The sequence below is a fragment of the Salmo salar genome, chromosome ssa15, assembly GCF_905237065.1.
Source record: "Salmo salar chromosome ssa15, Ssal_v3.1, whole genome shotgun sequence".
In the NCBI taxonomy this organism is placed as follows: domain Eukaryota; kingdom Metazoa; phylum Chordata; class Actinopteri; order Salmoniformes; family Salmonidae; genus Salmo; species Salmo salar.
Genome location: NC_059456.1, coordinates 42377182 through 42507187, shown reverse-complemented (window position 1 = coordinate 42507187; position 130006 = coordinate 42377182). Strand labels below are relative to the sequence as shown.

The 130006-nt window shown below is 42.4% G+C and overlaps 2 protein-coding genes across 4 annotated transcripts; one reads left to right on the top strand and one right to left on the bottom strand.

The window, feature by feature from the left end:
• Positions 1–9491: 9491 nt before the first annotated feature.
• On the bottom strand, positions 9492–47544 carry tnfrsf21 (tumor necrosis factor receptor superfamily, member 21). Its single transcript, XM_014144600.2, has 6 exons — positions 47199–47544; positions 37582–38239; positions 33107–33685; positions 22198–22463; positions 11585–11798; positions 9492–11164 (listed from the first exon to the last, which is right to left on the bottom strand). Exons 1-6 carry the CDS (start codon positions 47259–47261, stop codon positions 10935–10937), a joined length of 2010 nt encoding a protein of 669 aa, XP_014000075.1. The 5' UTR covers positions 47262–47544; the 3' UTR covers positions 9492–10934.
• A 5961-nt stretch (positions 47545–53505) lies between these two features.
• cd2ap (CD2-associated protein) lies at positions 53506–129668 on the top strand. 3 transcript variants are annotated; one of them, XM_014144592.2, is made up of 19 exons: positions 53506–53806; positions 73127–73287; positions 85723–85903; positions 89563–89663; positions 90095–90215; positions 92582–92760; positions 95248–95335; positions 96397–96491; positions 99512–99610; positions 99765–99821; positions 103632–103668; positions 108852–108914; positions 117297–117441; positions 118454–118563; positions 122520–122635; positions 123101–123184; positions 124678–124913; positions 125303–125366; positions 128281–129668. In XM_014144592.2, the coding sequence occupies exons 1-19, from the start codon at positions 53803–53805 to the stop codon at positions 128320–128322; spliced, it is 1983 nt and encodes a 660-aa protein (XP_014000067.1). In that variant the 5' UTR covers positions 53506–53802; the 3' UTR covers positions 128323–129668. The 3 variants fall into 3 exon arrangements, with proteins under 3 accessions (XP_014000067.1, XP_014000064.1, XP_014000066.1); XM_014144589.2 differs by having other exon boundaries at positions 85723–85912; XM_014144591.2 differs by having other exon boundaries at positions 53511–53806; positions 73130–73287; positions 85723–85912.
• Positions 129669–130006: the final 338 nt, after the last annotated feature.

Sequence of the window (130006 nt, the reverse complement as noted above, 5' to 3'; positions counted from 1 at the left end):
TACCCATTAGCCTTTACATATGCTTAAATCAGTGATTCTGACTGTAAACGGATAGTTTGTTATTTCAGGGGAGATTGGCGATGTATACAGAGAGGGAACAAATATTTGATCCCCTGCTGATTCTTTTTTTTGACATGCGTTTATCTGGATTTTTTTGTTGTTATTCTGTATCTCACTGTTCAAATAAACCTACCATTAAAATTATAGACTGATCGTTTCTTTGTCAGTGGGCAAACGTACAAAATCAGCAGGGGATCAAATACTTTTTTCCCTCACTGTAGACCCTTAAGCACAATTAGTATGTTAATATAACAAATATATCATGTTAATAGTTTTGTTCAGTGTCTCTTTCACACGGGTATACCTGGTTTAAGTGAGTTTTGGTAAATAGGGTAGACCTGTTTTATCAAAGTATTGAACATAGCAACAGGTGTAAATCTGGTTTGTATGGGTATATAAGGGCGGCAGTGCAGGTGTAAATCTGTTTTTCTATGAACGTTGAGGCTTGGGCACTGGGGTAGAACTGTTTTATATGAATATCAAGCTTTATGCCCATGAATTGACCTGGTTTACAAGTATATGAGTAATGTAATGTAGAGATGTACTAGGCTCCTACAGGTAATGAGTCTGAATGGAAGTCTACTGCCCTTTAACATCCTTTTTGGTAACAAGTTTGTGGTAGACAAAAAGTGAATGAGGCTAATGTAATGTACTTTGAGTTTATATAGGAAATGGTTAGGGTATAACAGGTCAGTGGTCACAGTACTAAGATATGCAAATAACAGGGTTGGGGTGTGCAGCAGATAGCTGCATATACTGTAGGTAAATGTTGGTGACTTGGGGGAATACAGGCCTTGGCAAAGTGGGTAACAGGGCTATACTTTTTCAAAAAGCAATATGGTACTCCATATTGCTTTTTAATAACCCTTACATGTAGGAGCCATGTAAGGGTTACTAATAGTATAAGACTTTCATAGTGGTATGTCGGCAAAAAATTGGGAACAAATGGTTTAAGTAGGTTGCTTGTGACATCACAACCAGGGCAGACTGCTTTTCGTGAAACCCAATCATCAGGATGGGTAGAGAAGTCACATGGTATTTCAATAAGAATCTAAAGAATGCATTATGTTTCTCTCAGAGGTGTAGCGATTGCTGTGCTGTGCTCTACTAACGTTGGTATTGTTGAAATGCAACATACAGTATTTCTGATTTAGATTGTTATTGAAACTGAACATTTTATATGTTTTACTTAGTTGTCTTTTACCTACGGTTGCAAGCGGAGGGTATATTACTGGAATGTTGGTTTTTAAAAAATATGGGTACAGTACTTCAGAGTATCACAGGTGTCTGTAATTATCTCTGGCCCTCAGTGTGGCATTATCACATGTAACATATATACAATCATCAAGTAAGAAGATTTAAAAATAAAAAAATAGACCAAAAAAGCTGTAAAACATTATCCTAAATAAAACCATACATTTAGTTAATACCATTGAAGCATGGAATCCATGATAAAAAAATTTTTACACACTTTTATTTATTTTACTATGTCAGTATGTATTTTTTGTAAATGATTTGGCACCAAACCCATGGCAGTTGTGAAAAAAGTTAAATGTTGCATACAATCAAATCACATTTTATTTGTCATGTGCTTTGTAAACCACAGGTGTAGATTAACACTGAATGCTTACTTATGGGTCATTTTCCAGCAATACAGAGTTAAAGATAAAGATAAAATAAATACATGTAGAAATAGTGACAAAAGGAATAAATACACAGTGAATAACGAATAGCAATAACAAGTAAAAAATAACATGGCTAGATACAGGGAGTACCAGTACTGAGTCAATGTGCAGGGGTGCAAGGTAATTGAGGTAGCTATGTACATATACAGTTCCTTTAGGAAGTATTCACACCCCTTGACTTTTCACCCATTTTGTTTTGTAACAACTGTCACACCCTGATCTGTTTCACCTGTCTTTGTGCTTGTCTCCACCCCCAACCTGGTGTCTCCCATCTCCCTTCATTATCCCCTATGTATTTATACTTGCGTTTTCTGTTTATCTGATGCCAGTTCGTCTTGTCCCGTTAAGTCATTCCAGTGTGTTCCCATATTTCCTGTGCTCTAGTTTTTGTTTTTCTAGTCTTCCCAGTTCTGACCTTTCTGCCTATCTTGACCCTGATCCTGCCTGCCTTCCTGTACCTGCCTGACTCTGATTTGGATTACGACTCTTTGCCTGCCTTGACCTACCGATTGCCTGCCGTCCTGTACCTGCCTGACTTGACCTACCTTTTTCTTGACACTTGTACTATAATAAACTCTGAGACTCGTACTATCAAATCCAAATAAAACAAAATAAAATGTTATTAGTGACGTGCGCCAAATACAACAGGTACCTTACAGGTACCAACAATACCTTACATTGAAATGCTTACTTACCCTTAACCAACAATGCAGTTAAAAAATATATATATTTTTTAAACATACGAATAAGAATAGGAAATAAAAGTAACAAGTAATTTAAGAGCAGCAGTAAAATAACAATAGAGAGACTATATACAGGGGGTACCGGTAAAGAGTCAATGTGCGGGGGCACCAGTTAGTCGAGGTAACTGAGGTAATATGTACATGTAGGTAGAGTTATTAAAGTGACTATACATAGATGACAACAACAGAGAGTAGCAGCGGTGTAAAAGGAGGGGGGGGGGGGGCAATGCAAATAGTCTGGGTAGCCATTTGATTAGATGTTCAGGAGTCGTATGGCTTGGGGGTAGAAGCTGTTTAGAAGCCTCTTGGACCTAGACTTGGCGCTCCGGTACCGCTTTCCCTGCGATAGCAGAGAGAACAGTCTATGACTAGGGTGGCTGGAGTCTTTGACAATTTTTAGGGCCTTCCTCTGACACCGCCTGGTACAGCAATCCTGGATGGCAGGAAGCTTTGCCCCAGTGATGTACTGGGCCGTACGCACTACCCTCTGTAATGCCTTGTGGTCGGATGCCGAGCAGCTGCCATACCAGGCATTGATGCAACCAGTCAGGATCCTCTCGGTGGTGCAGCTGTAGAACCTTTTGAGGATCTGAGGACCCATGCCAAATCTTTTCAGTCTCCTGAGGGGGAATAGGTTTTGTCGTGCCCTCTTCACGACTGTCTTGGTGTGCTTGGACCATGTTAGTTTGTTGGTGATGTGGACACCAAGGAACTTGAAGCTCTCAACCTGCTCCACTACAGCCCCGTCGATGTGAATGGGGGCATGCTCGGTCATCTTTTTCCTGTAGTCCACAATCATCTTCTTTGTCTTGATCACGTTGAGGGAGAGGTTGTTGTCCTGGCATCACACGGCCAGGTCTCTGACCTCCTCCCTATAGGCTGTCTCGTCGTTGTCGGTGACCACTGTTGTGTCATCGGCAAACTTAATGATGGTGTTGGAGTCGTGCCTGGCCGTGCAGTCATGAGAGAACAGGGAGTACAGGAGGGGACTGAGCATGCACCCCTGAGGGGCCCCTGTGTTGAGGATCAGCGTGGCGGATGTGTTGTTACCTATCCTTACCACCTGGGGGTGGCCCGTCAGGAAGTCCAGGATCCAGTTGCAGAGGGAGGTGTTTAGTCCCACGGTCCTTAGCTTATTGATGAACTTGATGAACTTTGAGGGCACTATGGTGTTGAACGCTGAGCTGTAGTCAATGAATAGCATTCTCACATAGGTGTTCCTTTTGTCCAGGTGGGAAAGGGCAGTGTGGAGTGCAATAGAGATTGCATCATCTGTGGATCTGTTTGGGCGGTTTGCAAATTGGAGTGGGTCTAGGGTTTCTGGGATATTGGTGTTGATGTGAGCCATGACCAGCCTTTCAAAGCACTTCATGGCTACAGATGTGAGTTCTATGGGTCGGTAGTCATTTAGGCAGGTTACCTTAGTGTTCTTGGGCACAGGGACTATGGTGGTATGCTTAAAACATGTTGGTATTACATATTAGGACAGGGAGAGGCTGAAAATGTCAGTGAAGACACTTGCCAGTTGGTCAGCACATTCTCGCATTACACGTCCTGGTAGTCCGTCTGGCCCTGCGGCCTTGTGAATGTTGACCTGTTTAAAGGTCTTACTCACATTGGCTGCGGAGAGCGTGATCACACAGTCTTCCGGAACAGCTTGTGCTCTCATGCATGTTTCAGTGTTATTTGCCTCGAAGCGAGCATAGAAGTACTTTAGCTTGTCTGGTAGGCTCGTGTCACTGGGCAGCTCTTGGCTGTGCTTCCCTATCCGCCTCCTGTGTCTGCATCTGGATCTTAGCCTGAGCATTGATAGTACAAACTGGCCATGACTGACCCAGCAGACTCAGACCAGCTCTGCAACGCTGTCTCCTCCCAAGGAGCCACTATTGGAAGACACGAGGAGTTACTTCATAACCTTATGGAAGGACTCCAGAACTTGGCAGAATGCGCCATAACCATGCTTTTAATGTATTGCTGGAGCAATTCAACGGATATTCTACTAGGCAGCAAGCCTCTACGGTAACTCCCCAGACTCTCAGTAACACCCCTACCAGCGGTGCTTCTCCCCAGTCTATCCTGGCTTCCTGAGAACCCCTCTACGCCAGAAATCCAAGAAGCTGCCGAGTGTTTCTCTGCCAGTGCTACCTCATCTTCAAGCTGCAGTCCTCTTTGTTTCCCTCTGATCGCTCGAAGGGCTCTCGCCTGGGTGAAAGCGGTGAGGGAGCAACAATCCACCGTTTGCCTCAGTCTGGAGGAGTTCATGGAGGAGGTAAGGAAGGTGTTAGATTCTCCGTTGTCCGGGAGAGAGGCTGCCTGGAAGCTACTCAAACTGCGTCAAAACTCCCGTAGTGAGAGGCCTTCCGAAGGGCGCAGTGGGTTGTGTTTTGGGGGCGCACGGCTCTCGACCTTTGCCTCTCCCGAATCCGTATGAGAGTTGCCGCAATGAGACAAGACTGTAATTACCAATTGGATACCACAAAATTGGGGAGAAAAGGGATAAAAGTTTAAAAAACTGCCGTAGTGTGGCAGACGATGCTGTAGACTTTCACACGTTTTCCGCTGATAGTGCCTGGAACCCGGAATCTCTTTTCGACATGTTCCTTCACTGATTATCGGAGGAGGTTAAAGACAAGCTCACAGTCCGGGAGCATCCCATGAACCTCGACTCCCTCATTCCCCGGTCCTGGAATGGACACATTCCTCGAGATTGACCTGCCAACCAGGCTCCCGTCAGACCCTGGCTTTCCTCTGTTAATGCTTTTGGTGGCCTTCCATGGTTCCTGATGTCTCCACATTCATCGCCACCTGCATTGTGTGTCCACAAAATAAGACTGCACGGCAAGCTCCGGCTGCCCTTCTTCAACCACTCCCTGTTCCTCTCTGCCCCTGTTCCCATATATCCCTGGACTTTGTTACTGGTCTTCCTCCGTCAGATGGCAACACCACGATCCTGACGGTGGTGGATAGGTTTTCTAAAGCTGCCCATTTTATTCCCCTTCCCAAGTTACCCTCAGCCAAGGAGACGGCACAGCTCATGGAGCAACACGTCTTCCGGCTCCATGGACTTCCGGTCGACATGGTCTCTGATAAGAGAATTATCTAATTAAGGTAAATGAATCAATAAACCATTATGAATTATAAGTCATGTAGCATGCTTAATGAATAATCAATGTAATGATCGATTAGTCCGATTAGTCCCAGAAAGTCTAGTAGAGGCTGGAGAGGGAGAGAAATGTGTGTGTGTATTTAGTGTGCCCAAGAGAGCAGGGGACATATGGTAGAGGGAGTAAAAACTTCAAGGGGTTCCTAACCTTGAGGGAAAGGAACAGGCAGAGCAGGATAGTGATAAACAGTGTGGGAAGTCAAAGGGGGGATGCAGTTCACCAACAGTTTGTGTGTAAATGCATGAGCGTAAGTAAAGAGAGAAACTATATAATGACTGTTTTATTATCTTGACCTCAGAACGTTCTCATGAATAAAGCCGAATGAACCTTTTGCAGACAGCTGAGTCCTTGCCTAATTATTTAACCCATTGTCTTAGAAACCTTGGGAATTAGTCAAGGCTTATTGATTGTTGATTATTATCATTAAGATATAAGATTCCTTTATCAGTCTCCGATCGGGGTCCTCAGTTCTCGTCCCGGTTCTGGAAGGCGTTCTCCACTCTCATTGGATCGTTGGCCAGCCTGTCCTCTGGTTTTCACCCCCAATCTAACGGCCAGTTGGAGTGAGCCAATCAGGACCTGGAGACTCTTCGTTGCCTCGTCTCCGCCAACCCCACCACCTGGAGTCAGCAACTCGTGTGGGTGGAATATGCCCGTTTCATTGGCCCTTTCCCCATCTCTTTTCATGTGTCTAGGATTAAACCTTGATAACAACTTGAACTTAAAATTGATTAAATTGATATTTTGTGTCAGAGGCTGAGGTTTAATATGAGAGATCCCTCCCCTTTCCCCCTATGAGAGCCTTTCTTCACACACAGTGCCCTGAGTGTATGATACTTCACACCTCTGCACATACAGTCCCCAGACTGTTCAATCATTTTCAGTGGAAGAGCAGCCAGGAGACCCTCTCAAGATCAGTAGCCTAGCATCTACAGTATCTGAGTCAGGACTTTTTACAGTGGCTCTCCCAGCAACGCAATGTTGAACATAGTTCAATTTTGACTTGCTGGTTCATTAGGGGGTTGTTTCCTGCACCATGTCAAATGTCAGATAGCAGCTAGGCTATCGATGTAGGAGGGAAGGTCTCCCAGCTACAGAGTATTTGATGTTCGGAATTAAGATGTTTATCCCTGACATCAGGAGACTGTCACCCTGTAACCAACATTGGTCGTTATTAGTAAGTACTAGTTTTGCTCACTTTATGACCACATTTAAAAGTAAACCACAGAAACTTCAACTGGTTTTGTTACTGGTGTACGGTAGGCTCTGCTGTATGTATGAATGCACAACCGTTGACTGCTGAATAAGTAGAAGAATTTGAGTATTGAGTTAAAGTGCACAAGTTAATTGTGCCAAATTATTTGTGATGGCATTTGCTGAGACAACAGTGATGTGACTTGATGAACGACATTCCTTTGGCAGACATTGGCATCGCTTCAACATAAAAAAATGTACTGAAATACCAGATCAGCCAGGCTGTCAATGAGTCACCAGAAATCAGTGTTATCTAATCGTCTGCCATGTAACATCAGCATCAGGCTGTCTGGCAAGAACAATCCTGCTTAAATGTGCCGACTATTATTGAATAAATACAAAGACATTATTAGATATAGCAATATTGTGTGTAAGAATAAGTAAGAATAAGTGTTCTTGTTATGTGAAGTGTGATGCCACAGATGCATAACATAATCTATGGCAGTGGTGGAAAAAGTACTCAATTGTCATACTTGAGTAAAAGTAAAGATACATTAATCGAAAATGACAGGTAAAAGTCACCCAGTAAAATACTACTTGCGTAAAAGTCTAAAAGTATTTGGTTTTAAATATACTTAAGTATCAAAAGTAAATGGGATTGCTAAAATGTACTTAAGTATCAAAAGTAAAAATAATTTCAAATTCCTTATAATAAGCAAACCAGACGGAACCATTATTTTTTTAATTTGACGCACAGCCAGGGGAACACTCCAACACTCAGACATAATTTACAAAGCAAGCATGTGTTTAGTGAGTCTGCCAGATCAGAGGCAGTAGGGATGACCAGGGATGTTGTCTTGATAAGTGTGTGAATTGGACCATTTTCCTGTCAACATGTAACAAGTACTTTTGGGTGTCAGCAAAAATATATGGAGTAAAAAGTACATTATTTTCTTTAGGAATGTAGTGAAGTAAAAGTAAAAATTTGCAACAATATAAACAGTAAAGTACAGATACCCCAAAAAACAACTTAAGTAAAAATACTTTAAAGTACTACTTAAGTAATTTACACCACTGATCTATGGAGATATTGTCCAAGACCGATATGTAGTGGTTATGACTGAACATTGAACTACCATAATTTCCGGACTATTGAGCGCACCTGAATATAAGCCGCACCCACTGAATTTAAAAAAAAATATTATTTTGAACATAAATAAGCTGCACATGTCTATAAGCCGCAGGTGCCTACCGGTACATTGAAACAAATTAACTTTACATTACATTTACATTTACGTAATTTAGCAGACACTCTTATCCAGAGCAACTTACAAATTGGTGCATTCACCTTATGATATCCAGTGGAACAACCACTTTACAATAGTACATCTATATCTTTTTTTGGGGGGGGGGGGGGGGAGGGTTAGAAGGATTACTTAATCCTATCCCAGGCTTTAACGAAACACGACTTGTAACAAAAATAATTAGGCTTTAAAGAAACACGGCTTGTAACAAAAATAAATAGGCTTTAACGAAACACGGCTTGTAACAAAAATAAATAGGCTTTAACGAAACACGGCTTGTAACAAAAATAAATAGGCTTTAACGAAACACGGCTTGTAACAAAAAATAAAAAATTAGCAGTAAACAGTAGCCTACCAAGAAAGTCATTGGTCACTATCTTCCTCCTCCTGTGCACTGAAACCACTGAAGTCATCTCCTTCGGTGTCGGAGTTGAATAGCCTCAGAATTGCTTCATCCGATATTGGATCGTTTTTATTGTCGCTCTCGTCACTTTCATCCATGAGATTAAATCGAGCGCTCGATTTAATCTAAACAGTAAACAAAAAAGTTGTTTGACCTTAACCCGTTCGGCAATTTCATTGGTCTAATGAAAGCTTCATGCCGCCCAAAAACTGAGCACGTCACAGAATGTGTTTTTTTGGAGACATTTTTTTTGAAAGCGTGAAAAATCCATATATTAGCCGCGTCATTGTTTAAGCCGCGAGGTTCAAAGCGTGGGAAAAAAGTTGCGGCTTATAGTCCGGAAATTACGGTAGTATGTTATTACTGAATCTTCTTTGCCTTTTGTGCTGTCATACTGTGCACATTTTGAAGCACGGAGACACCTACAGGATCAAATAGAGCAGGGATGTTTTGTCCTCTCTCCAATACGCTAGTGACTGGGTTGAGATGAAAGAAGCCTACCCCTCCCCAGCCCCAGCCCCAGGTCCATCTCCCTTACCTATTATCATACACACAGACAACACCAGACAGTCTTTTATGGAGACTAAATACATCTTAACAGCCTTTGCAGTAAAACGCCACCCCATTATATCTGTGTCACATTACAGGAAAGACTGTGCGGCTACAGTATCAACATTTAGCTCCTTTCCTCCTTGAATTTGGAAAAGTACCAGCCCCACAATAACACGAGGAGAATTTCAGAACAGAAGGAAAATCTTCTTATCAGGAAGAGAAATTGTAACCAAAACTACCTTCAGAAAACAGACATAATGAATATCAAATCACACACTAGGTTTTGTGCTTTATCATGAGCAACAGTATAAAACAAGTTACTGTAAAAAATTATTGCTGAAAGAAAAATGCAGTAAATATGTCATAGAAGTAAGACACACTCCACATTATGACAAATTCTGGAACTTTAATTGGTTTGATTTAAGAGGTTACATAATAGTAAACATACTGGTTACACGTGTTAAGTTTTAAAACAGCCACCAGAGTACATGTATTCAAACCTCAGCTTCAACGTTTCAGACTCGTACTATACGCTCACAGTCGCACTCTTACATTAAACCCAACAGAGAAGCGGATAGCTCAAACAGCACTTTTCAATTCAGTCCAGCAAAGTCCACAGCAGCTGTATCTTCTTTACCCTCCAAAGTCCAGAATACTTCAGCAGCCATTGTCCAGCAAGCCCCCCCCATATCATCCTAGTATTATGCACAACCAGAGAATTTCAAGTCTAGCACCAGAGTAGCTTGATATGACTGGCTTGGCAAAAAGACAGTCTGTGTTCCTTTCGTAGCATTTGTGAGTTGAATACTGACCCTTTTACAGCAACATGTTTTTTGGTGGTGCTTTTTTAAGATCTGGAAGGAACTTTAGTTGTACATTATCTTCTGTTTTAATCAAGTACCACAATCCAGGTGACAGTCAGATTCAAGTAGAATATGGAATAACTATGCATGTCTTACACAAAGCTGGGAATCATCAGAATGCCCGTATATTCATGACAAACATAGTTGCTAAGAAATCTAAAAGCTAAAAATGATAATACATTGTGAAATGTTAGTAAACAGCATTTCAAAGAGACATTGAAGCACATGTGGCAGAATGCATACCAATTAAATGGTTATGTTACTCAAAGAACAAGAATTAGTGCATCAATCATACTACATACTATTAGTGTTAGACATTGCGCACCATGAGTGTGCGTCATAGTATGTTTTACACTGTTAGACATTGTGCATGAGTGTGTGTTGTTGAAGTTTGCTTGCATGAATGAGTGAATACTGGTTTATAGCACTGGCTGATACACCCACAATAAGCTCCAAAATGTCGAGAGAACACTGTTTTAACGTTACATTGACACGAGGGCAATAGCAGTGGTTTAATGAGCATAGTGGTGATGGTGGTGGTATCGAGGCGTCTGTCTGTCCAGAACTCCAGGCTGGGGTACAGAGCCTGGCCCCTCTGTCCTGCCCTTCCTCCAGGCAGGCAGGCTTGCCAACTGGTGAGAGATGGGGACAGCCTGGTCCTCTTCCCTCAACATGGGGGGAGTGATGGAAGGAGACTTCCAGAGAGGGGAGGGAGGCTCCCTGATTATTGTAGGAGTGGGGGACTCAGTCAGGCTACTAGGAATGGAGGATAGCCAAGGGGAACCCATCGGAGGTCTCGAAGGCGAGTAGGTAACTGTAGCCAGAATCAAGTAGTCTCTCGCTACTTGGGGGGTTGGGGGGTGTGAGGCAAGAGAGGAAGCCATACCCGGGAAGGAAGGGTTTGCAGTAGAAGGAAGTGGGGTGTCCCCTGACCACAGTAGAGGTTTATAGCACCACAGCAGCGGCCTATAGGAGGTCAGGCAAGTGGCTGTAGACCGAGTCCAGCAGGGTCTGGCTGGCCTCCTGGCTCTTGACCCCGGCAATCTCAAAGAGGCGGTCCAGTTTGTCCTCGGCCATGGGGATCTCCTCGATAACGTGCAGCTCGTCAGGGTTCAGGATGTGCAGCATGTCGTCGAAGATGGGTTGCAGGTCGCACCGGTCCAGCCGGACCTGACGTAGCACCGTGTCTTTCTTCTCTGGAAGTCACAGAGGAAGAGAGGGGAAAGAAAACAACGTCAGAATGAGGAGGAGGACAGACTATAACATAGTGTTGATGTTAGCTACAGCTTGTTGTTGTCCATATAATAGGAAATCATGAATGACTAACTGGGAATAAAAGCCCAGTCATTCTTATGATGACTAAGATGCATCTGATTCAGAAGGGTTTGGTTAACTGTGGAAGACACATTTCGGTTGAATACATTCAGTTGCGCAATTGATTAGGTTTCCCCCTTTCCCTTTATTTCTCAAGGTTTTCATAGTTGATGACTTCCTATAATGAGTATAGAATCAGGTGCAATTGGTAACCAGAAGGGGGCAGTAAATGCAAGTACATCACCTCTAAGAGACATTGTCTAGCATAGTTACTGAAACAGGACTGCGTCATATGTGCTCACCTTTGGTAATGAACGAGCCGGTCCTGCTGAGGGCGGAGTCTTTGCTGGAGGTGGAGTCACAGCGGAGAAGGGGCTCTGATTCGTCGGGGAAGAAACCCTTGGTCCGGTGCACAGGAGACTGCTCCACCAGCACCCGAGGAGAATCCAAAGGCTTGTGGACAGGACTGTGGCTCGGGGTAACATTCACAGCGGTCATCAGCTGGTTCAGATCAAACTGCAGAGAGAGAGAAAGGAGGAAGAGAGATATATAGAGAGAGGGGGGTGGGAGAGCGACAGAGACAGAGACAGACAAGAGAGAAAGAGCGGGTCAGAGTCAGTGTCGGGAAACAATGGCTGAGAAAGCAGTGTCCTGAGTCATGCTGGTGTCCGGACAGAGCACAGGGACAGGACAGGGAGTTCCTGTGTGCCAAGCCCCAGCCCCATGCAGCCCGGGTCGGGTGACACAGCGGGGCCATCCTCCCAGCCCCAGACCACCCACACTCGCACCCGCGCCTCTCTCTTCCTTGCCTCAGGGAGCGTACACAACCGGCCAGCCATGAAAGGGATTCTGTGGACTTGCACAGACAGGAATGTACTGCCCACGGACCACATGTGCCCAGTCACACACTAACAGGCATAGTACACCACTGAGTCTGCCCTGGGGCCCAGGGAAGACACAAATAACAGTCTTATTTGGTATGGTAATGGTGTGAACTGTTCGTGCCCGAACCGGATGAGCTCTTGGTAGAATAATATTTGTCTTCGGTACTGTAGAAAAAAAGGCTCTGCTCTGTGACGTGAAGCACAAAGGACATGGTAGAGGGCATTTCATACAGGTGATGGAAATGCAATGGAAAACCTTCAGTGCTGAAAATCCAATAAAACACAGTTCAATATGGCTTCACAGGAACACAATGGAAAACTTCTGATGCTAACATAAAATCTGATATAAAACAGCTCGATGTGGCATCAGATAGACTTCACTTACTGTACATCTGTGTGTATGTATGACCCATATGCAGCCCCTGCTATCTCCCCTATTCAATAACAAGTTAGTCTGTGCACTAGGTCAGTTTGGCAGGGGATGACACACATCTACTGTGATAAGAGCACTGCTCCCTCCCGCCTCCCACAGAGAACATATGTGGCCAAATTATGTTACAAACAGATGTTACAAAACCTACCAACTAACCCTCAAGAGAAACCCTAGAGGCTACAAACAAAACACTCATCATGGAGAGTTAGGAGAAAACAGGGGAAATGGTGTCACTGTTCCAGAAGCTTCTGAGTTGTCAGTTAGTAGCCAGTGACTGAGTCATTAGATGAGAGAGTGTGATCTGGCCGAGTCACTGACATAGCATGTAACACAGAACCACTCAGCCCTGATAAAATCCCAGGTTAGGGACAGTGAGATTCATCACACCAACAAACAGGTGCATGCATGCACACACATACACACACTCAAACACACAAACACACTAGAGGGTCAGGCCCTGTGGAGGGAGGAACTACTGAGACAGAGACAGAGAACATCTACATTTTAATTAGATCAAAAACAACACTTTAGTGAATCTGCTTAATAATCATTCCCTGCAGAGTGGCTGTGAATAATTCAAGTGAGTAATTACTAATTGTGGAGAGATGTGTTGCATGTCTATTCATAAACCCTATTCAGCAGAAAAATACAGTAGGCTCTGAAAAAACTGCAATGTCATAAGACATTGTGGGTAAAGAGAGCCTTTACCATTGAAGTGAATCTTCATATGTTGCTGTTTCAAGACATAAGTGCTAATACTGAGACACCCAAGCATCACTTTGGTTATGTAGGACACTGTTGTTTATTTGTTGCAACCCCTATTACCAGCCTGTTCAACCTCTCTTTTGTATCGCCATCGATAAAAGACAGTACTGTGCAGCCGTCCCTCATCGACCTGGTAAAGGCTTTCGACTCCGTCAATCACTGCATTCTTATCGGCAGACTCAATAGCCTTGGTTTCTCAAATGACTGCCACGCCTGGTTCACCAACTACTTCTCAGACAGAGTTCAGTGTGTCAAATCGGAGGGCCTGTTGTCCGGCCCTCTGGCAGTCTCTATGGGGGTGCCACAGGGTTCAATTCTCAGGCCGACTCTTTTCAGTGTATACATCAATGATGTCGCTTTTGCTGCTGGTGATTCTCTGATCCACCTCTATGCAGACAACACCATTCTGTATACATCTGGCCCTTCTTTGGACACTGTGTTAACAAACCCCCAAACGAGCTTCAATGTCATAAAACACTCCTTCCGTGGCCTCCAACTGCTTTTAAAATGCTAGTAAAACTAAATGCATGCTCTTCAACCGATTGCTGCCCGCACCCGCCCGCCTACCCGACTAGCATCACTACTCTGGACGGTTCTGACTTACAATATGTGGACAACTACAAATACCTAGGTGTCTGGTTAGACTGCAAACTCTCCTTCCAGACTCACATTAACCTGTTGGGTCTAGGGGGCAGCATTTGCACGTCTGGATAAAAAAAATGTACCCGATTTAATCTGGTTACTAATCCTACCCAGTAACTAGAATATGCATATACTTATTATATATGGATAGAAAACACTCTAAAGTTTCCAAAACTCTTTGAATGGTGTCTGTGAGTATAACAGAACTCATTTGGCAGGCAAAACCCTGAGACATTTTCTGACAGGAAGTGGATACCTGATGTGTTGTATTGACTTTAAACCTATCCCATTGAAAAACACAGGGGTTTAGGAATATTTTGGCACTTCCTATTGCTTCCACTAGATGTCACCAGCCTTTACAAAGTGTTTTGAGTCTTCTGGAGGGAGATCTGACCGAACAAGAGCCATGGAACGTTGATGTCCCATTAGACACCTGGCGCGCTAGTTCATGTTGGGTACCCTCGTTCCAATACGTTATAAAAGAGTATGCATTCGTCCACCTTGAATATTATTCATGTTCTGGTTAAAAAAGGCCCTAATGATTTATGCTATACAACGTTTGACATGTTTGAACGAACGGAAATATATTTTTTCCCCTCGTTCATGACGAGAAGTCCGGCTGGCTTACATCATGTGCTAACGAGACGGAGATTTTTGGACATAAATGATGAGCTTTTTTGAACAAAACTACATTCGTTATGGACCTGTGATACCTGGAAGTGACATCTGATGAAGAGAATCAAAGGTAATGGATTATTTACATAGTATTTTCGATTTTAGATCTCCCCAACATGACGTCTAGTCTGTATCGCAACGCGTATTTTTCTGGGCGCAGTGCTCAGATTATTGCAAAGTGTGATTTCCCAGTAAGGTTATTTTTAAATCTGGCAAGTTGATTGCGTTCAAAAGATGTAAATCTATAATTCTTTAAATGACAATATAATATTTTACCAATGTTTTCTAATTTTAATTATTTAATTTGTGACGCTGACTTGACTGCCGGTTATTGGAGGGAAACGATTTCCTCAACATCAATGCCATAGTAAAACGCTGTTTTTGGATATAAATATGAACTTGATAGAACTAAAAATGCATGCATTGTCTAACATAATGTCCTAGGAGTGTCATCTGATGGAGATTGTAAAAGGTTAGTGCATCATTTTAGCTGGTTTTATGGTTTTGGTGACCCTGTCTTTGACTTGACAAAACATTACACACAACTCTTGTAAATGTACTGTCCTAACATACTCTAAATTTATGCTTTCGCCGTAAAACCTTTTTGAAATCGTAAAACGTGGTTAGATTAAGGAGATGTTTATCTTTCAAATGGTGTAACATAGTTGTATTTTTGAAAAATTTGAATTTTGACATTTATTTGGATTCAAATTTGCCGCTCTTGAAATGCACCTGCTGTTGATGGAGTGCACCACGGGTGGCACGCTAGCGTCCCACCTAGCCCCAAGAGGTTAAGCATCTCCAATCCAAAATTAAATCTAGAATCGGCTTCCTATTTCACAACAAAGCCTCCTTCACTCATGCTGCCAAACATACCCTCGTAAAACTGACTATCCTGCTGATCCTTGACTTCGGCGATGTCATTTACAAAATAGCCTCCAACACTCTACTCAACAAACTGTATGTAGTCTATCACATTGCCATCCATTTTGTCACCAAGCCCCATATACTACCCACCACTGCGACCTGTATGCTCTTGTTGGCTGGCCCTCGCTTCATATTCATCGCCAAACCCACTGGCTCCAGGTCATCTATAAGTCTTTGCTAGGTAAAGCTCCGCCTTATCTCAGTGGTCACCATAGCAACTGGTCACCATAGCAACACCCACCCGTAGCATGTGCTCCAGCAGGTATATTTCACTGGTCATCCCCAAAGTCAACACTTACTTTGGCCTTTCCTTCCAGTTCGCTGCTGCCAATGACTCGAACGAATTGCAAAAATCACTGAAGCTGGAGACTTATATCCCCCTCTCTAACTTCAAGCATTAGCTGTCAGAGCAGTTATCGATCACTGTACCTGCACACAGCCAATCTGTAAATAGCACACCCAACTACCTCATCCCCATATTGTTATTTATCTTCTTGCTCTTTGCACCCCAGTATCTCTACTTGCACATCATCATCTGCACATCTAACACTATAGTGTTAATGCTAAATTGTAATTATTTTGCCTCTATGGCCTATTTATTGCCTTACCTTCCTACTCTTCTACATTTGCACACACTATACTGTAACAGCTGTCTTCAGAAATGGACCAAGGCGCAGCGGGAATGTGAATACTCATACTTTTAATAAACTCAAGTAAGGCATCCACAGGAAAAACAATAAACCAGACAGCAACAGTTTTGCAGGCTATACAAACGCAGTGCAAAAACAACTACCCACAACCCCAAAGAAAAACACACACTCCTATATAGGACTCCCAATCAAAGGCAACTCAACACACCTGCCTTCAATTGAGAGTCCCAATCACCAACACAACCATTCACACACACAAAACCCCTGCCACATCCTGACCAAAATGAACACCATTACGCCCTCTGCTGGTCAGGACGTGACATGTACATAAAATGTTTTCTATTGTGTTATTGACTGTACGTTTGTTTATATGTGTAACTCTATGTTGATGTTTTTGTCATACTGCTTTGATTTATTTTGGCCAGGTCCCAGTTGTAAATGAGAACTTGGTCTCAAATGGCCTACCTGGTTAAATAAAAGTGAAAAAAAGAAGGCATCTCTTATCTCTGCCTCTCTGTCAGACAGGAGCCATGGGACACTGCAATCACTGATGTTACAGCTGACACTAACATCTTCCCCAACAGAAGTGATGAATGGGTTTCTTCCTACTTCTCCTCCTCACATAACATATTTACTGGCTGTCCTGAAACCAATTAGTCAGATAGATGCTATTGAGAGAAACCACACTGTCTTTCTGGTGTTCAAAGTAGTAGGGACCTTTGTCCCAACTGGGGATAAACCCAACAACCAACGAAGCACTAAACAACTTCCATTGCTATTCACACAGCCCTAACACTTCTGGACAATAGGAACTCCTATGTGAGAATGCTGTTCATTGGCTAAAGTTCAGCATTTAACGCTATTGTTCCTTCTAAGCTCGACACCAAGCTCAGGGCCCTGGGATCTGGACACCACCCTCTGCAACTGGATCCTGGACTTCCTGAAGACTAGACCACAGGCTGTGATGATTGGCAACAATACCTCCTTCACTCTGACTCTTAACAAAGGGGCCCCCCAGGGGTTTGTCCTCAGTCCTCTGCTGTACTCCCTGTTCACCTACGACTGCGTGGCTTTGCACGACACCAACTCCATCATCAGGTTTGCTGACGACACCACGGTTGTAGGCCTGATAACCACCAAGGAAAAGTCAGCCTATAAGGGAGGAGGAATGTGAACTGGCATTGTGGTGCCAGTACAACCACCTCTTCCTCAACGTCAGCAAAACAAAGGAGTTGACTGTTGACTTCAGGAAGCAGAGGGAGGAACATGTCCCGATACATATCAACGGGACTGCAGTAGATAGAGTCAGTAGTTTTTAGTTCCTCGCCGTCACCGAGGACTTGACATGGACCAGCACCACCACTCTTGTCAAGAGGGTGCAACAGCGCCTCTACTTCCTAATGCGGATAAAGAAAATTAGGCATGCTACCCTGGGTCCTCTCCAAATACTACTGCTGCACCATCGAAAGCATCCTAACTAGTTGCATCATGGCCTGGTACAGGAATTACTCCATCGATCTGCGACCGCAAGGCCCTCCAGCAGGTGGTGAAGATGGTCCAGTACATCACTGGGACTGTGCTCCCATCCATCCAGGACATCTACTCAAAACGGTGCCTGAGGAAGTTCTGCAGCATCATCAAGGGCCCCACACACCCCAGTCACAAGCTGTTCACTCCCTTACCATCGGGCAGACGTATTGGAGCATGAGGTCTGACACCAACAGGCTCAGAGACAGTTTCAATCTACAAGCCATCATATTGCTGAACACTTGAACTGGACTGACTCTCTGCACCTTAGCACACATACACTCACGCACACTCCCATACAGACATACAATCATCCCCACAGACACACACACATTGCATTGTCGAGAAGGAACCTGCAAGTAAGCATTTCGTTGGACGGTGTGTACCATATGTATCCTGTACATACGACTAATAAAACTTGAAACTCATTCTGTTAAAGCAGTTTATGGGAAGTTGACCTGAGGATTTCCGTGCCACAGAGAGCCAACTTTTGTTTCATCTGTGCGTCTATATGCCTCATTCAGATGACTGAGTGCTTTTATAGCAGGTTTAAACGTGTCTATCTGGGGCACAGAGGAGAGAGGGAGACAGCCCCAGAAACACCTCCCATAGAAAACACATATCCTACTGCAACATAACATGCTGAGCAGATTGACGCTCCAACTTCTGCAGATTGGTTCTCATTTCACTTCTAGCTGCGGTGGCGAGGAGGGTGTTTTGTCTGCCGGCCCTTTTAAAATCACAACAAGTACATGTACTGTAAGTCAGGTTCCTTGCTGTCTAAATCATCATAAGACGTGCCCTAGACTTTATCAGCGGCAATGAAACAGACAGTGGAAAGAAAAAACACATTATTTGGTATTTTGAACATATGGTTGGGCAAAACTGTTTTTTCAGTGACATTATCAGGAAAATATTCTCTGTGTCCTGGTGTGCACTACTACATTGTGCCAAGGCCCTTCAGCGTGAGTGGTTTATGGGTAGGCCTCATTTAACACTAACAGTGCAGTGACATCAGTCAGGCCTTAACCAGCTGAGACAGAGGGCTGGAGGAGAGACTCACACAGCAGCTATGGGTCACCTCTCCCTGGGACCATGACTTGGAGGAGTGGGTCATCTGCAAAATGAAACATGAGGACATCCTGCTCCACACTCATACCAACACACGCTGACACAGGTAAGAGCTGCATGTTGTGAAATAGCTGCAAAACCTGGACCCGTACAAATCAGCTGGGCTAGACAATCTGGACCCTCTCTTTCTAAAATTATCCGCTGCCATTGTTGCAACCCCTATTACCAGTCTGTTCAACCTCTCTTTCGTATCGTCCGAGATCCCTAAAGATTGGAAAGCTGCTGCGGTCATCCCCCTCTTCAAAGGGGGTGACACTCTAGACTCAAACTGTTATAGACCTATATCCATCCTGCCCTGCCTTTCTAAAGTCTTTGAAAGCCAAGTTAATAAACAGATCACTGACCATTTCGAATCCCACCGTACCTTCTCCGCTGCGCAATCCGGTTTCCGAGCTGGTCATGGGTGCACCTCAGCCAAACTCAAGGTACTAAACGATATCATAACCGGCATCGATAAAAGACAGTACTGTGCAGCAGTCTTCATCGACCTGGCCAAGGCTTTCGACTGTCAATCACCGTATTCCTATCGGCAGACTCAATAGCCTTGGTTTCTCAAATGACTGCCTCGCCTGGTTCACCAACTACTTCTCAGACAGAGTTCAGTGTGTCAAATCGGAGGGCCTGTTGTCCGGACCTCTGGCAGTCTCTATGGGGGTACCACAGGGTTCAATTGTCGGGCCGACTCTTTTCAATGTATATATCAATGATGTTGCTCTTGCTGCTGGTGATTCTCTGATCCCTCTCTATGCAGACAACACCATTCTGTATACATCTGGCCCTTCTTTGGACACTTAACTAACCTCCAAACGAGCTTCAATGCCATACAACGCTCCTTCCGTGGCCTCCAACTGCTCTTAAATGCTAGTAAAACCAAATGCATGCTTTTCAACCGTTCGCTGCCCGCACCCGCCCGCCCGACTAGCATCACTACTCTGGACGGTTCTGACCTAGAAGACATGGACAACTACAAATACCTAGGTGTCTGGCTAGACTGTTAACTCTCCTTCCAGACTCATATCAAACACCTCCAATCCAAAATCAAATCGGCTTTCTATTTCGCAACAAAGCCTCCTTCACTCACACCGCCAAACTTACCCTAGTAAAACTGACTAGCCTACCGATCCTCGACTTCTGCGATGTCATCTACAAAATAGCTTCCAATACTCTACTCAGCAAATTGGATGTAGTCTATCACAGTGCCATCCGTTTTGTTACCAAAGCGCCTTATACCACCCACCACTGCGACCTGTATGCTCTAGTCGCCAGACCCACTGGCTCCAGGTCATCTATAAGTCTATGCTAGGTAAAGCTCCGCCTTATCACAGCTCACTGGTCACGATAACAACACCCACACGTAGCACGCGCTCCAGCAGGTATATCTCACTGGTCATCCCCAAAGCCAACACCTTCTTTGGCCGCCTTTCCTTCCAGTTCTCTGCTGCCAGTGACTGGAAAGAATTGCAAAAATCGCTGAAGCTGGAGACTTACATTTCCCTCACTAACTTTAAACATCAGCTATCTGAGCAGCTAACCGATCGCTGCAGCTGTACATATTCCATTTGTAAATAGCCCACCCAATCTACCTACCTCATCGCCATATTGTTTTATTTACTTTGCTGCTCTTTTGCACACCAGTATCACTACTTACACACCATCATCTGCTCATCTATCACTCCAGTGTTAATCTGCTAAATTGTAATTACTTTGATACTATGGCCTATTTATTGCCTTGCCATTTGCACACACACTTTCTTTCTTCTATTGTGTTATTGACTGTACGGTTGTTTATTCCATGTTTAACTCTGTGTTGTTTCTGTCGCACTGCTTTGCTTCATCTTGGCCAGGTCGCAGTTGTAAATGAAAACATGTTCTCAACTAGTTTACCTGGTGAAATATTTGTATTTTTTTAATGCTGTATTACATGTACATGCTGACACACACACACACACACACACACACACACACACACACACACACACACACACACACACACACACACACCCTGGATCAGCCTCTGTCCTTTCCTCTTCAGGCTCCTTGCCTTACAGCTATGATGAAATCACTCTATTGGAACGAGAGAGTATCAACTGGGGAGGAAGGGAGATTAGCAATGTTTGGGGCTCACCACCTGTGGTTTGTGTAAAAATAACCCAGTCACGGAGCTTAGCTCCAAACTGTGTCTTAATGAATAAACAAGACTGGGGTGGCAGCAGGAAAATGCATCCTCTCCCTCCCTCCTTTCCTCCCTCTCTCCCTCCCTCCTTGGCTCCATTCCTCCCACACATAAGACAGCCAGCCCACTCTGGTGGAATCACCACACACAGACCTCCTTTATGACTCACACGGCTGGGGAAGTCTTATGTCAATGGAACCACACGGTTGTACTTTATAGCTCTCTAAGGAGGAATAGCATACGTGTAGACCTACAGTACACTCTGTCTGCAATATTTCTGTCTGGTACCAGTGAGGCACATGACGGATGTATGATCATTTCCTGGTGGTTTTTTACTCTCACGTCACTTACACCACATGACCCAGTGCTAATTTAATGGAATGAGGAGAAAACCTGTAGAAGTGGCCAAGAGTTTAATGAGGGAACATGGGAGACGAGGGAGGGAGGAGCCTCCAGCACACTATGCTCCCTACTCCGTTTCTGCTTCCCTATTCCCCCTCACAAAATTATGTATTACCTGCTATCTCATCCACCATGGATTGAGATAAACCACACCATATATTAGCAACATTATTAAGTGGTGATGACAAGCAGAATTACAAAAGGCAGCCTATAAGATATCTACAGGTCTCAATATATTTCCTAAGACGACTATGACAAGCCCTTAACTGTAAGAATCTAACCTTGAGCAGCCAAGGAAACTGGACATGGGGATAATATGAACTGTATCTGACAGAGGGGAGAAAGAGAAGAAAAGTGGACGGCGATGAACGATCCACTGTTCCCTCTGAACCCTCTGACCTCTATAGCACTAGGAGGCCAAGCCAGGACAGTCAAAAGGGCACTTAAGGCAGGAGGGTTGGCCACCCCGCTTGTGACTGCTTTAAAACTAACGTTGGCATTCCATATGTGATTTCTATGTTTGTGTGCATGTGAAGTGACTTGGTACACTGGAGATTTAATGAGATAATATGAGAGCCTGAAGACTCATAAGTGAGGAATGTCATTTAGTCCAAAGAGCCCACCTGTGATTCAAGATGGGTGAGTACACTGGGAGACATAACAAATTCTTTATGCCAGAGATTCAAGGTACTGTAGTAGAGCATACCTGAGGATTGTCTTCCATGACGCCCCGTATCTTCTCCACCACGTCGATGCGGCGGTGGCGGTGCAGGGCGTTGATGAGCTTGGCCAAGTTAGCGTCCCCGTCGCGGATGGTCCAGTGTTGCAGGGCAGCGTATGCCCGGTCGTGGTCCGACTGGTAGCCATTGGAGAAGGCTGCCACCTCGCGCTCTGTGGCATTGGCCAGGGACTGGTACATGTCGATCCACTGGCTGCCAATCTGAGCTGCCACCAACTTCAGGATGTCCACACCTGGGTAAAGAGAGAAGACGACAGGTTATTGTTATGCAATGTGTGGAATGGACTGGAGCCATGGATGGACAATGGAAGTCCCTCTTGACTATTAGGTCACTGACTAATTCACATGGATCCTTTGTTGATCATGAGACATCATATGATAATTTACCCATTTTGCCTTTGCAACCCATTTTATTTATTTACAGTAATTATGCCCATTAACTACTTAGAAGTCACATTAAAAGAGCATGCATTTAGATTACTTGATTTCTCCTTAAATGTAAGGTCAGAACAGTTCAACGCAACACCCAACTAAACGACTTATATTGCTAATAAGATACAACAACAAAATAATTGGGTCATCTTCAACCACACTAGGCCCTTGTTCCTTTCTTATAAAATGAAATAAAACATTTTTATCTAACATTTGAGTTGTAGAGAGTGAGTGTGTATGTGAGTGTGCACATGCGTGTGTGCTTGCACTTGTGTTCACATGCGAGTGTGTTACATAAGGGGTTATGAACTCTCAGTTACCATGAGCCTGAGGTCTCAGAAGGTAAACAGAACTGTTTTAGCTGGTTAGCGCTCATGAGGAATGCACCATCATGAGCTAGTGGAATCCAGGAATCCACTCTCTGAAAGTGATCTGTCACAGAGCGTTACCTCAGCAGATGCATCTGAAGTTCACCACTACCCTCCACCTCTTCACAACCCAGAACAAATCAAATGGTATTGGTCACATACACATGGTTAGCAGATGTTAATGCGAGTGTAGCGAAATGCTTGTGCTTCTAGTTCTGACAGTGCAGCAATATCTAACAATTCCACAACTACCTAATACACACAAATCTATGTAAGGAATGGAATAAGAATATATACATATCAATATACGGATGAGCAACGAGAGTGGCATAGGCAAGATGCAATAGATGGTATAAAATACAGTGTATACAGTACATATGAGATGAGTAATGCAAGATATGTAGATCTGGACACCCTGTCCAGACAGACTAAGTGTGACTCCGTCCTAAGACATAGGCAGCTCATAAAGCTGAATTGGTCTCAATCAGATGGAGGAAGTGTTATTTTCAGTATGTGAAGACAACCTCCTGCTGGGTTCAATGACCCTTGAGGAATCGCCTGCCTGTCCTCCTGTCCAGCCTTTTGTGCTTTAAATTGAAGAACCCTTTTTGGTTCCAGGTATAACCTTTTTGGGTTACATGTAGAACCCTTTCCACAGAGCATACTACATGGAACCCAAAAGGGTTCTACCTGGAACCAAAAAGGGTTCTCCTATGGGGACAGCTGAAGAACCCTTTTTTTTATACGAGTGTAGGCGTGTGTGAGAGTGGCTGGTGCTGACACAAAGGCCTCTCTCTGCTGTTCATGGCAGCTAGATGACATACAATGCATTTTTACTGATGATTGTGTTATGCAGGCTATGTGACAGGTTTGAGAAAATGCTGACTCGCTGGTTTGCATGTAAAAATAGTACTAAGCGGCCTCAACTTGTTTAGTGTGAAACGATGTGAGCTGAAAAAGAGAACATGGGGTTCTCCTCCTCACCACAGCCTTGCTGAAGCTGATGGATCTTATCTGAAAGATATCATACACCGCACCCTGCCCAGCTGTCCCACTTCTGAGGGACGCAGCCGAACATGTTGACTTGCATACACAATAATAGAAATATGTCTGGGGGAAAAATTGTCACTACAGGAAATTCACCAGGCGTGAATACTCTAATTTATATTCAGACTGCCAGGCAGACATATAACATCACTAGGTGTTATAACTTCACTCAGTCAAAACAGAACATGATCGCTTCAAAACAGGTGTAGAAAAAATCCATGTCTGTGCCATGCCCTGCAGGCATAACCATATTCAATTGAAAGACAAGTCTGCGCATCATAATTCAACTTGAATGAATTGAAATCAAAAACAAAAGTTTAATTAAAAGTGTCACACCCTGATCTGTTTCACCCGTCATTGTGATTGTCTCCACCCCCCTCCAGGTGTCACCCATCTTCACCATTATCCCCTGTGTATTTATACCTGTGTTCTCTGTTTGTTTGTTGCCAGTTTGTTTTGTTTGTTCAAACCTACCACCATTTTCTCCCTTGCTCCGGTCTTTGCTATAGTTCTTGTTTCCTAGTTTTGACCATTCCTGCCTGCCCTGACCCTGCCTGCCTTCCTGTACCTTTGCCCTACCTATCTGGATTACTGACCTCTGCCTGACCTGACCCTGAGCCTGCCTGCCATCCTGTACCTTTGCCCCACCTTTCTGGATTCTGACCTCTGCCTGCTCTTGACCTGTCCTTTTGCCTCCCCCTGTTTGAGTAATAAACGGTGTTACTTCGACACTGTCTGCGCCTGGGTCTTACCTTAAACCTGATACACAGGGGGATTTCCAATGTATTAACTGAATATAACATTTATTCAAATTCATTATTGAATTGAGGTGAAATTGAATTGGTCTAAACTTCGCTCCACCTACAAAAGGCAACATTATGCAGAAATAACTATAAAGTGTAAAGAAACATAATACATTTTTCAATTTTGATAAGGATCACAGTGATCTCTGATTAATGTCTACTATCAAAGCCCAAATATGCAAAGTGCATAATACGAGGTCGGTTTGGAGCAGTTGTAGCTGGGAGATTGACTGTAAGCCAGCGGTGGTTGGCTTATGATCTGGAAGAGGCCAAGGCTCCACTACAGTTGTCCTGCCCGGAGGGTCAGAGTCATGCCACGAAATAACTTTGTGTTGAACGATGAGACCGACAGACCTTATATACAGTTGAAGTCGGAGGTTTACATACACTTAGGTTGGAGTCATTAAAACTCATTTTTCAACCACTCCACAAAACTTCATGTTAAGAAACTATAGTTTTGGCAAGTCGTTTAGGACATCTACTTTGTGCATGACACAAGTCATTTTTCCAACAATTGCTTACAGACAGATTATTTCACTTATAATTCACTGTATCACAATTCCAGTGGGTCAGAAGTTTACATACACTTGGTTGACTGTGCCTTTAAACAGCTTTGAAAATTCCCAAAAATTGTGTCATGGCTTTAGAAGCTTCTGATAGGCTAATTGACATCATTTGAGTCAATTGGAGGTGTACCTGTGGATGTACTTCAAGGCCTACCTTCAAACTCAGTGCCTCTTTGCTTGACATCATGGGAAAATCAAAAGAAATCAGCCGAGACCTCAGAAAAAGAATTGTAGACCTCCACAAGTCTGGTTCATCCTTGGGAGCAATTTCCAAATGCCGAAGGTACCACGTTCATCTGTACAAACAATAGTATGCAAGCATAAACACCATGGGACCAAGCAGCCGTCATACCGCTCAGGAAGGTGACGCGTTCTGTCTCCTAGAGATTAACGTACTTTGGTGCGAAAAGTGCAAATCAATCCCAGAATAACAGCAAAAGACCTTGTGAAGATGCTGGAGGAAACAGGTACAAAAGTGTCTATATCCACAGTAAAACGAGTCCTATATCGACATAACCTGAAAGGCTGCTCAGCAAGGAAAAAGCCACTGCTCCAAAACCGCCATAAAAAAAGCCAGACTACGGTTTGCAACTGCACATGGGGACAAAGATCGTACTTTTTGGAGAAATGTCCTCTGGTCTGATGAAACAAAAATAGAACTGTTTGGCCATAATGATCATCATTATGTTTGGAGGAAAAAGGGGGAGGCTTGCAAGCCGTAGAACACCATCCCAACCGTGAAGCACGGGGGTGGCAGCATGATGTTGTGGGGGTGCTTTGCTGCAGGAGGGACTGGTGCACTTCACAAAATAGATGGCTTCATGAGGGAGGAAAATTATGTGGATATATTGAAGCAACATCTCAGGACATCAGTCAGGAAGTTAAAACTTGGTCGCAAATGGGTCTTCCAAATGGACAATGACCCCAAGCATACTTCCAAAGTGGTGGCAGAATGGCTTAAGGACAACAAAGTCAAGTACTGGAGTGGCCATCTGTAACGGCCGTCGTAGTAATGAAACCAAGGTGCAGCAGAGGATGTGTGTTCATCTTGAAATTTAATTGAAAAAGAGAACACTACAAAAATAAACAAAAGACGACAGCAAAACAGTCCTGTCAGGATTAACTCTACACAGAAAAGACTAGACAGAAACAATCACCCACAAAAACCCAAAGGAAAAACAGGCTACTTATGTGTGACTCCCAATCAGCAACAACAAACTACAGCTGTGCCTGATTGGAAGCCACACGGCCAAAATCAACGAAACAAACCAACCTAGAAAAAAGAACATAGAACGCCCACCCAATGTAACACCCTGGCCTAACCAAAATAAAGAACAAAAACCCCTCTCTATGGCCAGGGCGTTACACCATCACAAAGCCCTGACCTCAATCCCATTGAAAATATGTGGGCAGAACTGAAAAAGTGTGTGCGAGCAAGGAGGCCTACAAACCTGACTCAGTTACACCAGCTCTGTCAGGAGGAATGGGCCAAAATTCACCCAACTTATTGTGGGAAGCTTGTGGAAGGCTACCCGAAATGTTTGACCCAAGTTAAACAATTTAAAGGCAATGCTAACAAATACTAATTGAGTGAATGTAAACTTCTGACCCACTGGGAATGTGATGAAAGTAATAAAAGCTGAAATCATTGTCTCTTCTATTATTCTAACATGTCACATTCTTAAAATAAAGTGTGGATCCTAACTGACCTAAGACAGCGTATTTTTACTATGATTAAATGTCAGGAATTGTGAAAAACTGAGTTTAAATGTATTTGGCTAAGGTGTATGTAAACTTCCAACTTCAACTGTATCTAGAAGCCTCATGTGAGTCACTTTCAGTTCCTACCAAGCCTGCCTACTGTCATCTGCTTTTGGGGAAACATTTTTTTTTTTAAGTGACAGAGCTTGGTTAGGGAGAAATTCCCTCTCTGTTTTCGTGGGATATAATAGATGACCTACATAAATCTAATCCTGATGATTCAGTATGTTAGTGAATGTGTTCAGCAGTGCTATGTCAGCTTCCAGGCATATGAACGCAGCGATGGCAGATTGTTTATATTCAAACTACAGAATGCCTGACCTAAAATGGCTGCTAATAAGTAAATAGAAGGGCAGGGTTGATTTATTTTAAACGCTTAAAAGTAATAAAGACTCCAAATGTAATCTGTTAGTTAGATGTAAAACAGTTTGAGTTCTCACAGTGATGATGGTACATAGATATGAAGCAACAATATAACTTTGCCTGCAGGGCAGAGAAAGTTAGCTAGTGCATGTCAGATGCGTAAGGTAAAGGCGTAGGCATTCTTCCCAGCCGAAATGGGCGAGTTTGTGGATATATTATGATGACATTTTGCTACATATTTGTTTGTTTTGGACTTCGGTAAGTTTTTTTTTTCAGCTGTTCGGGCACACAAACTGTTTCTTGAGGCAAGCCGAAGTCGGAAGACGAAGTCTATGCCCCTTTGTCGGTGATTGGTCAACAGTGGGGATTCTTCAATAAAGTCTTTGTTGTCATTCAACGAGAGATGACTCATTTTCATGCACATTTATTCATTGGGAAATAATGCACCAAACATCTTAGTTAGATGTAAAATTGAATGACACATTTCTTGAGTTATCAAAATCTGACTATTTTAGAAAAACAGTACTATAGCTAATTTTTCAAGCAAAGGTTTTTTGAAGGGAGTATGCGACCACACTCGTTCAGTTCGGCGCCAGCCAAACTGAAGCACGCTGACGCCTTTATTCAACGGGTTACTCAGTGAGTCACACAATACCAGTGGTGTGTATTCATGGACGCCAAGGGAAGCCAAGCTTCCCCAAAATAACAATAATAACATAAAATAATTTATCTTTCGTCTCTATGGGTTTCATAATATTCCTTCAATTCACAAGAGGCTGAATGTATCTCACAGGAGAAAGCAACCGAGCGAGTGAAACACCACCCCTGTCTCTCTACGTGTAAGCCATCTATCTGGTCCAAATGAGTATGACATTGTTGCCGCCTGTGTCGTGGAAATACTTCTTAAAAATATATCTTAGACACCGGAGCTTGTGAATTCAATATAGACTATATTACAAAGTAACAAGCCGAGCCTGTCCATGGAGCAACTGCCGGTCGGAGAATCAGAGATCTCTTTATATACAGGTTCAGTCTGACATAACATACATAGTCACTCATCTTCATGTATATGAGCCACATCTTTTGGTATTCTGACACTATTGTTCCCTATTCTTACTTCTAGTCTGTCTACGTCCATCTTTCCTTGGTTTCTCCTCCCCTTCTTGGCACATACTCCAGGGAATAGATTATATTGGTGGCGTAACCACAGCAATGATACAAAAAATTATACAGACATACAAATATTGCAGGTGCATGTCTAGGACACCCACAGGACTATGCAATGGCCTCCGTCAATCTCACACTCACACTCACACTGACCCAGACACACACACACACACACACACACACACACACACACACACACACACACACACACACACACACACACACACACACACACACACACACACACACACACACACAATGGCCTCCCCCCAAGCCCACATTGATTGTGCTCACCACTCTGAGACGCACAACACATGCACCAGAAAATCCCCCATACCTGTAACATTGAATGCAAGTGAAGCCAGCGAGCATTTGGCCTCCCTTGACAAAAAAACGATTGTCCATTTTTTTTAATCAGCTTTGAGCTAAACTGAGTGAGCTCAACTGTGAATGGTCCTGAAAACAACAAAAAAATGGGAAGCCAGCTTGGATTTGGCGTCTCTCGTATCAAATCACTTTGAGATCATTAACAGAAATCGGCCCATTCCTAAATTAGCCATGGATGGAGATAGGGATTTGGACTTGTGGTTTTACTTAATTCTCCATACTGGCCAATGATTATAATGGCAATTTTGATCCAACAACATTGTTGTGCCCGTGGCCTGAGAGGATGGAAGTTCAATATTTACAGTAGCTAGATGTAGAAGGCTAATGTTAACTAGCTAACGTTGCCCATGAATGGAAGATAGGCTAGCGAGCAAGCATTTTAGCCAGGTAGCCTAGGACAACAAAAAATAAAAGCGTGTACTATATGACAGTGTGATGGACTGTTTCATCAACATGAAAGAGAGGAGGATGGTATTGGCGTTTCTCTACAAGTAGGGTGAGTCAGCATGTTTTTCTACTTGCACGAGCACACACACACACACACACACACACACACACACACACACACACACACACACACACACACACACACACACACACACACACACACACACACACACACACACACACACACACACACACACACACACACACACACACACAACCAGAGATCAGAACCATGGATAGCCAACTCATATTTAGCTGGTGTTGATTGGACTAAATAGTTTTTGGTATCTTTTAGTTGTCACTTTATTAGACTAAGCAGAGGTGATTTGATGATGTTGAAATGTTGAAATGGTGCTGGAAAAGTGGAGGCATCTCCTGTTTTCTTTGCGACTTGCGGTAAATCTCTGTGGTTCTAAATCAATAGTTGTTTAGCAGTCTGAAAATGTCGGAAACATTAACTTGCTTAACCATGTTGATGGTCATGTAACTGTTTGTTACAGGCAACATGCGTTGTGGACAGAGGTTGCTATCCAGTTTTGTGATTGAATTTATTCTGAATTTACACTGTCTTCTTATTGTCTTGGCCTGTCACGGTCGCAAGGCATATCAATTAACAGCAAACAACGCAATTATTACAACACATACAGTGTAGGTTGCAATATGGCATGCCTTCCCCACTGATTTTACCCAAGCATCGCTACTGCACAATACAAACATATTGTCACATAGTCTCCATCCATTTCAAGTAGAGGACCTGACGATTATCCAGTACCACGGACTATTATGGGAAGTGTTGGTGATGTAATATTTCCAGTAGAAAACTCCATTGAGACAGCAAACCAGCCACAGCAGGTCTGAGCTGAGTGGGCTGCATGACAACAAGGCCACAAACAGCCCACAATGGCAGCCATGCAGTTTTTCTCCTCCAGTCCAGTTTGCTCTGAGCCTCTCTGGGGATTGTCGCTGGTGACAAAGTAAGCTTGCCATTGTAATGGAAGAGACAAAGTGGTCACATAAGACCAGCTTGCTGCTTAGTCACTTTTATTGTTTCAATCTCTTGATTGCCTAGTGCTGTGGTGTCTTGCTCAGTTTTGATCATTTTGTAGAAAATGTTGCTGTCATTCAAATAACACTAAACACAAAATGAATGTAAGGTATCATATTCAAATCAATATGCATAAAAAAAAGTAATATGAAAGCCTGTCCAAATCCAGGAAGGAAATGACTTTGTCAGATCACAGAGTACACAATGATAGGGAAATCTGTAAAATGTCCCTATAGAATTGCCCTGATTTCCGAGGCACGTGAAAGCAACAGAGCCCACACAGCAGGCCCAACCGACCCAGTCCTAGCCACAGCCCAGGTCCTATCCCTGCTGCCTGTCCATGTGACCCACCCTGGAGCTGAGCAGCACGGCCACCTGGCTACTTCCCCGCCTGTTTGGCGTTCGTAAACAGCAGGCCCACAGGGGGGATTCTTTTCACCCTGCTTGCCCTTCACGCCACTTTCTGGACTCGTATGAAATAATGATATATATATATATATATATATATATATATATATATATATATATATATATTTTTCCCATTCCACTGTTTAGTGTGCCTTTTTAACTACTCCAGTAAATAGACATTAAAGCCTTCAGGGTTGCCAATTACACACCTTGGAAGAATTAAGAAACTGTTTTGTTTTGTGCTCGAGAGAGTAAATAGCTGTGTAATCACACACACACACACACACACACACACACACACACACACACACACACACACACACACACACACACACACACACACACAAACACACGCGGTCTGAATGTAAAACTCGGCATCTACTTGATAAACATTCTGTAATCCTTTTTAAAGAACATGCCCTAAATTCTCTTGTTTTTTTGAAGTTTTAAATACAATTAAATTCTCTTTTTTGGAACTGAATGTAGATAAACAACGCAGTAAAAGTGAAGATTATTTGTGTATCTGATCTGGACATGTATTTAAAAATATTACTACTCTACTATTTATAACAGTAAAGAAAAGTAAGGGAAACATTTTTAAATGCTGAAACTACTAACATAGCAGCCTGAATCCATGTGAATGCAAAAGCAGTTTATCATTGAGGACTTTCCTTGAGGAGTCAATTGTTAAAGAAAAAAGAACAGTCAGATTGCTAACTGAAATACTTTCAAAGGGTATTTTCATGAATAACAAAAAAGGGAAGTTTAATGTAGTAAGACTGAATGTGAAGATTAGACTATTGGTCATGTTTCAGTTGTATTTTTCTATCTTCGCAATGTCTACATCCCTACTATACATTCCTAGAACATTCTCACGGGGTGTGAGCAGACCGGTACAATGTGCTAAGATCTTCACTTCACACGGTGGGAGCACTGACCAGCGACACTTTCAGTGACACATAACTTTAAAAGCCGCGGCCCACCCAGCGTTCCCCAGCCCTCACTCCACCCGGGGGGGGGGCATGTGTCTGTGCAATGATAAAGTTGAGCTTCTCTCCAACCACAGAGAACTGGAATAATCTGGTTTGAACTGAACTGCACTGGGTTAGAGCTCTCCCTCTCTCTCGCTTACAAGCGGATAGATATCTGAGGCTGACATCAGGATGCGGCTGGCGGTATCTTCCTCCTGCCTGCCTGCTGCGGTACTGGGGTTTCACTACTGTAACTTAGCAGCCCCATGTGGCCTCCTCGGCTCCCATGGCTACAGACAACCAGACACATCAGAGAGACAGTTAGAGAGAGAGAGAGAGAGAGAGAGAGAGAGGAGAAAGAGACAGACACAGAGAGAGAGAGAGAGAGAGAGAGAGAGAGAGATACAGAGAGTGAGAGAGATATGCAGACAGAGAGATACAGAGAGATACAGACAGAGCGAGAGAGATATGCAGACAGAGAGACAGATACAGACACAGAGAGATACAGATACAGATAGATACAGACAGAGCGAGAGAGACAGAGATACACACAGAGAGAGAGAGAGAGAGAGAGAGAGAGAGAGAGAGGGAGAGAGAGAGAGAGAGAGAGAGGGAGATACAGACAGAGTGAGAATGAAAAGAGGAAGAGAAGGAGGAGGACTGAGGGGTGGGGGGGTGTAAATATAGAGGGAGTAAGGCAGGATGGGAGGGGGTAAAGAGAGAAGTAGAGAAAGAAAGCGAGACAACAGAGGAAGGGAGAGGTAGAAAAAGATAAAGATAAAGGGAGATGCGTGTGGGGAGGTGGCAGTTACAGTCTGTTGCAGGCCATGCCCTTGCTTGTGTAACAGCTATACTGTTCTGCTATGTGTCATGTTTTCTTGGGCAGAATGGATTGGATTTAGATTTCCCCACTGGTGCTATAACAGATTAACAGATGGTCGGTCTTCTTGGCTGAAAGTCTCGCCAATATATCTTTGTACCAAAAATGTATCTGTTAGAATGTTTTCTGTTATCTGTCTTTATAAAGTATGCGGCTATATATAAAAAAGACTTATTAACAAAATTGCATTTCTTTCTATAAACCTTGAGGTAAAATAAAGCGTCCACTCACCCTGTCCATTGGAGTAGTAGATCCACTTCTCCTTGGTCTGTGTCGGGGGGCAGGTCTTCTTCTGGATAGCTTTCTCAATGATGCTGCTGGGGTCCTGAACTGGTCCCTTCTTCAGCACTCTGGAGCTCCTCTTCACGCTGCACACCACAATCACCACCAGCACCAGCAGCAGCAGCAGCACGATCATCCAGGGCAAGTGCTCGTTGATGTCAAAGTGTGTATGAGTGCTGGGCCTGGGGGAGCCCCTCCGCGTGGGCCTGTACCCTGATCTTTGCACACCCTGACCTACCCCTACCTCCGATCCGTCCTCCACGCCGTCCATGGCCCGCTTGTTGGCTGCCGGGTGGGTGCGGCGGTGCTCACTGGGCACAGAGTGCTTGAGGTGTGGTGGAGTCTGTGTGGGGTCCTGGGCTCCGGCCGTAGCGGCCAGGTTCAGCACCTCTCCATCATCTTCGGGGCTGGCCTCGTAGGAGCCTGCTGGGGTGGAGTCCTGGCTGTTGCTGGAGCTGCGTAGAGTCCCCGTGGTACTCAGTAAGAGCTCTAAGACCTCAGAACCTGCTGTCGTCAGGCTGGAGGTATCTAACCCACAGAGACACACAACCACAAATAGAAAGGGAAAGAGAGAAAGGGAGAGGAGAAAGAGAGAGATAAAGGGGAGGGAGATTCGGAGAAAGATAATAAAATGTAGTCAAAATTGTAAAACTTTAATCCCACAGGCAATCTGCTGGACAGCCGAGGAAGGGAAGGGCCCCGCCCTGGCCAGATCCCAGCAGTGCTCTCCAATCTAATCTGACACAAGAAGAGCACTAGATTACTGTATAAATGCGGTGGCTGTAGAAGGAGCACTCTACTAAAGATTGAGTGAATTCCATTACAGCTCCAGTCTCAGCAGGGGATGAATGGGAAATTGATTTTGAGTTGAAAAGAGGTCAACAAAATATGTCTGAACACATTCATGTCACTGTTAGTCAATTGAGATTGAACTAGATTGACCCTGATAAATTACTATTGCAGGTACAAACGTTGAAGCAACACTGCCTCTATAGGCTAGTGTTAAAACAAAAACAACCAATAAATAGGGGAGTTGTGTTAACCGCCACTGGACCAGAATCAATATAATGTAAAAATTCCCTTACCCTGAGCTGGAATACCCCTGTCTACCACTACAGTATTAAACAGATAGCATTTCATTATGGTATCCTATAGGGGGATGCTTTTGGGATTGGCACCTGGATCATTGGTTATCCCTGTGCACAGGTAATTCAGAAGCAAGCTGTGTTACCAGCATCACCATCTCAACTACACTGATTTCAGTTCCTCACTGCATGGGGACAGACTATCCTGTCTTTGCGAATTTTGTGCAACAGCCTCCTTCCCCTCCCCTGATACAGACACAGTTGAGACTGAGGCATGGCGATCTCTGTAATACGTGTGGAAGTGGAACACCCCCTTCAGCTATTCTCACTGAACGAGGGTGCAACTTAGGTGGGAGGCTATTTATCTACACACAAGACAAACAGCAGTGGCATTAATGGTCTGTTACTGTAGGTTGACATTGTGAAATACTACTGACTAAACTGTGGACTAAAGCACCAGCAGAAGAAAACATGTAAGAGAGACTTATACAGTCCTGTGGCTGGAAATACTGTAGCTGCTTCCTTAAGTTCCAGACGCCATATGTTTATTTTAACAGTCTCAAATGTCCATCAACTTGTAAACCACCAGCAACATCAACCATCAGCTAAATAGTTAGTCTCTGAGAACTACACTACTGTTCAAAGGTTTGGGGTCACATAGAAATGTCCTTGTTTTCCATGAAAACATACATGACACGAGTTGCAAAATGAATAGGAAATATAGTCAAGACGTTGACAAGGTTATAAATAATGATTTTTATTTGAAATAATAATTGAGTCCTTCAAACTTTGCTTTCGTCAAAGAATCCTCCATTTGCAGCAATTACAGCCTTGCAGACCTTTGGCATTCTAGTTGTCAATTTGTTGAGGTAATCTGAAGAGATTTCACCCCATGCTTCCTGAAGCACCTCCCACAACTTGGATTTGCTTGATGGGCACTTCTTACGTACCATACGGTCAAGCTGCTCCCACAACAGCTCAATAGGGTTGAGATTCAGTGACTGTGCTGGCCACTCCATTATAGACAGAATACCAGCTGACAGCTTCTTCCCTAAATAGTTATTGCATAGTTTGGAGCTGTGCTTTGGGTCATTGTCCTGTTGTAGGAGGAAATTGGCTCCAATTAAGCAGGGTATGGCATGGCGTTGCAAAATGGAGTGATAGAATTCATTCTTCACGGTACCTTTTACCCTGTACAAATCTCCCACTTTACTACCACCAAAGCACGCCCAGACCATCACATTGCCTCCACCATGCTTGACAGATCCTCCAGCATATTTTCATTTTTTCTCCATCTCACGATGTTCTTGTTTGTCATCTGAACACCTCAAACTTAGATTTGTCTGTCCATAACACTTTTTTCCAATTTTCCTCTGTCCAGTGTATGTTCTTTTGCCCATCTTAATCTTTTCTTTTTATTGGCCAGTCTGAGATATGGCTTTTTCTTTGCAACTCTGCCTAGAAGGCCAGCATCCTGGAGTCGCCTCTTCACTGCTGACGTTGAGACTGGTGTTTTGGGGGACAGAGAAGGCCAGTTTTATTGCTTCTTTAATCATTACAACAGTTTTCAGCTGTGCTAACATAACCGCAAAAGGCTTTTCTAATGATCAAATAGCCTTTTAAAATGATAAACTTGGATTTGCTAGCACAACGTGCCATTGGAACACAGGAGTGATGATTTCTGATAATAGGGCTCTGTACGCCTATGTAGATATTCCATTAAAGATCAGCTGTTTCTAGTTACAATAGTCATTTACAACATTAATTAACAATGTCTACACTGTATTTCTGATCAACTTGATGTTATTTTAATGGACCAAAAATTAGCTTTTCTTTCAAAAACAAGGACATTTCTAAGTGACCCCAAACTTTTGAACGGTAGTGTATGTTGCCATAGTAACATTTTCAATGAGTAACTACTTTTGGGAATGAGTGTCTTCTCTGACCCCTAAAAAACTGTTTATCATTTTTCACATGTGACTCACCACCTGGATTCGGTCTTACAGTATGTAGCAAAATCGGAAATTGTGTTTTTTACATTGGATAAAAGTAGAGACGCAGAGCTACAAAGGGACAATGGGAAAGTAATTCTGCATTGAAAGTTGATCAACTTGTAAACTCACTTTTGAGAAAATGGCCTTTGAATGTTTTGGTATCTAGTGAAGAGCTCTTCTTTGTCTACACCCATTCAGCATCGTTCACACCTTCTTAAGCTTTAGCCCCACCCATCTTGCTTCGCTCTCGGAGCCCACACTTGACGCTCTGGCCGATGATTTGTTTACCTCTGGATAACATGAAAACAGTCTAACCAGCTCTGCTGGCAACAATTTCATTACGCTTTTTTGCAGACTTTTACTGACACCGGCCATATTCAGCAGGTGTTGTACACACGTCACGTAAAGTTAGCTAACGAGCCAGCCAGCTAACGTTAGCTAGTTAAACAACAATGAACAGTTCCAACAATGCCACAGTGCTGGGAGCTAACCAACAAGGTTCAATGTTAGCTAGCTAACAATAGGCTCTAACTAGAAAAGCAAACGGCTCTGGAATACAAATAATAATGTCAGCTAGGGAGCCAGCCAGCTAACATTAGCTAGCTAGCTAACACTAATGTTAGCTAGCTAGCTAAGACATATATATTATAGACAGCCTAATATTTGGCTAGTAGAAAAAAAGAGTAACGTTTCAATTCAATGCTTATATGTGTTTCCGATGAGAAACCTTTGTGATCATTTTCAATATGACCTGTCAGGCTACATAACACTTCGCTGTTGGGAAGAAAAAACAACAGCCACTACAAAGGAACCTATCTCTCTGTTGAATGTATAGCCTTAATGGCTTCCCCTCGTCTTCCTAAGCGTGTGATGTGTCTCAGTAAAAGGGCAGCCGTTTACCCAGTTTATTCCACTTTCCCCTCTATAAGCAATTACAGAACAAATGTACAGACATGACCTTTGTGGACAAGAGTGAGAACAAGCAAGTGAGGAGTTTGGGATTGAATGGAAACAACAACATGTTTTCCACCAAAGCAGTGTTGGCTGTGACAAGATCAAACATGTCACTTTATCACTGTACAGTACCTGATGGCCAGGTCAATGTTTGATATGACGGACTACATAGGGAGAATAACAGCCATGTGGGGACATTTTGTTGAGGAATACAAGCCTATTCTACAGTCTGGGCTTCCCCTTGAGTTTCTACATGAGGATTACAACCCACTTGAGGCGATGTCTAGTGTGATACTCAAATGAAACACATAGCAAAATAGCCTGGGTGGGGGAGCAACAGTTATAAATGAGTTTAGGGAGTCGGGTCCACTGTCCCAGGGCACTGCCTTACCTTTGCGTACTGGGCCAGCTGAGGAAGAGGAGGGCTCCTGGATGAAGGCAGACTGTACAGGTCCCAGGAGGGTGGGGGAGGTGGGAGAAGCAGGTCCACAGATGTTGTCTGTCTCTCTGGTGCCTGCTGCCAGTAGGGGCAGACCCTGGGCCAGGCAGTCTGTGTGTGTACTGCACCTCAATACACTGGAAACCACGTCCGAGAAGCTCCCTCGCGCGCACAACTTACAGCTCACATCCTCCACCTCGCTGCCCCTTTTCTTCACCCCTGAGCCCACAGGGCACAGGGAGTAGGGAGTGCAGGTGTCCCCCTTGGCAAAGGTGTCCGGGGGGCAGGTGCAGACCCGGTCCAAGGTGGCTGTGCAGGGGAACTTCTCAATGAAGGAGGCGCGGCAGGGCCTCCTGCAGCGGTGGCATTGCTGAACCCCGTTCTCTCCGCGCGTGAATGTGCCCTCGCCACAGCGGCTGCACTCCCTCACGTTGGTCTGGTTGCAGTGCCTGGACACGAAGGTTCCTGCGGGGCACTTGTCACAGACCAGTTGACTGCCCGTGCTTTGGTCTGTGTGGTAGTAGTGGCGGGCAGACAGGGCCACTATCTCAGTGCCAGGGCTGGGTGTCAGAGGCTGGCTAGAGGCCTCACCAACCACACTGTACAGTAGCTGAGAACAGAAAGAAATGACAACAGAGACAGTGTTGAGCTTAGACAATGAACTGCCGAAAAGATGGCAACACATAGAGTCGCAGGTAGAGACCCAGGCCTCAGCTCAGTTACCAAATAAACGGATGTGTGAAAACAACCACAGTAATGGCAAAGTCACCCCTAGAAACCCCCAAACTCTCTGCAGTTAAAGGACAGTGAGTCAGAAACATTTGCAGTGAGTCAACATTATAGGACACCTTCTCAACCCTAATGCTAAGCCACCTACTGGCTTTCTCACTTACTGTAATATGACAGAAGCTAGGTCATGGGTCATGCTCTAACGATGCCACCACTATGGAGTACTACGAGTCAATATTCACGTAATAATAAGAAATTCTCCTATGACTACAATTTCATTGTCGATTTTTTGTTATACAGAAATAACAAAAAAATACAGAAAATCTGCTGTTGTGTTCAATGTACATGTAACCAGGTCAAAAATCAAACCCTACGGTTCGTAATTCTCCCATGTAGGGAAATACAGACCGCAAGAAGAGCCCTGTGGCTTTAGGCTATTTGGCGTGGGAGAGTGGGAAATGTGGGGACCTGGTGTCGAAGTAGGCTACACGTAGCTATGTATGTGGAAAACATTTTGTCACAGGTAAGACATTTAACTTGATTTAGTATAGTCCATTTGTAACTCCACTCACCACTTGTAGCTGTTTAGTCCGTTTGTTTGGGTTGTTGGTCTTGACTAGCTTAATGTTCCGGTCGGTAGCTAGCTAGCTAGCACTCACGTGACTGCTAGCACCATCATAAAAAGCGGCATGAGTGAGGGAAGCCCTACAATATTACGTTTTCTATGCAGTGAGAATGCTCTGGAGCAGGTAGTGTTGAAAAGTAATCTTTAAACATCTTGTACTTTTCTTAAATGTAATTTTGTTATCCACTAAAATAAGCTGACAACAAGAAAATAGGGTTTGAAAAATGTAAAGTTTTTACTGTGGGTTAACCTATGTAACCACAGGTTGTTTTCCCCAGAGGCAGGCAGGGACGCGATGTTCTATCTAATACCGACTGGGACTATGGATAAGTATATTATGTCTACAATCAATATAATTCCATTAGTACTAATAAAATGTTACGTTTTTCTGTTGTCATCAGTCTTTTGGTGTTGTTGCTACAACCTATAATAGATCCAAAAAACGAATTGAAATAACTTTCTAAAGAGACTAAATATATATCAGTCTATTTTTAAACAAGTCGAGCTCGACATGGTTGTATTTAGTTATTTTAATATTTACAGTGCATTCAGAAAGTATTCAGACACCTTGACTTGACTTTGTTACCTTACAGCATTATTCGAACATGGATTAAATTATGTTTTTTCCTCAACAATCTACACACAATACCACAAAATGACAAAGTGAAAACATGTTAATTGAAACGTTTGCAAATGTATTAAAAATAAAAACAATAAATACCTTATTTACATAACTATTCAGACCCTTTGCTATGAGACACAAAATTGAGTTCAGGTGCATCCTGTTTTCATTGATCATCCTTGAGATGTTTCTTTAACTTGATTGGAGTCCACCTGTGGTAAATTCAATTGATTGGACATGATTTGGAAAGGCACACACCTGTCTGTAAAAGGTCCCACAGTTTACAGTGCATGTCAGAGCAAAAACCAAGCCATGGAGTCAAAGGAATTGTCCGTAGAGCTCCGAGACAGGATTGTGTCGAGGCACAGATCTGGGGAAGGGTACCAAAAGATTTCTGCATCATTGAAGGTGCCCAAGAACACAGTGGCCATCATTATTAAATAGAAAAAGTTGGGAAACACCAATACTCCTCCTAGAGCAGGCCGCCCGGCCAAACTGAGCAATCACGGGTGAAGGACCTTGGTCAGTGAGGTGACAAAGAACCCGACGGTCACTCTGACAGAGCTCCAGAGTTCCTCTATGGAGATGGGAGAACCTTACAGAAGGACAACCATCTCTGCAGCACTCCATCAATCAGGCCTTTATGCTAGAGTGGCCAGACGGAAGCCACTCCTCGGTAAAAGGTACATGACAGCCCACTTGGAGTTTGCCCAAAGGCACATAAAGACTCTCAGACCATGAGAAACAAGATTCTCTGGTCTGATGAAAACAAGATTGAACTCTTTGGCCTGAATGCCAAGCATCACGTCTGGAGGAAACCTGGCACCATCCCTATGGTGAAGTATGGTGGTGGCAGCATCATGCTGTGGGGATGTTTTTCATTGGCAGGGACTGAGAGACTAGTCAGGATCGAGGGAAAAATGAATGGAGCAAAGTACAGAGAGATCCTTGATGAAAACCTGCTGCAGAGCGCTCATGACCTCAGACTGGGGTGAAGTTTCACCTTCCAACGGGACAACCACCCTAAGCACACAGCCAAAACATCGCAGGAGTGGCTTTGGGACAAGTCTCTGAATGTCCTTGAGTGGCCGAGCCAGAGACTGGCCGAGCCAGAGACTGGAATGGCCGATTAATCAGGGCCGATTTCACGTTTTCATAACAATCGGTAATCGGTATTTTTGGCCACCGATTTCTTTTTTTCTTCATATATATATATTTTATTTTATTTTATTTTTTTATTTTTTTGTTACACCTTTATTTAACTAGGCAAGTCAGATTAAGAACACATTCTTATTTTCAATGACGACCTAGGAACGGGGGTTAACTACCTTGTTCAGGGGGGATTCAGGGATTCGTTTTTGCAACCTTCTGGTTACTAGTCCAACGCTCTAACCACCTGCCTTACATTACACTCCACGAGGAGCCTGCGTGGCAGGTTGACTACCTGTTACGCGAGGGCAGCAAGAAGCCAAGGTAAGTTGCTAGCTAGCATTAAACTTATCTTATAAAAAATGATCAATCTTAACATAATCAATAGTTAACTACACATGGTTGATGATATTACTAGTTTATCTAACGTGTCCTGCGTTGCATATAATCGATGCGGTGCCTGTTAATTTCTCATCAAATCACAGCCTACTTCGACAAACGGGTGATGATTTAACAAGCGCATTTGCGAAAAAAGCGCTGTCTTTGCACCAATGTACCTAGCCATAAACATCAATGCCTTTCTTTGAAATCAATACATAAGTATATATTTTTAAACCTGCATATTTAGTTACTATTGCCTGCTAACATGAAATTGTGTCACTGCCCTTGCGTTCATTGCCTGGCTCATTGCGAACTAATTTGCCCGACTTTTACGTAATTATGACATACCATTGAAGGTTGTGCAATGTAACAGGAATGTTTAGACTTAGGGATGCCACCCGTTAGATAAAATACGGAACGGTTCCATATTTCACTGAAAGAAAAAAACGTTTTGTTTTCGAGATGATAGTTTCTGGATTTGACCATATTAATGACCTAAGGCTCGTATTTCTGTGTGTTTATTATATTATAATTAAGTCTATGATTTGATAGAGCAGTCTGACTGAGCGGTGGTAGGCACCAGCAGGCTCGTAAGCATTCATTCAAACAGCACCTTCGTGCGTTTTGCCAGCAGCTTTTGCAATGCATTGCGCTGTTTATGACTTCAAGCCTGTCAACTCCCAAGATTAGGCTGGTGTAACCAATGTGAAATGGCTAGCTAGTTAGCGGGTGCGCACAAATAGCGTTTCAAACATCACTCGCGCTGAGACTTGGGAGTGGTTGTTCCCCTTGCTCTGCATGGGTAACGCTGCTTCGAGGGTGGCTGTTGTCGGTGTTCCTGGTTCGAGCCCAGGTAGGAGCGAGGAGAGGGACGGAAGCTATACTGTTACACTGGCAATACTAAAGTGCCTATAAGAACATCCAATAGTCAAAGGTATATGAAATACAAATCGTATAGAGAGAAATAGTCCTATAATTCCTATAATAACTACAACCTAAAACTTCTTACCTGGGAATATTGAAGACTCATGTTAAAAGGAACCACCAGCTTTCATATGTTCTGAGCAAGGCACTTAAACATTAGCTTTCTAACATGGCACATATTGCACTTTTACTTTCTTCTCCAACACTTTGTTTTTCCATTATTTAAACCAAATTGAACATGCTTCATTATTTATTTGAGGCTAAATTGATTTTACTGATGTATTATATTAAGTTAAAATAAGTGTTCATTCAGTATTGTTGTAATTGTCATTATTACAAATAAATTGGAAAAAAATCCTCCAATTATCGGTACTGGCGTTGAAAAATCATAATTGGTCGACCTCTAATTTGAACCCGATCTAACGTCTGTGGAGAGACCTAAATATAGCTGTGCAGCGACGCTCCCCATCCAACCTGACAGAGCTTGAGAGGATCTGCAGAGAAGAATGGGAGAAACTCCTCAAATACAGGTGTTCCAAGCTTGTAGCGCCATGCCCAAGAAGACTCAAGGTTGTAATCGCTGCCAAAGGTGCTTCAACAAAGTACTGAGTAAAGGGTCTGAATACTTATGTAAATGTAATATTTCTGTTTTTTGGTAAACATTTTGAAAAACCAGTTTATGCTTTGTCATTATGGAGTATTGTGTGTAGATTGATGAGGGGAAAAACGATATAATCAATTTTAGAATAAGGCTGTAACATAACAAACTGTGGAAAAAGTCAAGGAGTCTGAATACTTTCTGAATTCACCGTATGGTAAGGACATCCATCCAAGGGACATGAAAATATGTTAGATTTTCAATAGCAAGCACTTGAAAATCCATTCAAATTACAGGTACCACAACTTGGCTGATTATCTAAACAGCACATTGAGGAACTTCATCAACATGATATCTGGTGAAAAAACAGAGTAGCCAATGTTCTGTTGATGTGTGATGACCTTCTGTTTGACTTTCGCTGATGGGAATTCTTTCAGGACCAGTAAACGCTGCCATTCTGAAGTGATTATGGCTTGAATGTGTTCCATGGCAGTGAAATGCCATCCGCATCCACAATTGTCCTCGTCCAATCCTTTCACTGCATTTACAGTATATCCAGTCTAGCCCTCATGCATGTTTTATTTCCTCTCTTAAATATGGAGCTGGCTGGGATGTGGCTCTTTTTTTCTACATTCTTTGGCCAGTGTGCCAATTTGTCACAGAAATATGATGTTGGAGGCAATAACCGCTGATAGGCAGGGAGAGCAAGGCAAGCTGCATCATCACTTTCTGTACATGCAAGACCCTGTTAAAAGTTGGGAGGCAAATCCAGAGGGCTTTTAATGGTTTACACACTGCAGTAGACCTCACAGAGAAACGAGAATGCCCTAATTCAGGCGTTTTCAAAGTCTGGGCCTCCCTTCAGAAACAACAATTTGTTGCCCAGTTGCGCCTAACCATGGGCACATTCCTTTGCCCAGGCGTTGCTGACGCATGCCAGATCTTACAATGCCTGGATAGGTCATTTATGTATCAGCTAACCACATCAAGGTTGCGTTCCCTTGCTCAGACGTCGCATGAATTGACCAATGGTTGCGTGCCACACCATCGACTGTGCCGTTGGGCACCAGATTGGTATAATATTTGATGTGGTTAGCAGCTAGCTGATAAGTAAACGCAACCACCTCTACAGACCCTGGTCTTAATTGCATTTTTAAAACAATGCCATGCGTATTTGAAGTCAGGCACTGGAGGAGACAGTCATCAAATTCTGCTGATGCCTGGACAAATTCCCCTTTACAGACCAGAGGCCCTAAGGGGTCTGTCCACTTCCCAGGACTCATTACTAAACAGTAACAGTGGTCCCAGGACTACATTTTTTGTAGAATCTTCTGAGTTTCATTCGGTTATGTAAAATCATCATGTGAAAATCGACCCCTTGAGAAGGAAAGCACATTTTAAGATTAGGGGTAATTAAGGGCAACATCATTACTCAAACCATCTCATTTTTAGCAGACACACTCTGCCTGTTGATGATGATCATGAGGAACAAAATGTTCCAGCTCCAGCCACATCACATATTTACCCAATAAAAAGCAAGTGTGCAACTGGTAATATTCAACATGTGACACACTGCAGGTACATTGGTTTGGTGGCCTGAACAGCGGTGTGAATGAATGTGTGTGTACGTGTGTGTGTGTGTGCGAGAGAGAGAGCGTGCGAGGAGAGCGAGTGAATGTCCCTCCCTTCTAGCTCAGATAAGAGAGCAGGCTCGTGTCCCTGCATCTCCTGTTTGAAAAACACGCACTGCTGGCATCCTGTCAGGAGACTGCTGCTGTCGGAGAGAGACTGCCCATCAACACCACACCTCACCGCCTGTGAGTGGCCATGAATCACTGATAACTACCTCTATTACTCTGAATCTACCTCAAGCCTCTTCAGCATTTCATACCTGCCATGCAGGATACAAAGAGAAGGGGGATACATACTGTAGTATAATCTGGTTTGCAGATATCTATTCAGTAGTACCCTCTAAATCTAATACATTTGATACATGATGGATGTGTATAGGCTACACATCTGTTGATAGGACATTATTAATACTGAAGGGAAATGCTAAAACCATAGCATCACTAGTTCTACGACTCATATGTTTAGAGCTGAACCCCAGGAGGTTAGTGATAGTGATATCAGGATGCTACCTTCCTGGCTGGAGGACAGAGGGAAGAGAGGAGAGGAAAGGATGGGCCAGTCCGTTTATGCCGTGTCACTGCAGTGCTGCTGCTGGTTGCAGGGTTGGTTCCTGGAGACAGCCAGACTCAGCAAAATCTGCACTGCCTGCCTGAACACTCTGTAATTCAACCTCCAACAACAACACGCCTGCCCCAAGACGCACACAACCCCTTTGTACAGGGCCTCTTTGCACATCATGCACCCAACAGTAACACAAAGAAAATGCTTAGGCGTTTGGGCAATGGTTTTCAATCAGCATGGTTCAGTGACATGTTGAACCAGAACCATCTTTCGGTTTCAACAATTTCTCATCCTTACTGTGAGAGGATGGTGTGATCCATCTTCACATTTTCTGCATGAGACATCTGTGACGAGATGGCACACCCAGTTCCCTAAGTATACTGTCAGTTATGTGCCTAAGGTCTAGGGGTCGAGTGCACATGATGACAACCCCTGTGATTGTGAGTGTGTGTGTGTATGTGTGCGTGCATGTGCCTGTCCACGTGTTAGGTAACACCTCAAAATTATGCCGACTGCATAGGCAAGCATTTCTCTGAGCAGCACACAAAGGGAAAGTGAAAGCATTCATCAGAAATCTGATACCATTTGGCAGGTGTATTTCTTTATTTTTTTACATTTCCTGACATTATCTTAAAATAACCGCATATGCAGTACATGCATGTGCCGCAACATGCTGCATTCCATTGTTGTTGTCAGAGCCTCTGGTATCATCCACAACATCTAGCTCACAGCCTAACTGTGCTGTTGTACATGGAAGATATGGATGTTTGCCACAACAGTGCAAAATTAACTTTGTGTGTATCTTGAACATCATTGAGATTTCCATGAGCAATTACAGTACCAGATAACACACAACCAAACCAGCACCTGTTGCAACATCATCATGAAACTAAACGGAGAGGAAACGTGAGTCTGTTAGGATGCAGGCATGCCTCATTTATCACTGACAAAAGACAGTAGAGCCTCCTCCTTCATGGGCCAGTGAAGAATATTCTTGCTAATGTCACAATGTACTGCCAACAACGCATCACAAACAACCAGTGGACTTCGCCTGAGAGAAGATGCACAGAGGGGCCCAAACACTGAACTGACTGACATACATTGTAATATTTGAATGGAAAATATAATTTTGTCATAATATCTGTTCCATGGAGATGCTAGGAGATAAGGACACCCCATTTACTGCTTAAATGTTAATCATTGATTGTAGTGGATGATGGACTACATTATCTGTAAAGAAGGTTAGATACCACCCTACTATCAGGATTTGGCCAAATAATACAAATAAATAAATACAAATTGTATAAATTGGTAATAAAACATGCATAGATTTCTATTTGGTATGTTCTCTCTGGCTGATATGTTGGTATAGCACTCATATAAACATTGCCCTGCACTGTAAGTTCTGAGTCCATTCCGAAATGTCAATAAGGCCAAAATACATGGATCTATGTATAAATGAAAACATTACTTAAATATATGTGTTAAATTGGATGGAGGCAGGGTGGGTCAACATCCACTACAGCATTTCAAATGTAGTCAATGTTTTCCCTATGTTTTTCTCCAGCATTTTCTCCAACCTGACGTCTTTGTATGGGATGTTTTCAGTACATATATGATCTCATAGGGGTAGAGTCCCATGAAAGCTGTTTGAATACAGGGCTTCTTAAGATGATATTATATATCATAAATATTTTACAGTAAATTAGTGTACAATGAATTCATGCTAGCTAATAACAAGAAAGTATTCCCATTTACAGGTAACCTGCAATATGATGAATATTTGTGCCAATCTCATTGGGCAAACAATAGAGTCATATTTGTGCTATTATTCTCCATCCTTCTATTCTGTTCTGACAATAGATATATATGTATGTATGTATGTATGTATGTATGTATGTATGTATGTATGTATGTATGTATGTATGTATGTATGTATGTATGTATGTATGTATGTATGTATGTATGTATGTATGTATGTAATATATATGTATGTATGTATGTATGTATGTATGTATGTATGTATGTATGTATGTATGTATGTATGTATGTATGTATGTATATATATATATAGAGAGAGAGAGAGAGAGAGAGAGAGAGAGAGAGAGAGAGAGAGAGAGAGAGAGAGAGATGTAGTAGCCTATTATACAATATTACCTGTACAATACATGAATTATAGAATAATCAAAGTTAACAATATATTCACTTGACTAATTGCACATACCGGCAAGTTTAAATTATGACAAACGCAAAAATAGGCGATGTCTCTTTAAATCGAGAACCTGCCGGGGAGTAACGTAACTCCTATAATAAGAATAAAATAATAGACAAAGGTGCCTTGTACTTACCGCCACAGACATACAGAGCACTGACATTTTCCAGTTCTGAGCAAATGTTTGGCTACTTCTCATCGCACAGGGTGGTACATCATTCCTGCATGAGCAGGACACATATTCTAGAAACACTACTGGCTATGAAGCAATACCAACAATCTACTGCTGGTGTTCCTTCAACCGGCAGTTTTTTATAGTCTGTGCGGCGAGGGTGGACTAGCTTCAGATAGTATGAGATGAGAGATTGGTTCTGAAAGAATTGTATAATTCCCATAGCGATAATGGATAAGAAACTGAAATTCTGCCTCCTTTGGTCCAGGTTCCTGTGCGGTCTATGCAGCAAAGCCAGGGCGATGACAGAATAGGGCGGGTACTGGCGACAGACGTCACCAACTCGGTACTGGCGCTCCGCTCGCCCAAACCAAACGCAGTTGACTCGGTTTCCAGGAAGAAATTGCATTTACACTGGGAGACAAATGAAAATACAGTATGCCGGCTTTATATGTCTGGTGTATTTTACTTTCAAATACACCAGCATGAAAAATAACTCTTAGGCTCAAACTGAGGTTACATTTCATGTTGATGAAGCTATGTAGATTATAGATAATACAATAGACAAATATTGACTGATCTAACGTTAGCACAATGACTGGATGTCAATGGTAAGAGCTGTTATAGCATAGAGTTAGCAAGTCATAGTTAGCAAGTCATTGTGCTAACGATAGTTAGCAACTTCAAACTGCATGAAGAGACATACAAATGTTATCCAAGTTCATCTGACTCTGGGGAAGTAAATTGCCAAAATCCCGAAGTATACCTTTAAATATGTCCAGTGGGCTTTAAAGGCCCAGTGCAGTCAAAAACGTGATATTTTCTGTGTTTTATATATATTTCCACACTGTGAGGTTGGAATAATGCTGTGAATTTGTGAAAATGATGCTAATGCCCTTTTAGTGTAAGAGCTGTTTGAAAAGACCACCTGAAATTTCAGCCTGTTTTGATGGGATGGAGTTTTGGCCTGCCTGATGACATCACCAGGCGGAAAATTAGTTAATAGACCAATAAGAAAAAGTTCCAAACCTCTCTGCCAATAACAGCTAGTTTCCAGTTTTCACCTCCCTACACAGACCACTCTGTTGCTTGAGAAATTGCTCTTTGCTAATATGTTATTTTTGTACTTTTTTTTACCATTTTAATTGAAAACACAGTAAGGTGCTTAATTGTTACCCATAAATTATTTGAAATTGAGAAAAAAACAGCTGCATTGGACCTTTAACTCTGCCACCCCAAGGCCTATTTAAACTAGGGCAAATCACATACAATTTCCCTATGTTTTACTCCTCGCTCACAACGTCAATTAATGGACAATTAGTCCATTGTCGAGCACAGGGATGGGATGTCACCCTATTTTAGCATGCTGTTCTGTGATTTTAAAAAAGCTAAAAGATCCACTACCGAATGGTAGCCTTCACCCATACTTTCTGTTTTGTGATAGGGGATTTGCACATATTTTTGCATGTCACACAAACAGTGGGATTGGGTTCATATTGGCACAGTCATGCGGACTCTGCACATTTTAAGAATAGGAATTCTCTGTTTAATCCCCAAACCGTTATTACCATGAGACTGCCATGTCTACTACACAGCTGAAGATAAAGGGATGAAATGGGAAAAAGCCCTCACATGCCACTATGTAAGTGGGATAGTGACTCAGTAGATGGATAGAAAAGGCAGATCTAGTGCCAGAGACTGTCTGGGGATTCGCCTGCCTGGCCAACATTCCTGTGCACTCAAGCTGTGACGTGACATTCAACATGGATTTCCTTCCCTTCGCCTTAGGGGCATCTCTGTTGCCCTCAGATTAAATGTCACTAGATTGCTTTAAATATAACCAGATATAGGAAGGTGAAAAGTGTCTCCAAGTTCTGCACTCAAATCAAATGTTTTAATCAAGTATAAAATAATGTTATGGGGACTGCTGGGTGCTCAGTATCTGTTGAAATGTGACCAGGAAGTAGGGCAAATATCTAGTGAAAAATGCTAGTTGGCAGGTTTTAACAGAGTCCGCTTAATTCACTCATCTGGTACATGTGGGATAAAAATATGTTTGACATTCACTGGGGATTTAGGCTACACCAGAAGGGCATGGGATGTGGTTGAATCAACTGGTTGAATCAACGTTGTTTCCACATAATTTCAATGAAATTACATTGAATGTGGAATAGACTTTGAATTGACGTCTGTGCCCAGTGGGTACTTTATATTAATAATATATTTCAGTCCGAGCCTTTTATATATATCGTTTTTATATTTGTTACTAATGTTTTAGAATTAAATGAACGTGCGGCCTTGAGATGTTTTGGGAGAGAATGCATGCCACTTTTAGGAATTGAAATGATAGGCTGATCTTCATCAAACTTTTTGATATTGATAACATAATATATTAAAATATTTTACCAGTTGTCCACTAGCTACAAAACAATTAGACATTTTGAAATGCCTTATAGATATCTAATATAAATTGCCTACTAATCTTAGAGGCAGTTCTATTCAGCATAGGTCTACTCCGCCGTTTGTGTCTATCTTTCTCAGACTCTGTTCCACAAGCCAACTGCTGCAATAGGAACATTAAGATGGACCTCTGCTGGTCATCTTGGTCTGTTACAACCTGACGAGTGGATGTGTCTTGACTGTCTTCTGAAGTTTAAAGAAAACTTTATTTAGCCTACTGTAACTGCTCTATCATCTATAATCAAACTCTGTGTATTCTGTGTTTATTTAAGTAGCCTATTGTTGGCTATTGTATTATCTTGTGTGATATGTTTCTAAAATAAATTGAGTATAAGCCTTTATGAATTTGTGATAAATAGGCCTACTAAAGGCAAGGGAGAGTAGCCTAAGCTACGTCTAAAATTAGTGTGACATTTGCCTCACTTGGCACCAAACTCCACACTCTAGACGCCGCATTCACGTGCTAATCGGACCTAGGAAACTCTGCAATATCTGACTTTCTAACTGGTTGTAGTTTCACATTTCCGATATGGCAATTTACATTATTGTTTGTTATTTTGTAAGTCTACCTCTATGTCAAGGTTCGGCAACGTCCAATAGTCTATACGTTTTTTTTTTAATCCAGTTTTATTCACCTTCTCAGTTTTGCACCTGAATCCTGCCTGACTCCTGATGCTTTGCAATACCCCCCCGACAAGACAGTAGGGTTCACTATTTTACAATTAGCTTAAATACACTGAACCAAAATATAAACACATGTAACAATTTCAAAGATTTGACTGAGTTACAGTTCATATAAAGAAATCAGTCATTTGAAATAAATGCATTAATTCCACTAGCCTCTGCGTAAAAACAAAAATCTATGGATTTCACATGATTAGGACTACAGATATGCATCTGTTGGTCACAGATACCTTAAAAAATAAGGTAGGGGCGTGGATCAGAAAACCTGTCAGTATCTGGTGTGACCACCGTTTTCCTCATGCAGCATAACACATCTCCTTTGCATAGAGTTGATCAGGCTGTTGGTTGTGGCCTGTGGAGTGTTGTCCCACTCCTCTCCAATGGCTGTGCGAAGTTGCTGGATATTGATGGGAACTGGAACACGCTGTCATACACGTCGATCTAGAACATCCCAAACATGTTCAATGGGTGACATGAGTATGCAGGCCATGGAAGAACTGGGACATTTTCAGCTTCCGGGAATTGTGTACAGATCCTTGTGACATGAGGCCGTGCATTATCATGCTGAAACATGAGGTCATGGCGGCGGATGAATGGTACGTCAATGGGCCTCAGGATCTCATCACGGTATCTCTGCATTCAAATTGCCATCGATAAAATGCAATTTTGTTCGTTGTCCATAGCTTATGCCTGCCTGCCCATACCATAACCCCACTACCACCACGGGGCACTCTGTTCACAACGTTGACATCAGCAAACCGCTCGCTGACACAACGCCATGCACACTGTCTGCCAACTGCCCGGTACAGTTGAAACCGGGATTCATCCGTGAAGAGCACACTTCTCCAGATGTGGAGGTCCTGGGCTGGCGTGGTTACACGTGGTCTCCGGTTGTGAGGCCGGTTGGACATACTGCAAAATTATGTAAAACAAGGGAGGCGGCTTATGGTAGAGAAAGTAACATTCCATTCTCTGGCAACAACTCTGGTGGACATTCCTGCAGTCAGCATGGCAATTGCATGCTCCCTCAAAACTTGAGACATCTGTGGCATTGTGTTGTGTGATAAAATTGCACATTTTATGGTGGCCTTTTATTGTACCCAGCACATGGTACACCTGTGTAATGATCATGCTGTTTAATCAGCTTCTTGATATGCCACACCTGTCAGGTGGATGGATTATCTTGGCAAAAGATACATGCTCACTAACAGGGATGTAAACAAATTTGTGTACAACATTTGAGAGAAATAAGCTTTTTATTCATATGGAACCTTTCTGGAATATTTTATTTCAGCTCATGAAACATTGGACCAACACTTTACATGTTGCGTTTATACTGTATTTTAGTTCAGTATACATACCATAGTTTTAAAAAAGGATTTCAGATCACACTCTGTGTCAATGTTAGGATTTTCAACACAAGGTGGCAGCACATCTCACTAAGTGGCAATGTTCACTGATCAGAGAGATAGGCTATGGTATAAAAGCCAGCAACCAGCAAATTAAAGTCCATTGTTTTCTGACAGTGATTGCATTAATAATATAACATATATTCCCAGTATACAGTTTCAATATACAGTAACTGAAAATAGTTGGTACTTTACTTGCCATTGCAGTATTACTGTAAAAGTTTAGTGTGTGTATTTATTTGACTGAATGAACCATAAAACATACCAATAAGAGATCAAAGTGATGGTACTGAATCTTCATTCTCTACTCTACGATAAACTAGATCTCTATTCCCCAGTCTGAGCTGGCCCTGGTGTCCCTCCATGTTTATCATTTCTGTGGTTAGATTCATTTGAATAGAATTTGTGTTTACGCTGCTTTCTATAGGATGTTGATACTCTTCTCAAATGGACCCACTCAAGCGAATTTGCACTCTGTACTTCCTTTTAAAGTGACACTGCATGTAGTACAGATAGGCCAAACATGGATTGCTCTGCTAAGAGAGGACAGGGGAGACAAATGGGCCTCACTGGACCAACTCTTCATCGGAATTTAGGACCAGCAATTTTTCCTTAGCATATGAACTGACAAGGAGAAACTTGGGCCCTAGTCATAGCCTATCAGCAGAGGTATATAATTAATATAGTTATTTTAACAATTTGCTATAGGTCCACAACTTTTTCCTCGTCAGGTAATGTGGTCAGGAAAAAACCCAAGCCCTAATCATAATGCAGTCTACATAGGAAAACTGTGAGCTTTAGCAGTTCAAATAATATCAACAAAATAGATGTTTGAAAAGCATAAACTCTGCATGTCTCAGTACATTGATAGTAGGCTGATAAATCTGCTCCCCTGCACAGTATACGATGCAAAGATATTGTGCATTTAATGTGAAAATGTAATTTTGTCAGAACAGCTGGGGAGAACCCTACTGAGTTTGACATAGAACAAACACACACTAACAATGATTCATGGCATGTAGGATGCACATACACACACAGAGAGAGACTGTCTAGCTCTCCCTGTTTTTATCCCTCATCTCAGTCTGCGAATTGGCCACTAAAATAACTCTCAGCATAAGCCTCACATGCCATTATTTGGTCAATTAAACAGGGAAATTATGAAATGGGACAGATTGGCTTTTATGCCAGAGCACCAAGGTGTGTACCCCCCACCACACATACACCTCTCTCTCACTCTTCTCTTTTTCTCTCTCTCAAGAAGTGGTATGGGACACTACGTGGATATGTAGGTTCATCACACAGTGCCATTCACAAGCTCAAATATTTATTTATAAGAAACAAATATTATAAAATCAAATATCTTAGTTACCTATTTAATACAATGAAAGCGTGGAATGACCATTATATTCGCTGGACTCTGGTCCGGTCAGGGCTACCCCCGAATTCACTACAATATGATCAAGATAGGCTCCATGGTCCAATTTCGCCCCCATGGACCGATTGTCGTCTGATGATGCAAATGTCAAAACGAATGTTCACCAGGAAACTAATGTTCACCAGGAAACTAATGGCCACCGTTGACACTCAACACTGATTCAAGTGATGGACTTCTTTGATCCCCAAACCATTCCACTGTTCATGCTCTCGGCTAATGAACGAATGGCAGCCCAACTTCCTCTCGCGGGACTCTCCTTTCTAAATATCGCGGAGTTTCCTTCTGTTTTGTATGTGTGTGGCAGGCGTAGTTTCAGGCAAGTCTAAGAAAGGTGGAGACTTTCGGGATAACTTCCTGTACAATAATCTTGATATCATTAGCTACAAAGATAGGTTTGGTTGGCTATTCAAGCAAAGACGAATGGCTTAAGTAACGGTGTGCTAAACTTGATTATCGGTATTGAATTAAATACACATATAGTAGATAGCATTCAAGCTGCTATATAACTCAAGCAACCGGATAGCAGATTCCAAACATCTCATATATCGAGACGGTCCTGGCCACATTGAAGGACAGTATGGGTGAGTGTTTTCGTTGTGTGGTTTTTTTGTTTATCGTTATGCTTATCCGATGTTCCCCGCTTCAAGTTGCCTTCCTTTAACCAATACGAGGGATACATTGACATCATCAATCGTGACTGGATTTGGAGTAAAGTTATGCTCCTTGTGAGATGGATCAATCCACAAACGTTAAGTTAGCTAGCTAGTTACAATAAGTTAGCTACCATCAAGACGTGATAATGTCAGCTAGCTAACTAGATCCATAGCTTCCATGCTGTCATTAGCTGCATCTTGCCAGCAAGTTAACTCAATTATCTAACTACATAGCTGGCGCTAACCAGGCAATTCAATGGCCATGTTTTTGCGTCAGGAGTAATGGCTGCTGTATGCATGTACAGTAGTTAGCTAGCACCAACTAATAATTTCAATGTTTTAATAGCTCCAGTGGAAAAGCAAATGGGATGCCATCATCTCCACCCTCGCCTTTGTACTTGTTTGTTTACTTAGCTACAAGGGTTGTGCGTTGAGATTTGAGTAACGTTAGCTAAGGAGTAACATTTCCCTCCTACTGCTTGTTATTTTTGTACACCATTCCAAGCTAGGTTTGCCCTTGGATAGCTTTCTTGCAAATATTGTGTCAAATAGGTTTGACACATTTCCTTGACTTTCGACGTGTCTCAGTTCCACACCCAAAGTATGGAGGGGATGATCTTGACACATTGAAAATGTGAATCTGCATTTCATGAAGTCAGTTAGCTGAACGCGTAATGTTGGATGTGTAACATTCAGAGTGAAGTTGTTCAACACTTCGCTATGTTGTGAAACTGGTTCAGGTTTAGACTTATTTTTAAACATACTGTTCACACGACAAGATGGTGTCTTCGGTTTATTACTGGGTTGTCAATTGTTATAGAGGTTCAGTAACTAACTTGCTTTGCAGTAGCTGATATGTTTAAACATGTCAGAGACCGTTGTGAGCCCCTCCTCATATTCTGTCTCTGTGGCATGCTCTCAATCTTTCTATCTCATACTTTGCACATCTGCAGTGTGGTTTGTCTTAAGGGTAGTTAACATAACATATGGATTTTCATTACAATACGTATCAAAGTAAAGTTACAATGTAAAGTTACACCTCAATTTCTTTTTTCGAGTTATTACATAAAACTGATCAGAATACCAAAGAATGCTGACGTCATGCCTGAAATAACATTTGCAGGGTGTGACGCAATATGGAGGACCCTGCAAGCCAGCCTATTTATTCCCCACAATGAAAACTCCAACAGAAATAGCTTAAAATGTATAACTTTAAATTAAACCAAATCGTAGGTACTCATAACTATTGGTTTCAATACAATGTTCAGCCAACTACCAAGCAAATACTTTATGAATTTGTATTTACAAATCAGCTTGCAAGGTTGCTAGCCTGCTAAAGTTAGCCCTACTATCCTGTTAATGTTACAGTAACCAATTGCTATCAACACCTAGCTTACAGCTACATTAAAGTAAACCGACATTTTGGAAATGCATAACGCCATCAAACAAATTTTCAAATAATGTGGCCGATAAATTTGTTCATATGGCTGAAGGCTAAAAACAGCCAATATCTTGTTTCTACAATGTGTTTTAGTTTGAAAGAATCAATTTTTTGTTTACACCACCCATTAACACCAACCATTCACTATAAAACCTTTATCAACAAAAAACAGCAAAATACCCAAAATTATGGGGGAAAAATAAGTATGCCTAAAACATTTATTTAAAATAACCAAAAAATACAAATTCAGAAAAACCGTCCAAGAATGTTCTTAATGTTCTGGTCTTATAAGGATTTTGGAGTTATTGAAAGGGTTGAAATTGAAGAAGTGTCCAAGTAGGCTTGGTGCAAAGTTCTCAGATACATTTTGGAGTATTCACAACTGCAACTTGAAAGTGTAGGCAACGCTCTTCAGGTAAGACTCCAGCTGTTTAGTCGTGGTGTACTTCTGAACCAGTGACTTCAGATCCTTCTGTTGCTTGCGGTGGAATGTCAGCAAGTTGCTGCTCCATTTTCATTTCACCTCTGATGCTGTCGTTGCAATGCCTCAATGAACTTTCAAATGGTGGGGTGGATAGCGCCAAGTAAATGTTATGTCAGCCCTCCACTCCGTTGTTGGTCTTTGCCAAGTCTTGCAGCCAGCATCGTAGCAGTTTTATAATTCTGAAACTATAAAAAAGAGAAGCAAATTAGCAACTGTATTATTGGCCTTGGGCATGCTGTCATTAAGAATAATAAAGCCATTGTTATGGTAAACAAGACACATCTTTTGGTAAGATTGGCTTTCTTCCAATGCATCTGACCTTCTCACCTACCCATGTTGCCTGAAAGTATGTTAGGTGCTCCTCCAGTTGATGTTCCGGATGCTGAAAGAACCGGGTATCCAGCATAACTTGGAGATAAAACTCATTGGCCTATGATATTGATTGTGTTTAAGACATGGGTCTTTAGTTTTATCTTGTCATTTTTGGTATTAAAAAATATGATTGTAATTTGACATTAAAAAAGAAATAATTATTTCACATTTATTTAACCAGATAGGCTAGTTGAGAACAAGTTCTCATTTACAACTGCGACCTGGCCAAGATAAAGCATAGCAATTCGACACATACAACAACAGAGTTACACATGGAATAAACAAACATACAATCAATAATACAGTAGAAAAATCTATATACAGCATGTGCAAATGAGGTAGGATAAGAGAGGTAAGGCAATAATGAAGACATTATGTAGAATTACAGGAAATTATTTTAGAAAACTTTTAAAAAAATTCAGACCCGCAAATAGGATCCCTGTCAGCCCATGGTCGTCCTATATTAAATGGACTTATTAGACTGTTAAAATGTTGGAGGAAAGGCAGGTATTTTATATTAACATTGGATTTCTGTAGCTCTAATTTCATAGTTTTTGTTAGTAGGCCTACCCATGTCTCTCCTCACTCAGAATGCCTGCTCACTGATGTCAGTACCAAAGCTGATAATTGTGACTTGATTAAATTGTAATGATGTGAATAATAATAATGATGGTGAGAGCCCAGTATAGCCTAACCCTTTAATCATAGGCTATTGTTACCTTGTTTCTAAAATCACAATGGTTCCATTTCTATAGTCATACAACAGATCATTTTTTTAATTGAAACTTTCAAATGTTGACCTTTTACCAGAATTTATTTTCTCGCATGAAATGGTCTATTTTTATAACTGATCAAATTTGTTATGCTATAGCCTATAGATAATATTTTGCCCATATGAACACATTTTATTTTAGGCCATATAAAGGACAGCTATGCATTATTTTAATGAAAAGAATCAAACAGATGCAACATTGTTTCACATTCTTTAATAAAAGACTTATAAACAGAAACAGCCAATAAGCTATACAGCTGGCTTCAGTTTCCCCGCCAAATAGGCCTACAAGGAAACTCGACATAACTTGATGACGTTGAGTGCACAAGGGGGGTCTGTACGCTGCGTAGTACCTTCCACAAAAAGTTTTGCTCTACAAAGACACATAAGCGGAACACAACAAAAAAAATCCAGCTAATATGAAGTAGAGAGAGCGGAGACTTACCGATTTTGATGGCTGAGTTTAGCTACCAAAGTCAAAGAAGAGCCAAAGAGAGGCATTCGGAGGGAGAGTCAGCTAGCTAATCCAATAGCAATATAGTGAAGTAAATCCACATTGAATTTACACTCATGTTGTACTGGTAGATCGGTAGGAAATATAGGTTGCAGGGTTCACATTCACGCTTGGCACAGCACCTGGTTTGTCAGTCTCATTCCGAATCCTGCCTTCCACTGGTTATACTAAGCCATCGGAGTCCTCCGGGGTGAAATGAGCACCTTGTACAGTAGACGTGCGCACGGTTCCCATACTCCAATCTGCTCACTTCAACTGGACAAACCGTTCCAATTTCAAAGCTTGCTTATCGTTTTTGGGCCACAAATGAGTCGTCCTTGTGGGTATTACCTCACTAGCTACAAATGACAGAGAACTACTACAACTCGCTCGTTCGACTAACACTACCAAACGTAGGAACATTTTTGCAGTTTCTTGCTCAAATGTATATGGTTTCTTCTTTGTGGATGTATAGTTGAAGTCGAAAGTTCACATACGCTTAGGTTGGAGTCATTAAAACTGGTTTTTCAACCACTCCACAAATTTATTGTTAACAAACTATAGTTTTGGCAAGTCGGTTAGGACACCTACTTTGTGCATGACACAAGTCATTTTTCCAACAATTGTTTACAGACAGATTATTTAACTTATAATTTACAGTATTACAATTCCAGTGGGTCAGAAGTTTACATACACTAAGTTGACTGTGCCTTTTAAAACAGCTTGGAAAATTCTGGTTCTGATAGGCTAATTAACATCATTTGAGTCAATTGGAGGTGTACCTGTGGATGTATTTCAAGGCCTACCTTCAAACTCAGTGCCTCTTTGCTTGACATCATGGTAAAATCTAAAGAAACTAGCCAAGACATCAGAAGAAAAATTGTAGACCTCCACAAGTCTGGTCCATCCTTGGGAGCAATTTCCAAACGCCTGAAGGTACCACGTTCATCTGTACAAACAATAGTACGCAAGTATAAACACCATGGGACCACGCAGCTGTCACACCGCTCAGGAAGGAGACATGTTCTGTCTCCTAGAGATTAGTGTACTTTGGTGCAAATCAATCCCAGAACAACAGCAAAGGACCTTGTGAAGATGCTGGAAGAACAGGTACAAAAGTCTTTATTTCCACAGTAAAACAAGTCCTATATCGACATAACCTGAAAGGTCGCTCAGCAAGGAAGAGGCCACTGCTCCAAAACCTGATGAAACAAAAATAGAACTGTTTGGCCATAATGACAATCATTATGTTTGGAGGAAAAAGGGGGAGGCTTGCAAGCTGAAGAACACCATCCCAACCATGAATCACGGGGGTGGCAGCATCATGTTGTGGGGGTGCTTTGCTGCAGGAGGGACTGGTGCACTTCACAAAATAGATGGCATTATGAGGAAGGAAAATTATGTGGATATATTGAAGCAACATCTCAAGACATCAGTCAGGAAGTTAAAGCTTGGTTGCAAATGGGTCTTCCAAATGGACAAAGACCCCAAGCATACTTCCAAAGTTGTGGCAAAATGGCATAAGGACAACAAAGTCAAGTACTGGAGTGGCCATCACAAAGCCCAGGCCTCAATCCTATAGAAAATTTGTGGGCAGAACTGAAAAAGCGTGTGCGAGCAAGGAGGCCTACAAACCTGACTCAGTCACACCAGCTCTGTCAGGAGGAATGGGCCAAATTTCACCCAACTTATTGTGGGAAGCTTGTGGAAGGCTACCCAAAACATTTGACCCAAGTTAAACAATTTAAAGGCAATACTACCAAATACTAATTGAGTGTATGTGAACTTCTGACCCCATGGGAATGTGATGAAAGAAATTAAAAGCTGAAATAAATCGTTCTCTCTGCTAATATTCTGACATTTCACATTCTTAAAATAAAGTGGTGATGCTAACTGACCGAAGACAGGGAATTTTTTACTAGGATTACATGTCAGGAATTGTGAGAAACTGAGTTTAAGTGTATTTGGCTACGGTGTATGTAAACTTCCGACTCCAACTGTACATAGTAGCTCAGTAGCACCAACATTTGGTTTGGAATGTAATTATATGCTAGATTGGCTAGTAGCTAACTTTAGTCAGTTGGAATTCAACGGAACAAAAATATAAACGCAATATTTAAACTGTTGGTCACATTTTTCATGCACTGAAATAAAAGATCCCAGAAATTTTCCATTTGCACAAATATCTTTTTGATCTATAATTTGTGTACATCCTTGTTAATGAGGATTTCTCCTTTGCTAAGATAATCCATCCACCTGACAGGTGTAGCATATCAAGAAGCTGATTAAGCGGCATGATCATTACACAGGTGTGCCGTGTGCTAGGGACAACAAAAGGCCACTCTAAAATGTGCAGTTTTGTCACACTACCTATGTCTTCCCAGTCATGTGTTATCCATAGATTAGGGCCTAATTAATTTCAATTGATTGATTTCCTTATGAACTGTAACTCAACAATCTTTGAAATTGTTGCATTTTATATATTTGTTCAGTATAGTTTGGTAGCATTGGTTCTCCATATGACGTTGTGAAATAGCGACATTGTACGTGTGGGTGCCCCCGAGAATCAAACCCACAACCCTGGTGGTGCAAGCACCATACTCTACCTACTGAGCCATACAGGCATTGTAGGTAGTTCCGAAGATATCCAGAAATCAATTAATAAGTATTTAAAAACACTAAAATATAACTATGTTTTTAGTTCGTGACTACAACTAGGTCTTTGATCACACTGTGTTTTTACTTTGAGTAAAAACACATCGCTTCTTACCCTTTAAGCCTTTAGGTGTAGGTAACCTCATACCTAGTGCAAAGTCAAAGTATCAGGCCTCCCACTTTAACTTTACTATTTAACTACCACATGCACACATCAGAAGCTTTTCTGATCAGTGGGAAAGTATGAAGTTATGAGTTTTCCTCTCTGCTGATATGGTGGATAGCAGTTAGTCAGTCAATGTGTGTGTGCATACTGTGTGAGCGTGTACTACGTTCTAGAGGAGCCTGGGTAGAGCTGCTCAGAATGCGGCTGGCAGGCAGGTCGCCTTCGTGGCCTTGACTGTTTCTCCCTCTCAGATTTAATACATCACACTGTCACTGGGTTACGTAAGCCACACATTGAAACAGAGCCCGACCAGGAAGCACTGTAGTGAGGGAAACAATCATCTGGATCTGGAGGTCTTTTCTATCCAGCTGTCTCTGGCTCAGCCTTGAGAAAATGTCCTTGAGTAATTTCACTTCTACACTAGGCCAGGGTAGGCCCTGGGGCAGTTGTACATTCTGTCTCAAGCAGCATGTCAATTCTAAATTGAAACTCTAAAGGACAAAAATATATAGGAAGGATACAGTGTGTCAGACTAGCTTGACTGGACGTGGAAGTATGTGTGCACACGCACCTATTTGTGTAAACACAATGGTCTGACTCAAAATGGGCTGGATGAGGCTAAAGTTGGTAAAGGTGCCAATGTTTAGGCCTAGGTATTGGCTAGATAGTAATGAGACTAGATCATTGTCTGGATCTCTACACTTCTCTTTTATTAGGTGATAAAATCAGAGCACGTTGAGAGCTTCAAGTTCCATGGTGTCCCCATCACTAAGGATCTATCATGGTCCAAACACACCACCACAGTCGTCAAGAGGGGACGACAATGCCTGTTGGAGACTGAAAGATTTGGCAAGGGCCCTCAGATCCTCAAAGTTCCACAGCTGCACCATCGAGAGCATCTTGACTGGCTTCATCACCACTTGGTATGGCAACTGCTTGTCATCCGACCACAAGGCACTACAGAGGGTAGTGCGTACGGCCCAGTACATCACTGGGGCTGAGCTCCCTGCCATCCAGGACCTCTATACCAGGCGATGTCAAGAGGAAGGCCCTCAAAATTGTCCGACTTTAGCCACAGACAGTTCTCTCTGGTACCTTATTCTAAAATGGATGAAATAATATCCCATAACCACAAAGCAAAAAAAGGTTTTTAGACATTTTAGCCAATGTAAAACTTTTTTTTTTTACTGTGAAATACCACATTTAGACCTTTCACTCAGTACTTTGTTGAAGTACTGAGTAAAGCGATTACAGCCTCGAGTCTTCTTGGGTATGACACTACAAGCTTGGCACACCTGTATTTCCTCTCAAGCTCTGTCAGGTTGGATGGGGAGCGTCACTGCACAGCTAATTTCAGGTCTCCAGATATGTTCGATCGGGTTCAAGTCCTGGCTCTGGCTGGGCCACTCAAGGACATTGAGACTCCTGCAGTCTCTTGGCTGTGTGTTTAGAGTCATTGTCCTGTTGGAAGGTGAACCTTTGCCCCCAGTCTGAGGTCCTGAGAGCTCTGGAGCAGGTTTTCATCAAGGATCTTTCTGTACTTTGCTCTGTTATTCTTTCCCTCGATCCTGCCTAGTCTTCCAGTACCTGCTGCTGAAAAACATCCACACAGCAAGATGCTGCCACCACCATGCTTCACCATAGGGATGCTATTTGCCAGGTGATGAATGGTGCCTGGTTTCCTCCAGACGTGACGCTTGGCATTCAGGCCAGAGGTCAAGCTTGGTTTCATTAGGCCAGAGAATCTTGTTTCTCATGGTCAGAGTCCTTTAGGTGCCTTTTGGAAAACTCCAAGCGGGCTGTCATGTGCCTTTTTACTGAGTGCCTTCCGTCTGGTCACTCTACCATAAGGACCTGATTGGTGGATCGCTACAGAGATGGTTGTCCTTCTGGAAGGTTCTCCCATCTCCACAGAGGAACTCTGGAGCTCTGTCGGTGACCATAAGGTAACAAAATGTGGAAAAGTCTAGGGGTCTAAATACTATCAGAATGCGCTGTATACAGCTATTTTATTTTGTACTCCCTATATATGTTATTTTTACTCTTTATTTTTTTGTTATTCACAGTGTCACTTTCATTTCATGTTATTTTTTATTGGACCCGTAAGCCAGCATTTCACTGTTAGTCTACACCTGTTGTATACGAAGCATGTGACAGTTAAAATTGTATTTGATTGTACCTACTTTTTCCATTACAATGATTTCAGCCCCCTTGGTAATGCGTGTCTTTGTATTTCAAAAACGGCCCTCTCTTGAAAGCAAACGCAGTCTTCATGAACTGGGCCCCATTCTGCTGTGTTGGCCACTGGCAGACGCATCATAAAAGAAGCTTCTCAATCAGTATTACTGGACAGCAACTCAACATTGGGATTGGTCCAGGGGGAAAAAACTCTTGTCACTAGCAATCAATTGACTCTGAAATTACAGGTCATGGCATTCGCCTAGCCTACAGCATCCACCAATGACCCAGCCTGCATGGCTGGCTGTCTTGGATTATATTTTTTCCCCCCATTGTCTGATAAACATCTCCTTTCTCAAATAGCACTTTTTTTTAAAACATTTTCACAGGCTAGTTCCCAAGACATACACAGACAGACAAGCAGAGAGAACTGGAGGATATTGAGCAATGGGAGAGGGAGAATCTCTAAGTGCCTCCCTTATGAAACACTGCTGTGGAACGAATCCCAAAGCTTTTGATCATCTCTATTGCTGACTCTCCCCTAAGTGTTGTTGTGACACAGTGTGTTTCTGTTGCCAAAGGGCCTGAGTGAGTTACTGAGCCCAGTCTCTCCCCCTAGTCTCCACTTCATTTAGCATATAGCCTAGCCCTACCCTCCCTATTATGTTAGTTAGAGCTAGTCCTATACTTGCCAATATTGGTGACTCACAAGAATGTGTACACTTACTTGGGGTTATTAATAGCGTTGTATGTTGAGTTGTCTTGGAATGTTCTCTGAGTTTAAGGCTTTCCCCCACCCCCTTCTACTTACAGAGAAACAAACCTGTGTTTATTTGGTGACCTTGTATGGAACAGAATGCTTCAGGCTTGACTTTCAGAATGTGTTGTTTTGGTTTTATAGTGGGGCCCTTGGAATCAACACCCAGTTGTTGCAAATGGTGTAGACTACATTCAGCCTAACTGAAGCAAATCAATGCTTTACGTGGCATGCCTTATTATTGTGCAAATGTGTGTGAAAGCAACTGAAATGTTTAATCAAAAAAACGTTTCAGTCATCTTTGTATCCATAGATAGGCTATATGATGCTAGTAGTATTCAAGATTGTTCCTCTTTCACTTCAAGTAGGGCTATCACTTCACTTTCAACTGGTGTGCTCTTAGGTCAGTTTGTTACAAGGCCACCACCTGTGTGTGTGTGTGTGTGTGTGTGTGTCGCCTGCCTGTCTCCCCCTGAGCGTTAGAGGAGGCTGATTAGAGAGTGGAAGCCATGGTCCTGTTCTAATGACACAGTAATCTAGCGGCAGATATGTCTCTCATAAACTCAACCCAACATGAAAGCCTTCTCTGCTTTAAGTCTGTCAGGCCCTCTTCGTTAGGCATTTTAACTAGCCTTCTGCAGGACTGACTTTCCATCAAAAACACAAGTACCATACACTGTAGGATAAAGAACATTTTAAGACATGTTTGTGTTGACAACCGTTGGTTAGCGAGGCAAGGCAGGCTATGTGACCACAGCCTCAGTCATCTGAATCATGGCAGCTCATCATCCAGTTGACAAAACACTATTTATTTAAAGCCATGCTTTCAGCCATTTGTCTCAATATAATTTATGTCTATAATGATGGCCACTTCAGCAGAAAAGCCTATTGGTAATTTGGAGCACAGTCAGTCGAAGCCTTTCCCCTGCTGATCCTCAGTGAGCGCGGACCAATAGCCATCCTCATGGTACTGTATGTGTTCTGACTAAGGCATTGTCAGCCTGGCAGCCCCGCTGACCTAAATCCTCAATACTATGCCATTTAATGCACAGGCAGGCAGACAGGCCAGCAACAGGAAAGCATAGCACAACACTGAATGGATATCTGAATCACAAATGAATCTAAGGGTTGTCATGTGTAGCCTGTGTGTCTGTGAGGGATGCTGGCATGCTCACACGACTTGTGAGTGTTTGTGAAAATATCACTTTCCAATGTTGCGGTTGGTTTGGTACTTGGCCTGGCTGTTGGCGGTTCATTGGTTTTGTACTTTGGTAGAACCAGGCTTGGAGCAGTGGGAGTAGTCGACAGGACATTGGTTGCATGGCCTCAGGCTACATTGGGACTCTACTGTACTGAATCCCCCCCATCCTGTCTGTTCAACAACATGGGCTGCTCTCACTACTATTGTGTCTTGGCATCATAGTATTGATTGTTGTGATCTCTCCCTGTATGCATTTGTCTACAGTGTTTCTTCCGGTCTTGGACGTGCCAGTGGTGTTATTTCATTAATCAGCGGACCCACTTTGTTCCGGTAGCACGCAGTGCACAGCTAGTCTGGACCTCTCTCTCACTGTGAGCATATGCTTTAAATCCAGCTGTGTGTGTGCTGTCTGCGCCCTAGGCCTACAGCAACTAAGATGTTTTGAGCAGGTTGAAATATTCCATATTGTTTATAAAGTAGACCTAAGCGACTAGGCTCCTGGACCCGTTTTTTCAGCCCAGGTCTCCTTCAAAATTAGAGGTCGACCGATTAATCGGAATGGCCGATTTTAATTAGGGCCGAGTTCAAGTTTTCATAACAATCGGTAATTGGTATTTTTGGCCACCGATTAGCCAAATTATTTATTTATATATATATATATATATATATATATATATATATATATATGTATGTATGTGTATTTTTTTCTTTTTTTTCTTTTACACCTTTATTTAACTAGGCAAGTCAGATTAAGAACACATTCTTATTTTCAATGATGGCCTAGGAACTGGGGTTAACTGCCTTGTTCAGGGGGGATTCGGGGATTTGTTTTTGCAACCTTCCGGTTACTAGTCCAACGCTCTAACCACCTGCCTTACATTGCACTCCACGAGGAGCCTGCGTGGCAGGCTGACTACCTGTTACGCGAGGGCAGCAAGAAGCCAAGGTAAGTTGCTAGCTAGCATTAAACTTATCTTTTAAAAAAACGATCAATCTTAACATAATCACTAGTTAACTACACATGGTTGATGATATTATGTCCTGCGTTGCATATAATCGATGCGGTGCCTGTTAATTTCTCATTGAATCACAGCCTACTTCGACAAACGTGTGTTGATTTAACAAGCGCATTTGCGAAAAAAGCACTGTCATTGCACCAATGTACCTAACCATAAACATATTTAGACTTAGGGATGCCACCCGTTAGATAAAATATGGAACGGTTCCGTATTTCACTGAATGAAAAAACAAGATGATAGTTTCCGGATTCGACCATATTAATGACCTAAGGCTCGTATTTCTGTGTGTTTTATTATATTATAATTAAGTCTATGATTTGATAGAGCAGTCTGACTGAGCGGTGGTAGGCACCAGCAGGCTCGTAAGCATTTATTCAAACAGTACTTTCGTGTGTTTTTCCAGCAGCTCTTCGCTGTGCTTCAAGCATTGCGCTGTTTATGACTTCAAGCCTATCAACTATAATTTAATATAATTTGTGGAACGTTATAACAGGAATCTATTCCAAAAACTTTGTAAATAACAAGGTTGCCAAAAAACAATGCATACAAAGTTGTATAGCGGCAGAATAAGATACCGGGTAGGGAGTGGTCTATTTCATTGCGTTTTTCACTCATCACATTTATTCCGAAAAATGTCTATGGACAAACATTAAGAATAAGCTACGTGGTGAGTTGATGCCTATTCGGCAGCTAGTTAGCTAGGTTTGTATGCGTTGCTACGTTGTATGCGTTGTTGGTTGGCAACCTTTTACTTTACGTTTTTTGGAACAGATTCCTGTTGGAACATTCCACAAATTATACCCACCCCTTCAAGCCTATCAACTCCCAAGATTAGGCTGGTGTAACCGATGTGAAATGGCTGGCTAGTTAGCAGGGTGCGCGCTAATAGCGTTTCAAATGTCACTCGCTCTGAGACTTGGAGTGGTTGTTCCCCTTGCTCTGCATGGGTAACACTGCTTCGAGGGTGGCTATTGTCGATGTGTTCCTGGTTTGAGCCCAGGTAGGCGCGAGGAGAGGGACGGAAGCTATACTGTTACACTGGCAATACTAAAGTGCTTATAAGAACATCCAATAGTCAAAGGTATATGAAATACAAATCGTATAGAGAGAAATAGTCCTATAATTCCTATAATAACTACAACCTAAAACATCTTACCTGGGAATATTGAAGACTCATGTTAAAAGGAACCACCAGCATTCATATGTTCCCATGTTCTGAGCAAGGCACTTAAACGTTAGCTTTCTTACATAGCACACATTGCACTTTTACTTTCTTCTCCAACACTTTGTTTTGCATTATTTAAACCAAATTGAGCATGTTTCATTATTTATTTGAGGCTAAATTGATTTTATTTTTGTATTATATTAAGTTAAAATAAGTGTTCATTCAGTATTGTTGTAATTGTCATTATTATAAATAAATATTAATAAATCGACTGATTAATCGGCAGCGGCTTTTTTGGTCCTCCAATAATCGGTATCGGCGTTGAAAAATCATAATCGGTCAACCTCTACTTCAAATCTCATAAAAGAGAACTGGAAGGAAGCTTCACCCACTGGTCAACATGGCACCTGAATGGAGTATTCAGAAAGCCCCCAACCTACTGTACTGGAATAGATGGCCTAGCTGTTGTTACAACAACCAATGTGCTGTGATGTGTTTAAGAAGGGATTTCATCCCGAGGAAAAACCAAGAGGGCTTTCTTTGTCTCATTACTCTGGTAGAAAAAGAACAAGAGTCAACCCAGGACGATCTAAGACAAAACAGAGATTTAGCCTAGACCCTTTTATAGGTCAATGAGGACGCCTTTGGTGAAGGACACTTGGAGGCAAAACACGGTGGTATGAAAGCAGCTTGTGTCCCCATTCGGTGGATCTCCCATCTTTACCCACCACTTATCTATATCAGCAGTGGTGTAGCCTACATTGAGAAGGCTCAGCAGGCCATGAAGCTGGGTCCAGACCAGCAGTCTGTCTGCAGGGCATTGTTTACCACTGGCCACAGTCAGACGGTATCTCATCCTGTTGTTATATGGACAGAAATTAGGGGGGCCTCCATAAATGTGTTGTGTTGTGGTGAAGCGCAGTGCTTACAGAGATTAGCGTAAGGAGAAGTAAATAGCCTTATCTGTCGTGCCTGGGCAAATGATGGACGCTGGGGGAATTGATGGCTGCTCGCCCGTGGCATGGATCATTTAAGGAGTGAGGGCTCTCTCTCTGTCAGTGAAGTAGCAGAGTGTCCTTGCCAGGCCTGAGTGAGGATGAGGATCTGAGTGTCTGGTGGCAGCCTAAGGAAAAGAGGCTGTTGCCTGGCTACCCAAACTCCTTGCTCCAGCCAAACGCTACGCCACGCCCACAGTAGAGGTCGACCAATTAATCGGAATGGCCGATTTAATTAGGGCCGATTTCAGGTTTTTATAACAATCGGTAATGGGTATTTTTGGACACCGATTTGCCGAATTTTTATTCATAAAAAAAAAAATGTATTATCATTTTTAAATATACACCTTTATTTAACTAGGCAAGTCAGATTAAAAACACATTCTTATTTTCAATGACGGCCTAGGAACGGGGGTTAACTGCCTTGTTCAGGGGCAGAACAACAGATTTTTACCTTGTCACCTCAGGGATTTGTTTTTGCAACCTTCTGGTTACTAGTCCAACGCTCTAACCACCTGCCTTACATTGCACTCCACGAGGAGCCTGCGTGGCAGGCTGACTACCTGTTACGCGAGGGCAGCAAGAAGCCAAGGTAAGTTGCTAGCTAGCATTAAACTTATCTTTTAAAAAATCAATCTTAACATAATCAATCGATCAATCTTAACATAATCACTAGTTAAACTAGTAACATCATCAACCATGTGTAGATATCTAGCGTGTCCTGCGTTGCATATAATCGATGCGGTGCCTGTTAATTTCTCATCAAATCACAGCCTACTTCGACAAACGGGTGATGATTTAACAAGCGCATTTGCGAAAAAAGCACTGTCGTTGCACCAATGTACCTAACCATAAACATCAATGCCTTTCTTTAAAATCAATACACAAGTATATATTTTTAAACCTGCATATTTAGTTAATATTGCCTGCTAACATGAATTTCTTATAACTAGGGAAGTGACGTTGTGTCACTTCTCTTGCGTTCCGTGCAAGCAGTCAGGGTATATACAGCAGTTTGGGCCGCCTGGCTCATTGCGAACTGTGTGAAGTCCATTTATTCCTAACAAAGGCCGTAGTTAATTTGCCAGAATTGTACATAATTATGACATAACATTGAAGGTTGTGCAATGTAACAGGAATATTTAGACTTAAGGGATGCCACCCGTTGGATAAAATACGGAACGGTTCCTTATTTCACTGAAATAATAAACGTTTCGTTTTCGAAATGATCGTTTCCGGATTCGACCATATTAATGACCTAAGGCTCGTATTTCTGTGTTATTATGTTATAATTAAGTCTATGATTTGATAGAGCAGTCTAACTTAGCGATGGTAGGCAGCAGCAGGCTCGTAAGCATTCATTCAAACAGCACCTTTGTGCGTTTGCCAGCAGCTCTTCGCAATTCTTCAAGCATTGCGCTGTTTATGACTTCAACCCCCGAGATTAGGCTGGTGTAACCAATGTGAAATGGCTAGCTAGTTAGCGGGGTGCGCGCTAATAGCGTTTCAAACGTCACTCGCGCTGAGACTTGGGAGTGGTTGTTCCCCTTGCTCTACATGGGTAACGCTGCTTCGAGGGTGGCTGTTGTCGACGTGTTCCTGGTTCGAGCCCAGGTAGGAGCGAGGAGAGGGACGGAAGCTATACTGTTACACTGGCAATACTAAAGTGCCTGTAAGAACATCCAATAGTCAAAGGTATATGAAATACAAATCGTATAGAGAGAAATATTCCTATAATAACTATAACCTAAAACTTCTTACCTGAGAATATTGAAGACTCATGTTAAAAGGAACCACCAGCTTTCATATGTTCTGAGCAAGGAACTTAAACGTTAGCTTTTTTACATGGCACATATTGCACTTTTACTTTCTTCTCCAATACTTTGTTTTTGCATTATTTAAACCAAATTGAACATGTTTCATTATTTTTTTGAGGCTAAATTGATAGTATTTATGTATTATATTAAGTTAAAATAAGTGTTCATTCAGTATTGTTGTAATTGTCATTATTACAAATAAATGACCCCAAAAAAATCGGCCGATTTTAAATTGGTATCTGCTTTTTTTTGGTCCTCCAATAATCGGTATGGGCGTTGAAAAATCATAATCGGTCGACCTCTAGCCCACAGACGTTAGTTTCTTCTCCGCAAGGAGTCTGGATCTGAGTACCACCCCTACGATTTCTAGAATGGATTGGTTAGAGATGATCCATTCGCTGAGTAACACCCTTCCATTTTGACGTCACCACAAACTACTTCAACAATGGCAGTCTCAGACTGAACTATGTAGCAAACAGAGCAACGGAAGAATTCAGTTTGAGTGGTCAGGCAAAAGAGGCTGAGGGATCTTTCTGGCAGTCGTTCCCACAGACTGGTCCCAGTCCAGCCTGGCGTTTTTCAAGTCATAATTGTTGAGGGTTTGGATCCGGGTAGGGAAATCTTGGATCTGCGATTAGGGTTCATTTCTCCCTGGCGCAGGCCCAGACAGCTGGGCCAACACTGAGGAGGAAAGAGGAGCAGAGCCACAGAGCAAGCCTCTGCAGCAGTAAGCTTGGTTGGTGTGTGTGTGCTGCTGCCCAGTGTGTGTGGTTTAGTGCTAAACTACGCCTCAGCTGGCACCAAGGCTCAGCAAAGACGTTGCCAGCTACACTGCTGTGTGTGCGCGTGCATATTCGCACAGCCTTTCGCGACTGTGTGCACCATTGACTCATTGATGTGCGTGTGTGCTGGAATGGTGTTTCTTTGTTCTTCTGGTTCTGCTTGTCTGTGTTGTCTAATGGTCCCATGTGTGTTGGCTAGGTTAGCACAACACCGCTCCTCCTGACTGACTAACATGGCACGCTGGATGCTCATTGGGCTACAAACTGTTGCGTAGTCCTATATTTATAGAAGCGGCCTGCCCTGACTAGCCAGCTGTTCCTCCTCCTCCACATCATCATGGCCTCCGACACTGAGAGGGCAGGACACATCAGACAGCACAGCAGTGGCTGACTGGGCTAACACACTAGCTATCATTCTAATGCTAACAGTAGTGGGCCAGATGACAGAATAGGGTCACAGGAGAGGATTTCACTCTGAGTTAACAGCTCTTGTTTATGATGGAGAACAGATAGTTTGGTCCCATTGATCCAGACGTTGTCCTCTGAGAGGAAGCAATAGTAGGCTGTTATGAGATTCTCATCGGTCTCTTATACAAATCATTTGTAAGATTTTCATCTGTAGCACTACTACTTTATATTTTCTCAACTTCCATTTATAGGATTTCACCTCTGTTTATTGTAGGATTTTAGTCAGAGTTTAAACACATCTTTCAATTGGCTCTTTTCTCCGATAGTTTAAGACTAAGTCTAACAATCTCTCTGACTGTAACCTTATTTCCTTTGTTTCCACAAGGAGACTGGCTAGTACACTGTACTGCACTTTATCGCTGTAGCTTGCTTATCTCCCACATCGCTATGTAAATAACCGTGGTCAACAGAGATTGCGTCTGTGTGTGAGCGAACAACCAATCAGATTGGTTTCAGGCGTGTGAATGACTGAGTCGCTAGATATAGCCTATTCCCAGGGCACTGTAGACAAAATTACATGGCAAGGATCTACAAGTCTGTCATCTAGCAGATGACTGTCTTCTCTTTCCCAAGGCTTGTTTTGGTGTGCTGTGGTCGGCTAACGATGATTACTGGATGGAAAAGTGGCAGACAGTCTAAAGGCCGGTTACTCATTTTGAGAGCGTGGTCAATGTATTGACTGAGCTTCACTGAGTCACATGGTGTTCTTGTCTAGACTGGATTGGTTTAGCAGAAAGTAGCAGATGCCTAAAGAGTTCATATCATAGTAGGCTATGTGGTTTGATACATCCCTGTTTTCCCAAAAATGTGCTTTTCTTTGTTGACCCTCCTAAATGCAAAAACATTCTTCATCCGCAACATGTTCAAGCATGCAGGGATGATCGGCGTCAATATTGAGTGAAGAGCTAGGATGATCAATTGCAATCATGAGTTGCGTGCAGTGATGCCCCCATATAGGCTAGCTGTTGCAAGGCTTAAATCTTAACCTCCGGCGGGACACACTGCCAACAGCCAGTGAAATAGCAGGGCGCCAAATTTAAAACAACATTAATCTCATAATTCAAATTTCTCAAACATACAACTATTTTACACCATTTTAAAGATGAACTTCTTGTTAATCCAACCACATTGTCCGATTTCAAAAAGGCTTTATGGAGAAAGCATAGCATTAGATTATGTTAGGACAGCACCTAGACAAGAAAAACCACACAGCTATTTTTCCAAGCAAGGAGAGGCGTCACAAAAACCAGAAATACAGCTAAAATTAATCACTAACCTTTGATCTTCATCAGATGGCACTCATAGGACTTCATGTTACATAATACATGTATGTTTTGCTCGATAAAGTTCATATTTATATACAAAAACCCCATTTTACATTGGCGTGTAATGTTCAGAAATGTTTTGTCTCCAAAACTTCCGATGAATGAGCACATCAATTTACAGAAATACTCATCATAAACGTTGATAAAATATTAAACTGTTATTCAAAGAATTATAGATAGACTTCTTCTTAATGCAACCGCTGTGTCAGATATCAAAAACTTTACAGCAAAAGCACACTTTGCAATTTGAGTACAGCGTTCGACGCGAAACCAAACCCGTCATTTTGTGGAGTCAACAAAACTCAGAAATAATATTATAAATATTCACTTACCTTTGATCTTCGTCGGAATGCACTCCCAGGAATCCCAGTTCCCCAATAAATGTACATTTGTTTCGATAAAGTCCATATACATGTCCAAATACCTCCTTTTTGTTCGGTCGAGTACTCCAAATGCACTGTGCTCACGCATTAAGTTCAGACAAAGTCAAAAAAGTTATTACAGTTCGTAGAAGCATGTCAAACAATGTATAGAATCAATCTTTAGGATGTTTTTTTATCACAAATCTTCCATAATATTCCAACCGGACAAGACCTTTGTCTTCAAAAAAGAAAAGGAACACAGCTAACTCTCATGTGAGCGTGACACTGGGCTCATGTCATTTTCTCATCTACTTCCAGGAGCTCTTATTCTCTCCCCTATTCACAGTAGAAGCATGAAACAACGTTCTAAAGACTGTTGACATCTAGTGGAAGCCTTCGGAAGTGCAAAATTAACCCTAAGTTGCTGTATAGGCAATCACTTGAAAAACCACAGATTTCCACACTTCCTGGTTGGATTTTTCTCAGGTTTTTGCCTGCCATATGAGTTCTGTTATACTCACAGACATCATTCAAACAGTTTTAGAAACTTCAGTGTTTTCTATCCAAATCTACTAATAATATGCATATCCTACCTTCTGAGCCTGAGTAGCAGGCAGTTTACTATGGGCACGCCTTTCATCCAGACGTCAAAATACTGCCCCCAAGCCTAGAGAAGTTAAGAACGGCATCAGGACTGTCTGGCCTCTACATGTCAATACAATGTGTCTTGCAATCTCTATTGTTCTAATGGTAAGTCTTTCCATCGCTCTCTCTCCCCCTCCCTCCATCTCTCCAGTAGAGGTTGTGGTGGAGTATGAGTACGAAGCCCTCCATGAAGATGAGCTGACCCTGAGGCTGGGAGAAGTGATCAGGAACGTACGCAGGATCGAGGAAGAGGGATGGATGGAGGGAGACCTCAACGGGAAGAGAGGACTCTTCCCTGACAACTTTGTCAAGGTGAGCAGAGCCTCCCCCTGTTTAGACAATATTATGAGAATTCCGGTTGACAGGTACAGTAACGAAAAGGCCCATATAGGATTCAAGCTGACAACTCTGGTGTTGCAACATGAACCATGTTCCCGGTTTTAACAAACAATCATGACTGCTGGTTGCAGACTTGGGACTCGTAAACCCTGGTGCACCAGGAAATCTCGCATTTCAGTTGAAGACATGTACACAATTCTCTTTCTAATGTACCATGAAATGGAGTTGTCATGGTACTCATTGCAACTTTTACATTAAGCTAGTTTTTACCATCGAGGACCACTCAAGTGTTTTAATTAATACCTTTAACCCTTTGCTCTCGTGGGATTTGGCCGATATGGATAGGGCTAAATTGAAATGTTTCTTACAGAATAAATATGTATAGCCTATGCATAACCATGGTAGCAATTGAAAAGGGAACAGTTAGGCGATTATGGAAACATTATTAGACCAAAGGTGAGGACACAACAGTTCACTTGACACAACACTGAATCCAAACGTTACTGTTGATTTTATGTACATTTTACATTTACTGTACATTTTTGCCGCATTTGTTGATAACGAAATCTGAAAATAATCTGAATACATTCAGTACCATGATGAGAGTATTCCTGAAAAAGGTGGGGTAGGTGCAACATAAGACAAAAAAATGACAAGGGGTTGAGTGAGAGGACTAACTGTTCTCTCCAAGTGGCCACACACCTCTCCAAAGTGTGCACAGTTCCTAAGTCATTTCAATGCACTTTTATGACTGAAAGAAGAGTCTTCAACCAAAAGGTGCTTTTTTACATGTATTTTTTGCTCCTAGCTGTGCCGTTGAGGAATTCGAGCAAGCACACTTGTTTTGTTTGGAACACAACCCAGCATCCCGCCATCACACAATTACCGTTTACACAATCCCAAAAATTTCAATTTTGTCAAACGCTGTATGGGTCAGGTGGGCATCATTTGAAAGCCTGCTCTATTGCCAACATGACTAGCTAAGTTATAAAATACAATATTACAGTGTTAGGCTTTAACAATGCAATTCAGGGAAACAGATAATCATTTTGGTGCATGTAGAAAGGAGTCATGAGTGCATTCAGGTCTGTGACATACAGGCTCATTCTGTTCAGAACAACCCATGGTCTGAAATGACACCATGTCATCTTGTAACTGTACATCAAACATAGTGATTATAAACATTGACACTGTATAATTTTATTTTATTGTTATTTAACCAGTTAGGCTAGTTGAGAACAAGTTCTCATTTGCAACTGCGACCTGGCCAAGATAAAGCATAGCAATTCGACACATACAACAACACAGAGTTACACATGGAATAAACAAAACATACACTCAATAATACAGTAGAACAAAAGAAAACAAAAAGTCTATATACAATGAGTCTAAATGAGGTAAGTTAAGGCAGTAAATAGGCCATGGTGGCGAAGTAATTACAATATAACAATTAAACATGGGAATGGTAGATGTGCAGAAGATGAATGTGCAAGTAGAGATACTGGGGTGCAAAGGAGCAAGATAAATAAATAAATTCAGTATGGGGATGAGGTAGGTAGATAGATGGGCTATGTACAGGTACAGTGATCTGTGAGCTGCTCTGACAGCTGGTGCTTAAAGCAAGTGAGGGAGATATGAGTCTCCAGCTTCAGAGATTTTTGCAGTTCGTTCCAGTCATTGGCAGCAGAGAACTGGAAGATGGATGACCAAAGGAGGAATTGGCTTTTTTGAGATATGCCTGCTGAAGCGCGTGCTACGAGTGGGTGCTGCTATGGTGACCAGTGAGCTGAGATAAGGCGGGGCTTCACCTTTACCTTTAGCAGAGACTTGTAGATAACCTGTAGCCAGTGGGTTTGGCGACGAGTATGAAGCGAGGGCCAACCAACGAGAGTGTACAGGTCGCAATGGTGGGTAGTGTATGGGGCTTTGGTGACAAAACGGATGGCACTGTGATAGACTGCATCCAGTTTGTTGAGTAGAGTGTTGGAGGCTATTTTATAGATGACATCACCAAACGCCGAGGATCGGTAGGCTGGTCAGTTTTACGAGGGTATGTTTGGCAGCATGAGTGAAGGATGCTTTGTTGCAATATAGAACGCTGATTCTAGATTTAATTTTGGATTGGAGATGCTTAATGTGAGTCTGTAAGGAGAGTTTACAGTCTAACCAGACACCTAGGTATTTGTAGTTGTCCACGTATACTAAGTCAGAGCTGTCCAGAGTAGTGATGCTGGACGGGCGAGCAGGTGCGGGCAGTGATCGATTTGAATAGCATGCATTTAGTTTGGAGGTTAGTTAAGTGTCCAAAGAGGGGCCAGAAGTATACAGAATGGTGGCGTCTGTGTAGAGGTGGATCAGAGAATCACCAGCAGCAAGAGCAACATCATTGATGTATACAGAGAAGAGAGTCGGCCCGAGAATTGAACCCTGTGGCACACCCATAGACTGCCAGAGGTCCGGACAACACGCCCTCCGATTTGACACACTGAACTCTCAGAGAAGTAGTTGGTAAACCAGGCGAGACAATCATTTGAGAAACCAAGGCTTTTGAGTCTGCCACTAAGAATGTGGTTATTGACAGAGTCAAAAGCCTTTGCCAGGTCGATGAATACGGCTGCACAGTAATGTCTCTTATCGATGGCGGTTATGATGTCGTTTAGGACCTTGAGCGTGGCTGAGGTGCACCCATGACCAGCTCTGAAACCAGATTGCATAGCAGAGAAGGTACGGTGGGATTCGAAATGGTCGGTAATCTGTTTGTTAACTTGGCTTTTGAAGACCTTAGAAAGACAGGGTAGGATAGATATAGGTCTGTAGCAGTTTGGGTCTAGAGTGTCGCCCCCTTTGAAGAGGGGGATGACCGCGGCAGCTTTCCAATCTTTGGGAATCTCAGACGATACGAAAGAGAGGTTGAACAGGCTAGTAATAGGGGTTGCAACAATTTAGGCAGATAATTTTAGAAAGAGAGGGTCCAGATTGTCTAGCCCGGCTGATTTGTATGGGTCCAGATTTTGCAGCTCTTTCAGAACATCAGCTATCTGGATTTGGGTGAAGGAGAAATGGTGGGGGCTTTGGCGGGTTGCTGTGGAGGGTGCCGGGCAGTTGACCGGGGTAGGGGTAGCCAGGTGGAAAGCATGGCCAGCCATGGAGAAATGCTTATTGAAATTCTCAATTATAGTGGATTTATCGGTGGTAAGTGTTTCCTAGCCTCAGAGCAGTGGGCAGCTGGGAGGAGGTGCTCTTATTCTCCAAAGACTTTACAGTGTCCCAGAACTTTTTTGAGTTAGTACTACAGGATGCTGTTTGAAAAAGCTAGCCTTAGCTTCTCTAACTGCCTGTGTATAGTTGTTCCTAACTTCCCTGAAAAGTTGCATATCACGGGGGCTATTCGATGCTAATGCAGAACGCCACAGGATGTTTTTGTGCTGGTCAAGGGCAGACAGGTCTGGAGTGAACCAAGGACTATATCTATTCCTAGTTCTACATTTTTTGAGTGGGGCATGCTTATTTAAGATGGTGAGGGAGGCACTTTTAAAGAGTAGCCAGGCATCATCTACTGACGGGATGAGGTCAATGTCAGTCCAGGATACCCCGGCCGGTCGATTAGAAAGGCCTGCTCGCAGAAGTGTTTTAGGGAGCGTTTGACAGTGATTAGGGGTGGTCGTTTGGTCGCAGACCCATTACTGATGCAGGCAATGACGCAGTGATCACTGAGATCTTGTTTGAAAACAGCAGAGGTGTATTTGGAGGGCGAGTTAGTTAGGATGACATCTATGAGGGTGCCCGTGTTTATGGATTTGGGGTTGTACCTGGTAGGTTCATTGATAATTTGTGTGAGATTGAGGGCATCAAGCTTAGATTGTAGGATGGCCGGGGTGTTAAGTATGTCCCAGTTTAGGTCACCTAGTAGCACGAGCTCAGGAGATAGATGGGGGGCAATCAATTCACATATGGTATCGAGGGCACAGCTGGGGGCAGAGGGAGGTCTATAGCAAGCGGCAACGGTGAGAGACTTGTTTCTGGAAAGGTGCATTTTTTGAAGTAGAAGCTCGAATTGTTTGGTTACAGACTTGAATAGTAATACAGAACTCTGCAGGCTATCTTTGCATTAGATTGCAACGCCGCCCCCTTTGGCAGTTCTATCTTGGCGGAAATGTGTTATAGTTAGCGATGGAGATTTCAGGGTTTTTGGTGGTTTTCCTAAGCCAGGATTCAGACACGGCTAAGCCATCCGGATTGGCAGAGTGTGCTAAAGCAGTGAGTAAAACAAACTTAGGGAGTAGGCTTCTAATGTTAACATGCATGAAACCAAGGCTTTTACGGTTACAGAAGTCAACAAATGAGAGCACCTGGGGAGTGAGAGTGGAGCTAGGCACTGCAGGACCTGGATTAACCTCCACATCACCAGAGGAACAGAGGAGAAGTAGGATAAGGGTACGGCATGAGTTTCATGATATGGAAATTTGAAGTGCACATTTGGTGTTTTGGCTTGCTTGTATGACATCAAAGCAGTATTTATTATAATTCTCAGTGCCTCATCTTTCAAAATAGATTGAGTCCTCTTAATTTTCAGCATTTCTCTCACTCAGACAACAAAACATTTGCAAAAATTGCCCAATTACTGTGAGGGCTGGGGGCAACTTCTTGTTGCACGCGGTGCTCAAGTTCAGAACGGCTGTCAGTCAAAACCCATACAGCGCTGTGAACCGCAGACCCAGAGCTCTGATGTCATTTATAGCATGTTACTGTACAGCCACTGTGTTCCAATTTGGGCATTTATCAGTGCCTTAATCTGCTATTTTCAACCCATACACGGGTACGAGTGTAAATGACTACGTATGTGCTCTGTGCGATCCTCTGGGAATACATTGTACATCTTTTATGTTTAAAAAAAAAAATGTTTTAATCATTTCTATTAAAGTTTTGTGATGAAGTCACAGAGAGCGGCTGCTCGACCCTCTTCCCTCCCTCCTGACTGTAATCCAGAGTAGTGAGATGGATAGTTCACTAAGGAGTTTGTTTGGCCCTCCAAGGAGAAAAGGGATGGAACTCCTTTCCTCAATATGTGATTGTTCTCAGTTTGTTGGAAATAGTGGCCAATTATGCAATAAAAGTTAGGTATTTTCTGTATCTGCTACATTTGCTGTTTGTTCAGCTTCAACACATTGTTATACAAGTCAGCAGTAAACTCTATAAGGTGTTATTGTTCTAAGAATGGCCGTCAGTTTCTCTTGGGACAGTGCTTCGAGTCGGCCATAGGAGGATGTCTCTCTTTCTCTCTCCTCTTTCAGCAGTCTGGCTCCTCCCAAGGTCTCTCAACTCCTTGCCCCCGGCCGTCTCTCTTGGCTTGCTTTCCTTTTAATTTTTTTAAATGGATTGAATGAATGCATTGAAATAGTTTTATAATTTATAATTCAGGAGTTGCTTGAGTCAGGACACTGGTTGAGTCGGGAAGCTGGTCTCCAGTTGGCACAGGAATATAGACTCGCTGACCTGAGTGAGAGAAGCAACACACAAACACACACAGCGTTGCTGTCTGTCTCCTCTGCTGTGGAAATGCCCAGTCAGCATGTGTAAATCAGGAAGCGGATGGAGTGGGGTCAGTCTCAGGCTAGCCCTCTCACCCATACTGGTTTATCCCTTCACTGGCAGGACATGGGCAGAGCCAGGGAGTGTGAGGAGTGGACAGAGCCAACGGCCTAGCCCTCTAATACTTCACATACCCCAATCATATGTGAGTGGGACTTTGCTGACGTTGGCTGCTTCCCCCTCTAGACACACAGTTAAACTCTTGATATGGATAGACTTTGTAGGGCCCTTCCTGTCAAATCTGCAATGCGGAGAACGTGAATGAAATCAGAGTCCAGACATTAAAACGGAATTCAACAATTATTTAAAAAATGTATCGCACTCAGTAGGGAATCAACTAAATGTATTGAACATGTTTTAATTTGCCCAAGTTTATCATAAGACATGAACAGAATGCATCAGTGATTCGTGTTTCCTGCAACTTTCTGAAGAGGCAATGAGAATTCCCCCGTCTGTGTCGGTATTTTGTGGTGCGCGCTACCACTTTGTGTAGCCGTTAGCGTTGATGCTTATGAAAAATCTCCTGGTAACATTCTCAATTAACTACAAAGTAGCCTATTCATACCTGGCAGAATGATATGATTATTTGCATCAATCCAGTAGGTATTTGTTTAGCATATTCTACCATCATGGACATACCTATAGAGGAGTTTGGATTGGTCTGCCATATTCAAGGCTTCTGTCTATTTGAGCTCGTCAGTGTGTGTTGGTAATCCTGTCGAACACGGCTTTTTTAAAAACATGTATTGTGTAGTGGAGCTGCATAAGTGTTGCTCTCCTTTCTGGAGAATCAAGTTTTGAAATCAGTGGAATTAGTGTATGATAGCTAAAGAGATGGAGAAAACACCTGTCTCCGGATTACATCTTCAAACTAAGGGAAACAGTTGTATGGCATTTCTGACAGGGAGATGCGTCCATCATGCTTGATGATGTGTACAGTTAAGATAGTCTAGTGTTAGCTAGCTACATTTTCAGATATTACACGTTTCTAATTTTGACAAAGTGGTTTCATTTCAAGCTAAAGTGTACTGTTAGCTAGCTAGCTAATGTTAGCTAGCTGGTTCGCTAGCTGACATTATTTGTTTTCCAGAGCTGTTTGCTTTTCAAGTTATAGCCTAATGTTAGCCAGCTAACATTGGACCTGGTTGGTTAGCTCCCAGCACTGTGGCATTGTTGGCACGTTGTTCATAGTTGCTTACCTAGCTAGCTATATGTCTTATGCTAAAGTGTACTGTTAACTAGCTATTTAGCGTTAGCTGGCTGTCTCCCTAGTGGATGTTATTATTTGTTTCCCAAAGCGGTTTGCTTTTCTAGTTAGAGCCTAATGTTAGGCATTGATGGCACTTTGTTCATCTTTGTGTAACTAGCTAGCGTTAGCTGGCTGGCCCGTTAGCTAACGTTACGTGACGTGTGTGCAACACCCGTTGAATATGGCCGGAGTCAGTAAATATCTGCAAAAAAGCGTAATGAAATTGTTGCCTGCAGAGCTGGTTAGACTGTTTTCATGTTATCCAGAGGTAAACAAATCATCGGCCAGAGCGTCAAGTGTGCGCTCCAAAAGCGAAGCGAGATGGGTGAGGCTAAAGCTTAAGATGGCGTGAACAATGTAGAATGGTTGTAGACAAAGAAGAGCTCTTCACTAGATACCAAAACATTCAAAGGTTTTCTCAAAACTGAATTTACAAGTTCATCAACTTTCAAAGCAGAATTACTTTCCCATTGTTCCTTAAATGCAGTGTATGAAATACCATTTTGTAGCTCTTTTTATACCATTTTGATTCTCGACTTTTATCCAATGTAAAAAGACACCATTTCACATTTTGCTACATAAGACCGAATCCAGGTGGTGAGTCACAATTATACAAAAAAAAGTGTGTGTGTGTGTGTATACACTGCTCAAAAAATAAAGGTAACACTAAAATAACACATCCTAGATCTGAATGAATGAAATAATCTTATTAAATACTTTTTTTCTTTACATAGTTGAATGTGCTGACAACAAAATCACACAAAAATAATCAATGGAAATCCAATTTATCAACCCATGGAGGTCTGGATTTGGAGTCGCACTCAAAATTAAAGTGGAAAACCACACTACATGCTGATCCAGCTTTGATGTAATGTCCTTAAAACAAGTCAAAATGAGGCTCAGTAGTGTGTGTGGCCTCCACGTGCCTGTATGACCTACCTACAATACCTGGGCATGCTCCTGATGAGGTGGCGGACGGTCTCCTGAGGGATCTCCTCCCAGACCTGGACTAAAGCATCCGCCAACTCCTGAACAGTCTGTGGTGCAACGTGGCGTTGGTGGATGGAGCGAGACATGATGTCCCAGATGTGCTCAATTGGATTCAGGTCTGGGGAACAGGCGGGCCAGTCCATAGCATCAATGCCTTCCTCTTGCAGGAACTGCTGACACACTCCAGCCACATGAGGTCTTGCATTAGGAGGAACCCAGGGCCAACCGCACCAGCATATGGTCTCACAAGGGGTCTGAGGATCTCATCTCGGTACCTAATGGCAGTCAGGCTACCTCTGGCGAGCACATGGAGGGCTGTGTGGCCCCCCCAAAGAAATGCCACCCCACACCATGACTGACCCACCGCCAAACCGGTCATGCTGGAGGATGTTGCAGGCAGCAGAACGTTCTCCACGGCATCTCCAGACTCTGTCACGTCTGTCACATGTGCTCAGTGTGAACCTGCTTTCATCTGTGAAGAGCACAGGGCGCCAGTGGCGAATTTGCCAATCTTGGTGTTCTCTGGCAAATGCCAAACATCCTGCACGGTGTTGGGCTGTAAGCACAACCCCCACCTGTGGACGTCAGGCCCTCATACCACCCTCATGGAGTCTGTTTCTGACCGTTTGAGCAGACTCATGCACATTTGTGTCATTTTGCAGGGCTCTGGCAGTGCTCCTCCTGCTCCTCCTTGCACAAAGGCGGAGGTAGCGGTCCTGCTGCTGGGTTGTTGCCCTCCTACGGCCTCCTCCACGTCTCCTGATGTACTGGCCTGTCTCCTGGTAGCGCCTCCATGCTCTGGACACTACGCTGACAGACACAGCAAACCTTCTTGCCACAGCTCGCATTGATGTGCCATCCTGGATGAGCTGCACTACCTGAGCCACTTGTGTGGTTGTAGACTCCGTCTCATGCTACCACTAGAGTGAAAGCACCACCAGCATTCAAAAGTGACCAAAACATCAGCCAGGAAGCATAGGAACTGAGAAGTGGTCTGTGGTCACCACCTGCAGAACCAGTCCTTTATTGGGGGTGTCTTGCTAATTGCCTATAATTTCCACCTGTTGTCTATTCCATTTGCACAACAGCATGTGAAATGTATTGTCAATCAGTGTTGCTTCCTAAGTGGACAGTTTGATTTCACAGAAGTGTGATTGACTTGGAGTTACATTGTGTTGTTTAAGTGTTCCCTTTTTTTGTTGTTGAGCAGTGTGTGTGTATATATATATGTATGTATGTATGTATGTATGTATGTATGTATGTATGTATGTATGTATGTATGTATTATGTTTTGTATGTATGTGTGTATATATGTGTATATGTTTTGTATATGTGTATATGTTTATATTTTTTAGTGTATATATATTTTTTAGTGTATTATGTGTATAGTGTATATATATATATATATAATAATATAAAAAACCAATATACATATACATATACATACATACATATATCTTATACTATATACTTTCTACTTCAATGGTGTATGTATATATTATGTGTGTGTATGTATATTATAAAAAATAAATAAATAAAGTATGTATGTGTGTGTGTGTATATATATGTATGTAAACAAATGTGTGCTGGTGCCACCAACTGAAAAAGTTAGTAGCACCAGTGGAAACAGTTAGTGTCGAACCCTGATATTAGTTGTTTTTTACAACCTTGCAAGTGGAACAGTAGTAGTCTATAATATGATCGTTTTCTGTAGAATCAGCATGTGAGGGCTCTGCAAAGCAGGTTCGAAAACAGGTTGCCATTAGCTCTTACTTGTTTCGCGAGGCAGACTCCACTGGAGACAGAGAGATTTCAGAGTGCTTTTTCGAGCATTCCTGAGAGATTCCGGCAGAGTGAGTGGAGCGGGCTGTGGCTGGCTGGCTGCTGTCCTAGCCTTTTTCTATGGTCTGAGCTGGAGAAGGGGCAGGTCTCAACATGAGCAGACACAGGCCCATAGAGTAGTAAAGTAAACGTTTACATATTCACCCAGAGCGTACTGTATTCTATCAGTTATTAGTGGTTAATTTTGAGGAAACGTTCAAGCACACAAGGTGAGAAACCTGTGTCAGAGGAGAACTTTAAGTACAGTTGCTCAATAGTGTGTGTTTATGAGGAGTCTTTCAGAGCCTGTTAAAGCACTCTGAGGAGGAATGTCCCTGTGTAGTTGCTGCAGCACAGCTCAGTGAATAATGGCATTTCTGAGGAGGGTGTGGACATAGGTCTACAAAATGGTTGATTCCACTTCCACAGTTAAAGGGACAGCCTTGTCCTACATGAGCTTAAATGTTAGCGCTAGATAAAGTGAGTGACTACACATGACATGATAGAGGTTTGGACTGTGAAAGTTACCTTGGAAGTTCAATATGAAGGCATCATATCTGTATGCTATCAGTTCATGATTTGTAGGTTTTGTGTTCCCTTTTACCATTCAAATTAGGGATACACGATATATCGGTGAACATATCGGAACCGGCCGATATTAGCTAAAAATGCCAACATCAGTATCGGCTGTCTAGTTTAATGCCGATGTTAAAAACCGATGTCAAAGGTAACGTGCATACCTATAAAATGTAGTCATATGACGTAATAACGCCACTTAAAATGTTGCGCTACACATACAACACAGCATTCCTAACCTAGCCCACACAACGTCTGCTGTGTGGATCGAGCAGTCATTTGAAAGAATAAGAAAATTCCAGCAAGACAACTCTAAGGCGAAAATCCATTAAAGCCAAGATAATGGATTTCATTGTCTTTGACAATCAACTGTTCTCTGTCGTGGGTGATGTTGGCTTTCGCTGACTGGTCGAGCACCGGTGCACACTACCAAGTGCGCTATTTTTCAGATGTTACCCTACCGGAGTTACACAGTAATTGCATCACTGCTATTAGCTTCACGACATGCATACTATGGAACGCCGTTTGGGTCTTTGCGAGTCAAAAAAGATTCAGTAGCACTGTCAAAGCTGTACAAAAAAGTCTGCAAACACCGGCCACGAACGATGTGTTTACAGTACCGCGTTGGTAAAAAAGCTTAATTGTTCCACCGCAACTTCTGGGGTAACTAGCTTTAGCTTGGTACCTAGCTATTACCAATACAACCAGCCTGAGAACTGCAGTCATTTCATTATTCTTAGAAATGATTTAGGAATCTTTGTGAGTAAGTATTAGCTAGGTTGCCACTTGTTGTTCGCCTATTGAAATTCAGTTCATAAAAATAAATAGCTAGCCAGCTACTTAACCCTGTTGCCTAAAGCAATAAGCAGCCAGCTAGCCTCATCTGGTTAGTGAGGCTCTACCGTACCAGATTATGTGTTGTGAAACTAGCTACAATAAGGATTAGGCACAATAGTGGAATTTGCGGTTTGTTTTCAAAATAAAAGTATGTCATTGACAGTGATGCAAATTAATACAAATAGTAGAATTATTCCATACTTTTATTTTGAATGCTAACCACAGTCCACTATTGTGGGTAATCCTTATTGTGGCTAGCTTCACATAGATAAGTTAATAAATTAGGGTTATTTTAGATGACACCTAGCTATATAGTTAGCTAGCTAACTATAGCTACTGAAACAGATTATGTCGTGTTATTTGACACGTCAAACGGCGTTCCATAGAAATCCTGGTTGAGAATGGAACAAATGAACAACGAAACAGCACAGCAAGTAAGTGAAAGAAATAGGTTTTGATTACGTTTTACTGGTAATGGGGACATGTGTAAATGCCAACAAAATAACTTTTTGTGTGTTTAACCTTTATTTAACTGGCCAAGTCAGTTAAGAACAAATTCTTATTTACAATGACGGCCCAGACGACGCTGGGCCAATTGTGCACCGTCCTATGGGACTCTCAATTACGGCCAGATGTGATACAGCCTGGATTCGAACCAGGGACTGTAGTGACGCCTCTTGCACTGAGATGCAGTGCCTTAGACCGCTGCGTCCGTGTTAACTATTTAACTGTACTAGAATGCTTAAAAGGCCGCTAAAATTTTAAATATCGCTTATCAGTATCGGGTTTTTTTTGTTGCAAAGAAAATATCGGATATCACAATTGGCCAAAAATGTCATCACTAATTCAAATAGTGCCCTGCAGTTTCTATTCCCATATTCTCTTGAGATGTTCAATACATCCATAGTTTCATATCTTGAGAATACACACCGAGTCACATAGAATCTCCCGAACTGAACTCGTGCCCACAGCCTCACAATCTCATTGAGCCAGCTAAGTGAAGTCTAAGCTAAAACTGCAGCCTCGCGAACCTTATCTAAATGCAGCCCCAGGAGGAGTTGGCTAGCTAGCTCACAGCACACAGCAAATCAGCAGACATCGTCATGATTGGGGAATTTCATTATGTGATTGATACTACATTCACATTTTAGTCAATTAAACTACAATAAGTGCATTTTACTAAATTAGTTGAAGAAAAACACAGATCACAATCATTGCTAGCAAAGCCTTCTTCAAAACAGCCACTATCAGCAAGATCAGTGTAGGCTACATGTAAGTGATCCTCATTATAATTAGCCTAAATTAATCATTGTCCTCTCTGCTGTGTGTGGTGTCTCTGGTGGCAGGAGATGAAGAAGGAGCCCAAGGAGGTGAATGTGACAAAAGAGGAGTCCAAGGAGGAGGCGCAGCCCCAGCGGAGAGAGAAGAGTGCAGGGAACGTGGCCAACCTGGTCCAGCGGATGAGCACCTACGGCATCCCAGCTGGGGGCTTCCAGCCACACTCACAGCCACGCGGTCTCAAGAAGAGTAAGTCAGGTGTGTGTGTGTTAACAGTTGGCTGTGCTTTTATTGTTTAGGAACACATGTAGATGTCTCTACTCAAGCACTACCTGAAACACTTGGAGGAATACCTGGGGTCTTCCCCCATTCATTTCTGTTGACTTCAAGGGATATTTCTGGATTTTGTCAAAGAAACACTATCTTCTTCCCCAGAGTCAGATGAACTCGCGGAAGCTGATAACTAGCGTTGCCGCAATTGCTAACTAGCGTTGCCGCAATTGCTAACTAGCGTTGCCGCAATTGCTAACTAGCGTTGCCGCAATTGCTAACTAGCGTTGCCGCAATTGCTAACTAGCGTTAGCGCATTAATTGGAAGTCTATGGGAACAGCTAGCATGCAGACATAAAAATGGTATCTAAGAGTTCATCTGACTCTGGGATAAAGGGCTTAATTGCCAAAATCCCTAAATATCCCTTTAATCTACCATAGGCTAAAGCCTACTGCACACAGATGGAACTCACACATTCACATTTGTAATGCCAATACTGAATGACTCTTGAGTTGTGACTATATTCATTTCAATAGTTTATTATGTTCATATTTAGACATGCATGTACTGTTTTGTCTCTGAATTGGTTCCTAAGCTTATTCCTGGACTAAAAAGCACTTTCAATGAAGATTCTCTCATTGGGCCCTTGAAGCAGGACTTTAACCTCTATGGGCTAGCGTCCCACCTACTCAACAGCCAGTGTAATCCCGTGGCGCGTTATTCAAATACCTTAGAAATGCAAAGCCTTCAATTTTTCAAACATATGACTATTTTACACCATTTTAAAGACAAGACTCTCGTTAATCTAACCACACTGTCCGATTTCAAAAAGGCTTTACAACGAAAGCAAAACATTAGATTATGTCAGCAGAGTACCGAGCCAGAAATAATCAGACACCCATTTTTCAAGCTAGCATATAATGTCACATAAACCCAAACCACAGCTAAATGTAGCACTAACCTTTGATCTTCATCAGATGACAACCCTAGGACATTATGTTATACAATACATGCATGTTTTGTTCAATCAAGTTCATATTTATATCAAAAACCAGCTTTTTACATTAGCATGTGACTAGCATTCCCACCGAACACTGCCGGTGAACTTACTAAATTACTCACGATAAACGTTCACAAAAAGCATAACAATTATTTTAAGAATTATAGATACAGAACTCCTCTATGCACTCGATATGTCCGATTTTAAAATATCTTTTCGGTGAAAGCACATTTTTAGATAGCCCGGCATCACAGGGCTAGCTATTTAGACACCCAGCAAGTTTAGCACTCATCAAAGTCAGATTTACTATAAGAAAAATGTTATTACCTTTGCTGTCTTCGTCAGAATGCACTCCCAGGACTTCTACTTCAATAACAAATGTTGGTTTAGTCCAAAATAATCCATCGTTATATCCAAACAGCGGCGTTTTGTTCGTGAGTTCAAGACACTATCCGAAAGGGTAAATAAGGGTGACGAGCATGGCGCAATTCGTGACAAAAAAATTCTAAATATTCCATTACCGTACTTCGAAGCATGTCAACCGCTGTTTAAAATCAATTTTTATGCCATTTTTCTCATAAAAAAGCGATAATATTCCGACCGGGAATCTGCGTTTAGGTAAACAGACAAAAGAAAAGAAAGCATTCGGTCGACTCGGGCACGCGCCTAAGCCCATAGTACTCTGAGCGGCCACTTGCCAAAAGCGATGAAGTGTTTCAGCCAGAGCCTGCCTCGATATCGTTCAGCTTTTTCCGGGCTCTGAGAGCCTATGGGAGCCGTAGGAAGTGTCACGTTATTGCAAAGATCCTCAGTCTTCAATAAAAAGAGCCAAGATGAAACAACTTCTCAGACAGGCCACTTCCTGCATGGAATCTTCTCAGGTTTTGGCCTGCCATATGAGTTCTGTTATACTCAGACACCATTCAAACAGTTTTAGAAACTTTAGGGTGTTTTCTATCCAAAGCCAATAATTATATGCATATTCTAGTTGCTGGGCAGGAGTAGTAACCAGATTAAATCGGGTACGTTTTTTTTTATCCGGCTGTGTCAATACTGCCCCCTAGCCCTAACAGGTTAAGGTATTGAAGTATCTTAGTTATTCATTTTTCTTTTACTACCCACAACAAGCAAGAGGTGTCAAGAAGACTAGAGAATGCTTATTTTTTTTATATTGTAAACCAACAGAGGTTATGTTCCTCTCTTGAGTATCGCTCCTTGAATATAACGCTCAGAATAAACTGCTTTCATTTCATGTTTTCCATCTCACTGTGGGAGGAAATAAATCAGTCTCTTCTCTGAAGTGTGTCAGATTCTAGGTGGATACTGGATATAGCCTATTTCACCTGCTACTGTATTTGCTAGTCATGGAGGCTTTTCTTCCACCTTGAGTCTTTGTATAGCCTACACAACCATTCTCTTGTGACATTTGTCAATATAACTTGATTTAATTAAAGTGTCAACAGCAGGGTTACGTAAATGTCAAGTAGTCCCTATTGAAATGCAGCATTAAAGTGGAGATGACGAACTTCTGATAATCGTCTGTCTCTGCAGAGGCGTGTGTGATGGTATTAACAGCAGCACTTGGTCCGACAGTGATGTGCACTGACTAGTGGAGCTTGTGCCACCTGTTGTTAAAGGTTTTCAGAGAACAGTATATTGGAACGAACAAAAACATTCCGGAGCCTGAAATTAGTACTCGACCACTAGTCAAATGCTGGTAAAATGTCTGAGGGGAGGGTGAATTTCGTCATTGGCTGGTGGTGGACCAAAAAGTTAGTTTCAGGCCCTATACACATGGGTCCTAGTGTTAGTGCAGTTCTAGTGAGCAGCTATTAGGTCCCCTCTGTGAGGTGACTTCTCACAGTCTAGTTTACTCTGGCTAAGTCCCAATTATCTCTCCTTCCTCCAAAAATGTGCACTTGTTCACTTCCATTCACTGATTTTAAAGGAACTGTTTTGTGGGAAGTGGTGAATGAGAGTACACTTCAGGAGAAAGGAGATATTATTGGGACACATCCCCTCTGTGCAGCTTTGAACTGCCACAGGAACACCTTGCTGAAAGTCGCATAGTGCTTCTTGCAGGAGGGGAGAATTCTCATCCACTTCTTAGATTCAGACACGCTCTAGGGCTGGGAATTGCCAGGGACCTCGCGATACGATATCACGATACATAAGTGTCAATTCTATATGTTTTGCAATGCAATACTGTGATTTTATTGCACTTCCATGGTCCAAACCTATTGCTCACCTAATGTCTGCTGCAGAGGGACAAGAGAGCCATGAGAAAACAACAAGTTTTGATCAGTCATGGAAATAAAAGTGCTGAAAACTAATTTGCTCCCTATTTAAAAAGATGGAGAACAAGCTATGAAGGAAAAATATTGGAGTTTTTGTGCAGGTACAGCCAACTAGCTCAAAAATAATATTGTGATATTGTCAAAACGATACGACAGCATCAAAAATAATATCCCGATATGTAACTATAGATGTTTTCCCCCATCACTACTGCCCTCCTCAGGACACCAGGGTACACACACACGTGCGTCCAGGAAGTTGAAGCCTTGAGGCAGCCCATTGAGCAGACTGGTGTAACTGGTGTTCCCAGTCTTCTCAGGCTCCTGTCTTTTGTGGTTGCAGAACCTAAGAAGCGGCAGTGCAGGGCGCTGTTTGAGTACGTGCCCCAGAACGAGGATGAGCTGGAGCTGAAGATAGGGGATATCATCGACATCAATGAGGAGGTAAGGCTGGTGCTTCATTACACTGCCCTGCATTGGGCTATTTCCACTGCTCGTAATGACTTTCCTGCATTGGTTCTCCTTACCTGTGCTTTATTTAATGTCTCCTTGTTAGACTCATTGTTCTGTTGAGAGCTGTTTTTGTAGTCTTTTTTTTCTTCTTTTCTTAGAGGATAAGTTTTGCATTGGAGAATAAAAGAGAATTGCCATGATCTCTGTAACTAACTTTCTGGTAACTTAATTCTGTTTACATATTACCATTACATTGGATCCAAATTGTGACAGCTAATAGTATCTTAGGCTGTTATGATTTATGATAAGGTCTATTATATTATCATAAGGTGATTTACAGATAAGGTGATTATGGGGCATTTATTCTAAGGTGATTAGATGTTTACATCAGGTATTCATTGGCTTCTGGTTGGTTGTTCCAGGTAGAGGAAGGCTGGTGGAGTGGAACCATGAACGGCAAATCAGGACTGTTTCCCTCCAACTTCGTCAAAGAGATGGAGATGAACGCAGACGGACAGACAAATGACTTAACAGATGAAGCAGGTAATTATGAAGCTGGCCGAGCTTCAGTAACGAAGGCGTGACTCATGTTTAAGCAGAGCGAGTCATAGCAAGTTAGTGCTGCTAAAGAATGTACCTTCTTGGCTGAATCTCCAGGCTTTTGTGTTTTAATTATTGGGTCTACATGAGAGACGTCGATAGCCCACCTGTTGTGACGAGTGCATTCGGAAAGTATTCAGACCCCTTGACTTTTAACCAAATTTTGTTACTTTACAGCCTTATTTCTAAAATTGATTAAATTGTTTTCCCCCCCTTATCAATCTACACACAATACCCCATATTGACCAAGCAAAAACTTGTTTTTAGACATTTTTTGCAAATTTATAAAAATACTGAAATATCACATTTCCATGAGTATTCAGTACCTTTACTCAGTTGTTGAAGCACCTTTGGCAGCGATTACAGCCTCCAGTCTTTCAGAATATGATGCCACAAGCACACCTGTATTTGGGGAGTTTCTCCCATTCTTCTCTGCAGATCCTCTCGAGCTGTCAGGCTGCACAGCTTTTTTTCAGGTCTCCAGAGATGTTCGGGTCCGGGCTCCCGCTGGACCACTCAAGGACATTCATAGACTTGTCCCGAAGCCACTCCTGCGTTGTCTTGGCTATGTGCTTAGGGTTTGTTGTCCTGTTAGACTGGGGCAAAGGCTTACCTTTCTGTACTTTGCTCTGTTCTTCTTTCACTCGATCTGTCTCTCAGTCCCTGCCACTGGAAAAACAACCCCACAGCTTGATGCTGCCACCCAAGGGATGGTGCCAGGTTTCCTCCAGACGTGACGCTTGTCATTCAGTTTAATCTTGGTTTCATCAGACCAGAGAATCTTGTTTTTCATGGTCTGAGAGTCCTTTAGGTGTCTTTTGGCCAACTCAAAGCGGCTGACATTTGCCTTTTACTGAGGAGTGGCTTCCGTCTGGCCACTGATTGGAGGGCTGCAGAGATGGTTGTCCTTTTGGAAGATTCTCCCATCTCCAAAGAGGAACTCTGGAGCTCTGTCAGTGACCATCGGGATCTTGGTCACATCCCTGACAAAGGCCCTTCTCCCCTGATTGTTCAGTTTGGTCGGGCTGCCAGCTCTAGAAAGAGTCTCTTGGTAGTTCCAAACTGCTTCCATTTAAGAATGATGGAGGCCACTCTGTTCTTGGGAACATTCAATGCTGCACAAATGTTTTGGTACCCTTCCCCAGATCTGTGCCTTGACACAATCCTGTCTCGGAGCTCTACGGACAATTCCTTCGACCTCATGACATGCATTGTCAACTGTGGGACCTTTTTATATAGACTGGTGTGTGTGCCTTTCCAAATCATGTCCAATCAATTGAATTTACCACAGGTAAATGTTTGGAAAATATTCGGTGACGTGGTAAAAGAGGATATCAGTGCCAGCTATGTTATGTGGTGATTGTGAGGCGCAATACAAATTCAACAGTCACAAGACAGGACTTCAAATGGGTTTATTACATATCAAGGGAACAGTTTCGATAGGTTAAATGGAAACTGAAATCTGGACACTGACTGTCGGTCTTTTAATCTGTCATATAGCCGTAATATTAACTCCTGCAGAATGCAGCATTTCTGGCAGTAAAATGATACACAGGTGTGGAGAAATATGAATTCTTTCTTTCTGCATCTTGAGAGAATGCAATGCTCAGTTAGATACCATCTGTAGAGGTGTCGCCTTCATCATAAAAGCGGATAGTATTTCGACCACATAAAATGTGTGCGCGTCAAAGCCAAACTGAAATGTTATCAGAAACACGTTGTCATTGTCACAGCTTTCTTATTTCTTACAACCCGTCAAACTGATGTCATTTGGACATTTTGCACAGAAAATCTTTCCCAAATAAAAAAACTAACAATATATATATCTTTTAAAATTTTTGTTGGGGGGGTGTGTATTATATTTTCTCCCCAGTACCTAAGTTTCTTTGCTCCACAAAAGGTGACAGAACTTTACCGACATCAACTGGATTAAAGCATTCATTCTATCGATCTATTACATTATTCTGTTGAGCAAGGCTTTATTTAGACAAGTTGACTAACACAGCCTACCAAAATGGCGGAGATTATAAGCAGAAACGTATCTAAATCGGGCCCCAAAAAAATCCTCCACCCCCCTTTCTATATTTGTGGGTTATGGTTGACTGAGGGCCTCAGATTATCACTTTATCACATATAGTCAGGCGGTTTCAGATGGGTTACAGCTGACCCGTGCACCACTAGTGTGTGTGTGTGGGGGGGGCCTAGCTTGTGTATTTTTCTCATGCACAAGTGTGTACATATACAAATGCACGTGTTTCTGCACGTTTTGCTTTGTTCTCTTCGCCTCATGCATTGTGTCCTTCCCACAGACGCCAGCGGTAAAGAAGCTCTGCTCCCCCCCTCCCCCACCCACCCCTCTCCAGGCAATGGAGTGATCACCCAGCCCAAGAAGATCCGGGGGGTGGGCTTTGGGGACATCTTCAGGGAAGGCTCGGTCAAGCTAAAGGCCCGCCTGCCCAGCACAGAGGGAGAGGAGAAGAAAGACAAAGTAAGTGAGCTGAGCCGGAACTCGGAGATGTCTGTCTGAGATGTCACTCACAAGGTGTCATGCACCTCAACAGGTTCCGATAAGGCTCAAATACGTGCTTCCCCTTCAAATAGACTGAAGTCCTCTGAGAACCAATTCACAATTGAGAGGAAGACGGGAATGTTTTTTTAAGTGTCCAAAGGTTCCCAACCGTCTGTTACATAAATACCAGTATAACAATAGGAAGAATGTTTATGGTCGGCATGTTGACGTACTGAGGGTCATATGACTGAAGTCAAATGTATTTCAACTGGAATGCATTGAAACCAATGCTGGTGAAAGTAATACGGTAGTTTTACATTGGATATTATTGGTTTATGAGCTTGTTTTACATTAACTAACATTCTGAGTTCAGCCTAAAGCTGGGTGACATGAACAAAAATACATTTCAAGATAAACTGACTACATTATCACGGTTACGATAAATTGAACGATAAGTTTATAGCAATGTGTTTTTTTAAATATTTTTTTATATTACCCTTAAAACTGCTACGACTTTGAATGTTGTAGTTATCAATTGTCCCATTAACTATCACCCATCTTAGCAAACTTATGTAAGTCGCTCTGGATAAGAGCGTCTGCTAAATGACTAAAATGTAAAAATGTTATTTCATTTCAAACTTCACATTTCTCTAGTAGGGCCCTATAAGTTATTTCTTGTAATTAACTATATTAGCTAAGTGGTCGGTGTCGATCATTTCTGGTGTATCGTCCCAGCGCTAGTTCAGCCACCATTACACATGCTCCTGTATGGGGACCACCAGTCAGCATTGTTTAGTGTTGTGACTGTTTAAGTCCTGGGAAAAGTGATGCAGCGTGGGTTGGGTATCTTTGTCAATCCTTCCTCCTCCCCAGGTGATAGCCTTTATTTTGGTTGCTAATTGTTTGGATGGCAGGCAGGCAGTTTCCCTGCTCCCTCTGACTGACCTAGTTTACTGGCGTCATATCTGAGGGCGATATTTCAGCGTATCTGAGGGAGACAAACTACAGCAGCACACTCAGATAATTAGTGACATTAATTTGCATGGATAGTGATAACTTAATAGTCCCGCTAATAGCTCACTGTAGGTTTAGTTGACAATTTTTAGCTTCCATTTAACCCCCTCTGAAACTTTTATCACATCCCCCCCTCTTCTCCCTGTTCTCTCTTTTCATGGCAGCGTTGGTTCAGTGTTTGTCACACAGCTTACAACATGGCATATTCCATTATGCTGTCGTTCACACTGTCAATCCATCAGTAGCAGCATCTCTGGCACTTTCCATTTCCCACTTTCCACTCAAGCTCTCTCTCCCCCTCTGCTCTCTCTCTCCCCCTCTGCTCTCTCTCTCCCCCTCTGCTCTCTCTCTCTCCCCCTCTGCTCTCTCTCACTCCCCCTCCCCCTCTGCTCTCTCTCTCTCACCCTCTGCTCTCTCTCTCTCCCCCTCTGCTCTCTCTCTCTCCCCCTCTGCTCTCTCTCTCTCCCCCTCTGCTCTCTCTCTCTCCCCCTCTGCTCTCTCTCTCTCTCCCCCTCCCCTCTGCTCTCTCTCTCTCTCCCCCTCTGCTCTCTCTCTCTCTCCCCCTCTGCTCTCTCTCTCTCTCCCCCTCTGCTCTCTCTCTCTCTCCCCCTCTGCTCTCTCTCTCTCTCCCCCCTCTGCTCTCTCTCTCTCTCCCCCCTCTGCTCTCTCTCTCTCTCTCCCCCCTCTGCTCTCTCTCTCTCTCTCCCCCCTCTGCTCTCTCTCTCTCCCCCTCTGCTCTCTCTCTCTCTCTCCCCCTCTGCTCTCTCTCTCTCTCTCCCCCCCTCTGCTCTCTCTCTCTCTCTCCCCCCTCTGCTCTCTCTCTCTCTCTCCCCCCTCTGCTCTCTCTCTCTCTCTCCCCCCTCTGCTCTCTCTCTCTCTCTCCCCCCTCTGCTCTCTCTCTCTCTCTCTCCCCCCTCTGCTCTCTCTCTCTCTCTCTCCCCCTCTGCCTTCGCTCGCTCCCCCTCTGCCTTCGCTCGCTCCCTCTCTTTCGCTCCCTCTCTTTCGCTCTCTTTCGCTCACTCTCTCTGTTCTCTTTCTGTTCTCTTTCTGCTCTCTTTCTCCTTGTGACTCAACAGCTTGTTACTCATAATCTAGAGGACATTCACCTTAGCTGAGACAAAACACATAATAAACTTAGGCCTGCCTGACTCTACCACTTATCTGTCTGCTCACACAGTAACTAACAAAGGCTTTCTGATGTTAGTCTATGTTTTAGCTTAACTCATATAACCCATATGACATACTCTGTAGCAGACTGGCATACTCTTCACAAACACTGACTTGCACGCTGACTAACTGTTTGTTGACCAGTCGGTGAGTCCACTGATGACCCTGTGCTCAGTGTTCATTCCGGTCAGGCATGGCTAGTCTCTCATTGGTGGGGACCATCTGAGCATTGTACTCTGCATCCAATCATGTCAGTAAATCCATCTGTGGTTTGCTTCATTTTAGCCGATCCCATTATTACCATCTGCCGCAAAGCCCGCCCATTCCAACGTGACAGACTCACAGAAAGCAGAGGGGGACAGCAAAGCAAAAGGTAAGGGGGAGGGTAAAGGTCCCAGTGTGTATGATTAGAAGTGTGACTGTTACATACAAAATGTCATCTCGTGCTATGTTCTCAGACAGTACAATAGGTGTGTTTTGTCATGCCCGTAAGGACCATTGTCCAACACTTGATAATCAGAGCACAACATTTATGGTGTTTTTATTGTGATTGTAACATTTTGTTCTTACATTGAGGTTCAAGTGGGATATATTGTGGTGTGGGATGTTGTGCTTCCAAAGTGTTCAACTTTTAAAGCCAATGGTAGGTTTAGGGTTAGCCAATCGTAACGTTATCACTAGGAATAAACTTACCACATCCATCACTTTTTTATTTTATTTAACCTTTATTTAACTAGGCAAACCGGTTAAGAACAAATTCTTATTTACAATGATGGCCTACCCCGGATGACGCTGGGCCAATTGTGCGCCGCCCTATGGGACTCCCAATCATGGCTAGATGGGATGCAGCCTGGATTCGAACCAGGGACTACAGTGTGACGCCTCTTGCGCTGAGATGCAGTGCCTTAGACCTTAGACCGCTGTGCCACTCGGGAGCACTTGACTCTTATTGGGTGTGTTAGTTTATTGTCGGTTTTGTTGGTCAATGACTCACTAGTGGTTCTGGCGGGGTCCGGGGGGGGGCAGTGCCCCTGTGACAACAATTTTGGACCCCCTTGTGGCCTCCCTAAATGTGGAGTATGAAATCATTTTTACATAACACATTTTTGCTATCGTTCTTTTTTTTACACCCGTTATTAGTGGCAACGCGGAACACTAATCTAACCCACACATTTTCTAGAGGGACGGCTTTAGGCGGAACACAACAGTATCGTACCACATGCATCTGCATTATGAACATGGTCTTTTGCCTGCTAATGCCTGCAATGCAGTGAAGAAAACGATATGACAACAATATGCCATGTGCGTCTAATGTAACTGGCCCCTCTAACAGTACAACTGGCCCCAGCTTGGCCCCCCCAGTTGAAATGGTCTAGAACCGCCACTGCAATGACTGCATTTCTCAAGAACAGTATTGTTCCTCTTCCCCCCCAGTAAAAGAATACTGCAAGGCCATCTTTGCGTTTGAAGCCACAAACGAAGATGAGCTGACACTGAAAGAGGGTGACGTCATACAGATTTTGAGTAAGGTAAGTAAAGCAACCCTGACCAGCACCAGCTGCTAGCCTGTGGCCCAGCCAATACTCCGTTGAAAAGCTTTAAGCTACTACTACTTCAAACAGGTTTTAAAACAGTCTACGTAACTGGCCCACTTGTAAGGGAGAGAGTTTACTAGAGGATGTATAGGCTTGTTCCCAGCCACATGTTTACACTATACACCTGGAAAATGTGCCTGTTTGCATATAGCTATAGCACATATAAACACAGGGAGTTATCTATTTGATCCTGGTCAACATGGTCCATCCCAGTCCGTGCATCTCACTTCCCGGACCGGACCCAGGTATAGTGGTACTGATTGTCCTCATCCACCTTTACTGCACATTCTCCAGCCCTGCTTGTCTATTCTTCCCTAGTGAAGTACAGTTGAAGTCAGAAGTTTACACACACCTTAGCCAAATACATTTAAACTCAGTTTTTCACAATTCCTGACATTTAATCATAGTAAAAATTCCCTGTCTTTGGTCAGTTAGGATCACCACTTTATTTTAAATGTCAGAATAATAGTAGAGTGATTTTATTTCAGCTTTTATTTCTTTCATCACATTCCCAGTGGGTCAGAAATTGACATGCACTCAATTAGCATTTGGTAGCATTGCCTTTAAATTGTTTAACTTGGGTCAAACGTTTCGGGTAGCTTTCCACAAGCTTCCCACAATATGTTGGGTGAATTTTGGCTCATCCCTCCTGACAGAGCTGGTGTAAATGAGTCAGGTTTGTAGACCTTGCTTGCACACACTTTTTTAGTTCTTGCCCACAAATGATCTATAGGATTGAGGTCAGGGCTTTGTGATGGCCCCTCCAATACCTTGACTTTGTTGTCCTGGGATCATTGTCCATTTGGAAGACCCATTTGCGACTAAGCTTTAACTTCCTGACTGATGTCTTGAGATGTTGCTTCAATATATCCACATAATTTTCCTCCCTCATGATGCCATCTATTTTGTGAAGTGCACCAGTCCCTCCTGCAGCAAAGCACCCCCACAACATGATGTTGCCACCTCCGTGCTTCATGGTTGGGATGGTGTTGGGATGGCGTTCTTCAGCTTGCAAGCCTCCCCCTTTTTCCTCCAAACATAATGATGGTCAAACAGTTCTATTTTTGTTTCATCAGACCAGAGGACATTTCTCCAAAAAGTACGATCATTTTCCCCATGTGCAGTTGCAAACCATAGTCAGGCTTTTTTTATGCTGGTTTTGGAGCATTGGCTTCTTCTTTGCTGAGTGGCCTTTAAGATTATGTCGATATAGAACTCGTTTTACTGTGGATATATACACTTTTGTACCTGTTTCCTCCAGCATCTTCACAAGGTCCTTTTTCTGTTGTTCTGGGATTGATTTGCACTTTTTGCACCAAAGTACGTTCATCTCTAGGAGACAGAACGCGTCTCCTTCCTGTGCGGTATGACGGCTGCTTGGTCCCATGGTGTTTATACTTGCCAACTGTTGTTTGTACAAATTAACGTGTTACCTTCAGGCGTTTGGAAATTTCTCCCAAGGGTGAACCAGACTTGTGGAGGTCTACAATTTCTTTTTCTGAGGTCTTGGCTGATTTATTTTGATTTTCACATGACGTCAAGCAAAGAGGCACTGAGTTTGAAGGTAGGCCTTGAAATACATCCACAGGTACACCTCCAATTGACTCAAATGATTAGCCTATTAGTCAATTAGCCTATCAGAAGCTTCTAAAGCCATGACATCATTTTCTGGAATATTCAAAGCTGTTTAAAGGCACAGTCAACTTAGTGTATGTAAACTTCTGACCCACTGGAATTGTGATTAAGTGAAATCATCTGTCTGTAAACAATTGTTGGAAGAATTACTTGTCATGCACAAAGTATATGTCCTAACCGACTTGCCAAAACTATAGTTTGTAAACATGAAGTTTGTGGAGTGGTTGAAAAACAAGTTTTAATGACTCCAAGCTAAGTGTATGTAAACTTCCGACTTCAACTGTAGGTGAATGCTGTGAGCAAGAACTGGTCCAGGACCCTAGGCACAGATTTGAGTTGTTAGTCCTAATGATTCTTATTAGGATTTAGGTAGACTTGGGTAGTTTGCTCTAGGCACAGCAACATTTTGTCACAGAAAACTAGTGATCATCAACTGGACCAGTTCAGGTAGTACCTCTTCCTTTTCAAAATGGCCTCTAAACATGACCCTGATCACCATCGAGCACCCTGCTGTGTTTTGGAAGCAGCGTGACGGTAGGAAGCTGTCATCGTAGCATGTAAGTGATCTATTGCAGTTAGTTTCCCTTGACATTGGCCAGAGACTTGGGACTTGGGTCCCCTGTTGAATTTTACACCCTGAAGAAGAGCATGAGTGCCATGACTGGGAACGTGGCCCAGACAGTGCTAGGCCATATGGAGAGGTTGAGTTACCATTAAGAGGTGGCTCTTGAGTCATGTTTTGTTATTTCAGGCAGACACATTATGACAGATCACGTTTCGCTGTGGATTAATCATGTTTAAGTGCCATCTAGTGTCCATTAAGCAGACTTACATGTGATGTCTCACATGAAGTGAGGTTGTTGGAATCTCCACAGATGCCTTTTATCAGCTTTGAAGCTGATTCAAGCTGATGATATTGAATCAAATACATAATTGTTTATTCAGAGAATTTGTTTTGATTACCAAATGGCCTGATGCAGACATTTGGAAAATTTCTCGGACTCCTGTCCCTTTTTATTTGTATTTTATTTGACTAGGCAAGTCAGTTAAGAACAAATTCTTATTTACAATTATGGCCTACCCCAGCCAAACCCCCTAACCCGGACGACACTGAGCCCACCCTATGGGACCATGGCCGGTTGTGATACAGCCCGGGATCGAACCAGGGTCTGTTGTGACACCTCTAGCACTGAGATACAGTGCCTTAGACCGCTGCGCCACTTGGGACTCCCTTAGGAGTCTTTACTATGTTATTTTATCCTAGCCTTTTCATGGTAATGTTTAATAAATGCTTGACCTGTAAAGTTGTTATGTTTCAGGACACAGGGGAGCCGGGGTGGTGGAGAGGGGAGATCGGAGGTAAAGAGGGGGTTTTTCCTGACAACTTTGTGGCTGTGATGTCTGACGCAGACAAAGAGGTATGATGAAAGAAATAGTGAACACCAGATCACATACAGTATGTGTTCCCTAGTGGGCTTGTCCCTAGATCGCCTATGTGTAAAGTCAGTCATTTGTGTAATGGTCATACATGTTTCATTATAAAAACGTAAACTATTTCCTTTTATGTTGCAGCCGGCTGCCACATCAAGAGGATCAGTTAAACTGTCTCCCAAGCAGGAAGCAGAAGAGGTAGGCTGGGCTTTCCACATGCTTGTATTAGAGTACATGGTGTTGGTATATGCTCACGGAAATCATGTGGGACTCTTCCCTTGATATGGAGAGCAAGTCTAATGAGAGTGGTAGCCTGGGAATGTTCTGTTGACAGGTCAGATTGGGGTCTCGGTCAAGAGTCTCCTATAAGTCATCACACACTTTAGACTGGAAATGGTGCTTTCTCTAAATATTTATACGCATTCTAGTTACTGAGCTCTCACAGTTTTGATCCTGTCTCTAGCTAAGCCCTTTCACAGCTGTTCTGTTTAAAGAGAAGTGCAAAATATCACTTTTGTGAGTCTGCCTTCAAAAAAAGTATCCTCCAGCTAAATTATTTTAATATGTTAAGGTTGAATTTCAGGGAAGTTCTTTTAAGAGCAGACTAAAATATTCCTTTAATTGTATCTAAAGTTCCTGGTACTTGAACTTCAATGTCCCTGTTTATTAGCTCTGTTGCCTCCTCGGCCCACACAGTGGCTGCTGTTGTTGTGTCACGGCCCGGTGGAGAGACCATGCTGCTCTGCATCACCATATGGAGGTCAAGCAGCAGCAGTGGTGGTGAACAGCTTTCTGGCCCAGAGCATTAGGAAGTTCTTGCGCCATAATGGATCTCACTGTTGCCCTTTATTCTCAGTTCTGCTAGATGCTCAGTAGAGGGCAGACATGAACAATTCTCCATTAAGAGAGGCGGTCAGGCCAGTCTCTCTCGCTTTTTCTTCCCTTCTCTCTTTTTCTCTTCATCTCTCTCTTTCTTTATTTCTAGGTTGTTATTGTGAGCATGTTATAAAGAAGTCCCAGTTTTTGGATTGTTACAGGATACATACTAGTAAAATATGCATCTTTGCGAAGCTGGCAATCTGAATATCAAACTGAAATGTTGCAGTCTAGTATTTCAGTTTGAAATGGTCTTCCTGACTGATACAGTCACAATCTTATTATCAATTAGGAATTGCCGCGATATTATCATTGCGGCAATTTATTTGTATTTATTTTTTGCATGTACAGACTTCTAGCGCCAGCTAACATGAACTACCTAGCAACAAATGTTACTCTTAGAATTAATATAATATTGTGATACTCTTCTGTATTGATTTTCCCTCCATCCCTGTTGTCAATGCAAGTTTAATTACAGGGGAACAATTGTGCTTTTAACCTCGTAACGACTGAGCTTTTAACACCCCATATAGGTGTTCCATTGATGCTGTTGATAGTGAAGATTGTTTGTTTATTTAAATATTTTCCTGGTTTCTCACTCTTTAATGTATAGAAAATGTAAAGTCCCACATTCCCTGTGATTCTTCATGCTGCGGGCCCTCGTGACCACAGCATGTAAAACACATCAATTATAGCTCTCAGATTAGATACTGGTGGTAGATACCACAGTTTGGCTGCAATTTTTTCTCAGATATAGCCTTAATAAGGAAAGTTGCCATGGAAGTTGTCATCAAACAACAAACAGTTTGTTTTTTTGGCCAGAAAAAATATAACAGCAGAGTATGCGCTACGATTATTTGATTCTTCTTTGCTGGACACTCATCTCCTCCTTTTCAAAAATAAAACAAAAACAATAAATGCATGAGCCTGGGGAGACCAGTGGCGGCGTTTCAACTTTTGCAGATCTCGACTTTAAGATCATTGTAGAACGGAAAATAATTGCTTGTTGTATTCATTTGGAGCACATGCTTCTCTTCTGACTGATGCTTTTGCCTCAGCAGCATTAGATGTCTGGCGTCACTCCTCAGCCCTCCGTACTCTCACACACTGATGGACCTGATTCTTTCTAACTCAGGATCAAAGTGTTAGTTGATTTGTAGATCAGTGATTCGGCACAGTGCGTAGCTCAGGCTGACTACATGGAACAGCTGCCGCGTTATCTGCATCTGTGGCACATGAAGCCTTGTGTTTCGATTGATATACTGTTTTAAATTGGAGATGTATCAAGTAAGAATAAAGTCAAAACATGTTCGTATGTATTACAGAAGCCAGGCAGAAAGGAATAACATGAATTAGGAAGAATTTTAAGAAACTGATGAAGACCGAGGACCAACAATGATTGAACCGACCCTGACTTTCTTCTTTGTTAACCTTTCTGGGAACGGGGTTCCGCTGCTAAAGCATACCATGCGATTATGTTAGGACAGCACCTAGCCACAAAAAAACCATACAGCCATTTTCCAAAGAAGGAGAGGTGTCACAAAATTCAGAAATAGTGTTAAAATGAATCACTAACCTTTGATCTTCATCTGGTGGCACTCCCAGGACTCCATGTTAGACAAATGTTTGTTTTGTTCGATAAAGTTAATCTTTATGTCCAAAAACCTAATTTCAAATTGCCGTGTTGTGTTCAGAAATGCATTGTCTGAAACAAACATCCGGTGAAAATGCAGAGAGCCACATCAAATTACAGAAATACTCATCATAAACATTGATATAAGATACAAGTGTTATACATACGATTAAAGATATACTTCTTGTTAATCCAGCCGCTGTGTCCGATTTCAAAAAGGCTTTACGGCTAAAGCACACCATGTGATTATGTTAGGTCAGCGCCTAGCCACAAAAACCATACAGCCACTTTCCTTTTGATCTTCATCTGATGGTACTCCCAGGTCTCCATGTTAGACAATAAATGTTCGATAAAGTTCATCTTTATGTCCAAATACCTCCTTTTTGTTCGCACGTTTAGTCCAGTAATCCAAATGTACAAAGCGCGGGCACAAAGTCTAGACGAAAAGCCAAAAAAGTTCCATTAGAGTTCGTAGAAACATGTCAAACGATGTTTCTAAACATCCTTAAGGGTGTTTTCATCATAAATATTCAATAATGTTTCAACCGGACAATACTGTTTTAATTAGAAAGGAAAGGGAACGGAGCTCGCGCGCGTGACTAAACTAAAGGCTTTCAGCTGAGCACCTGCTTAAAGTGGTCTTATTTGCTCCTCTTTCACAATAGAAGCCTGAAACAACTTCTAAAGACTGTTGACATCTAGTGGAAGCCTTAGGAAGTGCAATCTGACCCCACAGACACAGGATATTCAATAGGCATTCACTTAAACTACAAACCTCAGAATTCCCACTTCCTGGTTGGATTTTTCTCAGGTTTTCGCCTGCCATATGAGTTCTGTTATACTCAGACATTATTTTAACAGTTTTGGAAACTTTAGAGTGTTTTCTATCCAAATCTACTAATTATATGCATATTCTAGCTTCTGGGCCTGAGTAACAGGCAGTTTACTTTGGGCACACTTTTCATCCAAACTTCCCAATGCTGCCCCCTATCCCTAAAGAGTTAAACGTGATGCACCTGAGCCAAAGTAAAGAAATGTAGTTGGTCGCTGAAAAAACATGACAACATTGTCCCCTTGAACAAACCGTGAAACCCAGGGCACCTTTCTTTGTTGCCATAGCACGTATTCAAGTAGGTAGATGCAGAGAGACACTCCCACGCCTTAATAAAGAAGAATGTTCTCTATGCTTGAAAAAGCCTATTGGCTGTCATTATTGTCCTGTCAGTGCATTATGACTTGTCAGCTTGTGTAACTCCAGGTATTTTGGGTTGCTTTTCTTTAGAAAAAGGCTTGACTTGTTACCTCACTACGTACTGTCATTTTGAACATATTCCTTGAAAGTTAAACCGAATACAGTGGAGCAATAAAGTGCTCTTTCGCTCTCTGCTTGTTGGCCATCATGGTGCATCTGCTGGGAGTCTGATATTTAAACTAACGAGGGCTACTGTAGCTGAATGAGAAGTCCGCTATGTCACATTGACCTACTTTCTGTTTTTCAGAGACCCAAGAAGCCACCCCCACCATCAAAAAGCATAGGTAAGGCCTGCTTATAATGAACGTGTAACCGTTGTCAACCTTCTTTTTAGATGATCATGTCAAAGATTGTAAAAGTCAGGGGCGCAACTTTCACTGGGGATGGGGGGGACATGTCTGTATCACATTCTGAAATGTCATTTTTGCCCTCCCCCCCAGTTTTTATAATTGGAATGTGATACACAACGAGGTAAGGGTGTGCTTTAGAACCATGCAGACACTTCCGAGCAGTAGGGTAAGCAGTTTGGAGTGTATCCGACTGGATTAAAAATAATAATTATGTCCCCCCCACTTCGAAAACAAAGTTGCGCCCCTGGTAAAAGTAGATCGCTATCATTTAACAGAGAGGCAGGCGGTGGATGACTTGTCTCTCTCAGCCTTCGTTTCCAAGAAGCAGGAACCTGTGGTTTTGCATGCGACTCTCCACTATGTTTTCAAACTTCCCCACTGGTGTCGTCTCTTGCCGAGTGTTAGTACATTATCAATCAATATAGGCAGAAGGACACAAACATGTGCCTCTGCTTGTCTATCAGTGCACCCTGTCACCTAATATCATAATCTCTAGTTATGAATGCTCCAGAGGTGATCATGATTGTAATTAGTCGTTCACGTCTCCATCGGTTTGGTTGACAAGGCAACCGGTCTTGGGGGTAATGGCCAAAGAGAATGCGATGGAGAGGTGGAGTGTTCTAATCGCTTCCTCGCTCGCTCAAAATGATGTATAGATTGGAACGGGGGGGGGGGCTGGCTAAATTGTTGCGTTATTAATTAATGCACTTCCTGCCTTGAACTGAGAGGACTGTGTTACAGTAAGACCCTGAGGGGTTTGGGATTCAGGGAAAATAAACATCTATGAATTCCCCAACTTTGTTTTGTACCATGTTGTAAATTCAGTCCAGATCTGAATCCTTGATTGTCTGCCAAGGCGAATAGAGACGTGATGCATGTAGATATTTAGGAGCCTTTGACTCCTGTCTAATGGCCCACTGTAGTCTCACGTAGCAGACTTCTAGGGCCCTCATCCCGGCTGTTAAAGCGATAAAACCCACTATACCCGGAGGTCTTAATTTTCCCATAGATCTATATCTCTAGAGCAGTGGTTTTCAATCAGGTGTGCCGTAAAACTTTTCCTAATCTTGATTTTAACAAATGTAACACTCACTTAAAAAAAAAAAAGTGACCTGTGGAATTAACATGGAATTTTTGAGCTAACGTAGGCTAATGTGATTAGCATGAGCTTGTAAGAAACAAAAAAAATCCCAGGACATAGACGTATCTGATATGGGCAGAAGGCTTAAATTCTTGTTAATCTAACTGTACTGTCCACTGTAGCTATTACAGTGAAAGAATACCATGCTATTGTTTGAGGAGAGGGCACAATTATGAACTTGAAAATGTATGAATAAACCAATTAGGCACATTTGAGCAGTACATACAACATTTTGAATAGATATCCAATGGTTCATTGGATCTGTCTAAAACTTTGCACATACACTGCTGCCATCTAGTGGCCAGAGTCTAAATTGCGCCTGGGCTAGAATAATTCATTATGGCCTTTCTCTTGCATTTCAAAATGATGGTACAAAAAAACGCATTTTTTTTTCCTTTGTATTATCTTTTACCAGATCTAATGTTTTATATACTCCTACATTAATTTCACATTTCCACAAACTTCAAAGAGTTTCCTTTCAAATAGTATCATGAATATGCATGTCCTGAACTACAGGCAGTTAGATTTGGGTATTAGATTTGGGTCATTTTAGACGAGAATTGAAAAGGGGTGCATCCTTAATTAAAGGCGCGCATCACAAGCCAAGTTATTTTATAATTTTACTTAGTCTCTGAGAACCATTGGCGCAGGCAAGTCTGATTTAGGCTTAGCTCTAACACAGCCTCTGCCATAAAAACAAACGGAGCATTGCTTTGTGTCTGGGGTTGCACTATTACAATGCAGAAAACCACTTGTCTCTAGCTCAAACCGTTCAAAAGTAAAGACCCTTTTAATGGGACCTATTATTATTTTTCTTCTACTGATCACGGGACGCTCTTAAAGGGGTACACACAAATGAATCATCATGAGTAAGGAACTATGAAAATGGTTCAATTAAATCCTATTGAATTTTTTTAAACCATGTCACAGAAAATGTATGATTTGCAGTCGTTAACATGATACAGTGCCTTTAAAGTATTCCGACCCCTTGACTTTTTCCACATTTTGTTATGTTACAGCCTTATTCTAAAATGGATTCAATAAAAACAAATCCTCAGCAATCTACACACTACCCCATAATGACAAGGCAAAAACAGGTTTTTAGATATGTTTGGAAAATAAAAAACAAATGCCTTATTTACATAAGTATTCAGCTCCTTTGCTATTAGACTTGAAATTGAGCTCGGGTGCATCCTGTTTCAATCAGTCATCCTTGAGATGTTTCTACAACTTGATTGGAGTCCACCTGTGGTACATTTAATTCATTGGACATGATTTGGAAAGGCGCGCACACACCTGTCTATATAAGGTCCCACAGTTGACAGTGCATGTCAGAGCAAAAACCCAGCCATGAGGTCAAAGGAATTGTCCGTAGAGCTCCAAGACAGGATTGTGTCAAGGCACAGATCTGGGGAAGGGTACAAAAACATTTCTGCAGCATTGAAGGTCCCCAAGAACACAGTGGCTTCCATCATTCTTACATGGAAGATGTTTGGAACCACCAAGACTCATCCTAGAGCAATCGGGGGAGAAGGGCCTTGGTCACGGAGGTGACCAAGAACCTGATGGTCACTCTGACAGAGTTCCTCTGTGGAGATGGGAGAACCTTCCAGAAGGACAACCATCTCTGCAGCACTCCTCCAGTCAGGCCTTTATATTAGAGTGACCAGACGGAAGCCACTCCTCAGTAAAAGACAAATAACAGCCCCCTTGGAGTTTGCCAAAAGACACCTAAAGACTTTCAGACCATGAGAAACAAGATTCTTTGGTCTGATGAAACCAAGATTGATCTCTTTGGCCTGAATTCCAAGCATCACGTCTGGAGGAAACCTGGCACCATCCCTACGGTGAAGCATGGTGGTGGCAGCATGTTGTGGGAATGTTTTTCAACTGCAGGGACTGGGAGACTAGCCAGGATCGAGGCAAAGATAAACGGAGCAAAGTACAGAGATCCTTGATGAAAACCTGCTCCAGAGCGCTCAGGACCTTAGACTGGGGCGAAGGTTCACCTTTCAACAGGACAATGACCCGAAGCACACAACCAAGACAATTCATGAGTGGCTTCGGGACAAGTCTCTGAATGTCCTTGAGTGGCCCAGCCAGAGCCTGGACTTGAACCCGATTGAACATCTCTGGAGAGACCTCAAAATAGCTGCCCAGCCAACATGACAGAGCTTGAGAGGATCTGCAGAGAAGAATGGGAGAAACTTCACAAATACAGGTGTGCCAAGCTTGTAGCGTCATACCCAAGAAGATTCAATGCTGTAATCACTGCCTAATTTATAAATTAGCAAACATTTCTAAAAACCTGTTTTTGCTTTGTCCTTATGAGGTATTGTGTGTAGATTGACTTGGCTATTCTATCAAGCACCTTACACCTAGATATGTCTTATTTTTTATTAAAACATTTATTTCACCTTTATTTAACCAGGTAGGCTAGTTGAGAACAAGTTCTCATTTGCAACTGCAACCTGGCCAAGATAAAGCAAAGCAGTTCGACACGTACAACAACACAGAGTTACACATGGAGTAAACAAACATACAATCAATAATACAGTAGAAAAATCTATATACAGCATGTGCAAATGAGGTAGGATAAGAGAGGTAAGGCAATAAATAGGCCATGGTGGCGAAGTAATTACAATATAGCAATTAAACACTGGAATGGTAGGATGTGCAGAAGAATGTGCAAGTAGAGATACTGGGGTGCAAAGGAGCAAGATAAATAAATACAGTATGGGGATGAGGTAGATTGGATGGGCTATTTACAGATGAGCTATGTACAGGTGCAGTGATCTGAGAGCTGCTCTGACAGCTGATGCTTAAAGCTAGTGAGGGAGGTAAGAGTCTCCAGCTTCAGAGATTTTTGTAGTTCGTTCCAGTCATTGGCAGCAGAGAACTGGAAGGAGAGGAGGCCAAAGGAAGAATTGGCTTTGGGGGTGACCAGTGAGATATACCTGCTGGAGCGTGTGCTACGGGTGGGTGCTGCTATGGTGACCAGTGAGCTGAGATAAGGCGGGGCTTTACCTAGCAAAGACTTGTAGATGATCTGGAGCCAGTGGGTTTGGCGACGAGTATGAAGCGAGGGCCAGCCAACGAGAGCGTTCAGGTCGCAGTGGTGGGTAGTATATGGGGCTTTGGTGACAAAACGGATGGCACTGTGATAGACTGCATCCAATTTGTTGACTAGAGTGTTGGAGGCTATTTTGTAAATGACATCGCCGAAGTCGAGGAGCGGTAGGATGGTTAGTTTTACGAGGGTATGTTTGGCAGCATGTGTGAAGGATGCTTTGTTGCGAAATAGGAAGCCGATTCTAGATTTAATTTTGAATTGGAGATGTTTGATCTGAGTCTGGAAGGAGAGTTTACAGTTTAACCAGACACCTAGGTATTTTTAGTTGTCCACATATTCTAAGTCAGAACCGTCCAGAGTAGTGATGCTGGACAGGCAGGCAGGTGCGGGCAGCGAATGGTTGAAGAGCATGCATTTAGTTTTACTTTCATTTAAGAGCAGTTGGAGGCCACGGATGGAGAGTTGTATGGCATTGAAGCTCGTCTGGAGGTTAGCTAACACAGTGTCCAAAGAAGTGCCAGAGGTATACAAAATGGTGTCGTCTGCGTAGAGGTGGATCAAAGAATCACCAGCAGTGAGAGCGACATCATTGATGTATCCCTGTGTTGATTGGAAAAAGTTTTCTGTTCTTTTAGGTTCATGTTTCCAAAGGGTGTTAATACTTATTGCAAGAACGCCTCCTATCTAGGAAACATCTGAAGTTTCAGGTGCTTGCAGAGCACTGCAAAGATTTCTGTACTCTCCCTGTAGTCTGCACAGGAAACACTTGAATGTCTCACATCCTCCTTGCAGAATGTCTGTTCAGTTTGCTCTGTGTACGAGTGGCTGCCCTCATAGATTCGTAGAGCGATTGTAAAGACAGGAGGACGTTACTAACCAACAGGAACATGTTTCGCTTTTCAGCTCGCAAACCCGAGGTCCCGTTCGCTGACAAGAAGCCCCTGCATCCGCATCCTGAGGACAGAGGTAAGGTTTGCCCTCTTCCCCATCCTTCCACCTACCTGCCCTTTCCCATTAAGGGGTGAGAAACCTTTCCCCTCTCCTTTCTGGGTGCTGCCAACACTTCCCACCTTCCAATCAGCTCCAAGGGATGTGGCTCTCCAGATGAGGTCAAACACCGATCACATTCTCTCAGATATCACATACATTTTATATTAGTCTTACTACACAACCTGACCCTGTTGTGTGTGTGTGTGTGGTTATGAAAAAGTGACATTGTGACACTGCTACGTGCCGAACATTTCGTCTCCGTATAGTATAAATTAGTCTTAAGTCTCACACCAATGAAGAGTTTGCTCTGGCTTGAGCATTTGCACCTGGAAGATGCAAGCTGTAATTTTGACATTTGGGCCCCTCTTAAAATCACATGAATAACTTAATGAATAACTAACTGTATATGCTCACTAAAGCTGATCCCAAGGGTCTAGACTCAAGACAGACACCTGTCATACAGATCAAGAGAAACACAGGGATTCACTTCTCTGTAGTGTTTGTGTTGACAGTTGATCCACTTGAAGGGAAATGATGACGCAAATATCGTTTTGGTCCCCTCACTTAGTCAGTGAGCAGCAGCTGCACCAGTCCTGCTATGCCTACCTGACCATGGCATATCCTACCACAGCCTATTAGAGGAGAACAGTCTCATCTTTTCATTTCACATGTTGGGCGTCGTGTCGCCTTGGATAAAAACAACACTCATGTCCTCTTCAGCCTCCTCTTTATTAACAAGCGGTTTACACAATTATTGGACAATCAGATGTACAGTGAATTGCAATCAGAAATTTGAGAGCACTTTGGCCTCCACTTCACCTATAATATGGATGGTTTTAATAATTGATCCTATAGATATTCTATGATGGGAGACATTATACATCTCTTTGGAAGTGTGTGTGGTGAGCGTAGGGCCTAATATATCTATATCTATCTATATCTCATAAATATATAGATATAGATGTAGAGATAGAGAGAGAGATATATATATATATATACTCTATCTCTATATCTATATCTATATATTTATGAGATATAGATAGATTTAGATATATTAGGCCCTACGCTCACCACACACACTTCCAAAGAGATGTATAATGTCTCCCATCATAGAATATCTATAGGATCAATTATTAAAACCATCCATATTATAGGTGAAGTGGAGGCCAAAGTGCTCTCAAATTTCTGATTGCAATTCACTGTACATCTGATTGTCTCTAATTAATTTGAATTTGTTTTAGTGCGGTGTTCCAAATGCCTGTATCGTGAGGGTCGCGGTTTCAATTTCTTTACATTTTTATTATTGTTTGTCTTTTTGGTCTCGTCTCTCGTCTCTTTTGCACCTTCTGTGCTGTGTGCACTGCGCACCTTCCCACTCAGACAGACATCAAGCCCCACCCCCTGCCACTCTCAACAAAGTCGAAAGATCGTCTTCCTCTCTGACAACAAGCAACTTCAACTTGCTATTTTCATTTGAGGTTTGGTCCAACATAATCGGTCATATGGACAATGAAACGCGTTGAGACATTATTTTTTCTGTAATAGAGGAGAACTTAATATTTTGTGATGACCCTTTTTATGTGTCAACTCCTAAAATTTGAAACAGAGCAGACCCTACTAAGATGAGTATCAATGAACAAGATTGTGGAAAATTTGTGCTCAGTTTCTGTCGTGCACAGCATTGCGGTTCCATATACCACTAGCAACATTTTAGCCGCTGACTTACAGTGCCTTTTGGAAAGTATTCAGTCCCCTGGACTGCGTTTCGAATCTCATAGCGAAGGATCTGAATACTTATGTACTTATTTTTAATACATTTGCAGAAAATTCCAAACCTGTTTTCGCTTTGTCATTATGGGGTATTTTGTGTAGATTGCTGATGATCTGTATTTTATTTAATCCAATAAGGCTGTAACGTAACAAAATGTGGAAAAAGTAAAGGGGTCTGAGTACTTTCCGAAGGCACTGTATGGGCTATCTTTCTAGTCTGTGTTTTATAAATGTACAATGAGCATATAAAGACGTGTGTGTATGTATGGAATTGGCAATGCGTTCTCATTCTGAGAAATAAGCTCCTTATCCAGGTAGGCCGCTCCTTATCCAGGTAGGCCGAACAACAGTCTCCAACTGAATTCTACCAGGTGGGCTTGTTTTCTAAATTGCCTGCTACCAGAAGTTGGTAATTTAGTGGATGTGCATGGTTCTGGTTAAATTTGTAACAAATGTTTATTTATTTTTTTACCTTTTAATTGTGCAACTTGAGCTTATTTAGAAAGAACATAAAAAAAAACAAATTTGTTTTATTTTTTTGTGAATCGCCCATAAATTTGAAAAGACTCGTGATGTGATTTTTAGGCCATATCGCCCAGCCATAATCCCTGTTGGTTTCAGAACAGTTAGCTGCAGCCCATTGTCTGGTATTTTAATGTGAATTGTGTCACTGAGACACTGTTGCTCTACAGCAATGTGCTGCTTTTTCAGCATGTTTTATGAACAGGCAATCAGCTTCCTGACCAACGTCTCTGGGATGTTCATGTTTACAGTTAACACACTCTTCTTCCAGCGTACTAATCAAATAAGTCAACTCGATTGGGCCTAATCTATGATTTGAGAGAGGGGAAATGAAGGAACACTGATTTGCGTAAGAAGGCTGGAGAGGTTGTTTAACAAGTGTCAGATGTAAGGTTGGACAAAGTGTTTGTTGTGAGTGTGCTGTTAACACGGTGATTAAGTTGTCTCTGTAATTAGTCACTTATTATAAGAAACAAGGAGGTGGATCTGTCGGCTGAAGACATCACAGGCCTGTCTTCTGACCTACTTTTGTGTGTGTGTGTTTTCAGGCTCTTTTTGTATACTCAGTCTCTGCAACGCTTTTATGTCATTCAATGGTGAATCAATCAATGGTGAATCAATCGAGATTCAATATTACTTCCATCATTTTTGTGGACAAGCAAACTTCCATCATATGTTAAGGAAGTCTCGAGGTTCTGCTCGCCTGAGTTAGAATACCTCATCATAAGATGTAGACCACACTATTTCTGTAGTGTGATATAGAGCATCCCCAATCAACTGGATGAGTCACTATTATGTAGGTGGATGAAAATGATCCAAACATTTAGTTTGAATATAGTAATAATAAACTACACAATTATCTGTCTCCATTATCCTGTGACTGCTTTAGGCCCATAATCATACCCAGTGGGTATAGCCAAGGTTGCTAGCCTTGCGCCGCCACTCGGAATACTATAAGAAGCACGTGTCTAGGTTTACCATTTTTGCAATTATTAAGAGGCTAAGGAACAAGGAGCTAATATCTTGCAATCGATGTCTTCGCATTCAATTATTGAGTAAACCTTAGTTCAGAGATGCACAGTTAGAGACCAAGCATATATGCTATGTGAATTAAATTTACCATTAGACATTTCACCAAATAATTCAAGAAATATTATTCAAATGTGAGGACTACAGTTCGTATCCATTTAAAGGTCATCCGATAAATACAATAATAAAGAAAATAGTACATACAGAAATCTTCACTATAAAAAGAAGAAAAAAATTCACCTGTATTTTACATACAAACGATCATCGCGTCATTGTACATCAGGAGATCGGTATACCAATGTTTATACCCAGCTTTTATTCTTCCAAAAACGCCAAATCCCAGTATCTCCCAATGTCTAATTAACATCTCTTTGCATGACCAAAAACATTAAAACAAAAGTCATTAAACTTCACACGCGTTCTCTAATCTAATCACCACACATCAACACTGTATGATACAGTAAGAACACGCTCCTGTATCGCTTCTCTTTGAACTATCTGCCTTCCGACAAACAGAATAAAACAATTTCTCTGTATCACTAAATCCATAGCACTTGCAGTACATTCATAACTCTTTCTGAACTCTTGAAACAATCCAAACATGGCAATTAAATTCATTTTGCCAATTAAAGTTTTTTTCATCAGTCTTCACACCTCTCCTGTCGTCAGTGACCCCAGGACTTCAGTGTCTTCCTCTAGATTGCCACAGATAAGGTGTTTGACCCCTGTGGTAGCCCACAGATGGTATGTCACTAAACAATGCCATGAATCGGGATTGAGTCATCATGCTGGGCCTCGGCCCCAGCCAGTCACCAGGTGTATCACCTTCTCTCGTTCTTCCACTACATTACCAAGAGTTTTCATCTATATTTTTCGTAGCTGTCTATTTACCACCACAAACTGATGCTGGCACTAATACCGCACTCAACAAGCTGTATAGGGCCATAAGCAAACAAGGAAATGCTCACCCGGAGGCGGGGTGAGTCGCCGGTGATTTTAATGCAGTTTTACTTAATTTCTACCAACATGTTACTGTAGGCTTAGCCCTCGTTTATGTGCTCTCTGTCACCTGGAGCTGCATGGCAAATGGTCCAGGAACACAAAGAAAGCACAAAGGACAATGCCGAAGGATTAGTCAGCCGTAACATTCACAAGGCCTAACATTCCCAACATTCACAAGGTCACAGGGCCAGACGGATTACCAGGTCGCATACTCGGAGCGTGCGCTGACCAGCTGGCAAGTGTCTTTGAAGTGTTTTCGCTGACATTTTCAACTTCTCCCTGAACCAATCTGTAATACCTATGTTTCAAGCTGACCACGATAATCACTCTGCCCAAGAACGCCAAAAAACCTGTCTAAATTACTCGCCCCGTAGCATTCACATCTGTAACCATGAACTGCTTTGAAAGGCTGTTCATGGCTCCCATCAACACCATCATCCCAGACACCCTGGACCCACTCCAATTCGCATACCACCCGAACAGATCCACAGATGATGCAATCTCTATTGCACTCCACACTGCCCTTTCCCACCTGGACGAAAGGAACACCTATGTGAGAAGGCTGTTTGACTAGAACTCAGTGTTCAACACCATAGTGCCCTCCAAGCTCATTACTAAGCTAAGGACCCTGGGATTAAACACCTCCCTCTGCAACTAAATCCTGGACTTCCTGACTGGCAGCCCCCAGGTGGTGAGGGTAGGCAACAACACATCCGCCACGCTGATCCTCAACACGGGGCCCCCCTCGTGCTTAGTCCCCTCCTGTACTCTCTGTTCACCCATGACTGCGTGGCCAAGCACGACTCCAACACCATCATTAAGTTTGCCGACAACACGACGGTGGTAGGCCTGATCACTGACGACAATGAGACTGCCTGTGGGGAGGAGGTCAGAGACCTGGCCTCCCACTCAACGTCAGCAAGACAAGGGAGCTGATCGTGGACTACAGGAAACAGAGGGCAGAGGAATTATCATGGTCCTTACACAACAACACAGTTGTGAGGAGGGCGCACCAATGCTTCTTACCCCTCAGGAGGCCGAAAAGATTTGGCATGGGCCCTCCAATCCTCAAAACGTTCTACAGCTGCACAATTGAGAGCATCTTGACTGGCTGCATTACCGCGTGGTATGGCAACTGCTTGGCATCCATCTGCAAGGCGCTACAGAGGGTGGTGTGTTCCGCCCAGTACATCACTGGGACTGAGCTCCCTGCCGTTCAGGACCTCTATACCAGGTGGTGTCAGAATAAGGCCTTAAACTCCAATCACCGAAGTCATAGAATGTACTCTCTACAACCGCACGGCAAGCGGTACCGATGCACAAAGTCTGGAACCAACAGGACCATGCACAGCTTCTACCCCTATGCCATAAGACCGCTAAACAGTTAGTTCTGGTAGCTATTGGTTAACTATATGCATTGACCCTTTTTGCACTTATTTTTTTACTCATTGCATACGCTGCTGTTACTGTTTATTATCTATCCTGTTGCCTAGACACTTTATCCCTACCTATATTGTACATATCTACCTCCAATTACTTCATACCCCTGCACATCGACTCGGTACTAGTACCCTGTGTATATAGCCAAGTTATCGTTACTCATTGTGTATTTCTTTCTTGTGTTATTATTTGTCTATTATTTCTCTATTTTCTTTCTCTCTGCATTGTTGGGAAGGGCCCTAAGTAAGTATTTCACTGTTAATCTACACATGTTGTTTACGGAGCATGTGACAAATACAATTACATTTTATCTAACTTGTATTTGAGTACTTAATGTTATAATCAGTCATGCAGTGTGTGAGTACCCATCAATAGGAACATTTCATAGCTCATGGGGTTAAGGTGCTATCAATGAATTAGTTCCGGAACTATCAGCTTGTGTGTGCAGATGTATCTCAACCTCGAGACAGGCTTGAATCATGTTGGACCGCCGTGCTAACAGCACATTGTGAGTCCAGAAAACCAGAAGCCTAATATACACTGAGCAAAAATATAAACGCAACGTGTAACATTTTGGTCCCATGTTTCATGAGCTGAAATAAAATATCCCCAAAAATGTCCAAATGCACAAAACGTGCATTACTGTCAAACTTTTGTGCACAAATTTGTTTACATCCCTGTTAGTGAGCATTTTTTTCATTGCCAAGTTGTGGCATATCTAGAAGCTGATTTTAAACCGCATGATCATTACACACGTGCACCTTATGCTGGAGACAATAAAAAGGCCTCTCTAAAATGTGCAGTTGTCACACAACATAATTCCATGGATGTCTCAAGTTTTAAGGGAGCGTGCAATTAGCATGCTGACTGCAGGAATGTCCACCAGAGCTGTTACCAGATAATGAAATGTTAATTTCTCTACCATAAGCCGCCTCCAACGGCGTTTTAGAGAATTTTGCAGTACTTCCAATCGGCCTCACAACCGCAGAACACGTGTATGGTTTGCTGATGTCAACGTTGTGAACAGAGTGCCCAATGGGGGGGTTATGGTATGGGCAGGCATAAGCTACGGACAACGAACACAATTGCATTTTATCGATGGCAATTTGAATGCACAGAGATGCCGTGATGAAATCCTGAGGCCCATTGTCGTGCCATTCATCCGCCACCATCACCTCATGTTTCAGCATTATAATGCATGGCCCAATGTCTCAAGGATCTGTACACAATTCCTGGAAGCTGAAAATGTCTCGCCTGCACACTCACCAGACATGTCACCCATTGAGCGTGTTTGGGATGCTCTGGATTGACGTGTTCCACAGCGTGTTCCAGTTTACCGCCAATATCCAGCAACTTCGCCTAATTAATTTATTTCAATTGATTTGATTTCCTTATTTGAACTGAAACTCAGTAAAATCTTTGAAATTGTAGCATGTTGTGATTATTTTCGTTCAGTATATATTTAGCAATTAACTTCTAATTTAAATGTCCTGTACTTTATTTTTACTTAGTAACTCTGGATAAAAGTGTCAGATAATTAACAAAAATATATATGTTTAGCCTAAATGTTTAGCTTTTTATGAGTTTAATGTAAGTTTTATTTTAGTTTCATCCTAAAGTTCCCTTTGACTTTTATATCTATCGTAGCTCCAGGGTTTTAGTCTGATATGGGATGAGTTAACGGATGTTATTGGGAGTCTCATAGGGCGGCGCACTATTGGCCCAGCGTCATCCGGGTTTGGCCGGGGTAGGCCGTCATTGTAAATAAGAATGTGTTCTTAACTGACTTGCCTAGTTAAAGGTAAAATTAAAATGTTATTTGCATGTATAGTTATGTCATCAGGGTAAATGGAGGGACAATGTGACAGTGAGCGGACAGCTACTGCATGTTTTTTGTTCCAGGCAATCCATTGTGACAGGCCTTTATTAGCAGTGCTTTAACCTAGATTATATGTGTCCTGTTTTTGGCTTACCTCTGGGCTTCTTGCACATTTGCCCATTTCATGCACGAAGGCGCTTTGGTATTAACGTGAAGTGCTGCACTTACACACATTCACTGTACGCTACAGAAGTGATGTCACTGGCTGTCCTCATGGTGGCTGAAAAGCTTTCCTTCGCCCTGGCACTAACCCCTTTCAAAGGATGACTTCAGGGACACGGTGACACTTCCCTTGTCCCTAGGCTTCGATTAGCTAAAAGAAACACCTTGCTGTTTTACACTTGTTCCTGCTTTGCATATCTTATCGCCCTCTATGCATATGAATAATTTGTCACAGCGTTGTTTGTTTCTCTGTCAGGAATGAAGCATTTCCCTAATGAGGTTAGGGGTTGTCTATTTTAATATTTCAGTGGAATATCCCTGGGAATAGTTGATGCTTACATGTCCTGGCAGCCGAGAATGAATGTGCCTAAAACAACCAGGACCTCGTACAACCTCCATGGTCTTGAAATGTATACAGTACAGTGCATAAAATGTGAAATATTTTATCACAATGATCATTCTGATTCAAATTCTGTCTCTCTCTGTGTGTGTGTGTGTGTGTGTGTGTGTGTGTGTGTGTGTGTGTGTGTGTGTGTGTGTGTGTGTGTGTGAAGGTGACAAGACAGATCAAAAACTGTCAAAGCCTACTGCCCCTCTGGTCCCACCCAAGAAACCTGTACCTCCTCCAGGCAAGGGTAAACCAGGCGTCCTCCCCCCAAAACGACCAGACAAGCCTCTCGCACCCTCCCTAGGGGCCAAGTAAGCCTTTCATCCTTCTACCCGTCCTCCTGTTCTTCCAGCTTTCCCTTTGTTCATATTGGATATTCACTTGAGGAAGGACAACATTGTGCAGTAGTAGGTTTTATTGGCAAATTCGCTGTCATAGACTAAGTTGTACACCAATTTACAATCCTAATAATACAATAATAAAATCCTCAACTAGCATAAACGTTTAATATGATACCATTTAAAATATGCAATGTATACAAAGCAAAATTAGCAATGTTTGGGGTGACCGCTTTATAAAATACAAGAGTTCTTATGTAGGCATTTCTTAGGCATCTGGTGTGTGTGTGTGTGCGTTGATCAGTTTAGGGAAATATGGGATGGGAGAGTTCTGATAGCAGCTTGTCTGTGTCATGAGAGTGTTCAGTTTGTGGCTGTTGTGGGTTACATCCAGTGACCTGCTGTCTGGTTGGGGGGAGCCAGTCTGCAAACTGGGAGCTCTGCCGAGATTTAGCAAATGTCGGGCAGATCTGCTTCCATCAGTTCTCCCAGGACATGATTCCTAAGGTTTCATGGGCTTCCCCATAGCTGGTATACGACTCGCCCAGAATTATTCTGCAAGCTCCCTTCTGGAGCCGCTCCAGCTGAGTACTCAGGGTTTGAGTGAGGCCAGGGTGCCAGGCAGGGACCGTGTACTCTAGAACTAGTCTAACGTATACGATGTAGATGGATAGTAGGTCTGCTGTGGTAGCATCGATGCATTTGAGGAGGAACAGCTTCAAACGACAACAGCATTAATAACCAGTATATTTAGATTGTCAGGCATTTGTTTATGGCTTCTGAATGATTGCATTCACACTGAAAATAGCTTTCCTATTTTGCTATTTAAGTCTCAATGTGTAGCACAAAGGCCTTTGAAATCCAGTTTCATTCCTAACAGAATGTACCTATAACTCCAGCCATCAGGATTGTATTACTGCCACTACTATTTACATCTCTAGTAATGTTTTGCTACTGTTATTGTTGTTATCCCCCTCCTCTACAGGCACAATGGAGAGGTGCCTTCCACACTTCCAAAGTCCGACATTGAGCCAACGTTACCCAGCAAACCAAAAACGCTGTCGGGTGACTGGGGGGACAAAGCCCTTGACATGGGTATGTATGACTCCACTTTTTATTTTGAATAAATTCCTAGTAGTAAAACCTTTTTAACAAGGCATGCAATGAAACATTCATCGGGGATCAAGAATAAATATAGATATATACATACCTTCACGATTATACAGCTCCGTGACATCATTATTAGTTATGCTCAGCTTGCTCCAAACACAGGATCACGTTTCATCTATAAAACCATATATACTCTCCCAGCTTCTTAGGTTGAATGTTTCTTTATGCGTAAAACCTCCTGACTGACGCAGCGGTCTAATGAGGCATCACTACAGACACCCTGGTTCGAATCCAGGCTGTATCACAACCGGCCGTGATTGGGAGTCCCATAGGGCGTCACGCAATTGGCCCAGCGTAGTCCGGGTTTGGCCTGTGTAGGCCTTCATTGTAAATAAGAATTTGCCTGATTTAAATTTTTTTCTTTTTTATTATGAAGTGCGTAAAACCAGTTAGTCTATATAGCTGTGGTAAAATAAAGTTCCTTTACACTCGTGGGATTTGGCCTATTCATAGGGCTACATTTAAATGTTTCTTAGAGGAAATATGAAAATGCATAAGCATGGTGGCAATTAAAAGAGCACAGTTTGGAGGTTTCAATGACTCAAAGAAGAGTCACAAGATGCTTTTTTTAACTCTCCTAGCTGTGCTGTTGAGGAACTAGAGCAAGCTCACTTGTAGTTTTGTTTGGAACACAAGCCTGCATCCCCGCCATCCTCACAATTGCTGCTGTTGTTTACGCAATCCTAGAACGTTCCATTTTAAATGGTGATCTGGGTCAGGGGGGCGTCATTTGAAAGCTTGTCACAATAGACACACACAAGCTCATTGTGTTCAGAACATCTCAGGGTATGACGTGATGCCATCTTTTAACTGTACATCGAACACAGTGATCATAAATGTTGACACTGTATATGACATGATCTGGAGAATGGGAAGTGCACGTTTGGACTCACAGGTGTTTGGCTTGCCTGTATGACATCAAATCGGTATTTATTTTAATCCTAAATGTCTCAGTTTTCAAAATAGATTGAGTCCTCTTAATTTACAGCATTTCCCTCACCTGGACAACACTTTTTTTCTTCTTTTTTTTTCTTCAAAAGTTGCCCAATTACTGTGAGGGCTGGGGGCAACTTCTTGTCGCACGCGGCGCTCATGTGCAGAACAGCTGTCAATCAAAACCCATACAGCGCTGTGAAGCGTAGAGCCAGAGCCTGACGTCATTTACAGCATGTTACTGTACAGCCACTGTGTTACAATTTAGACACTTATCAGTGCCCAGATCAGCCATTTTCAACCTACATACGGCTACGAGTGTAAAGGGCTACGTACTTTTGTTTTTCAAGAATAAAAAGCTTACTTCATTCATTTTACAGTTCAATACTTTCTTATAGACATTTCGGTAATGATGCTTTTTCTTCAGTGTGTGCAGACTTTATTGTTTTTGCATCCATTAGCAGTACCTACCTACAGTTATGAACCCAACTAGTTGTTTATGGCCCTTACTATGTCACATTTAAAGTGTCTGTGTGCCTGTCCATGTGGAGTACCACCAATGACTGTATATCAATGGACAAATCCATCGATCACGTGACACCATTCATTCTTATGTGAAGACTCAATAGTGCATTGAAGCCAAATGAAGTCGGTTAAGATGGGGTCTCATAGAGACATAACATGTGCGGTTTGAGCTACTCTGGGGAGTGATGTTGCAGGCTAGCTCAGTGCTGCTCCCTCTCATTGAGTAACAGAGGCAGACTGAGGCTGCCATTAGCAACTAAATTGTCCTTAACTACTTCTGTGTACGATAATCAGTTCAAGGACATCTGGTGTCTTAGAAGCAATTATTGGTACCATGATTGTCTTCTAAACATTTTTTTATTTGCACAGAGATTGACCACAAATATATATATTTTTCCAATCACTAGAATGGGGGATGCTAACTGCCTGCAGTACCAGGGTCGGACTTTAACTTCCGTGGCTTCAATGAGAGGGGGCAGTCGTTCTCGCCTGCATACCACCAGTTGTGTGTGTGTGTGTGTGTGTGTGTGTGTGTGTGTGTGTGTGCATTCTGCAGTAGGTCCCTCCTCTCTAGGGGTCTGCAGCCCTCCTGTGTTTTTAATTGAGTTTTGGGATGAGTTGCTACTGGCTGATGGTGTTCTATCTAAACTGAGGATTAGTGCAGTAGATCCATATTTGAGTTGTGGATTACCCCTCCTGCCGCAACAGGCTGTTGGAGTAATGTCCTCAAGAACAGGAAACACTGACCTAAAAAGAGGGGGATGAGCTGAAACCCCTTTTTATTAATTCAGATATTCATTTGTGGGCGACGACATGTTTACTGTTGCCTTTGTTCTTTTTTCTTTAAAGGTTGATTCGGGGACATTCTTTTAAATTTTACCTTCCAACATTTAAAAAGTCCAGTACGCTTTGTGTGTCCATTAAGAGCTTAGTTTTTTTACTAACATTATGCATATTTCGTGTGCTTGGTTTGCCCTTTGACACATACCGGTAGATTCATAATGGTACTGCATCACAGATGCAACAGGAGACATCCGTGAACTCTGAAACACATTCAAAGTCAACTGGTTTAATTTCAGCATCACGATTTCCTCTCTGAAGCAATTCAGGCCTACTGTAACACATGATCAAATGCTGTAAGATATATATTGACAGCTAAAATCCCAAATTACTAAAATACTTAGTTTTTATTTTTAGAGTTTTTGTCGCTAATGTGTTGATTTAATCCTCTAAACCCATGGGTGAATAGGTTTTTGGAGGATGGAGAGATAAAAGAGGATGAGAAAGAGGGAGGGAGGGAGGGAGGTTGGCTATGTTTACATCACCTCTCATTTCATGCCAAGGACAATCACAAACAGGAATACACAAGAGAAAAGCTTTTAGGAAGAGATAAAGGGATGGAGATCGAGCTAAGGGAAGACAAGGGAGTTTAGGCGAGGTGAGTTCTCAGAATCATGACATCATGGAGGTTAGAAGTTTCCTGGGGAGTCGTGTCTGTGACCCACGCCGCTAAAAGCATCAAAAGAGCTGCTAAAACCATAGGTCATTAGCCCCGTGGGATTAGGGTGTGAAAACAAACAGGGAAAAACACTCCTCCTCATTCTCCTTTATGTCAACTTCACTCCCCTGGGAGTTCTGCAATGTTACTAAAAATCCTGTCTATAGTATTTATATAGGACGTTAACACTTCATTTTAAGGGTACCTAATAATCCATTTAAGGCATTTATACTGTTTTTTTTTTTTTAGGAATCATTACTCCCGCATTTGTTATCGTTACTAAGCTAGTTATTCTCACATTTGTGTATATTTCCTTAAACGTTCTGCTCATTCTTTTACCGGGTATTGCTGGAATGTCTACCAATGGCATGCCCATTTTTTTGTGAGAAATTGCAGGTCACTCAAAACATTAAGTATTTATAAAGTATAAATTGTGCTCACTTTAGATTATGGACTGCAAAAATACTTTACTAATGATTACTAAAGGGTTTAAGTGTGGGAGTAATGATTAATGAATGGTGATCACACAATTTTATAAATGCCTTTTATAAATGGTTTATTACGTGTTACCCATAGGACTATATAGTGCTTACTTAGTGTGGCAGTTTCAGTGTTGTACAATTCTCAAGGAAATCTTAACAATGAAATGTGATTACAGCCCCATTCCTAAGTTGGTATTCTTCCCAGAACTGTGTCTCTTCAGATGAAAAACCTGTGTTCTGCTACTTCTCATTGAAAGGAAATCACAAGACCATAGAATGGCAACTACCGTTCAATGGTTTTGGTTGCGACGTCTTATTTCTATCCAGTTCTTTGTTCCATTTCATGAAAACGCCTATGATCTTTCTGCTGTCTGCATTTGTAAAGAAAAGTGCTGTTATTTACTTTTCTCTTTACGTCTCTCCCTCTGTATCTGTCTCTGAAGACCTGATGAGCTTTGATGATCTGTCGTCTACCTCTGAGAAGCTGTCTCACCCCACCGCTAACAGACCAAAGATGGCTGGCAAGAGGCTTCCCGCTCAGTTTGGAGGAGGCCACTCTGTGAGTACACAGACATACCAACACGCTACTGAGGACACAACTCTGCACACAGACTTGCAAAACCACACATGTTAATCTCACTCCATACGTTACGTTTACACATCAAATTCCTCTCAAAAACACATTTGGCATGCAGGTCCTATCTGAACAGCAAATGTACATCACCGCATTCCATACACAGATATCGCACTTTATCTGAATCTCATGATGGATCGGGGGAGTTGACGTGAGATTGGGAGCAGGTTGCTACATGTCCACTTGAAAAGACATCAAATGGCAGACATTTGAGTTACATGAAGGGCTGAGAGGAGAGCTGTCAGGTCGCTCTGATTTGTCTGAGATTGACTGAGTTCCCTGAAGAGTAATGTGAAAGCCTTCCGTTAGAAACAGATTAACAAGTCTGTGAGAATGTCTGGCAAGGTGTCAACTACTGAGCAGACCTGTTTTGTATTTTTGTCTTCTCAGCCAAACAAGGACATCAGCGTGGAGAAAACCTTCAAGTTTGACGAGGAGGACCGCCCCAAGCCAAAGTTGATAGACGCGAGAAAGGTAACAATGACATTGACGTGTCTGATTGCATTGGTTAGTGTCTAACCTGTATTGAACTTGTATGTGCGGTACACCAACCTCATTCCAGAACAACTATTTTGTATGTATGGCAATAAAGTTTTCTGAGTGTGAATCAATGGCCCAAATACACATTAGCTCTATCCCTGTTCCAGTACAAATCATCCCAAATGGATGCTATTGCTGCAAATTAGTCACTTCAGCCAATATTTGCACGCAGCAAGGAATTAATATAGAGGATACAACACCCCAAAAAGAACAGCAAAATATATGTCTCAGTTCAGAAACTGAGTCAGGTTTGTCTATAGATATTAACTAATACATCCTCGGAAAACTGCAACCGTCTTGTGATCTTCTGTTAAATCATAGAGACCTCTCTCAGTTCCTCTGGGCAATCCCTCACTAATAGGAGCCGTCCTCCTGCCAGGTTGTTTTCCTCCTGTCGTCCCTCTCGCCGTCCCTCCCTCCCTCCCTCTGTATGTAAGCCACCCTGTTACTGTATGAAAGCCCTCTTATCTTGATGAACCCTGATCCCATCGGCTCCAGTACAGCACAGTCGCAAGCCTCTGGCATTAAGCTCCCTGAGGTCACACAAGATGTACGTACACATACGTCCAGGTAATAATTTACACGCATGCATGCAGTCACACGCACTCACGCAGATATTCACATGCATTCACCAAATAATGCTCTTTTGCAAACCAACAAATCCACTCAGGCCCAGTGTAAGGCTGATATTAGTCACACTGGGAGATGGTGCTAGTTGTCCTACAGAGGCCAAACGGAGGGCATCCTCATGTTTCTAATGAACTTCATGTCCATCCTCGTGTGTGTCTTGTTAGCGTTTCCTCAGATGCCCAGTGGGGGAGTAAAGCGGACATGCACCTCACACTGACTTTGTGTGGACAGGCCAGCGCAACTGGAGGCCTTCTCAAAGCACTCACCAGCTGGGGTCAACCAGCTGTTTACCTGTACCACTTAAATCGAGTGACTAATCCCTGCGCATCAAGCCCCATAACTGTGGGCTACAAACTTCTATAGGTTGAAATAAAGATACCCTTTGGCTCCTTGGACATTTAAATCCTTTAAAATTAGATGTTGACCCTCTCGGCAGAGGAAAATAAAGAAATGAATGAAAACTATATCCTGAGGTGATGGGAGGCAGGAGAACACAATATTAAAGCACCCCTGACTTCAGAGGGAGAAACAGGGGATCAGTTGTGTTCAATCCAAATGAAATAGCCTTCCGCAGCTACAGCTCTGCAACAGTGTTTCAAATGGCTACTGTAGCTCCCTCCTAGCAGTCATGGCTGGTCGCTAAAGACTACTTACGGTATGTTTTACGACCAGAAGAATTTACTTGATTCATTTTGAGCAAAGGAACACTGACTTCATTCATTAGTCAAAAGCATTCAGAATGGAGGTCACAGCCAGGACAAAAATATTTTTATACCACCTCTCTCCTTCTTCCGCAGCCATCCATGCCCAGCTCACACTCCCAATCTCCCGTCCTCAAGCCCAGCCCATCCCTGTCAGAGGGGCTCAAGGCCAGCGCGGCTTCGGCCCCTGGCCGCAGAAGCCCCAGCCCAGGCCCCAGCGCGGAGACAAAGGCCAAGGCAGAGCCAGAGGAGCGGAAGTCTGAGCTGCAGGACCTCAGAGGCCAAATGAAAGAACTGCTGCTGTCTGTGGAGCTCCTCAAGACCCAGCAAATGTAACTAACTACCACTTTCCTTAGATCTGGTATTGTTCAGTTCCTACTATTTACTCTGTACTCTTCAAATGAAGCGTTATGTCTTTGTTAAGATATCCAAACAAATGTTGCCTTGTTTAGATGATAAAGCTTCATTATAAAGCTAGCTACATAAATCAGTCAAAATTGTTCTTTGTGTACCTTTTTCAGAGCAGTATTTTAGCTACTGTCCTATTTTTTTTTTTTTGTGTGCCCTACGGCTTGTATATAGGCGAGTCACTGTTGGAACTTGTGAGTGAAGCCTGTTCAGGCAGAGTAATGGTGATGTGATCTTATTGTTGATCCGATGCTAGCCTGTCATGTGTTCAAGCACTGAGGAGCCTTGTGAACATTCAGGCTTTTCTTTGCAGGAGAGAGATGGCAGAGCTGAGAAGCGAGCTGGACGAGGAGAGGTTGAAACGAGTGGCCCTGCAGGTAAGTTGATGACGGTATCCGTCTTTACACTGCAGCTTGTCAGTGTGTAAGCTTGACAGGTCCAGTCAGCGGGTGCGAGGTGGACTGGAAAGACAGAGGTTCATTCACACTGTGGAATGCTTTATGTCCCGACTCAGCGCTAGTAGGACTGCGGTGGTCATGACATTTTGTCAGCCGGTGATTGTCAAGCAAATAACTGCCGGTCTCACGGTAATTGACCGTTAATTAACATAAACACATTTAGCATCTCCTGGCTTCCACGCACACCCTACAAGCCACTGATGCAGACCTTTTGGAACATCTACATTTCAAAAAGTCTAATAAATCCATGTAATATAGCCTACACCATCACAATAAATCCAGTATTTATTTTTGACAGGTCTAAGGAAACATGATATGAAGAAAATGTAGTCTATTTCAGAAGAACAGAATAGCATACTCCGAGTTGTTGTCCTTATGTTAGGTCCAGATCTGGCTATGCCATACGGCTGTGGGCTACACTAGTTCATTTAAGACAACATTTGCTTTGAATTCCGTTGCGTTATTTTATTGTATTTTATAGTATGAAGAATACAATTGAACATAGCTGAATAAAATCTAAATTATATTTTCTCCAAACAATTTCTGAGGGAGTGTGCATATGCGGTTAACATAGAAACAGGTCCTCCTATATGCTTAATTTGGAGTTATTTATGCAACTTTATTTGTGATACAAAGTTGGGCTATATGTTTAGATCTTTAATACATTCTAAGGCTGCATGTTGCGACTCTAATGATGATTTTAGCTCTGCTTTGTTTCTTGCACAGGCTGCACACACTTCATCAGTCTCTCATTCACAATTTGACAAGCACATGATAATGCCTAGAATATCCGCGGCGGCAATGCACACTAAAATAATCCATGCCTTTTGCGGGCAATGGCCGTTGTGCCCTTGAGCTGAATATAATAATTATAATTCCCTTCTCCTGGCAGCCAATCGCCGTGCTCCGAAACACCTCTCACTCACAATTCTTATTAGCCAATGCCTGTCACGTGATCGGGTCCTTCTCACAGGCATCTCAGCTCCGAAGTAGGCTACAAGAGAAGACAGACGCATCGGGGACACAACTGCGTGCCTCCTTACCTAATTCTGACATTTATTGAAGATGTTAGAAGAAATTTCCATCTTTTTGTCAGCCAACAAGATGAGTAGGTCTAACGAACAGCAAACGCAATAGCCTGTCAATCTACTATCCCCCATAGTACCGAAGTTGACATTCTATTGTCCTTTTGTGCGAGATAAATATTCCAAACATAGTCTGGGACAGTTGTGGGATGCGATAGATCCCAAATTAATACAACAACTTGCATTAAAAAAAAAACATTTAAAAGCAACGAAGCTGCTGCAACAGATCAGACCGTTTAGCTTAAAATGTTGGTAAACTATTAGGTTATTTCTTCACATTATAAGCGCAGCAATGCGCGCACGGCAGTAGGCTATAAGCAGGACGTGCCAGTTAGGCTCTACATCGGTTGTAAATTGGATGAATCTGCTTCATTTTAAGAAGTTATTTGGTCGCATTAGTTGTGATCCAAACCTTATCAAAACGTATAGGCCTAAGGGCTAGGCTATATGAGGTGTGCGACTATGATTTGAAAAAGTCGCAAATAAAATATATTATCTGTTTCTTGCCTTACTGCACGCAAGCTGGGCATCATTCACAAGTGATAGTCTTCCCTGTGGCTCAGTTGGTAGAGCATGGTGTTTGCAACGCCAGCATGGTGTGTGCAACGCCAGGGTTGTGGGTTCGATTCCCACGGGGGGCCAGTACAAAAAAAAGAAATGCATGGTATGAAATGTATGCATTCACTACTGTAAGTCGCTCTGGATAAGAGCGTCTGCTAAATGACTAAAATGTAAAATGTAAATAATATATCATTCACAAATGATAGGCTAATGTTGTCCTCCATCAGACTATTCTTAATTATAATCTTGCCTTTACATATACTAAATAATATATTTGTGAAATGAGTTTTGATTTAGGATGGACCATTATCATGCACCTGTCGCAGAACAGGGCCAGGGGATAAAATACATCTCATCTATGCACTTAAATAGCAAATTGAGGAGCTTTTTCATTTGAATGCTGCCAGGAATACAATACGCCTGTTGTAAAGCAATGTGCTTAATATTAGGAAAGTTGATAAATAAATATAGTAGGCCTGTTTTCTCACGCAGTTGCATAGCCTATAGAAATGTTGCGCCACATGAGCTCATGGGCTCTCATGAATTGTTTTATTTAATTTTTGATTAGATTTGCATTGTCAGAGTGATTAGATTGACAATAGAGTGCTGAGTACAAGGCAGTTAGCAAGTTTGGTAGGCTACTAATGACCATCAGCAACATCAGAGCTTGGAGAAGCCTAGTTACCGTGACTAAACGGTCACGTGGACTTTGACTCGTGACCTCCGGTGTGGCGGTAATACAGTCACCGCAACAACCCTAAGCACTACTCACGGAGTCGGACCCAGTATACCCTAACCTTGTCCATCCTTATCCCCAGGAGCAATGAGGGGAGGTAGGCCTGGGCAGACTATCTTTCTCTTTCTCTCTTTCGAATCCCATTTATGTCAGAGCTTTTCTCTGACGAATGCAATAGATTTTCATATGGTGGCTTATTTCTGCCGTTGTCAGTCAACCTGCATATTAGTATTCAAATGACACTGAGCATGAAATGGCAATGTGTTTTGCACTAATATTGTAAATGGTATGGATGGGTTAAATTGGACCGCAAGTGGAAATAAGACTTTAATTTCATTCAAGATCTGATACCCACGTACCTCTCTGTGAGACTGTTAGCTATGATGTTATCATCAGAATTGCTGGTTTCCCATGAGAAATTAGTAAAATGGTGTCTGTCTGTCTCTTTCAGATGGAGATGGAGAAATTAAAGAAGATGGTTCATTCGACGTGAAGTCTGACCCAATCAGCCTGGAATATCAGTCACCTATCGGTCTGTCTCTAAGTAGAAACAGGAAGGGGACGATGGCATTCCTATAATACTTTTAGTTATCATCAACCTATTCCACATTTGTAAGATTTACATTTTTGCACATATTAAGGTTTTCTAGTTCTAGAAAGGTGTAATTAAATACAGATGTATATGTTTTTTGTAACTTTTTTTTTGTTGTTTCTTTTTGTTTTGCCAACACAAACGATCGAGGCCTTACTAACTACTGTGCTGGACTGGCAGTCTCTGCATTCTCTATGGGAATGTGTGAGGGTTGCTCTCAATACTACTGATTCTGTATAAAGCGATAGGGGATTCCTTTTGTTTTTTTATGACTTGCAGGTAGTTGATTTTAAAGATGATTCAGATTTTCAGTTAAAGTATCCATATTAGCCTCCTTTAGATCATAATGAATTATTGTGATATGTCCCTGTTGCTATAGCAGTGTTGTACTCCATTGTTATGGCATAAGGGATCATTTTCTTCTTCTTTTTTCTTTTTTTCTAACATTCCTATCCAGGGTAACACTATTGTGCCTGTTAAACACATATTAAAGTGTTAATATTGGGAGATTACATTTATCAAACTGTTTAGACTTGCTGATGATATATATTTGTAAGTTCTGACAATGTGCTTAGACATATATTATAGAGGGTCCTTTTTTAATTTTGTTCTTCTTGTAAAGGACATGTCACGTGGAACGGTTCTATCAGAAAGAGAGTGACAGGTGTGTTATATAGATCATATATTTGGTACCTTCAAATACAGCCAATACTAGCGCTACTTGAAAAGAGCACCAGAGGTTTATGAGATAAACCTCCATTTTATTTCACGCCACCGTCAAAATTGTGGCTTACTCATTGATTGTTGTTATCTTGCACCAACTCCTGTACGCCAAATTGCTCTGACTCCTCTTTTATGAACCATATGCAGCTCTCTCTAAATCTCTCTCTGTAAACAAAATCATGTGTGCTTTGAAGAGTGAGCAATCTCTTTCTAACCTCCCAGATGAGACCTGAAGTCCTGTATAGCAGTGACCTTTGTGTTTCCATGTTGTCCTAAGGTTCACACACCTTTATACTTGGACCAAGTAGAAATGTGGAGCATGGAGGCCAACTGAGCACATAGTCCAGTACACAGTATCTCTGCCATTTCTCATTACTGTAAGTGAGAGGCTGAATGGAAAGGCTTTGGGGAAGAGATCTACTTGATACAGAAGGGTTAAGCTCTGCACTGTACCTATGCACAGCCAGCACCACTTTGTCAATGAAACGTATGTGATTGAACTCCACGAAGGACAAAGTGTTTTTGATGGGATGCGTTCAGTGTACCGGACAGACAAATCATGAAAGAAATTGCCTTTGATGAAAAGCATCTTTGAGGTTGTCGCTAGATTATGCAGCATTTTGTTGATTCTTAACGTGTTACTTACCCATCATGACCAGAAGGATGTTTGCCTCGACTCCAGATCATCCTGAACACTGTGGATGGCCTTCTTTCTCTGCATCCTTCTTCATATTCTATTTTCAGCAAGCTAATTATTTACATTTTATATATAATATATATCAGTCAAAAGTTTGGACACACCTAGTCATTCAACGGTTTTTCTTTATTTTTATTATTTTCTACATTGTAGAATAATAGTGAA

Excerpts from the sequence above, each read along its gene's own strand:
- tnfrsf21 (XM_014144600.2), bottom strand. The coding sequence starts at position 47,261 with ATGAGAAGTAGCCAAACATTTGCTCAGAACTGGAAAATGTCAGTGCTC. Across the intron at positions 38,240-47,198 it reads TGCTCTGTATGTCTGTGGCG|CTACTGTACAGTGTGGTTGG; the intron begins GTAAGTACAAGG and ends TTCTGTTCTCAG. Across the intron at positions 22,464-33,106 it reads CTACTACTCCAATGGACAGG|GTGTGGACATCCTGAAGTTG; the intron begins GTGAGTGGACGC and ends CTCTTTACCCAG.
- cd2ap (XM_014144589.2), top strand. Across the intron at positions 92,761-95,247 it reads GAGAGGAGAAGAAAGACAAA|CCGATCCCATTATTACCATC; the intron begins GTAAGTGAGCTG and ends GCTTCATTTTAG. Across the intron at positions 96,492-99,511 it reads TCATACAGATTTTGAGTAAG|GACACAGGGGAGCCGGGGTG; the intron begins GTAAGTAAAGCA and ends GTTATGTTTCAG.